The following is a 144,179-nucleotide window of genomic DNA, read 5'->3' as shown; positions in this document are numbered from 1 at the left end:
GAAATGTAGCCCCACTGAGGCCCTGCCTAGTGAAAAAAAAACCTCTGGCTTGCTCACTTGCCTTAATTTTTTCAGTGTATGGAGGTTCAATCAGATGAGCTGTTGAGTTAAAGGTCAAAATGGAACTCTTTTCTACCCTTTTTCATTTTTCCAAGCCAAATATTTTATTGGCTCTAGTAGAGTGAAAAGAGAAGGGGAAAAAAAAGGGAACAATGTATCCTGGCTAGACTAGGAGTTGTCCCTCCTATTTTTAAAAGACTGTGAACTTTTCCAGCATTTTTAGTTTTACTTTATATATGTGTGTGTGTATGTGTAAATCAGACACCTTAATGCACATATTTTAATTGTATCTGAATTTACACTGCTTATGTGGCAGAGGCAGCCAGGACAGACTGTGGAGAAGAGTAAGACAAATTTTGCACTGACTTGCACACCTTACAATTCCAATGAAACCATTATACGGTGCATCTGCAGAACACGCTCCAGTCAATCACTATGTGCTTTCTTTGAACAAGTGCATGCATACATGCACACATTTTTAGTCCTTTGAAGGTTTTTCTTTGAAGACCTTACTTAGTTCCAAGTTGCAGCAAATCTACCCTATTTCAGTATATTTATCATCATTCCTCCCTAGTCCACACAAACTGTGCAGGGTCAATAGCAGCAGCAGATTGATTCTGCCTAGGTGCAGGAGATGAAAGGTCATGAACAAAATGTTATTCCAGATAAATGAAATCTGCTGCCTCTCCTTCTATTTCTCTGTGAAAGGCTACGAGTCTTTCAGAGATGTGTCTGCAGGCTGGTAGAGTTAGAGGCCACCTGCTCTGTAAATGATAAGGAGAAATGAATGAATTTAATACTGACAGCTCGTTAATCCATTACCAGGCAGCCACTGCACTGAAGCCTGATCACAATTTACAAAACCTCATGTGTGGTTGCCTGAAGTCTTACTTGGTAATATCTGTGCAATCTGTGAATAAATCCAACCTAGAGTTATATATAATAATCATAATGGGATTTGCTGGCAGATATTAGCTCTCTCCCTCTGATAACCCAAGGAAAGGTTTTTCCCGTTATTCTTTCCTGTCGTAAATATCATTCAATTTAATTCATGGCAGAAAAGTAATACTTTTTCTTGTTCTAACAATTGAAACATACAATATGGTTGGAATGGACAATCCATTGGTATTTATGGATTACACTGAATTGCAAGCAGTAGAAGTAGTGGAGCGCTAAATATTTTCCTTGTTGCTTTTTGTTGATACTTTTTGGATTGTTAACTATAAGGTGGTTTAGAGACAGGTATCATTTTCCTACAGGTACTTGCAGTTATTTTACATCCACTTGCCATCACAGTTTTTTCAACTGAATCCTAAGGTATGGGACTTACTGCACACTGAAGTAATTATTGAAATTGAGGAGGGGTGCAAGATTCAGATCCCTGATTCTGACCAAATCAGATTCCTGAAGCTGATAGATGCAAGAGCAGGCATCCTGGGGACTGGGGCTGCTTTGTTGGTGCTCCCAGCTGGTGGTTTCAGCCTGGGTCTGACTGGGGAGACATGCAGCCATTAGGATGGTGCATGGCTAATAAGCCTCTTCCCAGGATGCTTCTGTTTGGCAAAGTGCTGTGCCAAGGTCAGCCATAAGATGGGTATGGTCTGCCCGTGGCACCAGCTGCCTGTGGTTCTTGAACTCTTTCAGTGCAGCTCCTGTGAGAGAGCTGCATCACTTAGGGGCTATGCTAGCACAAGGCTTCCTGGTTAATGCCCAGTCTCTAGGCATTAGAGGAAGGTGTGTGGAACACCTATCTCTTTGTTGCACCACTGGCGACCCAGTGTTGATGCTGATGGACCCATCCTGGCAGTGGATACGTGGCTTGTTTCTGTGGGTGCTTGGCTACAGTGGCCTCCAGTAGAGCCAGGAAGGATGTCCATTCCTGTTAACTGCATGCTTGGTTTTTAGATTCAGAAGTGTCCACCTCCCTCCTCCCTTTCCACAGGAGTGCCAGGTACAGAGCATAGTCTTCAAATGCTGCAAAAATAATCAATTGACAAGAGCTCTGAGAAGCTGAGTCAGAGATGTCTAGTTCATCCAGAGCCACCTGTTTCATTACAGAGGGTCTTGGTCATGATGCTGAAGTACCGCTCCATGGAACTGCCAGTATCTTTGAATTTAAAATATTTGGCATGTTGCATTGCTTGTCTAAATTGCATTCCACAACTCCATGATTTTCTGTGTCTTGAAAGGCAGAAAGATAGGTCATGCATAATGGGACAAAATAAATTTAGTTTGGGAACTGAATGTTGAAAACACAGCTTTTGGATGAATACTTTTAAAACCCACTAGCTTCAATACAAATCATGAAAATCAGAGTCCTTTGGGGTCATAAAATGGGTACAAATAAATGGTTTGTTGTTATGTTTTTTTTCCTCCATACCTGAATAACCTAAAATATGCTTCTCATTGAAAGTGTGAGTCACAAAGACTTCCTGCCAGTGTGAATACTGTCAAGAACAGGACAGATTGACCCCATGCAATTCAGTGTTGTGAGGGTTTGTAAAAGGAAAAAAAGGTGCAATTACCAGATGCCTGGAGCTCATTTTGCATTGCTAAGTTGTTACGTCTGTTTCTGCTGCTTACTGCCTGCTGCATGACAGTATTGTTTCATGAGTACTTACATGCCAAAGTGCCTTTAAAACTCCCTCTGATCTTCTCAGTGCTAAAACTGAGACAAACATGTACCTTTTTACAAATCATATAAAATAAAGAATCAACCCCCTGCCTCTATCCCCACCATGTGACTCTTGGTATGAGAGGGTAAAGAACTCCAGCAGCTAGAGATTGCTGAGGAGAATGGCTATATAATAATGCAGGAGTCTCGTAGCCTCCTTTTTCCTTTGGTTGTGTATCAGCAGCAGGCACCTGCCTACTGTGGCCAGCAGGGAGTTTTGGTACCATGTGGCCAGCAAGCAGGGAAATGAAAGTTTGTAGTGTGTAACCAGTAACTGTTCAGGGCACAGCAGTCTGGCAGCAGTAAAATGCTTCTTGAAAGTGACTTCTGCCTGTGCTTCTCATCCTTTCCTTGGACTGTGTGCTGACTAGCAAAGGTCAGAAACCAGGAACAAGGGGGAAAAGCAGCACAATCCACTTTTCCTTCCATCTTATGTCATGGGAAAATGACTCAGACACACACATAAGGAGAAGCCCAGGGCTGATTGGGTGAAGAACATGTTGGAGAGCCAAGGGACACCTTTCCCCTCTAAAGTATCTCTTTTTAAAACTTCCCAGTTACTAATTAACTGTTCCACTTTGCTGCAGCCTCTCTTTACCTAACTTGGTCCATCTTTTTTCAGCAGTATTAAGATGCTGGAACCAGAAATGCAATATTCAGTAACTGCATGGAATGTATCATTTTACCTCATTGGCCAAGGGCCAGGATAGGACAGCTTCCAACAGCAAAGGACACATGGCATGTCACTGATGGATTTTGTGATGAAGAAAACGAGTGAGAAGAAGCATTCTCAGAGCAGGGCCTCCCCATGGTCCCCACGTGAAGTGTGCACCAGGCACGGCTTCTTGGTGGACATTTTAAAACCTGCTATCTTAGTACTTAACACCAGCTAGAAGGCATGAACATGTGATTTTAATTTGAAATTATTCCTGGAGACAAGCAGAGAGGGAATAAAGTAAACAAATTATTAACTTGCAGGGAGGCCTCACTGGAGTTGTCATTTCTTTCTACGTAATATTCATGTCAATCAGTGTGTTTTCTTTTCAGCTTCATATAGTCCCATTAGGTACCCAGTTTTCAACAAAAGGAATGTTGTTTCAGCACCAAGAGCTTTTCCTGTGATTATTCAAATCCCATTAATGATGCCTGAGGAACAGGTTCACTATTGAGTTTTACTGCTATGATATATCTGCATGCTTGGGGCATGCATTTGAAATTCCCTGACCTCTATTAGCTCTTGTGTTACTCAGTGTACAGACAGATGAAATAAATAAGGCTTGGTAGCTGTTTAAGATTAAATGGTTTATCTGCAGCATCTTTTCAGGTAATTTGTCAATACTGTTTTGAACGACTGAGTATTAACAGACTTTACTCCCAATATTATTCTTTTCACACTGTCCAAACACGTGACATAAGATTTCAGGGAGCCAAAATATGGTTATCATCATACAGTCCACTTGAACAGCTACAGCTTAAAAACATAATGCCAGGCTAACTTGCATAATCTCTTAATTTCACTGATGTTATATTCTTCTAACAAAAAGGAGCTCAAAAAGGACAGAGGCTCTCTCTAACTTATCTGTTGTTTTGTTTTATTTTCAGTTCTGTCTGTTCCTGTTCATCCCATACACTGGTATCTTCTGTTGCAGCAATGCTTTCAGAGTCACTCTGTAAGGATACCTCTGAGGAGCTGGAACAGTCATCATCTTGTTAATTACTCTTCTCTTCATTTTTATCCCCTTTTGTTTCACTGCCATTCATAGAAGGGCTGAAGCAGGGAGGGTAAAAGGTCAAGAGAAAGGAAGCACTGCTGGGAGAGAAGATGTTACAATTGCCCAAGTGTATGGGGAAAAAAAATGGAGGGGAGCAGTTCATAACAGGGTCTCTGTTCCTGTGAAGCCCATGCAGAGAGATGTTTAGCAGTTCAGTTTGCTATATGCACCTGGGCTAATGTATACAGCATGTGTGTGTATATATATATGTGTATTTTATATTGATATTTTCTAGCCTCATTTATACTCTGGCTTTGGCCTTGCTTGATAGCAAAGCACGTGATGGAGACCAGAGGAAGAAGAGGAATTTATGTTGCTCTGCAATCTGACTACTTGTCTTGCAGCTGTTTCTTTGGAACCTCTGTCAGAATAGTGGAAGGAGTTGTAGATGCAGTAGAAGAGCTGATTTTAGTTTGGTTTCCCTAAAGTGCTGTATGCAGAAATGCTGGATACTCAAGCCGATGACTTAATCACATAAAAGGTTTTTTTTTGTTTGTTTTCCCAGTTAACTATTTGAGATTACTGTTGCACATCTTGGTACTGTCAATAGTATAGCTGTGCCAGGCACAAAGCTGAAGCTCCTTAATGCTTCCGCATCCTAGCAATAACTTAAGGATCCCACTATCAGAGCTCTGTGTCTAAAAATCAAAGTGTAATTTGTTATATACTGTGTTGTAAAAAAAACCTGCACCTGGGATCCATAAAGAAACAAGCAATACGCTTGAAGTAAAAATGGCATTTTTTAAATTTGACATTTGTGAGAATGTTTCCATCAATTAAGCTCATGAGCCATGCCTGACATTTCTAAAATGACTGTTAAAAACACAGTCAGGTTAAGATCAATGCCTGAGCCTGTACTGACTTCAGTGAGGCCAAGATTTCATTGCTTGACATAGCATGTTTGACTATCTACATCCCAAAGTCAAGCATGTGAGTTATCATGGCAGTCCCAGCACATTTTCAAGTGTTGGTTCTGAAGTTTGCTCTGTACTGAGGTAAATGGATATTTCTACCTTCTCTAGAAAAATAGTAAAAGCCTTTGAACATCACCGTGGAAATGTCCTGTGTTGTCACACTAAAGCTTCTCCTTCCTTTGAGAATAATAGCATAGAGGTGAAGCAACTCAATAAAGTGAAGTGAAAATGAACATACATACTCCTTGTATAACATTTGGAAGACTGAAAGCATCCATTGTGTATGACAGTTTTGTTATTTCATCTAACCCCTAACCAAACCATCTGTATCTGTACATCTTATGTTTGCCTTGCAGTTTAACCTAGGTGCTTTAGACCTTTTCTCACATTTTCTAATTAAAAATACATTTCCAAGGAGCCACTAGAGTCAGGCATAATTAGTGCACTATGATTCCTGTATTACCATTACCAGACAAAACCCAGTAGACTTGTATGCTGTTACTGGATGTGCTAAGCCTGACTTCTGTTCTGTGTAGCTAAATTGCTTGAGATGTACTAGATCATTTACAGCTTTAAACTGTCTGCTGTAAAATCAGTTCGTTCACACTGGGGTCTCCTGCAATATTTTCAAGGGATATTTCTGGCACATAAGATAAGAAGCATGTGCATATGACACAGTGCACTTGACATGAACGTGCAAGACAAATAGTTGAAAGTGAGAGCTCTGCCAGAACTCTGATAAATCGTGCCTGCCTGCTAGAGAGCAGGATATTTGGCTGAATGTCAGGGTACTTGCTCCCTGGGAACAGTATTACGGTATATTGACAGAATTCCTGTTGAATCAACTGGAATCAGCTGAAATCAGTGGAGTGTTTTGCCATTCTGGGAAATTGTCAGCTTAAATGAGGGAAAAAGGTGCAGACGAAATGCTAGATGAATTTTTATTCCACATATTGAAAAGTCTTGTATCTTTCTCTTTTTCCTTTTCCACATGCTCAGCTCTTCCCATTGTTTTCTTTACCAGATTGTTTTCCTCTCTGTGCCTCAAGGTATGGCTGGTTATACTGGAAGTTCTGTCTAGTCACAAGGTAAGTCCCTGACATGGTTTTGTTAATGCTTGCTTTACAGCCATGATTGTATGCTTTCCTTTTCTTCCTCATTTGGCACAAGAAGGCTTGGCGTCCTCTCTATCTGTCCATTTTATGAGCTGCAGGACAGTGTCAGACTTTCTTGCATGCATTGCATACTTCTGAGTATAGCCCAAGAACTCTGCCATGCCAATTTGAGGGGTTTGGAAACCACACAAGCTTGTACTCATGCACACACACGAAAGGTACACATTACAAAAGATGTGGCCCTCTGAATTTCTTTGGCTTGATGCACAGCCTGGTTCTCACATCACCCACAGTGCCATCAAAGCCACCGTCCTAGTGAGCAATTATTAAAGACATTCACATTTAACCAAGGTTTCTTTCTTTCTACCATTCTTGAACATCTGTTTCAACTCAATCAGATGCTCGCGTGATATTCTCTGTTGAAGTGTCTATGAAATGCAAGTCCTTCAGTGAAGTTTCAATGTTGTTGTTAAGTGGTATATCTTGAAAGATTTGATAGAAGTAAAGAAATAACTCCGTAACATTTCTTCAAAAAAGCAAGGGCCTGGATTTGTGAGATGGAAAGATTATATTGAAAATAAAATAATGTAAGTCAAACAGGATGTTATTGGAGAGTTAAAACAAATGCATTTTAACCTTCACGCAAATATATTCCTGATCTATAGATCTGTCCTTGAATAAAATCTCTCTAAGTCTGGTGCCTCTAGGGAAATTTTCTCTTGGAATAAAGTACGAGGTGCCTGGATATGTTTGTCAATCTGCAGAGAATCAGTATTTTATTAAACAAAAACCCATTATCATGGCAATTTCATGGCCTTTTTCTTGCTGGAGTTGTAGGACATTTTTGTATTGGTGATGGTGTGATACTGCAATGTACAACTGCAGAGTTGTGGAGGCAGAGTAGCCCAGCCAATATTTAAAACAGGACTTTTGTCTGAAGAAACTTCTTTGTGAGCAGCTGATGAAAGAGATTTTTAAAGGGATGCTGAGATATCTTGGTATTCAGTTTTGTGACCTGGAGGTCCCTCTTGGGCCTTTATCCCAGTGTTACACACATCAGTGATGAATGGGACAAAGAGGAATAAAACAATCTGGAGGAGCAAGTGGTGCTATCCAGTTCATCGGACAATTCTTATCTATAAAGTAGACATCAAAGTAAGAATAAAATGTATTATATTGTACAGTATTGCACAGTGAAGTACCAGATTTAAGTACAAAAGTACCAAATGTCTCTTAATATATTTCTTCCATTTTCATAATACACTCACCCCTAACTTCTCAGCATGTACTCTCAAAAATAGGATGCAAGGTAGGGTTAGGAATTTATTTTGCTCAGTATGGGTTACTATGCTTGTGCTTAAAATTACTTAAGCCTGTGAACAAATCATGACCTTTCAACAATGGAGACAATGGCATAAAGTGCTATTGCTTAATTCAGTATTGAGGGAGAGGAAAAGTGAAGAAAAAACCTGATTTCTCTCCATTCTATGTAATTAAAATATTTTCCTGTGCTCCCAAATATTTGATATCTTTCGAAGTTTGTTGGAAAGTGCATACATCATTGAGCAGTAATACAATCCTCTTCAGTAGAGCAAACACAACCTAAGGAAGATTGGACTCAAACTAAAAACAGTCCTTCTGGTTGAATGCAAGATGGATACTGACCACAACAGATATGATAGTTGCACTCATAAACTGGGCAATGACATATATAACTTCTATGTGGTGTAGCAATAAATACAATACTCAGCACTTCCCTAAAAACTGTAAAAAACAGTTGATGCCCACTTTGTTGTTTTGTTGGTTTTTTTCTTGTGTCTTGTAGATGCAGTTTCATACCTCTTTCTTTCATCCAATAAATCCATTTGCAATTATAGTAAAGTATTGTTGTGCAGTAATAATAGCCTTACTGACTCTCAGACCTGACTTGAGGGAGAAGCAACAAAGGCTCAGAACCTTGGGCTCAGTAAGATAAGGAGCTGTTGAGAAGAAAAGCAACTTCTCCTTAGAAAATCAAATGTTGCTGAATTGAATGTATTTCCCAGAGTGCTGTTAATGGCCTTGTAGACAGTGTGGGAAGGTTCCACATGAGATACTGTGTACAATTTTGATGCTTCATGATGAGGAAAGATGTACTGAAATAAAAGAGCAGATGCCAAAAAAGAGCTGACAGAATGCATAACACAGTGGTTAGAAACCCCTGGCTTGTTTTGGCCTAGCAAAATGAAACCTAAGAGAAGACATGTAGTGGTGGTACAAAAATAAGTAAACACAGACTGCTAGCAAATGAATTTGGGATTGAAACTGAAAACAGAAATATCGTCCAAGAAGCAAAGTTCTAGAGCAGAATCTTATTAACACAAATAGGAGCAAAAATGGCAACTCCTATTACATTAAATTGGATCAGTTTTGATGAGAATGCCTTGCTTTTCACAGTCTTACTAACAGTGCAATACAGTGAAAGGATTCATTTCAGAACGTGACCACTCTAGACAGAGGCTCCATTTTCCTTAGTGGTCAGCTGCGTTCAATGCCATGACAAATTGAACTGTCACTTCACCATCTCTAAAAAGGGGCTGTATTCCATGGCCTCATGTTTTGTTTTTCATGTGATCCCTTAGTTGAGAAGCAGACAGTGGCATCCTTATGGATCTCCATTCTGCAAGGAAAATCGGAGTATGAAGCAATCACTTTTGCAGTGAAATGGGAATATTCCATGTCATTTCCCAAGCTCAAACTAAATAGCTCTATAATTTTGTCACAAATCATTACTGTTGTAAACAGAAAAAAGACACTATAGATTAATCCTTCTCTGTGATGCCCTTGTAGTACTCAAAAATATACATACACTATAGAGATTAAAAAGGCTTCTAAATTGATAAAACTGGAAGCACTTGCAAAGTAAAAGCTACTTAGTTCTGCTCTTTTCCAAAGAAGATCCAGCTGTCAGTTCTACTACAATTGGAAGTCATGTGCATGTACTGAAATATGTACAGAGAGATATGCATCTTATTAAATATTGTGTGAGTTGGGCAAGTTTTAGCTGGCAGGGAGGGACTGAAAATGGAAGTTTAGCAAGCAACCAAAGTATATGGAGTAAATGTTGGAGTCAGCAAAGCTGCTTTTGCAGACACTTCCCACTGGGTGCCCATCTTCATCTGCATCTGAACTCTTGCTCCTTTTCTTCCTCTGGTTGCCAATCTTACCGGGTAAAGTTATCTCCTCTTGGGAAAACTGGTTTCCAAAGACAGCTTTACTCCCTATGTGTAAGGTTAAGGTACCAGTGCAGGAAGAGGAAGGCACAAGTTGTCACTGCAAGTCAGTCAATACAGGGGCTTGCGTGTGGTCCCTCATTAGCCTCCAAATCTGTTAGGTTCTCCAGAGTGGTGTTCAGTGCAATTGTTTTTAGTCTATATTAAAACAAAACTAAAAAATAACCTCATATTTGCATTTTATGCAGGCTTTTGGTGGGTCTTGCACACATATAACTTCAAAAGCAAATAAAATACGCAGCTGGGACATTAATATTTTCTTTATAAGTGGAGGAAACAAACTTGGTCAGGCTACATTTCTTTCAGCTGTCAAATACCAAATCATTCATGAACTCGGTCAAATTTAGGTCTCTGTTGCATTCAGGGCAAGTGATACGTTGAAACACATCATTTCCTTGACCTCACGTCCCTTAAAAAAATTAACTATAACAGTCTTTTTATTTGAAAATGGACAAATCTCACTTTTCTATTTTATTTTTTTTTTTTTCTAACATGCCTGTCCAACTTTGATAAGCTGTGATTTTTCAGTGCTCTTCTGACATAACCTGTGGAGCCGTCATCCATGGAGGTATTTAAAAGATGTGTAGATGTGGTGCTTAGGGACATGGTTTAGTAGTGGACTTGGCAGTGTTAGGTTAATGGTTGGACTTGATGAACTTAAACTAAACTAAAACTAAAACAATACTATGATTCTATGATTCTATGACTGTTTTGAAACACTCTTGCCAGTAGCCGCTCTGGTTGTGCCACACTGGGGAAAAGAACAGAGTTTCTTTCAGATTGCAAGAACACTTCAGCCAGCTCTTAGACATGTTTCAGCTGTGTGAATTATCAGGTTTAAGAAGTGCCCGTGTAGAACATGGCACCGGCACAGGCCTGACAGATATAGACTGCTATTTTATTTTTGGAAAATCAGCCTAGGGCTATTGTGGCTGGCTTGCTGACAGACATCATGTGTTGCTATTCCAACAGAGAAATGTTAACTATAAAATGAACTAACCCGGGGGTTTGGAATTATACTTACATTTTTAATAGGTTGTCAAAAGCCCGCTTTACAGCATTCATTTAAAATTGGACTGAGCAGCCCCACTGTCACTTAGTATGCACTTACCCACTGGAAATGCCGGCAAGGGAAAGGGTGGCAGGGCTGCAAACATCCTCCACGAAAAGGATTTCTGCTGTTGTATTCTATGCAATTTTGACTGGCTGGGTGTATCTGCCCCAGGCAGTCGCACCAGTTTGCAATATGGATTTCCCATCCATGCCCTCCCTCAGGTATTCAGCTCCCTTCAGCATTCTTGCATGATCCAATCCCTGGTTACCATACCCAAACCTCAGCAGTATGGCTGCATTTCCCTCCATCTCTGCCCTCTCATTTCTCCAAGGATCTTTCCTGCCCCCCCAACACCCATTACTTTGAGCAGCATCGTTTCATCCCTCCCCCCAGCAAGGCTTGCAGTGCACCTCGCACAAGCCTGGGGGCAGCATCATGGCCCCCATAGGTTTCACTCTCTGCAGACAAAGGGATTGTGGCTTGCACCTCTCCAGGAAGAAGAAAAGCAGTGCAATCTGCTTTTTTATATATCAGTGCTCTGTAAAGAGTTAAAGAACATGTGTGCTAGGAGAGACTAGTTATGGTTGTATCAGTATTGTAGGACTAGTGCAGTTGCTTATCCTTGTGTGCTATAAACGGCTTCCTTCACAAAGGACCCTCTCCTAAGTAGGTAATGTATGGCACTTTAACCATACAGCAAGGTACAGAACAAGTCTAGCAGGCTCTGGTGCCTTAAAACAGTTTATCCTCATTTCACAGGCTTCTGTCCTCTACACAAAGTCTGAAGTGCCCAGACAAGTAGCTTCTGTGAAGAAAAACCACACCAGCCCTCTTATTTTCTGATGCTGAGGGAACGGGGCAGGGGGGATAGGCAGGGAAACAGCCAGGAGCAGCTGAAGAAATAAAAGAGGTCACAGTGATGTGGTATGTTGCCTTTAAAATGTTTATGGGAGCTGAGCTGTTTTCCAAGCCATCCTTGTAAAAAAAAGTGACGAGGTGGAGAGTGAGCCAGATAACCAGTTGCTTTAACCACCATCTAATGTCTGTTTTGAGACCCCAAAAGGGAAGGTTATGGACTGCAAGGGGTTTCTGGCCATAGCTAGCTCACTGCCACAACATGCATCTTGGCTATGTCCTTGTGCTCTGGTTTCCCATAAAGGAGACAAAGCCACAGGAGCTGTTATACTTTTAACGGCACCTTGTTAAAAGCCACAGCAAAAATGTGGTAAGTTCTTGAAGAGGAAGATGGTGGAGAGGTAGTGAATGTAAATGACATACAGCTATTGATGCTTCTGTCCTCTCTGCAAATACACCTGCAAGAACCACATCCTGACATGTTTGCCAAGGTTTGTGTGGGTTTTTTCCTCCAGGAGTGATGCCTGCTATAAAAATTGACTTCTCCACCTAATCTAACAAGCAGTTCTAAATCAACATGCTCAGTCTAGAGGTTACTGTTCCACATGGGACCCAAATGACGCAACACTGAGTGATGCAACCTTCAGAATCTGGAGCTGAAAACTCTACCTGACTACACATGTTTCTTTCTAAAGGGCCTTGTTGCAAAAAAACCCCACAACAAAACCAAAACCAAACCAAAACAAAACCACAAAAAAACCAAACCCTTAAAAAAAATATAATGATATGTTGTGTAACTATTTTTTTCAGTAGTATCTGTAAACTTTTGTTGCTTTCATCAGCCATTGTCTTTATTTTGAGTCTTTTGTGTGGAAGATGTTTTCTCTCAGAAAACAGACTTTGTGGAACTGATTCCAGTACTCATCAGTTCTGAACTTCCACTTTAAAGCAGCCATTAATACTTAATAAACTAAAACGTCTTATATTGGCCTAATATTGAGATAAGGCTACACTTGATAGATATCCTGGAGCCAAAGCTGGGCAGTGATCCCTCCAGCTCTATAAATGTTTCTAGAGGTGTCACCAAGCCTGTGTGCTGTAAACAAGGGACTTCTAATGGTTAGAATTTACCTTAACCTAAAAGTTATCCTGAAGCATGAACAGACCAAGCCAGTCTTAGCAGGTTATGGTATTGTTCTTTGTTTTGAATAAGCAACATGCCCTGCCAAAGGAAGAGCTCAATCTTGCTGTTTGGTTATTATATGTGTCTGTCTGTCTGCCTACATATCATCTAGCTGTCTGTTAATCAAAATGAATTTTCTAGAAAGTGCACAGTACAACATTTTTTTGTAAACAGGGATATTGCAAACATTAAAATGTGTTTATGCAAGGGAAGGGGACATGGCTGGATGAAGTGAAGTTTTCTAATTACCTGACTTTTACATCCTCTGACTCATAACTTCATCAATTTCCTATTTTTTTCAAAAATGCAATTTCCTTCTACTGGAAATAACAACAGAAATGCCTCTATATGGCATTTCCCCTCTCTTTGTGAAGGCATCTCCAGAGTGCGATGTGCCCTGGACTCCCAATGAGTGATGTTCATGTCTATGACACATCAGTGTTTGAGGCAAGGCAATCCCAAAACATCCATTGTTTTTACTCCCTTGTTTTTGGTCCAAGAGGTGGGGATAACTAGGTGTATCCAAGAAGGGAAGAGAAGTGAAACCACCTTCGTTTGGGGAGGACTTGGAAGGAAGGGAATGGGTAGGCAGACAGTCAATGCCCAGCGAGCAAGGAGGCATCCAGAAGCATGGAAAGCAAGAGATGCTGCAGTTGTGGGTTGCAAAAAAGGAAGAGGACTGGCAAACTTATGGCAAGAGTGTGTGTGCACATGACAAGAAGAGACAGTGGCAGAATCTTCTAAACCAGCTGGCAGTCATTGCAGTGTGCCAACTGCCAAAAAAATAAGTCCCTGCCTTGCAAACTTTAAGCCTACAGAGGAGCTGGGGGAGCTTTAACTTTACCAATAATACAGTGAAACAATAAAGTTCACCCTTACAGCTCTTATCTTACCCATCCCATGTTAAATCTTAACTTTCACAACTACATTAGCTGCATAGCCATAATTGTTCATACACTTATCACTATTTTTGGTAAATGCTCTACTCATTGAGACTTTTCTGCAGAAGATTCAATAGCACCTTTCCCCCTGGGTTATTTTCACACTGGCTATTTCCATAATCCCTTAGGATTCTATAATTATCAAAATGTAACCTGGATGATTTTTTTACAGCTTTCTTAACTACACTCTTTAATTACTCTTTTTTTAACACCACAGTGAAGAAAAAATCAGCCTCAGGCAGGGACTGACACTGAAAAAAATGCCTCTTGAAAAGTGAATCCCTCAGAACATGATTAATTAGTGAAGAAAGAAAACGGAACATCTGGATACCAGGAAGGGTCACAGCAGCTTATAGGAGAGAAGAGATGAAAGTTTGTGTGTAGGATCCTAAAGGCAATAGTTAGCATCCAGCCCTCAGGATAAGTCATTACCAGATTTCTATGATGGCAGCTTTTGGTGTCTCCTTTTTTAAATTGCTCATTTCTCTCTTTCAGTCTTGACTTTTTAAACCATCAGAAAACACAAAGTTGGTCAGACTTGGGGGATCTGCAAACTGTTTGAGTATTTGCTAATACGCAGTCAAATCGTGTCTCGTGACATTGATGTCTAACTTTTCTTTGAGGTGCTGAACTATCTTGCTTTTTGTCAGCTCTACGGTCTTAGACAAGGCATAAGAGAGTGAAAAGAGGAAAAGGTGGGTAGATTAATCCTATCCCAAGTACTAATAGCTGAGAGTACAACATCCTGATTTTAGCATGTGTCTGTGAAGAAGAAAGAAAAAAGGTGATGAAACAAATTGCTGCCATTCTTTTGAAATTTGGAACGAAGAAGTGAAATTCTCTCAGGCAACTAATCAGACCAGGATTCCCACCTGACAGCTGTAAAACCAGTGATGTGCCAACAGGGAAACCTCAGAGCTCCTGGTAGTACTTTGACAGCAAACACAACTGAAAAGTTGGGGTGAATTCTTCTGTCTCTGGTGTTGATCACTTCTCCCATCAGATCTAATCTCAGAAGCTCATTAAAAACACTTTAGAGAGAGAACTCACCCCTTTTTTTAATGTGGCAAACGTAAATCATTGCAGGAAGAGAGACAGGATGCACTTAGATTCCTGGAGAGTAAAGGAAGAGGGGGAGGAGGCTTCCTCCTACTATGCACACCCCTTCATTCGTCACAGAAAGTAAGCACAAGTGTCATTGACACATGCAGCGAGCTACAGTCTCTTGATGTATATTGAAAACTATTTGCCTGCCCTCAGTAAGACCATTTCTCAGGCACAAGAGTGCCCTGGAATTACTGGTGAGTGGATGGGGACTGTTGATATTACCAAGGCCAAGGACAGCCAGGGACCATCCCAGGTATTGTATGGAGAAGCACCTTGTACTCCAGGCAGAGGTGAGGTCCTCAGGCTGTGCAGGCTGACAGAGTGCTGTCCCTCAGAGATGAGGCTGTACATGCAGATGATTGAAGGGAACATCCCCATGAAAAGGAAGCAGGACAGGATGTTAAGGCGAGTGGAGTTGTTTTGGCCTTTTTGAGCCTCATGTTTTGCTTAGAACCACTAGATTTTAGTTGAATAGCTCTGACTACTGCCTGTATGTTAGACCTCACAAGTTTATTTTGCTTTTGGTCAGAAATTGTGTTAGTGGGCAATGGCTGATGTGTTGGCTCTGTGCCACAGCCCAGGGCTCCCTTAGCACAGGGTGGTGTCAAATAGGCAGGATCACATTGACTGGGCCAGGTCCTCTGCAGATGGAAGCAAAGCCTCTGCTGTAAAAAGAGAAAAACGGGACACTTCTAGCATCTGGAATACTACTGTCTGTGCAGACCTCTTACATTCTGCACAGCATGCCCCCAGAGAACATTGGAAAACCATCAGCCATCAATCAGATGTACTACTGACCTACACACATACACTTCCTTAGGAGATTTCTCGTAAGTCAGACACATGAGGATCATAATTGTAAGGGCCTTCATGCATTGCCTAAAAGAAAAATAAATCATGTCCCCAAACTGATCCCTTCTATCTCACCAAATGGATTGGCTTATTGATCAGAAAATTACTTGCCTTTTTTTGTTTGCTGCGTTGTGTTACATTTGTTATGTTGCTCCTGCCATTATTCACTGCACAGCTTGATGAGCCAGCGTGATACAATAGGCATGCAAGCCAAAAAATGAATCAATGGGACAACATCAGACATGCAAAAAAAGCCATTGATCATACAAACCAAGTGTCTGCACATGAGAGCACAAGAGTGCTTTGAATTATGGCCAAATCCAAGGAATGAATCTTTATCTGTGACTTAATTGGGAGTAATGTCTTCATGGAGATGTGGATTGGGGGTAACACAAACTGTTGAGCCATAATACCCACAGCTGGCATCATATGTTTCTTCATATCAAATACTGAAACTCCTTTCCTATTATTATCCTTCTGGATTATTGCAGATAGAAGAAAGAATGGAACATATACTTCCAGATAGGTTTGTATTGCAGTTGTGGGTACTGTTTTTGCCTCTTTTGGTTTCTGACACTGTATTTTGGTCTTGTTTCTGTTCTTAACTATACCTATGAATGTGTTGCCTCTGAATTGTGTAGAGTGCAATGATAAAAAGCAAGGACTAGTTGTAAGGAGTGGAAATGGAACATGTCCTGGGAGTGTGATAATCTTCTGTTTGAGTCTTAAGCCTTTCACACAGATAGCAGCAGATAGCTACATCATCTCTTTGTTTTTTTCTGACTGGTAAGGACCACCTTTCTCCTACAGCACTCACACTTCCTTGAGCCAAAATGGAACTGCAGTAAAGCTGGAACTTGGAATATTAATCACAGAAGCTTGTTATTTTCATCCAGAGTTATCAGTTCTCTATTGTACTACATGAGTCAGGTGGGGCTGCACTTCTGAGTCGCAAAGACTGTAGAAAGCTGTGAAGCTCCTCTGTGTTGTTAACCACTGGCTGCTTGATTTGGAGTTAGAATAAAGCAGATGTCTTGCAATTTACTAAGGGATCCCCAGTCACAATGTATGTAATGAAATTATGTGAATGGTAGTTTGTGAAGCTAGTGGTTTATACTACAGATCACAGGAGATCAGAAAGGTGCAAAAATATGAGGAGGAAGTAGAGAAAGAGGTGAAAGATCACGTAACAGAGAAACATACTAGGATTCAATACAGCATGAAGGAAATAATTCAGTGCTTCGATACAATTAACAAGCCCAAAATTCAAACCATTATCTGAATTTTCAGGCATCTCCTCTTTCTTTAGCTCTCATCAATCATCTGCTTTATGCTGTATTTTTCTTGTCAAGCTGCTTAATCCTTTCTGTTCTCTCCTTCCTCCAAACGTCTGCTCAAAGCTGCAAGAACAGAGAGCAACCTAAGAAGAAACTCAGCCAGGATCAGGGAGTTTGGAACCTGATGATCTTTAAGGTCCCTTTCAACCTTAACCATTCTATGATTTTATGATTCTATGATTCTATGATCTGGATAAACAGGTTTCTTAAAGTGGCTCTTCCATTTTTACCTTCCTTCTCATTCTTTGGCCCTATAATACCTTTTTCTTATGCAATATCAGCAAGAACAATCTTCTCCTACACCACAGGAGGATCCTATCTGTTGGGATAGGGCAGGCCTCTTTTCTAACAAAACCTGCTTCAACTGACAGTGTCATTCTTGTTCCCACCATAAATGCCTACTTCACCCTTCAGAAGCTGTCCACCTCAAAACCGAGTGAAACCTCTGTGCTCTCAGACATCACCTGCATACTTGCTCCTTAAAAACCCGTCAGACTGCTGAAAGTTTTCACACCAGAATCCACAGGGTGATTGCTTAGCAGACTGCACAAGCTCACTGCTGTCCTGGTGAAGACCATACTGCAAGTGAGCTACAGAGGTATCACAGCAGCATTCAGGATGCACAGCATGATCACCTTTGCTGTCGACCCATCCAGCACTCACTGTAGAAATCACAAGGTTTCTCCTACTGTAAAAATTTCATTCCACCATGCACGCATTGGGAGAGTAAACGGGAGGGCTACACAACAATTGTGAGAAATATGTTAGCAGACTTGTGACGTGCCAAGTGGGAGGAATGTACAGTACAGGGTCACTCAGAAGTGCATCCTAGAGTTCACTGCAAATGTTAGATGCTCCTGAAATATCCGTATAGTTATTCCAAATGGCCCTCAGGACTTCCCAGATGCTACATCAAGAGTTATACTATGTAGATGGATTTTCTTTATTCATTTTATAACAAAATGGTATTTTGGTTTTGATGGGTTTCAGATGTCTTGACTCTTCCTTCTTCTCCCTTTCAGTATAAAGAAATAAATTTACTAATAGTTTGGTCTTTGAAGGCTGCTATAATTTTAAATTCAGATCCAGTATTTTTTCTCACGTCTTATTCTTCCCAATGCTTTTCCCTAGATAGTTTCTATACCAAAATTAAGTGATTCTGAGTGTTTCTAATCTGTCTGTGTTAAGGAAGAAAAAAATAGTAATATTAAACCTTGAGGATTCTGTCACAAAGCCCTGCACTGGTTTCTGAGATCCATAAGCCACCGAATTGCTTATTGATAGCTCTGTCATAGTCATAGAATTGTTCATGAATGGCTTTAGTGTTCTGTGAAGGATCTTGATACTAGTTTCGAAGCAGAATCCAATACCTTGAAGATCTGTGTCTTCAGAGTTCATGAGCCATGCTGCTGCTTAATGGAATAAACGTATTCTTTGTACTTTTGAAGGATTTTATTAAAAAGAGTAAGCTGGTCAATATATACATGGCATATGTAATGTTGATTGTATCATAATGTTACTAACCTGAGTTCATAACTGAAAATAAATCTTTGAACAAACAGGATCTATTGTCAAACTGTTACAACAGGTAGTTAGGTCCAATTGAGAGGTTGTTTCTAAGAGAAATAATTGTGCTTTCACTTTATACAGGATGACTTGTGAAGTCTAGTTAACAGAGGGGGAAGATTCTTCAACACTGCAGAGATACTTGATCTCTCTGATGAAGGACATTTGTATCTATAGGATCTTAATGCTCATAGGATCTAAATGTTCAGTCTCATCCTAGACCTAGTCAAATTAAATCACTCAAGCAAATAACATATGTTTTGATTCAGATGATAAAAATATAGCCATTTAAGGACTCAGAGAACCTTCCAGTTTAAATCCTTGTGTTTTCTGTTCTCTTGTCATGTGTTCTTAATTTATTCTTATTTTTATCAACAATTTCCTGATTATAAAATCTGTTCTCCCTTTATTTATCAGTGCTTTATCTAGACATTCTTAAAACCAAATTAAATTAATCCAATGTAAATGAATGATAGCTGTGTTTGGTCCCACTACTAAAGGTATGTTCCTCTTGTCTTTCCTAATAGACACACATACTTGTGTAAATTAAAGAAATGAGAAATAAAGGTTTTCATCCTTACAACAGAGAAGAAAATGTAATAGACAGTTTGAGCTTCTGCTTAGTTTCTTAGTATGTGTAAGATATGTAGTTAATTTTCTTAAACCACAGGATGGAGGAGGAGCTAGTTTGCAATCCACATGGTGTCTTGTGTCATGCTGCAGAACGGTCAGGCTGCTTTTGACATTCCTTTCTCTAAAAAAAAGCAGCTGCATGTGGTCCTGCATTGCATTGAACATTACTGGTGGCAACAGATATGGGAGTTGCTTTCCTTCACCATGCTCCTTGCTTTTGCTGAAAGGGCACTGCCTTGAGAGCACCCTTTTCTCACTTAGAGCACAGTGGAGATTTCTGCCACTGAACAGCTTTGATTTTGCCAGGTCAGTCAAGACAAGCTCCAGATCACAGGTCTTTCAAAAGAAAAACGAGGGACTCCCTCCATGGCAGGCTGTGATGTCCATTCCCTCTGATAAAATGGACACAGGACCCACAAATAATGCAAATAAACACAGAAGAAACTCCTAATAAAATGAACACATGCCTATTAATTCCTCTCATGGCAATTCCTTCAGAATCTTCATTTTACTGCTAGTGAAAAAATGCTCATAAATGCATGACCTGCCCTAGTGGAGTTTGACTGAAAGCATAAGCAGTTCTTATACTTTCTCAGGATCAACTTTCCTTATAAATTATTCATGTCCAAATCAAATGTGGGTCCTTATTCCTCAGAGGCTGTAGACAATTTCACTGTCTGAAAACTGTGCTTCTGTTCTTTCAGCCTAGCTCAAGGTATGGAGTCAATAAGCCAAAGAGCAATATCCACCCAAGTGCAGATGCTCAAACAGCCAGAGCTGTAATCGACTGACATTTGGAATTACACATGAGAAGCCGAGGCAAGGTTTTACTTTATTAGGTGTTAGAGAGCCAGATACACAGATGTGAGACAACACAGAGGCAGTGTCAAGAAAACCATTTTACCCCCAGGATCTGGCAGCTGAACACACCAAAAGCTTTTTATTTTTTTGTTTCTTTTTAAACAGCTAAAAGACAGTTTTAAACAATCCAATGGATCATGGGTTCAACACACAGTGCAGGTGTAGACTTAAACATTCTCCAGACAAGCTAATTGATTAAGTCAAGTCATTACTTATATCTCTTGAGCTTACTAATGGGAGACCCGAGGAGTTTAAAAGCATATCAGGTTTCTGAGAGACTGACTCTGGACTGCATTTCAAAGTACATCAAATGCTGCTGTACCTCAGCTGGATATTTGATACACACCGTGCCTCAGAGAGGCAGGATTGCCTCCCAGCAGCCAGTGGAGCTGGTGGGGGAAGCATTCTGTACACATCCCTTCCTTGGGGGTCTGGCTGGTCTTTTCCTCCACACTACTTATGCTTAGGGTAATCATGCAAAGCACCCAGACAAGAGCCATCTGTGTTTAGGGTCACACTGTTCCTCTTCCTTTCCTTAACCACAGCCTCTCCAGTTCCAAAGACCCATCCTGGGTGGGCTGGATCTGTCCCAAAAGGAGGAGGTGCAGCTTGCACCTGCTGAACTCAAAATGTCACTGCCCTCCCAGCATAACCTTAAGATCCTCCAACAGATTTAACTTTCTTTCTCTTTCTTTCTTTCTTTCTTTCTTTCTTTCTTTCTTTCTTTCTTTCTTTCTTTCTTTCTTTCTTTCTTTCTTTCTTTCTTTCTTTCTTTCTTTCTTTCTTTCTTTCTTTCTTTCTTTCTTTCTTTCTTTCTTTCTTTCTTTCTTTCTTTCTTTCTTTCTTTCTTTCTTTCTTTCTTTCTTTCTTTCTTTCTTTCTTTCTTTCTTTCTTTTCTTTTCTTTTCTTTTCTTTTCTTTTCTTTTCTTTTCTTTTCTTTTCTTTTCTTTTCTTTTCTTTTCTTTTCTTTTCTTTTCTTTTCTTATTTTCTTTTTTTTGGCAGGAGTTGTGCCAGTGAGAGAACCTGTGGAAGAGATGGCTTTGAATTAGAACTAGATGTGGGAATGTTTGAGGTGTAAGGGCATTAGAAAACGACCTAGGCTGGCCTTTCAGGAAACGGAAAAGATTACGTGCTAGGTATTTGCCAACTCTAATCTTTATTATAACCATCAACACCAGATTAAAGGGAAAGTTGGATGCTTCTCTTCAAATTACTTAGCCTGGAACAATTCATAGTGATATTGAAATTGTCATCATTAAGTGTCAGAGCCAACGCTCTTCTCAGACAAATGAAGTTGTTTACACTTCTTCAGAAGTACTTCTCTCAAACGCCTGCTGACTCTGTCAAACACCACTGCCTCTCTTCCCTCTCTGAGGGTTGTCTTGGCAATCTTACAGTCCAAAAATCTTCCATTTCAGAAAAAATGGAAGCATACATTTTGGATTGACTGAGTCTTAGTTCATCACAAGCCGACCAGGCATGAGTCACTACTGAAGTGAATGTTAAATTTATGAGTGCAAAAAATATACAGATTTTATAAACATACCTTATTTTCAAATACTATGTAAGAAGTTTGTGCAAAAGGAAGAGGCACTGTCCATCTTTGTATAATATGATAAATGGGCAAAGCTTCCAGAAGCAGAGGGCTGTATTTTCATCTCATTATATTAGGAGTTATATGTATAAAGCTTCACACATCAAGGTGAGATTATAGCTTTTAAGGGTAAACTAAATATGTCATATGGCAAAAAATAATACTTATGTTCAGCAACATTTGTGCCCTAGGCATGTTTTCAGCAAGGATTCATCTCTTATGTAGAGCTGTTAGTATGAAAGAAAGGGAAATCAAGAAAAATAATGCTCAAATAAAAAAAAAATAATTCCATGCTGCCGGTTCCTTGGGTTTTCCTACATGAAATGAAAGGCAGGTACTCACTGAGGTGGGACCTTGCTTGAAATTAGAGTGATAGCATGTAAGGTGGACACAAAGATTGGTAATGCTCTAAGGGACAGAAGATAAGATGCACGGGATCCAAACTGCTCTTTGCTTTGTCTAGTACCCTGTTTGCAGAAATGACTGACCTTAGTTGTTATGCGGAAGAATCAAGAAACTCCTGGCTCCGCCTTTTCCAGTGAGCAGTGGTGGCCCAATAAATGTCTTCTCCAAAGAAATGTCTTCCTGTAAATGTGTCTTCCAGCAATTAGAGAAGAACACTACACCCTGGCTTTTCATATACCTTTTGATGCACCTTTTAAAGCTTCAACTAATGTAGCTATGCTTAGTTTTCCTATCTATGAGACCATTACACCTCATTGAAAGAGACCATGATGTTGGCCTACTTTGGTTGTGGCTGTGCAGAGCACAGTGGTGTTGTGCAGAGCACCTTGGTAGCTCCAAATGTGTTATGATGAGGAGAGCAAATCGCTGTGTCTGACCACTCGGGGTACATATTTCTGCACAGTCCCTTTCAGGGTCAGGGTGCTTGCCCCGAGCTGCTCTGCTGTGGCACTGCAGTGCACCTTGTATGTGAGACTTCTGTGGCAATGAGTCCTTCAGCATCTTCCTGGGATTTCAGGTCTCATTTCTGGAAGGTCCTCTGGAATTTGCTGTTCTGTGAGATATAATGGGAGTCCTTCATCTCTATCATTCAATCACACATTTATTTTTAAACTTGTGTATCACAGTGGTCTCTTTCTCATGGTCAAGAGATTGTTCTTTGCAAACTTACCATATATATCTGTCACCCCTTTACAATTTTCTTGTGCTTTTCAGAATGCTTCTAAAGTTTTTGTTTGTCTTGAGGTGGCACAACTCCTTCTTCAGAGAATCTTGGAAATCTGCACTAATGGTGTCCACTGGCTGTAAATGGGACTGATGTGTCTCTCAGTGTGTGCATATGAGTAATTAACAAGGAACTGTAAAGGAAATTAAATAACATGATGTACCAGCCCTTGGTTTTCTAAAGAACCAGTGAAACTTAACATTGTTTTGTGTGTAATTCCCTAATCAACACTTACCTGTATATGTCACCAGACCCCTTCCCCACCTTGCAAAAACGTGATCCACTGAAGTATAGATTATTTTCCTTTAGGCATTCTGTACTGCAAGCTAAATAGGGCTTGAGATTGCTTTGATAACACTGTGTATCAGTTAAACAAAGATGGATTCCAAAACACTATATTAAACCTGTGGCAGAAGGGGTGGTCAATGAACTAAAGCATTAAAATGAAATTAAAAGAAGTAAAAAAAAGTTCCTTCTTGTTATTGGAGTAATATGAAATTATATAGGATGGTTGATTTTTTAAAATGTCATTCAGTTGTGTGTGAATGTAGCAAACCAATTAGATAAAATTAAATTTCAAGCCTGGCTGACTTTTAAATATTCAATTTGAGCACTGCATTTTGTGTTTATTGCATTGCTCAGGAAACATCTAGAAATGGCTGTTGAATCGAGGAATGAAGTGAAACTTACACTGTCAATAGCCTAGATGGGGTTTCTGGGAGAGTGTGCTGGCAGTTCTGTTTTATTCAGCATCATTAAATACTGAATATCCACAGAAATATAAGTCTGAAAAAGAACACACTGGCTACTGAAGAGCTTTGGCATTTATATCTGGATATCCCTGGAAGATAACAAGGACTCTGATACCATGGAAATCATGACTATGAAATATGTAACAATGCTAACCCACAGAGATGGAATATATGTCATGAAGTATTGGAGGATAATTCAAATCTGCACTGCAATCTGCTTTTCATTTCAAGTGTCGAGCCTATGTAAGCCATAACTTATCCAGGTATTACTCATGTGGGAAATAGCTACAAGTTCAGTGCAACGCAGGGAACAACAACGAAAAAATCCACACAGGAAGAACAGGAAGGATGTAGTGTCCCCTCGCTCCCCACCTCCTCTGTCTGTGAGAAAGAAAAGGACTTCTCTTGGGAAAAAGTTCTCACTCCTTGTAGAGTCAATGGAAAGCCTGCAGCTTTCAGGATGTGCCTGCTGGAGAGATGCTTCCCAACAGCAAGAAGATATCTACCTCTTTCCACCTGCCTAAGTAAGGATGAGTAGCATGTGGTTACCCACAGGTTCCCCATGTCTTTAGCACTCTTTGACCACCCCAAGACAAAGCAGAGAGTGATGTTACACAAAGTACTTCATTATGACCTGCATCAACTGGAGCTTCCTTCTTCTGGGGCAAAGGTGTCATTACTGCCTTTCAAGCTGCATTTGATGTGCTGGGAAATGGGCTTTGGACCTGCGACAGAAGGAAGGAGAGGAAACCTGTCTCAGGGCTGAAAGGCTGAGACAATATGTCATATGAATATTGGTTTTTCATGCTTCTTATGACAATCCTGTTCTCAGTCAAAGGTCAGAGTTTCCCATTATCGTGTTCCAGTGTTATCAAAGCCACAGTAAGAAAATATCTGAATGAAAAGCTACTGATACATTTTTTCCCCCTACTGATAAAACAGATCAGCTCCAGGCAACAAAGAAAGAGAAAAAAAAAATATTTCCCTTTCATTTTTTTTCCCCCCATTTTTTCTGCTGCAGTAACCTTTATACCAGCATCCCTTCTATTCTCCTGAGGCAATAACTTTTCTTATTAAAAGCAAAAGATGGTGAATGAATGATGAATGAAACCATTGCAATAGAACTTCCCCAAACTAATCTCTTTGTCTCCCTTTAGTTACCAAGCCCAGAAATATTAACAGCTGCAGGACACTATGGAAAGTGAACTTGTCCATGTTCCTGTGCCTACTCAGAGGAGCAGGAATATGTCACTTAGCATATCCACAACAGGTTGGTTTGGGATTATTTTTTTATATATATTTTTTAAAATAAAACTTAATTCCTAAAGTTTCAGGAAACTGATATTATATTTTCTTCATTTTACTGCAAGAAAAAGCTGACTTCTAGCTGACTGTTTCTTCTTGACAGAATCTACAGACTATTTTATTTTCTTTGATCCCACTGGTAAATCTATACAGTCTCATTAACAGATCCAAGTACAGAAGAAGTGCATAATTTTCAATAAAACTTTACAGAGAACCAGACCTCTCAAAAGTATGTTTCAAGGTAGTTCCTGCTAGACACACAGAAGAAAAAGATCACTTTGACACACAAGCCAAATCCAGCCAGGCCTTTGGATCATTCCCAGAGCTTAGAAATAAATGTGTCTGTGAAACCACTCATTCTAGATAATGATATACAAATGAGTATAGCGTGCATCCAGCTTTGTTTTGGCAAGTGTCCTGGGCAGTGATTTCTTGTGTCAAGGATCCCACCCTCAGACAGGAATAGCCAGCTCTACAAGTACAGGGTGAGGAACAGCTGGTGGGGTAGCTGTTCTGCAGAAGGCATCTGGAGTTGTCGTGTCTCTAACCAGATTGTGCCAAGATGTTGTTGTGAAAAAGGAAAACAAGTCATGATAAGTCAAGAAGCAAGTCTTACCTATGGAACATATGAAGCAATGCTTCTTAGTCTGCTCAGCTCTTCTACAGCCTCAGCTGAGATGTTTGCTCCTGAAAGAAAGACATGGGTCAGTTGAGCAGATCCCAAGTTATTCAGTGGCCTAGGGAACATGACCTGTGAATAACAGAGGAGAGGACAATAATTCAAAATCTTAAATGGCAGCAGAAAAAAAATCAGCAGAGGTTAAAAAGACAACAGCAAAGAGGACAGGGTGCCTCTGGACTAGGCTGCCTTCAGAGCGTTTGCCAGCATTGGAGAATGTTGAGGACACATGGCATTAATACTTCCTTAGGACAGGGATGTACTAGATGGCCTAGGATGCTACAAAATTCTTTGGCAAGTGATACTAATGCAGTGTCTGGTCAGCTGTAGCCCCTACACATCACACACTATCCAAATTACTTCTGTTGAGAGCAACTCCTGCATGGCCTGCATGGAAGAGGTATGTGCCAGCTGACTCTCCTAGGGGCAAGGCAATGCTGCCTCCACCTCTGGTACTTTTGGCCGGCACTTGAAAGCTGTCTCTGGGACTACTTTCACAAAGGTCCCACTGAGTGACTTCTCCACTGTTTCATTAAGAGCTAGTGATGGAGCAGGTGACTTTTCCCTGGAGCTGACTTTGTAACACAGTAAGGATTTGTACAGCCTGAAGAAGAGAAGGCTTTGGAGAGACCTCATAGCAGCCTTCCAGTACCTGAAGGGGCTGCAGGAAAGCTGGGGAGTGAACTTTTTTGAGGGCACGTAGCAATAGGACAAGGAGGAATGGCTTTAAACTGAAAGAGGGGAGATTTAGGTTAGACATTAGAAAGAAATTCTTTACTGTGGGGGTGGTGAGACACCGGAATAGGTTGCCCAGGGAAGTTGTGGATGCCCCATCCCTGGAAGCGTTCCAGGCCAGGCTGGATGGGGCTTTGAGCAACCTGGTGTAGTGGGACGTGTCCCTGCCCATGCAGGGGGGGTGGAACTAGCTGATCCTTAAGGTCCTTTCCAACACAAACCATTCTATAATTCTATGATTCTGTGATTTGAAGCTCTACAGTGCTTCCTGGCTGGATGTTAAGGCAGTGGTTGTCTTCTTGATTAGCAACCTCCTAGCTAACCGGAGTGTTTCAGGGAATGCAATGGGGAAGTCTAGTACTCTGTATGGGAAGTGACTGGTCTGTTCTGGGGGGAAACACAGGGCATTTCATGAATGATGCACGTCAAGGTGAGCCAGTTTGTGTATGCCATATGCCATTCAGCATCAGGGCTGCTTCTTCCCCTGCTGCCCATACACAGACCAAGCTGTACCTGAAGTCAGAGAAATGTCATGTCGCTGTCAGCTAATGCACAGGAGACTGCAATGTGGCTGACTAGCAGAAGAAAGGTGGCACAAGCTTGACTGACACTGACAGCTCGACATTTGACAAGTGAGTTTTAGTTGTTTGGCTTTTTCTATGCTATTAAACACTTCACAAACATCCACTAAGCTTCATGGTACTTCTCATACCACCTCCTTCTTACAAATGCAGAAGATAAAGCTCACCAATTTAGCTTCCCCCCAGCAGAAATAAGAGGTGACTTGCTGTTGGCTGGACACTGAAGAGTCAAGAGACTGAAACAAAGTAAAAGTAGCAGTCATTCTCAAATATCCAGCATTTTTACCACTTTGTCTTCTGCGTGGTGTCCTAAGCACCTTCAGATGACTCGTCAGGATGTTCAGGTGCCATCAGTGCTCCCTCCTGGCTGGCTGGCCTGCAGATGCTCCATAGTGCAGCAAGCAGTGCTTCTGCTACATTACCAGCTGCAGAGCTTGAAAGCAGTTATCACAGAAATGGGCAGGATGGAAACCCTGGCAGAAAGGACCGACTTGCAGACCCTCATCTTCAGACAGCAGGGATGTGTATGCATGCACTCCCACTGCATGCACGTCCATCACTCTCACACATGTTCTCGCAGGCCTGCAGAGCTCAAATAAAAATTACTTTATTTGTGTCTAGTAAATTAATGCACATCTCCACCTCAGGTATGATTAAACATGGAGGCATCATGAGCTAGGGCGAACACCAGACTTTGCATGAATAGTTTTTCTACAACAGCAGCAAAGGGCAGTGTGTCCAAAATTAGCAACTTTGCTGTAGTCCCAAACTGGCTGTTTGCCACTGAGGCATTATTTTTGCCTTTTCTCCTTGTTGTTGGGGGTTCTGTTTGTTTGGGTTTTGCTGTTTTGTTTTGTTTTGTTTTTTTCCCTGAGGAGCAGCTGAAGTTATGACAGATTTATTTGTTTTTCTTTTTTGTGAGAGCCACCAAATGCCCGGGCTTTCAAGACTCATGTCTCCTCTCGGTGAGCATTGTGCCTCAGACAATGTTTCCTTTGAGGGAATATTCCCTAAGCTATACAATTGGCACAGTTGAGCTGAATGCAAGAGTAGATCAAGTGGTGGCTACGTTGTCTCTGCCCCATGACTGAGAAGGTGGCACCAGCAAACTTCTGTACACTGGCTAAAAAGAGAAAGCCTCTGTGCTCCCACCCTTGCAGAAAGCCTCCAGTAGCGATGCTTTAAAAGCTCAATACCCTCGCCAGGCTGTGAGAGATTTATCAGAGGTGAGCAGTAAGAATAATGGGATTTGAAAAATGATTCAGCTATCCTGGAGGCGCTGGCAGCTGGAGGAGAAGCACTACAGGGGCCCTGCCAAACTTACCCCCACCACACGCAATTGCAAGGCTGTGAGCCCAGGGCTTCTCTTGGCAGGCAGTAATGGAGCAGCACACAGGAGCTGGCAGATCACAAGGAGTTTTAATTTACCTTTCCTCCTTCTGCTTCAGTGGCAGACACCCCTCCTCCCAACTCTCATTTTTAAGCCGGATGTTTGACGTGTGCTGCACTTCAGGTGAAATCCAACATGAGGAGACTCTCAGCTCAGGAAAGCTCATGAGCTCTGTGCCCATAGCAGAAGTCTGGTCTTCCCATGTGGCAATGGGATGGGCATGAAGCTGGTGAAAAGATGCAGAACTTTACTCAAATGATGCTGTGGGATCAGGAAAAAAAGAGTCAGGAGTAGCCGTATGCACATTGTACCAGGCTGTTAAGATCACTTCAACAGCAAATTGTAACTCCTGCACCACCTTTGTGTTCTAGGCCATAAAAACATTTACCAATCAAAAATTCTACATTCTCAGGGGAAGCACTGCCTCATGGAAGAAGAGCCTAGGTTTTATACGGCGTTTAGATCCTAACAAGTCCATGGGTCCAGATGGGATTCATCCTAGGGTGCTGCTGAGGGAGCTGGTGGAAGAACTGGCTAAGCCCCTCTCAATCCTTTAGCACCAGTCCTGGCTGACTGGGGAGGTCCCAGATGACTGGAGGTTGGCCAGTGTGACGCCCATCCATCTGAGGAATTATAGGCCTGTCAGCTTGACCCTGGTGCCTGACAAGACTATGGAACAGATCATCCTGAGTGTCATCAAGCGGCATATAGAAGACAACCAGGGGATCAGGTCCAGCAAAGGAAGGTCCTGCCTGGCCAATCTCATCTATTTCTATAACTGGGTGACCCATCTAGTGGATGAGGGGGAAGGCTGTGGATGTGGTCTACTTTGACTTCACCAAGGCCTTTGACACAGTCTCCCACAGCATCCTCCTGGAGAAGCTGGCAGCCCATGGCTTGGACAGGTGCCCCCTTCACTGGGTTAAAACTGGTGGGATGACCAGGCCCAGAGAGTGATGGTGAATGGAGCTGCATCTAGTGACCAGGATCCCCCAGGGATCAGTACTGGGCCCAGTCCTATTCAACATCTTTATTGACCACCTGGATATGGGGATGGAGTCCACCCTCAATAAGTTCGCAGATGACACCAAGCTGGGGAGAGTGTCGATCTGCTGGAGGGAGGAAGAAGCTGCAGGAGGACCTGGACAGGCTGGGTCGATGGGCCGAGGTCAATGGCATGAAATTCAACAAGACCAAGTGCTGGGTCCTGCACTTTGGCCACAATAACTCCAGGCAGCGCTACAGGCTGGGGGAAGAATGGCTGGAGAGCTGCCCAGCAGAGAGGGACCTGGGAGTGCTGGTTGGCAACTGGTTCAATACGAGCCAGCAGTGTGCCCAGGTGGCCCAGAAGGTCTGGCTTGTATCAGGAATAGTCTGGCCAAGAGGAGCAGGGATTTGATTCTCCCCCTGTACTCAGCACTGGGGAGGCCTCACCTCGAGTACTGTGTGCAGTTCTGGGCCCCTCACTTCAAGAAGGATATTGAGGTGCTGGAGCAGGTCCAGAGGAGAGCAACAAGGCTGGTGAAGGGACTAGAGGGAAGTCTTATAGGGATAGGCTGAAGGAGCTGGGGTTGTTTAGCCTGGAGGAGACTCAGGGGGGACCTTATCACTCTCTTCAGCTACCTGAAGGGAGGGTGTAGTCAGGTGGGGGCTGGGCTCTTTTTCCAGGCAACTAGCAACAAGAAAAGAGGGCATGGCCTGAAGCTGCTCCAGGGGAGGTTTAGGTTGGATATTAGGAAGTACTTCCTCAAGGAGAGCGTGATTAGGCATTGGTATGGGCTTCCCAGGGAAGTGGTGGAGGCACCGTCCCTGGATATGTTCAAGGAAAGGCTGCATGTGGCACTGAGTGCCATGGTCTGGCTGATGTGGTGGTGTTGGTCATAGGCTGGGCTTGATGATCTTAAAGGTCTTTTCCAGCCTTGGTGATTCTGTGATTTGAGTATTAAGACATCTCAGTAAGTAGGCTGTGAATGGCTTCAGCATGCCCTTCCTAAAGCTCTAATGTTACTTGCTCATGAGTAGCAGTTAGAGTACTGAGAAATTAATACCACCTCAGGAAGGAATTTGAGTTCCTCAGTGATTTCCACAAAAACTGTGAAACTGAAGACAAAAGAGAGAGAACCTACAACCTGATTATTACTGGTGGACAAGTAAAAAGGAACAGGATAGTAGTCATAGAGTGCATATGACAGAGTAAATGGAGAACAGGGTACAGTTGGTTACATATCCGTTGCTACTGAGGCAAAATTTGGAAGTATTTTCACAGGGGAGGTGCTGATGTCATCATGTTAAGAGGAGAGATGGTGATTTATCAGTAGCTAGGAGTCTCACCCTATTGGATATCTGTGGTGATGCTTTAATGTACCTTTCTGACATCACTTTTTAGTGCTATACATTTTACTGAATCACCAGATACTGATCCCATGGCCCCATAATTCTCTAGTCTCTTACCAGAAAGCCAAATGTGCCTGTGGCCCCTTGGGAGACTACAGAAACACTGTGTTTTCATATTTTTTTTGGAAACAAGACTGTTCTCATTTTTCTTAAATCCAGTCCTCATTGTACATTGCACTTTTTTGTTGTTTGTTTGTTGTTTGTTTTTGTTTGGTTTGTTGGGGTTTTTTTGCTTTGCCCACACTGCTTCTGGGCAGAATGAGAAGACTTGTGTGTCTGTGTATATGTTACTGACCTTGAAAATGCAAGTTATACAGTTCTATAGTGACACCATTTATGGTTACTTACATGAAACTGCAATGTGAGCAAGTCTTGAGAGGTAAAAAACACTGAACTCGTATGAAAATACAACTTAACTTTGTCACAAGTGCTTCTTCCTTTCCTTAATGGAAAGTACTAGGGTGATCCCCACATTTATTTCACAGAATTCTCGTGCATAAATTTAGCAATGAATTTGATCTGCCAGCCAACATTTATTTTCAGAACTGATTGTTTAAATTTAATTCTGGCACTACTTTGTGACTTGAGATGTACACTATTGTAAATGGATTCTTTTAAGTCAGTCTTAGCCTGCAAATTTAATTTTTAGAAGACAAGATTCTGCAGAATCTAAGAACAATCAAAGTATTTCTTTGCAGTTTATTATTCCAAGTGACAAAGATTGCAAAGTTCTGTGGTTTTGCTCAGAGCCTGCTACTGTGAAAGAAACTCAGGTGACACCAAGAACAATAATCCTGCTCCTGCTATTAGAGGATGCTAAGTAAATAATGAAACACTCAATTTTAATCACAGTTCATCTCTTTTCTATCAAAAGAAATCTTTTAAATGGGAAGGAACTTTTAAAAATTAAAAAGTGCTCTAAGGAAGTGTGATTTAATTTTATAGCATGAACATTAACAACTCTAAATCATCAAGCTCCATAGTTATCGATGAAGAGAAGAAAACGAAAAGAACCATCTAAGAGAAATTGTAATTTTATAAGGCATCAAAGCAGAGTGACAATAGAATTTGTAGAGCAGCTTGTGTCCAGCACCCATTCTCAGCTTCCCTCATTTCAAGCTTGCAATAATCCACAGTCTTTTAATGGGAGGTAGGGGGTGTTGCAACCTTGCAGTGTAAACCTGCCTCTCTGTTTCTACTCTGCATACTAATGGTGTCACATTAGTGTCACTGATATGTCATCCTGACAGTCCTTTTACAGTAGCAGTAAACTCAGTGGAGAGTGACTCCTGTCACATAGAAATTGCTAGAAAAATCTATTTTGCACTCTGGGAAGTACCCATTTACTCCTGAATGATTGTAAGCACTTATTTGGAAAAAGAATGTAAAAGGAAACTAAAGCCTTTGAGCTTTTTAAAGGATGCAAAAGCTCAGTAGTCACTACTCCAGTCTTAAGCTGTTTCCATAAAGCATTAAATGCCCAGTAACTTTTCTCACAACCACTATGCCTAAAACATTAAAAACATATATGAGAGTCTCTTTTTTTCCAGACTGCACAAAGTCTCACCCTCTCCTTAGATGTGTCAAAGCAGATGTTGTTTGTGGGCTCCATGCTATGTTGCCTGTAGGACTGGCTTCCTCCCCCCTTCATTTTTCCTCTTTCCCTGCATCTTCCACCCCTTGCTTCCTTCTAGCCTCTCTGCTTACTAGCAAGCAATGTGGAAGGAAAAACAGCTGATTTCCATTCTAGTTTCACTCCCTCTCCTGTTTCTCCTTCCCTTCCCCCTTCTTCTCTGTGAAACCTTTGCAATGTTTACTTTGTTGGCAATTTAAGTGTCTGCAGACAACTTGGAATAACAGTGACACATAGTCTGGCTTGCCAGGGAGTAGATAGAGTTACGTAGCTGATGGGGGAGTTAAAATTGCTTTGGAGACAAGCCCGTGGCAGGCATAGAGGAAAAGTAGGGGTGTCTGCCCAGAAACCTACCTCAGAAACAGGTGGGTTATAGGAGATGGGACTCCATTTTGGTTTTAAGAGCCTGTTAAGCATTTGGGTGTTGCTATTGCCCATGCGGCTGGGAAGTTGCCGGGCTTATTTTTCGCCACAGTGAATACATTTCAGCATCTCCCCTGGGTCTCTATGGCGCGAGGCCACTGCCAGGACAGTGGGCTCAGCCAGGCACGATGAAAGGACAAGAGGACCCATGGCAGCAGCAAAAGACTTTTAGACTGGGAAATACTCTGCCGGAGAAAAGGGAGAGGTTGGGAGAGGACAGAGATGGGAGGATGAGGCAGAGAAGGGGACCAGGATGAAGTGGGCTGGTGGGTATTCATGGCACCCTAAAGTCCTCAACAGGGCTTTGTCCCTGGGATGGGGTTCTGCTGGCAGTGGAGGGCAGGGGCTTCTTCCCCAGGAGGTGGAGAGCTGGAAGGTAGCTTGGGGTGCCAAGGTGGCCTGGAGGTACAGCTTCCTTGCAGCTAGACATGGACTGTTTTCCCCAAAATCCACAGGGCATTGGTTGTGTTTATTTAGGCCCCAGCAACCAGCTGCTGGGAGCCCTGAATGACTGCAGATATTTTAATGGTGGCACTTTCAACTATAATGATCAGTTTGCATCACTTGCCATTTTCAAAGCTGTTTTTTTACCAAGGAAAAGGGCTGAAACCTTTCTCTAATGAAACAGAAAGCCCAAGACCCTCCTTTACCTCCCTACAACCCTAACAGAGGAGCTCATTGTCATGGGTTTTTAGGCCCACAAAGGCAGGCTCTCCTAAGATTCCACAGCACCTTTCACATGTTCATTCATGCCTTTTTTAATTAACTTATTTTTTTGCCAGTCTAGTTTGAGTAAACAATCTGGAGGGACCATTTCTGATTTGGGCTTTAGGAAGGAGGGAAAGTGGAAAGGAGATTGCTTCAAATCAAAGGAAGCTGGTAAAGCTTTTCCTTAACTATAAACACATGAATATGCTCACTGAAATCACTGGAAATGCAATATTCCTGCCAGGAGCCTTGGTTCTTTTCCCATTTTACAGTGCAAGTAGTATGATTCCCCACCTGTAAAACAGGCCAAGCAGCACTTGCCTATTTTGGACAGTGTTATGCACCTAAAAAAAAAAAGCACATAGAAGCCAGGTAACATTACTATCCATGCCCATAAACTCAGCAGCAAGTTCAAGCAGTTCACTGCATCAATGTCTTTTATAACGAGACAAAGGCAGGAAAGGGAAAAAAGCAAATTGGGTATAAATGAACTTTTTAAAACATATTTGAAATGAAAAAAAGAAAAAAAAAAATTGAACCAGGTGTCCTGACTGCAAGCAATAATTTCATCCCATCACTTTTAGCATGTTTGTTAACATGGGACTTCCTCAGGAGACCATTAGGCCATTGAAACTGAGGAAAGGACTCCCATCAGTGCCAAACACCATTAGAGAAGACCAGCAGAGCCTGTTCTGCTAAGATAACCAATAGCTGGTATGTAATGGATAAATGTCTGCTATGATATGCATGAAGTTAGAGGCCATTTCCAACCCAGGAGTAATCTGGGGCAAATAGGTCTCATTCCCTTATTAGAGGTAGATCCCCAAAGTTCAGACTTGAGAGCTCTCTGATTGGTCTTGCAGCACCTCAACACCTTCTTCCTCCTCTGGCATCTAGACAGAGGTGCTAAGCACTTCAGTGTTACCGTAAAAGAAAGTGGGATGACTCAGAATAAGACCTGTATAGCTGAGCAGGAAGAAACCTAAAAGAGACAGCAAAAAGGGCATGAAGAACACCAGGCAGGACAAGAGCTTGGCTTGTATTTGAGGGGGTTCTTCATAGAAGATTTTGCAGTTGTGTAAAACCAGGGAGCTCAGGTGGACAGCATGGCTGCTGTGCATCTGCTAGCTGGCTTCATCTGATTTTCTGATTTTCTCAATCAGAAAAAAAAGCAGATTTCTCTGAGTAGCAGGCAGCCTTTCTCATTTACAAGAACGACTGATACTTCTCATAATTGCTGGATTATGTTGATCTGCTGGTCTCTGTTCTGTAAACGAAGACTAATTAAGCACTTGCTGAGGCTGAATGGTTTTGATAGTGAAGCTCACACACTTAAAATTTGCTATCCGTTACTACTTTGCTGAATCACCATTGCATAAAAAATTAACTGAGACAAAAGTTGCATCTGGCTGTCATCCCACTTCCCTGTCTGTGGCCTTAGTACAAATCCAGTGCAACTTAAGACTGCTTGAATTTATGCCTATGAATTTAAGACTGCTTGAATTTAACAACACATTATATACACAAACAGCATTAAGAGTCTATCTTCTCCTGTATCAAATCCCAAATCAGAGGCAGAACCTTCCTTATGATGCTGGTACATCATAGAAAACAGGTGTGTCATACTAGAGAATTCAAGTTACTGGTTTTACAGTACAAAAAACTTTTCTGTGGTTATAGCTTTATTGGTCTAAATGACAGGGTTTATCTTATTTTCTTTTTTCTTTTTTCTGTCTCTGTTGAGAAAAAAAGGAATGCAGAAACTTGAAACATGAGCTGAACCTTTCTCTACACCACCAAATGGTGAGAAAAGTCATGCCAAGAGACAGCATAAAGAAAATCAACTGCTGGGCTCAGATAAAGAGAAGGATCTTCCAAGGTAGGACTTAAGAGTCACATCTGCATTTGTTTATTACTTCTTCAGAGCAAGTGTCCAGATACAGAAGAATCTTCTGAATTTAAGAGTGCAGAGCAGAAATGTCTCTTGAGAAAAAGAAATAAATTAAAAAATAATTCCTGCCACCAAACACCCAGATGAGAGGCTGCAACATGCTGAAATAAATTATTCTGGGGCCCACTGCTGCTCTTCACCAAGCTATGGGGATGTGACAGGGGACATTAGAGGGGTTAGTGGCTACACAGGAGGATGCAAAAGCTGGGGCCAGGCTGGGGATCTCAGCCCTCTTCCCACCTCAGCACAGGCAAAGGGAAACTCAATACCCTGACTGGAAACTGCCTGAGCTTGTTTTTCCCTTGTGTGGAAAGCACACAGGGCATGGTCTGTCCCACAGAAATTAAAGACTGCAAAGACCAATTAAGTCTTTCACTTCAACTCCCTGAGGCCAATTTGAAGATTGTTCTCTCTACGAGATACTCTGTGGTGGGTTTTGTTCAGGGTAATTTTAAAAGTCCCAAGTGACAGTGCTTTCATTATTTCCCTGAGGACACTACTCCACAACCTAATATACTTCACACGCAAGAAGTTTTTCTTTAAATTCCTCTTAAAATTTCACTCCTAATTTCCTTCCATTTACCCAGAATTATATGTATTATGCTGTGCTAAATGTCCAGTATTTTTTATGCTAAAAAATTAATCTCCCAAAAATTGGTAGAATGTCACAATATCCTGTCTTTGTCATTGTTCATCCAGACTGAGTTTTATTGTGATTTTTAAAATTATTATTATTATTATTATTATTATTATTATTATTATTATTATTATTATTATTATTATTATTATTTTTTAGTTCTGGCCCTTCCTGAATTACATTGATCCCCTCTGGGTACCTCTTTCATACATACTGTGTCTGCTGTAGTGATGTAATATTCCAGATGATGGTTCTCATACAGCCTTGATGCATAAAATATTTTCCCTGCCTCTGTAACATGTTGACAGTTGAGAGTTGTTTTATTTCTCTCATGTCAGCTCATCCTTGAGGTGTATGCCTAATTTCACTGCCCATGCTCACCAGTGAGTCTCTGTCATTAGCACTAGTCCCCAGTCCTTTTACTGCTGTTTTTCCTAGAATTGTATTTCCTAGTGTCCAGCATATCATCTATTTCATAACTCAGCCTCACTTTGTTATGTATGTTCATGCTTCTAACAGATGACAATACATGATGTTTTTCTGTACTTAGTTCTTCAGTATTCTCTGTAATTCTCCAGTATTGTCCAATAATTCTCTACACTTAACTCTCCAGCTAAACTGAGGGAGTTCAAGAGTTTTGTAACTTCTCCCATCCCATGTCTTTCTTCAAAAGTAGTTGACTTTTACTTAGCAGCATTATTAGCTAATTTTATTATTATGCTAAGCCATACTGTCACCTGGAGTTACAAACTTGTTGAGAATTAAGTTTTCCTAGACTTTTTCTTTTTGTCCTTCACAGCAAGTATTATGTTGAAAAACTACTTTTTCCCTGCAAGTTTTATTCAGTCCATACCTGCATTCATGAAGGGAGTCAATGCTGATCCTGCGAGCATCTCAAGAAGAGGCATGTGAATAACACCAGTAGATGGCTGAATGATCCTGATTAGTTGCACAGAACACAGCATCCATATGTCACTGTTTAAGTCCAAATTAAGAAAAAAAAGTCACTCTGATTTGTCAGCCTGTCTTATTATAACAAAACCCTGCTTTGGCAAAATGTCTTTTTGGACAGTGGGTTCATAATCTCTTTTGACAGTTGCTGGAGACCAACTGTGTTAATATAAATGACTTTACCTTATATAAATGCCACCTGTATTATCAACATTGATTTGAAGGTGACATAATTTTCTTGCAAAATGCTTTAGCTTTTTATGCTCCTGGCAAGCAGCTCTGCTTTGATGATTAGACATAGTAACACTTCTTTTAAGCAAGGAACCTCAAATATTTACCTCTGCTGTTATGTGCAGTCTGCATAACCAGACATAAAGTAGATGATTTAATGTAAAGTTGTGTTAATGATCTGACACTTCTTTCTGCATTTAGCTATTTAAGCACAACACTTTAATAATGGCTATATAAGCATCAATCTCTATAATAACACATTGTGGGTGATTCTGTCAAGGAGGATAAGCTTGCTCCTACTCTTTCAAAGCCTTTGTGATCACACAGTCCTTGTTATAAAGCCTCTTTCATTCAGCACTAAATTACACTAAAGCCTCTCACTCGGACATCTCTTATCAGACAAACTGCTTGCTCCTCCACAAATAAGTTTGTAACTCAACTGTCTCTTTCCTGGAAGCTGGGTATTTCTGTCTCCTAAATGATAACTGTTATGATGGTCACTACAATAAATCCCCCAATTACCTCAAAGAGATGAAGGCTAAATCTGCAAGGGAATTCAGGTGCCCCAAAGGTTCTAGTGCCTAGGTGAGAGCACAGAGGTACATGCCAGTTCCTCATGTATATGTATCTAGATTTCAGATGTCTCCAGCTCTAAGTAGCAGCTGCAAGAACATGCTGAGGACCCATATTTTAATTCATTCACTTAAATTTCACTTTAGGTAGCTAAATTCTTTTATGGCTTTGGCCCTGCTTGACTAATTAGACAAGACAGAGGAAGGAAGTATTACCCTTATTTTACAAATGAGGAATTCCAACACAGAGAGATTAAGTGCTTTGCCTAAGGAAACAGAAGAAACTTGAGGCAGAGTCAGGAAGGTCTATTTAAACTGTGCTTCATATCCAGCTCTCCTTAGTCTCCAATTCCAGTGTCATAACAAAAAGGCCTTTCTTCCTCAATTATCTCAGCTATGCATGTTGAGACCTTAACTCTCTTTACTTGCCTTCCCCACCCCCCCCTCCCCCATGCATTTTCCAGTGAAACAATTAAATTATTCTCTTTTATGTAGGTTTTTGTACCATGACAGTCCTCTGGGTTTGCAAGTGCCATTCAGCCAAGCCTTCAGCAACACAGCTAACATCTGTCACAGGCTGTTTGTATCTTTGTTGTCTCCCCAGGGAAAGAGTGTTGATTTAATCTGATTTTTGCAAACACATGTGCTGCCAGGTATTTGCTCTCGAGGAGGCAGGTGAAGGTGAAAGTGCACCTTGCTCTGCCAGCCATGGCAGCGAGGTTATGAGGGTCTCTGCTCTCCCAGGGAGTTTGTTGTGGGCAGGGCTGACTCAGGCCTTTGCAGCAGCACATGCTAAATTGCATGTTGCCCTCCTGGGGCAGCGGTGTTGGAGCTGGGATGCTCCAGCTATGGGAAGGGAAGGTGATGACAGCAAAGCTATGAAGAGGAGCCAAGGGAGGCCACAGAGGGCTTGCACATCTCCTTCTGCTGCTGCCAGGCGGGAAGGGAGCAACTGCTGCCGGTTTTGACCTCCTCCTCTGGCAGAATCTTTGGCTTCCCGTGGGTCTGGTACAGGCAGAGGAGGTATTGTGGCCTCTGCTGCCCGTAGAAACCTGCCACCCCAGGCAGTGGCTGCATTTGCTTTTCTCCATTTCACCCTGGCTCCAGCCTTTGCCTGCAAGGCACCCCTTCCAGCATGTCGGGAGCGGTGGCACTGCCATTGCCCCTGTGGGATGCAGGGCTGCAAGTTCATGAACCCCAGTAGCAGCCACAGCCTTTTTGGACTTACAGACGCACTCATGAAAACAGAGGGATCCACATCCTGAAGCTGCTGGGCTCCAGGTAATTTCTCTGGCTTTTAAGTGGCAGAGTTAAGGAAACATATTTAGGTAGGGCTGGAAATACAGACTCCTTAGGATCCACTGCAACCCGTCCAACTGTAATTCCTTGCAAGCCCACTGACTGTTGGCCAAAGTTTGGCCAAACTTGCTCTGTTCTCATGGAATATCTCAGCTTTAGTTATAAGGTGCTTTCCAATGAAATATAGCTTTCTATTTAAAATGTCCACTCATCTCTGACGTGACTTGACTGGACCATTTCTATGATGCTACCAACAGTTCTATGATGCAAACCACTACCTCCGGCAGTTCTGAAGGTGGCTAGCTTCTGGATAAACTCAGAGCTACAAGACTGGGTGCCAAGTGGCCAAGAATAAGGTCTACTAGGTAGATTTCCTCAGCACTGGACTGGCAGATGGTCAGAGAAAGAGGGTCCTCTGTTTGAGTGTTGCGTTGGCAGCTGCCGTTGGGAGTGGCACCAGCTGTTGAGCATTTTGTTTCCCAGGCTGGGGAAGGGCATAGGCCACTTCTCTAGGCTCAGGTTGCAGCTCCTTGAGGGTGTCTGTTACTTCCTGATGGATGAGATGAGTACAAGTGCTGAATTCAGGGGATATAGGTGGACTCTTTGTTGGTGGGTGGGAAGGAGCAAGTCTGTGTCACTTGGAAAGCTCCCTGAATATGCATGATCTTGTTGGCAAAGTCATAGTGTCCCCTTGGTGATTCGTCTAGCATTCAGCTTGGTTATATGCCACAATTCACCAAGTCTGATGGTGTGTTATGTCAGAGTGCAGTCACCTGGGGCAGGATTTGGTAGTTTCTTTAGAGGCTGACAGGAAGCCTCTCTTGGCCTAGTCTTTCACATTTACAGAATCACAGAATCGTCATGGTTGGATAAGAACTCTCAGATGACGTAGTTCAACAGTTCATCCAGGGCAGGGGGAAAGGAAAAACACAAACCACCTGAACAAACAACAACAAAAAAGCCCCACATCCACATATCCCACAAACCCAACAACAACACACAAACCACAAAAAACCCACCAGGCCCACTAGAGCATGCCCTGAAATGCAACATCTACATGTTTCTTGAATACCTCCAGGGATGGTGACTCCACCACCTCCCTGGGCAGCCTGTTCCAGTGCCTGACTACTATTTCGATAGAGAAATTCATCCTAATATCTAGTCTGAATCTCCTCTGGCACAACTTCAGGCCATTTACCCTGGTCCTATCATTCACGTGGGAGAAGAGACCAACACCCACCTCACTGCAACCTCCTTTCAGGTAGCTGTAGAGAGCAATAAGCTCTCCCCTCAGCCTCTTCTTCTCCAAACTAAACAATCCATTTCCTCAGCCTCACCTCATAGGACTTGTTCTCTAAACCCTTCACCAGCTTGGTAGCTCTTCTCTGGACATGCTCCAACAACTCAATGTCTTTCTTGTAGTGAGAGACCCGGAACTGAACACGGTACTCGAGGCACAGCCTCACCAGTGCTGAGTACAGGTGGACAATAACTTTTCTACTCCTGCTGGCCACACTATTCCTCATGCAGGCCACGATGCTGTTGGCCTTCTTGGCCACCTGGGCACACTGCTGGCTGTCAACTAGCCTTCCTGCCCTCCTGGTTCTTTTCTCCAAATGTGACTTCAGTCAGACCAATAAGGTAAGCAAGGCAGATCTGGCCAATGATGAGACACAAGGGATGCAAAGCTGATCCCAAATTTTGCTTATCTTTTTTCCTTTTATATAGGCATTCACATCTTCCAAATGACTGAAAGCACGTTGAAAATACTAATCTGCACAGGTTGAGCTTCTCCATAATTCAAGTAGATCATAGAATCATGATTAGGTTAAGGTTGGAAGGGACCTTAAAGATCATCAGGTTCCAATCTCCCTGCTATGAGCAGGGACACCTCACACTAGACCAGGCTGCACAAGCCTCATCCATCCTGGCCCTGAACACCCCCCGGGAGGGGGCACCAATAACCTCCCTAGTCAACCTATTCCAGCACCTTACTACTCTCATGGTGAAGAATTTCTTCCTGATGTCTAACCTAAATCTCCCCTCTTTCAGTTTAAAACTGCTACCCCTTGTCCTATCACTGCCTTCTCTGATGAAAAGCCCCTCCCCAGCTTTCCTGTAGGCCTTGGCAGGTACTGGAAGGCTGCTATAAGGTCTCCCTGGAGCCTTCTCTTCCCCAGGCTGAACAGCCCCAACTCTCTCAGCCTGTCTTCATAGCAGAGGTGCTCCAGCCCTCTGATCATCTTGGTGGCCCTTCTCTGGACCCTCTCCAACAGGTCTATATCTTTCCTGTGCTGAGGGCACCAGAACTGAACACAATATTCCAGGTGGGGTCTCACCAGAGCAGAGCAGAGGGGCAGAATCACCTCCCTGCCCCTGCTGGCCACACTTTTGACTCAGCCCAGGATGCAGTTGCTCTCTGGGCTCCAGCTCACACTGGCGGCTCATGTCAAGATTCTCATCTACTACCACCCCAAGTGCTTCTCCTCAGGACTGCTCTCCAGCCATTCTTCCCCCAGCCTGTATTTGTGCCTGGGGTTGCACTAAAGGCCTTGCACTTGTCCTTGTAGAACTTTATGAGGTTGGCACTGGCCCACCTCTCCAGCCTGTCAAGGTCCCTCTGGATGGCAAAATAAATCCAGGTAGACTGTTTTTGAACTGAAGCAGATGTCTACAGTATTGATGCTGTGATGCCATACATTTTTCCTTCTGTTTGTTAGGAAAATGGTACACCAATGTTTCTGCCACAGATAAACCCGCACAGATGTTCTTTCTAATACAAATGTCATCAAAGCTTTGTACAGAAAATATACTGTCTGCATGACATCATTTTGAAAGTTTTCAGAGGCAGAGCAGCATTGTCCCTTGTTCCTTCCTCTGTGACACTTTAAGGATACTGTAGGTGATACGAAGGCTGAACATAGTCCATGATGCTGCCTTAGGCTGTATGTCAGGAATATTTCTGCAGACCATGATAGCAGAATAGTAGGCTCCTTAGAAAGATGCCACTCTGGGAAGACACTGTGGCAAGTTCACTTTTATGTCAAGAAATCAGTTTTCATTCTTAGAGAAAGATGATACTTTATTTTTCAAATTAGCTCAAAAAACCCACACAGTTAATTTTTTGCTTCTTCCACCTTCATAATTTTGAAAAGATAAGTAAATTATAAGGTTCCAGTGATTAAGAAACTGGCAGCTCTGCTAGTGTGGCAGAAATCAATACTATAGGCACTTGCTTCTCCTTTCCTCTTTATTGCTGTCACCTCTGCCATTGGAATCAGATACTCTCTGAACTGAAAACAGGTATCTGATCCAGAAGAGTGCATTTCCCATTAAATGCAATGAATCCTGATGCAACCTGATCGGATACAAATGAACTGCAGAAAATGAAAGAAAAAGCCAGTTTGCAAGGTAGGTGCAGTCTCTTAATACATCTAACTGAAGATGCAGGTGGCTGGGGAACAAAGGCCAGTCCACTGCTATTACTGCAAGCGCTCAGCAAGCCTAAATACCTTCTGGTCTCACCATCATTAAGTGTTAGAAATCTGGATCAGAATCAGTTACCAGTTCTGTTGTTTTAATAGGGACTGATACCTGTTTAGAAGAGATTTATTTTTTTTTCCTTTTGAAGAACATTTATGCCCTGTATTGTGGGCTTGACCCAGTTACCACTGATTGTGGTAAAAGTCAGCTGCAGCTGCAATTGAAGACAAGAGGTATGCTTGTGCCCAGGAGAGGTAGGCAGGAGTTAAACAGGCCCAATGCGTGTGAAAACAGGCCATGGAAAATGTATTGCCTTAATTGCCTCCTAAAAGATTGACGTGGTCTAATTTGCTCATGGTTAAACACCATCATTTATGATGAACAGGATGATAAACTTAAGCATTCAACACCAATTACTAAGCCCTTCCCTCCTTCCCCCAGCAATATTACTTTACTTAATTATGTTCATAACACCAACAATCACCATCCCTCAGAACACCTCTTTGCTTGAAAAAAAATAATTATTAGCTAAAATAATTCTTGGACAAACCTTTGTATTTATTCCCACATATATACTCTATATTGAGGTGCAGCTCTAATCCTATGGCCACCATAGCACTCTACTGTTTTTTAATGGTTGGAATATTTCACCTCCCTATTAAATATCCCTTTTCCCTTTGTTAAATTTGTTGCCTATTAAATTGCATGTCTAGCTTTGGAGCTTATGCTGCTGCACCCCTGCTGCTTTAGCTCCTTATCTCCATAGGATTTGCTGCAGCACACACAGCCAGTGGATGAATTTGCACACATTTCCAGTGTGGAGCCTTGACTTTTACTGCTTGCATGTAAATGAAAAAAGGGAGAAAAAAAAAAACAGGGGAAAAAAAAAAAAAAAAAGAAGCCATTTCCTTTTCATGATCAGCAATTCATCATCACTAAAGCACTGGGAGGAAAACAGTTATCAACTTCCCATTTTAGGTTATAACTTCAAAGCAAACCTTTGATTTGAATGCCAGACTCTGAATGCCAGGGAAAGGAGGGGGAGAATGGGAGGGGAGAGAGGAGGGAAGGAAGTAGGAGGGACTGGACCATCACCTTTTGGTGGTGGCAGCACCCACCACCACAGAGAAAAACAGCTTGTAAGGATACCAGAACAGGCATCAGTTTATGCTCATTTGAGGATTCAGGGAGCCACTGCAGGACCCCACTTTCAAATCTATCAAAAGAGTCAAAACTTACTCTGCTTCTTATGGAAATGATCTGCCTTGAGGGTATGAAATACTCACCTAATAAGTAAATTTAAAAACCTACATTTTCATTGACATCTGGAAGACTGACTGCATTGTATCCCCTTGTTTGCTTTGTTTCACTTGGAGCACTTAAATTCAGCATCCATTCTTGGAGATACATGTTTCTCACAATTCCAATTAGAACAGGAGAAAGTCTGTGTCATAAACAGCCTGTTTTATCCCTTGCTGTTCTCAGAGTAAGGTAGAGATGCAAATGCCCTACAGACCTTGTTTAAAGGCTTTAAGTGCCTGCCTGAGCTCAGATCCCTCTTTCAGGAACCTGCTTTTCTGATAGAGCAGCCTCTCTTGAGCTCCTTCTCTTCCTCCTTCTCTGCTTCTCTCACTCTCTCTCCTCCTTTTAAAAATGTTATTATTTCATAGCCAGAATACTCAAGGCTGTTTACAGAACTGATATCTTGGTACATTAGTGCAGCATTGATTATGGTTGGAAATAATCGCAGGAAGCCACTTGTATCTCCCATCCCTTGTCCTTTCTGCCGTGTAAGCACATTCTTTTTGGCCAAATGAAAGGAGGATGTTCTGTACACAAGCCATTTCCAGTCCTTGAAAATGTTCCCTATGGGTGCCTTTGAGGACTTTCTTCAGCCTATTTTTGTGTCGGTCTCTTGAAACTATCATATATCAAAAGCCATGTTATTCTTTCATTCAAGTCCATTGTACTACCTAAACCCCTGCTTAATCCATTTCCTCTGGTGGGGGGAAGTGGGCTGATGATTTTTGAAATGTGCACACAATTCTCACGCATTACTTTATTCCTATTAAAAGACCATTAATATACATGCACTGGAAACACCTTTGCAGAAGTGTCCTAGGCTTTGAAAGGGAGCATGGAGATCATGACTCCAATGAGCATTTTGTCATTTGTTTCCACTAGAGCACAACTTGGTGCCAAATTCTACTTCACCTCAGTATTTACTTTTACTGTAAGAAGATACGACTAGTAAGACATTGGCAAGATTTAGACTTTAAAACAGAGCCCATTCCAAACCCTAGGCTGCCTGCTTAGGACCTTCAGTCTTTCCATACGATCCCATCTTTAGTGGAGCAGCACTTAATCGTCTCCTTTCACAGCAGAAGATTCTATTTTGGCAGGAGGGCATGAAGGGTAATGAGTGGCCTAGCCCCTGGCTTTATTTGCAGCCTCCTGCTGCTGTGCTCAGGGCAGGAGGGATGGATGCTCTGCCCCAGGGATGCTCTGGGCTCCACCCCTTCCACCTGCCACAGAAAGGCAAGAGCTCCCCCTGTGCTCTGAGTGCAGACTGTATCTCCCAGAGAGGGTCTCTCCTGCTCCTCCTCAAACCCATGCTGTAATTTTAATCAGGTAGCTCTGTCCATTTAAGGGTGACAACAAGTCGCATCTGGCATAAACAGGGCCTAGAAGTATGTATCTGCCATTTGCAAACAGGAAAAAAGAGAAGAAGAATTGCTGTTTTGCTAGAGCCATTTGAAATTAGTGAGGTCATTAAAAGCTTTTATTCAAATAAATAAATTCATAAAATTGCCTAGAACTAAATAGCTCAGGATGTCTAATCAATAGTAATTCATTTTCAGAATTGCTATCTGTTACACAAGCCAGGAATTGCAAGAGGTAAATCATGACAAACACTGCACGCACAGACAGGATCCATTATATCACAGCAGGGGTCACGCTGGAATCACTTCATCTGTTTTTAAGGTCTGAAAGCCCAGGATGCAGAGGATTTTCAAACAGGCCCATCTGTGTGATATTTCTGGCCACAGATCTCCGGTTTCCCCACCGACGGTAGTAACTAAATCTCTGTGATGTACTCCATGCCACGGGGTGGATTATTTGCATTAGGAGTAATCTTCTGGTGACTCCGCAGGTGTCTGTAGCTGGCAGAATGAATTGCAGGGCTACACTTAAGCAACTTTGCTTCTGAATATGCTTTCAACTTGAAAATTATTAAAATGGGTAGCTGAACTTTTGGAGCTGTAGCCTCTGCCCTGTGCTAGAATTATTGCCTAACGTCAGACACAAAAGGAGCAAAGCTGGAGTGGGGCCACTGTTTCTGCAGTTTTTAGCTGAGCTTTCTGAATAACAAAAACAAAAAGCTAAAAATAAAAAGGCAAACCCACCCCCCTGCAGGCTTGCTACTGCCTGCTACTCACCTAACTGGAATTTTCTGACTTTAAATTCCAGTTCGTTTAAAGTTCTGGTTTTAATTCTGCCCATAGATGATTGTGAGGAATCTACTTTTATAGTTTGGAGGCATTCCACCTGGAAAAAATTAGCTCTGGAAAATGATATTTCCATCTGTTAAAAAACAGGAGGGAGTGGAGGGGGCAGGGCAGGGAATAAATGATGGTCCATGTAGATTAGGGCCAACACTTTAAAAAACAGGAACTAAAGTTAGCCTTGTGTATTCATACTCAGACACAAATAAATATATCATGCTTTGGGAAATTGTGCTAAGCCTCTGCTGGCTTTGTCTTGTGTTTTTTTTTTAACCTGACCTCATCATTTCAGGCCAGAGTCAGCTGCCCAAATGTGGATGAGAAAGAAGCTTGTGCTCATCCTCCTTTGTGAAAGTGTTGACCCATCTTCCAGGGAGCAGGGTCCCTGCATCTCTCTTCCTGCAGAAGGCTGAAGTACCAATCCAGACTAGAGCCTGTGGGTCTGTTCATGGATAAAGGTTAAATACTCCAGCCTGCCATGATGTTGAACTTCTGTCTGGCTACATTTTCTTTTACAGCAGTTTCCACAGGAAAATTATAAAGCCACAAAATTTCTGCTTAGTGTATTAATTGTCTACAACACATTGCTTGGAGCTACAGTGAGTTTTGTAATCGACGTGTGTAGCTGGCACTGAAAGACCAAAGTAACAGCAAGTCTAATTCAAGCAAGATCACTAAGCACAAAAATAAGTTGTGCTTTCAGTAGTATTCTACTGAGACAACCATGTCTAAAATGTCAAGGGACATGACTGTGCTTTCAAATCCTAGTTAACAGAGCACAATTTATTTAAAAAGTTATTTGGCTGCAGCTTCCCCTTATTTCTTTGCTTCTTGTCTAAAAAATGCATGTTATAATCAATGCTATATGTTTGCTCCCTTTAAATGTGGGACTTCCAGGGGCTGATGTAAAGACTTGCCTTCCTTTTATCCCCACACACAGTGGCAGCTGAGACAAGTGCTTGTGCCTCCTTGAAATATTTTTCTATCCCTTTAAGGCAGGACTGCCATTACTGCACAGATGTTTAATTATTCTTTGCACAGTTTCTTTTGTTATTGTTTTCCTGTGTTTTATGTCATGTTGTATTTCCTGGAAAAATTTCTACTAAACTAACTTCCCTGAGCAAGGATTGACCTTAATGTCTCTGAAACATACTGCAAATAATTTAGCTTTGCACTTAGGTAGAGGAAGTGCAACCACACTCCATAAACACTCATCAGATGAGACTCACAACGTGTAGGTATGCAGGCACCTTAATTTCCTTGCCTGTGCTTGCCTATTCAGGAAAGCTGTGCTCATTCAGGAAGCATGCTTAAAACTCCTCTCAAATTTAAACACGCTTTCTCATCTCTGTCCTTTACAGATGTGGAAACTAGCACAGAAAAGGAAATCCTGACCCAGAGAAGCTCTTTCCAGACACCACTTCTAGCTTAAAGGACAATTAATACAGCCTAATTTATGAGCCTGGGTTTGTAATAACCTTGTGCTATTGAGCCAAGAGAATTAGTCCTATCCAGGCATCCTCTGGACTTGCATGAAGCATATGTTCTGCAATTTGGTGGTTTTGCCACTGTTTGCTTTTAGCTGCACCCATTTGGCATGATATAACAGTTGGACATTTTCTCCTAACACCAGTTTTCACAAAGTGCTTCGTGATGGACCAAGACCTGAAACTCCAGTACAGCAATGTTCTACTGCAGGATAGGACCATCCCATGGGATCTGATTCAGCAAGTCCTGGGCTGAAGCATCTGTTGGCCTGCAAAGTGGGAGATGTGCTCCTGCACTCTAGTAAGTTTATTCTCTGAAGGGTTAGAGCTCCTCTATTCCCTTGAAAAGCAGGGTGTTAGGGCTTAAAGTGTCCTTCCTCACTCTGGAGCTGTGAGGGGCTGGAAAGAAACAGGTTGAACAAGATGGCGGTGACAGATGTACACAGCAAGCAGTGGAGGATATGTATGATCAAGGAGAAAGGAAGAAAGGATGAAGAAAAAGGGGATAAAAGAAGGAGAAAGGGAACCAGACAGATAAGCATAGATACTACAAATACCAAAGCCTGGTTTGCTTGGAAGTGATATAAGGCAGAACAATATCCCTTCAGCCCAAGTTTCTGAAAAAAAGATCACTCCAGTCAGTCCCCCTGGTCTGTATACCATGGTGAGGATCTAATGGTAGGCTATCTGTTTTTTTACTCGATTGATTGTGTCTAACATCATTTTGGCTCACCTGTATTGGCCTAGTTTTTCTCTGCAATATGATCTCTAAAGACATGGCACAAAATAGTCATGGCTTTACGTTTTTGCCTCATCGGAGCATCATTAGCTGTTCTGCAGATATTTAGGTAGAGAACTTTAGTCTGTCATTTCCCTTGCACTAGTATTGTTCTGAGCCTTGCAACAGGCACTTCCACAGACAAAATGTGGGAAATAGTTTCACTGGTCTAACCTCGCACTCTAAGCACAGAAGAAGGAGGGGGTAGAGTCAAGTAACACGGCACTGCTGAAAGCACTGTAAACAGATAGGATAAATAAACCAAACAAAAACGAAACCATTTCTACTCTAGTTTGACTAATGCTTTGGATGTAAATCCTGCTACACCTTAACAAAATGTCAGTTGTCATATGAACTTTGCAGTCCGAAAGACTTTTTATTTATAAAAGCTACTTTGGCTGGACTACCATAAATATAAAGCTAGCTGTGTTTTGAGCAGGAATGAGCATTAGACTATTAATACCCAGTGGTGTCAAGATATTTAGTGACTTATATATGTTACTGCTATGGGAAGACAAGGTATTTTCAATTTAAAGAGAGGGAAGGACTGAAGCTGAGATCTAGCAATGCAGAGAAAAGCTGGTTCAGTAGTTCGAAGTGGAGGGGTACCTCAATGTAGTAAGTAAATCTCAACCTGGAACGCTGCCAGAGAACCACTGTCTGTTACTTTGGAAGAAGCAGGGCATTTTTTTATGATAACAAAGGCTGGGCATAAACTGCCACAGGGCCATTGCCACATTGCTAAAACATCCAGCACTAATATAGCCACATCTTACTGAATCCTGAAAATACTGTCAATTTTTTTCTGTGCATTTGTAATTGGGTCGAGATGATGAAAACAGTTCTTCATACAAAGGTTCATTATGGCTGGCATAAAATCAAATATTTAGTTATCTGTCTTCCATTATACACTGAAACATAGGATATTTATGATGTAATGAAATATTCAGGCTCAATGCTGAGACACTTATAGCTTAGCCTCAGAATTCAGCAAGCTCCTGAAAATGTACTTTGCATACACAAGATGTATATTTCATATAAAAATATGCACACTGAAATATTGATAACTCTCTACATTGTATTCTGCAGAATATGACATATTTAAATGTACTCATTACATTGTGAGCTTTACCAGCTTCCACCAAAATGTGCTGTATCACTCAGCTTGCTCACACCATCCATGGTCCATCATTCTAATTTCAGCCCATCCCAGATATTCTGCACCTTCCCCAGTTGCCGAAACATGTGCTGATCTCCAAGAAAAAGCTCTGAGAATCAAGGTTCATCCTGTGCCTGTCTCTGAAACCTGCTTTCTCCACCACGAACAAGACTTGCCAAAAGTGCTTTTTCTTGTGACAGTAATGCTTGCTGTTTGAGTTTCCTGACAAGAAACGGAGATTTTCCTTTTCTCTTCCATTCAGTTCACAAAAAAACCCCCCTTGCATTAGTTAACAATGAAAGCATATAAAACCAAGATAAAATATTTAAATAGCCCTTAGCCACTACATTATAGCTAAACAACAATAATTCTCCTTCTAATTTATACAAAAAATGCTTCGTTATCTCTCTGAATGAAACCAGAAGTGGATCTTTTCTATGCAGAAACACCATAATATGAAGTCCTGGCTTAAGTGAGAAAAAAGAGAGGTCCTGCATATCTTAAAATCATTAGAAAATTAAGTCATTTTGATGGGAGAAAGATATAAAAATGCTGCAGGAGCCATAGAATTCTATCATATAGTGTCTGAACGTATATATTCCATTTGAATTATTTATTTGGCAACAAAATGTGTATCCATTAGTTATTGCCATGATAGAATTTCAATGAGTGTTTATTTTTCAGGGAAGTTGTGGGTTGTTTTTTGTTTGTTTGTTTGTTGTGATTTTTTGTGTTTTGCTGTTGTTGTTTTCTTCTCATTGGTTTTGGCTTTTTGTTTGTTTGTTTCTGCAATTGCTGTCATTGGATTGCTAATGCAGAAGTTGTTATTAAATCACTTTGAAAAATGGGTTTACTCTTTCCAAAATGATTTGGGACACTGTTTCAACACCAGCAAAATGTACTCACTTCAGTCATTTTTCATTATGTTAGTTGAGTCACGGACAATTACAGCTTTGCCCTGGTGTTTTCTGATCTGCCCACAAGATGTTCGACCAAGATGTTCAGAAGTGGTCATTGACCCTAGTTTCATCAGAAGACAATTTAGTAGGATCTAATTTGGACACAATCTAACTACCAGTCCTCCTTGTAACTCAGTTGCATTATCTAATTATTATTATTATTATTTTAAAAACTGCTGACCTTCCATTATTATTATTTCCTCAGTTTCATCTGCTTGGCTGTGTTTATAGAATGCAGCAAAAAGACCCGTCTTGTGCATCCTAAAATCTATTAAACTCTTTCAGAGATGAAGGAAGCATCTTGGTAAATTGCTTGTGCAACAATAACAAATAATTGCCTCCAATTTGCTCTTATTTATGGTAATTATTAAATATTAAAGTATGATGAATAGTCTGAGATGAAAAACAGCAACACTCTGCAAAGCTGACAAGTAACCTGCAATGCCTCTCAGCAAAAGAGGCAAACAGTAAGATAGATCTGACTGCTGGATGTTACTAATCCACCACATGCAAGCTTCATTACACAGTAAAGAAAGCCAGCTATATTGCATCTCATTACTTGTATATTGAACTATTTTGACAAAGACATTTCATAATCGGGTACACAGTGGCTTGCAGAATACAATACACCAAATATGTGGCAGCTACGTAAATATTTCAGTATGTCCTGCTGCTCTTTTAGCAAAGTGCACATTTTCATTAGGTAACATACTTTTTGGTTTGTTTTGGTTTTTTTCAGTGTATAGTGTATCACTTTTGCCTCACTATTCTTCCGTAATTGCAGTGTCCAGATTTTATTCTATGGTACATATGCTTCAGTACACAGTATAAGAGCTTACTAAATGTTATTATTGAAACCAGATGTATTTTCTGATGGCTTCATATAGCTGTGCATAAGATCTTGATCCACAGGCCTGCAATTGCTGAGGCAAAGTGTCAAGGTCAGGCATGATAATAATTACATGTCCTGAAGGTATGTCTTGCTGAAACAGAGTGAGCCTTGATCAACTGAATGTTGGGTTTTTTTTACCAGTTCCCCAAGACTCCTAACATTTTAATGCATCTATCATCTTGAAAAAGATCAAGTGTGTTGATGACATCCATCAGAACTCAGACTTGGTCACCTGAAATCCCCCCAGCCACGGCTGTTAAACAGAAGCTGTTAAACTTTTTGTTTTATTATTTTTAATAGGCCAATATACAATTAATATATTCTTCCCATCAGGAATTTTCAGACCTGCTATATATCTACTTGTTTGTGCTACTTACAGGGCCACCAACATGGCAGCAGGTTTGCAGCTCTGTTTGAAATGGGACTATTCCCATACCACTGCACCTGTACAGACTGTATCACAGAGAGAGCTGATGACATGCCCGTGGCACTGATAGATTGGAGCAGGAGTTAATCTTTGGAGTTTTTCAGCTCACCACTGGATGTTTACCTTCCTAAGGCACATGTTTTTGAGTACATGCAAGAAGAGGACTGAATCTACAGCAAGGAAAACTGCTCTTCAGTGATTCTTCCCCCAGCGACTAACTAGCATGTATCATCCTTTTAAAGTAACTGATACTAATCCCTGTTCTCCTAAATTCTACTGTTACATGAATTAGCTATGATAACTACAACACTCATGTGCAGCTATGTACCTCCCTGAACCAATGTATGCAAAAGAGTTAGGGAGTTCTCAGTCTGCAGTATCAGAAATTATCTAAGGTGCTTAGAGCAGAATGATTCTGGGTCCTAGAGCTGTATCTTCGAGTCCATCCACAAGCTTCAATAAAGTCAGTCTGAAAACTTGTGCAGTAACCATTAAACTCTGCTACTTTCTTCTTTCAATGACATTATTAAAAATGCACTCCTGTCTGAATGGAAGTAGATATATGTATGTCATTGGGGTCTCAGTTATCAAACATGAGCAGTCATTAGAACTGCTGAATGCCATAACTTCACCCTCTGATTCAAATACAAGAACATGTTTTCCCATTTCACATGGTTTTAGGCCAGTGTATATACACTCTCTTAAAGCACTCATTTAGATGCTCTGCCAACAAGATTAGAATTCTGACCCTGCAGAGTTTTGGAAGAGAGGACTAAGTCAGTTTGCACTGCCTTCCCTTCTGGCTCTCTTTGGAGTATTTTCCCTGTTTCCCTACCTTAGAGAGATTAATCTCTTTCTCTCATTGCTCAGTAATGTCTTTCCCTCTGGTGTGGGGAGGCTAGTACCCCTGCAGCCACGCATTTTTTCAGCCTTACCTTGCATGCCATATCTTGTATGTAAGAAGTTCTTTGCAGTTATTTTAGGGCAGGTTCTCCACTCACTTTGTAGCTAGTGCTAAGGGTCAAAACCCAGCCAGTTATCCTCAAGCCTATGATGACTTTCCTACTCCTAGTTCGGTGGCTCAGAGATACTAGCAAAGATGAAGATCCAGATTTGAATTTTCTGCAGGAATCACTGAATTAGCAATGATTCTGTTTAATTTTGTCTGCATCTCAATGGGCTGGATCAGTGTAAACACTCTTGTCTGGACCATTCCCAATGCATGTATATCTCATTACAACACAGATATCTTATTACTGTGACATTTTTCAGTATTATGTTCAGTTGTAAACAGCCTACAAATCTGAAAGGACAGTTACTTTTATTTTAATACGAGTTACATAGAAACTCTTGAATAGTATTCTTATACTTAGTAAAGGATAAAACAGTGAGCTGCAGACCTAAGTCACCCTCTGGGGATTTGACAACTTCCCTTTTTTCTTGGGTAAAAATCTGTGCACTTTTCAAACTGAGGGTTACATTAGCATTACACAGAGAAAGTCAATTAATTTAACAAATTATCAATTTGTGGAGTTTCTTGAATATGCAGCAACATGCACACAAAGCAGCTCTTTGTGATCCCACAGATGTGCTGTCCTCAGTGCACAGCTTCATTAATCATGTGCTATGCATGTTATTGTCTAAATTGCAGTGCCATTTGAGACAGGGAAAACATTGGGAAAGAAATGCTGCTTACTCTTTGCAAACCAGTAAAGATTGCAAATAAGCAGAGGATTTTAAAAGACTATCAGGTCAGTTCTGTGAAGGTTTTGTTTTAGTCCTAAAACTGCTGTGATTCATCCAACCAACCATTTTTTTACATTGGTTTATATACTTCTAGGCCCAAGCTGAGCATACCCAGCACTACATATCCAGTTCACAAAAGAAAAGCTGAAATCTGATATAGTTACATCCCAAGAGCAGGAAGGCAAAGGTTTTCTCCTAGGGTTGGTGGGATATGCCTCCGGGAAATTTAGGAAATGCTGTTATAGTTAGTGTGATTCTGTTACAGTGATGCTGCACAACTCCATCTCTACCCCTACTGCAATACTGACACAGGCATTGGACTAAATTTGCCCCATTCCTAAATGCTGAATGAAACTCAGCCAGGCCAAAAAAAGTACTTTATACAGATTTTTACCATAGCTGCCTTGTAATGGCCACTGCTGGCTGCTGGCTTGGCTGTCCAATTTTCTTACATTAGATAAACATATAAAGAGCTGGCTATACTTAAAAATCATGTGTGAGCTATACTTCAAGAGAACCTTCATGATTTGTTATGAAGTGTGAGGACTCCCCTGGCCTAATCCAGGGGTATCTGTAGGTTGAGGCTAGGACCTTCTCTGCAGCACCAAGCTAGATGTCAGCACTTAAACAGCAGGGAGGCTGTGCCTTAAAATGCCTCTCTTCCAACTACATCCCTGGCACTCAGCAGTCACTTGACCTGAATACTTGGAAATGGACTGTTGCCTAATAAATCCTGTCAGAAATTCTTCATATAGCCCTTCTTAAATGTAATTCACAAACAGAGTGTTCCTCAAATTCCATTATTTCTTTGCCTACTTACTGATAACCACTTCATTTGATGATGGACACTATTTAATCACTATAGGAAGGGTCACATTTTTTATCTCTAAGAAGGTGATGAGCAGTTTGCAGGACAGGTACAACTCAGAGAGCTCCAGTGCAGACTCTAGCATGTATTTTGTCAATTTACTGACATTTATGTAAATACTCCAAAAAACCATCTGCCATTAAAAATGTTTGGATTCCTTACACAATAGAGCCAAAAAATGCACAAATAAAGTAATGAAGTAGGAATACTAGTAAACAAAAATGCTAAGCAAAACTAAGAAAGGGTAAAAGTGAGAAAAATTACAAATGTGGGCAGAAAGACCTCTCATTCAATGCAACCATAAAACCAGTCTTCTAGGTATCCTCAGGGAACGAATGTTACAATTAGGATCCTTGATCTGGGAAAACCTACTTGTTACTTCAACCAAGATTAAGAGTGAGCTCAGAAAGGAAAAAAAACCACAAGTTTTTTGAAATCAACTGTTTTGTTGGGATAGCTAGAAGCTGAAGGAGCTGTTTAGATACTTCAGGCTAAACTATGCAAGTGTTCATCAGTTCAGTCTGATGCTTTAACAGAAGCTAACAGAAATTCACCAATATTTCATGCTGCTGATTTTTTCTTCTGTACCAACAGAGAGTGAACAACCAAAGAGTGCAGCCATAGATCGTGCACCTGTAATCTTGTTAGTGATTCATGTAATACCTGAAAATGGAGAGTGGGAGAGTTAAAATAATGGAGATCCACTCCCTGCAGACAGCTCTGAGCACTGCAAACTGGAGTTACGGTTCCTGTTGTTGAGGAAGTGATCATGAACCTTTTAGTCCTCCAAGGCATTCAGAAGAATGCAAACAAAGCCCCTGTGAGAAGACAGACAGATATGTAAGAGTACATTTGCAGGAGGCTTCTAGTAAAGCTGTGTGTCTAATACATAATAACATCAGTCAATTTTAACACTGCTACTCCACCTTTGCAAGAAGAGTTTGTGCACAGCACAAGTGCCACGAATCCATGGACTTCTCTTTGGATGCTAACTGTTAGAGATAGATAGCTCTGTAGAGGATAAGGAGCATGAGCTAAAAAGATGTTGCCTGTAGGACATGTGTAGATCATAGTGATCCAGAAAGCTAATATTTCTTCTTTTTCAAGGACTGATAATGGAATTGGAGCTGAATCCTTTGTTTTCACAAATACGATATTTGGCAAAGAAATCCAGTTTGTTAGCCTTATTTTACTACTTACTACACTAGAACATATATTGTATCATGAAACAAAATTTAGTAAATGTTAACTGTTTTGTTATAATTTTTAAATGCTTAACATTTTGAATAAGAGATCTTTTTTTAAAACACTAGAATATTTAAGTAAAACAACCCAGAAAGAAAATGTTTCATGTCAGGTCCAATTATATTTGGGGGGTTGAATTTCTGACCACTGGAAAAATAATGTGTCTTTCACCCAATTTTGAAAGACTTTTAATTTTCTTTTTTAATAACTTTTTGTATCCATACTGTATGTATGGATTTTTTAAAAGTTTCCAGAAAGGAGACAAAGTGGAAACTTTAACAACAAAAGAAAGCTCTATTGCAGTTATTTTTCTTAATACATTGCTCCCGTTTTCTCTGTCCTGTTTCCACATAATGACACCATCACACCAATTACTTGAGCAATCATATGTAAGAAAACAGTGAATATGAAATACAGATTTTTTGTAGAGTACATTTTCTCCACAGATTATGTAAAAAAATATCCAAATAAAAAAATACACAAATAAACGAGATGCAATGCTTTTCCCTCGTATTTAAAAAAACAACAACTATGAAGTAAGAATGACTTTCCACACACAAAATTTCACAAAAAATATTTTCATTTCTTCGCCAATGAACTGAATGGAATCCTCTTAAAATTATATTAAAGTTTCTTTAACTTCATAAAAGTAATTCATTTGACAACTTCTCTTTGTTTCTGTCCCTACATTACAGTTCAGCTGTCATTTTAGCCACATGGAAAGCAGGAAATAAATTTCCACATATTTTAAGCCTCAAAAATGTGAATACAAAACACAAGCCAGCCTGGAACAGTAAACACCTTTTCAACACAGCACTGTGCCTGCCTTGTACTCACACATCTTTTCTTATGGATTCAGGAGTATAAGATAAAATATTGCAGAGCTACAATGGGGGAGAGGATGGGACAGGGGGAACCAACCCCAAAATCAAAAAAACTGCCTCCAAACTCTTAGTGCTTTAAGTGCTTAGTGCTTTAAGCACCCATTAAATACAATGTTTCTGAACTAAATCTTATAGGGAAGAACACGTTAGGCATTGCTTTGCAATTTGCTAATTGTTTCCAAATTTGTGTTTCCATCATAGTAAAGCTAGTAATTTTCAATAGGCAACCCTGCATCAAAAAGTAGAAGTAATTTCCTTAGACAGCTGCTTTGCACAAAGTGTTTGCTTTCAAGGAATATTGTGAAGCAGGAGATACTGACAAATAATAACAGAAACAAGGGAGGGAGAATTTGCTCAACCTGCCCCACTTAGCAATTCCCCATCCCCCAAAAAACCCAAAACGTAAAAAGCTTTGTTGAAGTGTTAGGGAAGGCTAAACCAAAATCCATCAATTACATCAAACAGCTGACTTAAGATAGTGTGAAATTTTGTCACCTCATTTTCCTTTACAGCTGTTAATAACTCTCTGAGTAAGGATACTGTCTAAACCAGGCTTTAACGTGTAAATAATGGCTAAGTGATAGAACAGTTCAAAAACAGGACATGTAGTGAAGGAAGGAAAAACACAGTGAGAGTGGCTTAGCTGAGAGTACAGAAACAGACCCAGGTCCGCTTGCTGACTGTCTTCTTTTATAGTTTATAATTATATTAATTATCCTACAACTGCTTGAAAAAATATTCCATGGTCCCAGATTACACAGGGAGAGATTTGAGAGAACTCAGCTGGCAAACACATTTCTTTCTGGGAAAACCCTCACATACATCAATATTAAAAATGCAGACATAATTCTAGTGTTGAAAACCTCCTCAGTTTTTATTGCATAATTATTGTTTTTAAAGAATCAGATTTTAAAAGACCCCTTGCCAAAAAAATGATTTTATGGTAAAATAACGGGTTTTAAATTAGGCATAGGGAGTCCTCTATATAACTGAGAATCTTAATGTTCACGTTCATCTACTTTTCTAGTGTCTCAGACATCTGCTATATCTTTGGAAAGCTGTCTTTATTACAAGAGTTTCATGACTTTACTGAATCCAGCCTTTAAGATCATAGACGTCATATACTACTCTGACTTATAAATACCAAAGAAAGTTTACTACATATGCAGAAATTGCCATACACAAGCAAACACATGCTCACACATATCTCTAGAGAGACATATGAGACACATAGACATAAATGTACTTACATGTATATATACTTGTAGGGAGTGGCATTAACTAGTGAAAATAAAACACATTGGATTTGATTACATCTCTGAAGTTAGTTGTAGTCTCCTCTGTAGACAGGTTTTGAATATGATCCCATGACCCTGACAGAAAAGAAGAAATCATTTTGTTAATAGAGAATGCTGTAGAAAATACATTTATACATACCATAAAACTAAGAAGTATTGAATTAGTAAGACATGGAACATAGAATTTCTAAAGGCTCCAGTGGCTATTGCTGGATGGTAATTTTGAATTCATTTTATATTAAGTATTAATGATGTGTTAAATATTATATCGAATGCATTGTATTGAGGCAGATATGAGCATTTTTTCTTGAAATCAAGATACATGCGCAGTCCCACGCAACTTTTGAGTTTTAGGAAGGTTGGGAATATGAGCTTCATGGCTCCAATATTTTCGATACACATCAGTGACTAGTAGCCTTGTTTTCTTACAGACCATTTGGATGGGCATTTTTGCTTGCCAGTTCAGCTCCTGTGCTTCTCTTTCAAAGCTTCAGCTCTCCCAATACCCATTGTGTTATTAGAGACACTGCAAAACTGAGAAGTGAGCACCAGCTGGGGCCTCCTGTCCTTTCTGTCCCTCCCTGCACTGACACACTCACCTCTATGTAAGCAAGTGGTGACAAATTCCCTTTTTACCCAGAGGTCAGCCCAGCTGCCTGAATACCATTGTGAAGGTTCACTTGAGAGCATCTTCCCCATCTTCAGTAGCCTCTGCAAGAAGCTCTTCTGTTTTGCTGGCCAGCCCTCTGCCAACACCTGAGACACCTCACCGTGTCCCAGACCAGATTGGATGTCTATATTGAGGCAACTGAATTGAACAAACTGAATCAGACAGGCTGGGGGGGTGGTTGGAACAGAGGGGTGGGGGGCACACAGGAGCAGCCTCAAGGGTCCTGGTCTGCTTCTGCTGCAGCTTGCAGGGCTGCTGCCTTACTGAACCTGGAAGCAGCAAACCCCCACTGAGGGATGTAGTGCAGCACCCAGGGAAAGCACTGGGGACAAGTCTTCCAAAAAGTAATCAAGTTTCAGCCCTTTTTGAGCCTTTTGGTCTTTCTTGGGGCACTGACTATCAGAGGAGGTCTGGGCACATCCCAATATGTCAGCCAGAGCTGAATGGGTTTTCAATCTTTTTACACTTGGGAACCTTGGAACATTGTCCACTAGAAGTATAGGCCAGTAGGAAAGAATATAAACCTCCTCATTACTTTCTGCAGATTTCCTAGAAGGATTACACATATGAGCATTTGAAAATGACTGTGCTTTATCCTTTTTAGCACATGACCACCACGATTTACTTACTGCCTGGCAGAGACTCCAAGCTGTCTGCCTCTGTAAATCAGCAGCAGTTGCCTCAGCCTTCTTCCAGAGATTTCAGGTTGGGATGTGCATGCAGGTTGGGATGATTCATGGAAACTCTGACAAGACTCCTTAATGATTCTTTTCGGACTTGATAAATGCACCAATGTGCCAACTTTTTTCTAGGTGAATGATACTTGGATGCTTGCTGATGAGAGACTATACTTTGTTATAAATGTCCAGTCTGTAAAAAATGTGCATTTTTCAGGATATATTAACAAATGTAGCTCTTGCTCAAGACCACTGTTGTATGTTTTTGCCTCTTTAATCTTGAAAGTAACATATGGACTAAAGCCTAGCATTCGTCAAACTGACGTGGGAACAGACCAGACATTTATAAATCTAGACCATAAGCGCATTTTCTCATGTTTGGCTTAATCTGATTGCAATTATATTGTGTTGGGAGAAGAACAGTAGGAGCAATACCCCAGGACCTAGGTGGGGCTAAGATCTGAGTGGCTCTTAAAATGCAAGATGGAAAGAAACTCTTGTGTTTGGCAGAGCTATCTGGATGGATTTTATACCAAATGAGCAACCTGACCAGCACGTGTTCCTCGCCGTCACCCCGCATTTCATGAAGTACACACATGCACCCAACAGGTTTCCAACATACCCCGTATGCCAGGAGGTACCAAAAAGTGAAAATCAGAACACATCTATGGGCTGTGAGAGGGAGGCTGTGGCACAAACGTACTGCTGGGCAAGCCAGGCAGCATGAGGCTTGGCAATAATGTGTGGACTCATCAGGGTGTCTGGATGCTTACTCTGAGAACAATAAAATCCCTAAGCCACAGTGGCTAATTTTAACCTGAAGGTTGTCAGAGACCAGCTTTGTAGCAGGATGGGCCACTGCCCCACACCTTACCTCTCCCCTTGGCACCCTGGCTTCCCTGGAAAGATGTGGAGGTTTGCGGGCCAGGGGGGAGCCTCACTGTGCTCCTGCCACAGCTTGGTTTGGTGCAGCCTAATGCACACCCACAAGTCAGTGGAGACACAGGCTCTGTTTCTTTTCAGGAACAATGAAGCAAGTGAGGGAAGAAAAGAGACTCAAAAAGGAGAGGCTAAGGTATTGATTTGCTAAAGATTGGTGTTACTCAGAGCTTGAGCTGGGATAATAGAACCACAGGACACGTCCTTATGCAGGGAGCAGCTATTCATGTCCCTCCTTGAGATGTATAGATTTAATAGCAGCTGTATCCCCTTTTAAAACTGCCTTGTGCTACAGTATGTGCTGTAAAAATAGCCCTCTCCACACAGCAGGTTTCTATTATAGGATTAACCAATTGTGCCCACATTGTAAAAACCTGCTAACAACTAGCAAAGTCAAATCTCCCCAAAGCAGCAAGGCAATGAAAGAAAGTCACAAACGAAAGACTAATGACCTAAAAATAAAATTCAAACCTGATACACCAGAAGATATTGCTTAAAAAAGCTAATGGCACAAAACTATGTCAATTATTCACCTAAACCAGACTAACTGAACTTCCATTGCTTGTTCCCATATGTCCTATGCCTCTGCATCTGTTAATGCCTCTAAGATTGTAAAATGGCAGGGGGAAAGGTTGCATGTAAAGTGTGTTTATTTATGAATTCCATATTTAATGTTTCTTCAGCTAAACCAGAAGAGGCACGGATGATTCTGACTGAATTGGAAAGGTTATGTTAACAGCACTGTACAACCCCCTGCCAGTCCCTGCAGTGACCAGAGTTTTACACAGCCTAGTTAAAACAGATAACTCTGAAATAAATTAATTTCATTCACTTCCAGAGTTGACCAGGTCATTCACTTAATTAAACTCCAGTAAGTATAAAAAAATACGAGTGTTGCTTTCAGTTCAAATGGTCTCGTGGTGTGTCCTATTTTAGAATATGATACCAGGCGGATTGCCAGCTCTATATGGAAGGAGAAATTCAACAACATGTTGCAATAAAGCACTCTCTGGGATCCCCAGTAAAAACTTAGTTTCACCTAAAGTATTCTTTCTTGCCCTTCCTTATTTCTAGGATCTTGACATAAAGCCATCAGCATTCATGCTGTAAGATTAGATTTAATGGGTTTCTAAAGCCTCCCATCAACCTTTCAGAAAGTCTGACATTTCCTGATTCACCAGACAACTAAGTCTTTTTCTATCAGAGTAGACAGTCTCTTCTCAAATCACTTGCATGTGTCAATAATGACTCTTTTCTTCCCCCACAAGCCAGGGGAGAGTGGGGCCCCTGCTTCCTTGACTTCGGAGAGTTGCTTTTGCAATGGCTTGTGCACAAGTGAAAGGCAGAGATGGAGAAATGATGAGAAGCAGCCTCACAGTCAAAAGCTTCTGCAAATAGTCTCAAACCCAGACATAGGTGGATTGAGTTGTAGATAACTCTTTATTAAGGCACTGACAGAAATTCAGACTTTCAGGATGCGTATGAGCCTAAGAAAAAGACGCTATTATTCTTGAGTTTCCATTCCTGCTGAGCCAGCACCTGTTTGCACTTTTCCCTCATTCTAGACAAGCAAAGATTCTCACTTAGCATGTAATAAAATGTTGCTTTATTTCCCCTGTAAGCTAAACACATTCACATCATTGGGTGTGTGCCTGGTTTATGGCCTAAGGATTTGGCCTTTTATATGTACACAATTACCTAGATTGCTTTTTCCATGTGTGTCCCCTCCACCAGACTCAGGTCAAAACAGCAAGTCCCCCAAGTCTATTTTTTAACTTCATACTTGTGATTGTCATGTGCTCACAGACCTATTTGATTTCCTCGGATTATCAGGGTATGACTCATTCTGTAGCCTTTAAAGCTTAATTTCTTTTGTAAAATTAGAAATCACCCAGTTTTGAATATTTGGCAAACTTACTCTGTTCTGCAACTACAAAAATAAAATATTTTCCATAACCTTGGTACCATGAAAGGTCTTGACTGAGTTCACATATGTCCATATAGGGTGATTTATCACTTGACAGTGACATCTCCATTGTATTACACTTTTGAGGAAGGAGAAAGGAAAGTTTGGTCTTTTGTCTTTGATTTTGTGTTTCCTTCCCACAATCCAAAATGGCTTTCAGAAACATAAATACTTATGATTTTTCCCACAGACGTGGAGCCCAAGATATGCCATCAAGAATCCAATGCCAAAAAAAGCTGACACAAAGTAATATCTTTTATAATTGCTTGGAGGCCACACACAGCATTTTTATGCAACTCATATGTTGGTTATTGCAGAGAAGAATTATCTCCTTTTCCCAAGGTCAACTCTAAAAAGTACTGTGTACTCTGTCTTGTATATACTTACATATCCATATACATCTATATATATCAATATAAATACACAATAATTTAGATCTATGTCTGTCATGATCTATACATAGATTATGTAAATGTATCCATATTTTATAGATATTAACATATACGTACATATCGATATAAATACATACATTAATATATATTAAGAACTCATCTAGGTATTAGCATTAATCAGTATGCTGACACTGATATCTATCAATATAGACATTATAGATATTGATAGGCATTGATCCTTTTTGATCTGCATATTGATATCAATAGGCATCAATAGCTATTGACTTGATACCTGGTACTACCTAAGAATACGAATATCTGTTGATAGGTATCGATGCCTATTGACAGGAGTTGACATCAATACCTGTTGATAATATTAAGCATCAATCAGCTTAGTAGACCTATTGATAGGTATCTATATTGATTGATGCCCTACAATTGAGAAGCACCTATCAAAGCCTATTTTGATATCTATCAATAGGTAGCAGTAGGTATGGATGCCTATCAATACCTAGCAATATCAATATCTGCTGATTATACCTATCTGTTTTCATTGATCCTACCTACATATTGATAAGCATCTGTGTCTAATGCCTATCCGTTTTGATATTGATTTTGATATCAATAAGCATCAATGTCTACCAATATTGATTCCTTTTGGTATCAACAGCCACAAACAGACAATCAATGACTATCAGTTTTGACAGCTATGAATTGGTAATGATATGGAAAGTTATCAATAGGCATTGGCACCTATCTATGTCAATAGGTACTGCTAGGCACTCATACTTACTGGTTTTAATACTGATTTTAATATCCATAGGCATCGGTACCTATCGATATTGATACCTATTGATTTATGCCTATTAATAACAAAAGGCACATATACTTGTGAACACCAGTGGAGTCACTCTCCATAGCACTGTAAAAGCATCCTGAGTTACAGCAGGCATACTGCTGGTGGTTCCAACCACCTTAGGTCTGTCTTAGTATCATGTATGTTGTGCAACTCCACTCCTCAGAAAACTACAGAGAACCTAACTCCTGATGTTAAGAAATTGATTGCAGTGTTTCTACCTAAGGACCACAAACAGAAGTGTGGAAGAGACCATGTCTACTTTTTGAAACACTGCTACCTAACATTGGAAACCTCATCAAACATACCAAGTGAGAATGTATCAAGAACTCCCTGAGAAGCAGACCTAGTAGCATTGCAAAACATGAGCACAGTGCTATTAATTTGACCATCTTGAGCCATTACTCTGAACTCTGCTTTGTAATGCTAAAGGCTTACACAACATGAAAGAACACACGAGTTATGGCACATTATATGATTTCCACCCCCATAGGCCTTCACTATTTCAGATGAAAAACACTGAAACACACTGAAACAAGTAACTTACGTCAAGATGCTGAGGTGCTACCTTGTATTCAAACAGAATCATACAAAAAATCTGGATAAAATTTACTAGTGGATGTTCTGAATACACAGGAAGAACTCTCTACAAAAATAAACAGTGGAATAAACTACTGATCCCTCAAGGCTCAATAAGCAGATTGGGAATCTCCTTAAATTACTAAACTTCAAAATGTGCCTTTATTTAGCCCATACTAACTTCTACGTTCAATTTGTTTGACATAGAGAAACTTCACGTATTCCTTTTGAGTATTTCTGTTTGAAATGAAAACCTGATTTGTACTACAATCAAACTATAGTTCTTGGCAACGTTATGATGATAAGTTGTGATACAACATGGAGGCCAGGGAACAGTCTCACTTGTCAACAAGGACAAATTCTGCAGAGTATGTTGATAATGCAATAGTGTGTTGGAATAAGATGGTCTGATGATCTGGCTTATATGGTGAAGAATAAATTATTGATGTGGTCTACTTTTCTAAGACATCTTAATATAAAGACTTTTGTGGCAAATGCCTCTACGGTGATAACTCATGCATGAGTAGCATATATTTCCATTATTGATTCACTAAAAGGATAATATTGCTACTGCAAATGCAGGAAAATTGCCTCCATGGGTCCAATTCAATTTTAATCTTACTCCAAAGAAGGTAACAAAAATACACCGGGGATTATTTTTAGCCCACTCATCCAGTCCATCAGATGTACTCTAGTCTAGCTGGTGGTTTAACTTTCCCAAAACCATAGGCTAATATGTTGGGAGCTGCAGTAAATATCTCAAGAAAAGAATAATAAACAGAAAAGAGCCTACTCCAAACAAGGTAAGCTTTAACAACCTGGCGATTCATGAAAAACGCTTAAGCCTTCCTGGGCTGATGATCACTTTGATAAAAACAAGTGGTAAGTACAGAAGACAAACATCAGGAGATGCAGGGCATGTTGATGCTGACCCTGTACCAAGAGCAAAAAGTTAAATGCTAGTTTCTAATTTGAATGTTGTCCCAGCCTGATTACAAGGGTCCAGCCCCACAGAACCCCAGCAAGGGAGTAGGACAGGCCTAGAGACTGCAGCCAGGTTCAGCCAAGAGTCCAGACCACCAGTCACCCCCCTGGGAATGGGAACAGGCTGAGATGCTGGTCCACAGAGAAGTCTGGATTGTTTGGACCTGTGGCTTGGCAGGGCAGGGTTGTAGGGAATGCTATGGCATTATCTGAGCAGGGACTGATGGCCCCAGAGGGCTGAAATGGGATTTTGGGCCATAGGCAGGGTGGGGAGACCCCCAGGAGGCTGGGTAGGGATGGCCAGCACTGATGGTTATCTTGGAGCCTTGACAGCAAAGCAGCACTGCAAAAATTGTCTAGATGAGCATACATCGGGTCAAAGTTCCCTTACTAGTCTGCTTTAGAGAATGCTTCCACACTTTTCCACCCATTCCTATGGAATCTGAAGAATGTTAAAATGGTGTCAAAAGAAGACCTCCCCAGCATGTTGGATGGGGGGCTCCAGCAGGAGCAGAGCAAGGTCAGCACTGAGAGTATACAAAAGCCCCACAATAGAGACAACAGATCACTGCTTTAAAGGAATCTAACTACACAGTTTGTTTCAGAACATAAAATTTGCCATTCTTTGAGAGCTTTAGTATCTGAAATTCTAACGCTGGACACAGTATGGCTAAAACATTATGATAATCCAAGCTGCAGCAAGATATATACAGTGCATTTAGCTTGCAAAGTGACACAGACATAAATGAAAATAAATGTCATCATATTTTAACTATATTTAGGCTCCCAATTGCCAAGTATAAAGCTAAGTACATGATTTTGAAATCTAAGCTATATAATCACACTTGAAAATTCTATGTTCAGTAAAAGCAACTATTAACCGTTAATTATCAAATAAAGCACAATATTTTTAAAAAGTGCTTTGATATCTAATGTAATCTCTCTACATTGCTACTCTGTTCTCTTCCCACTAATCATAGAATCAATCACAGAATGTCTTGGGTTGGAAGGGACCTCCAAAGGTCGTCTAGTCCAACCCCCTAAAATAAGCAGGGACATCTCCCATTAGAACAGATTGCTCAGAGCCCCATCAAGCCTGACCTTGAACATCTCCAGGGATGGGGCTCCCACCACCTCTCTAGGCAATCTGTTCCACTGATCCACCACCCTCATATTAAAGAACTTTTTCCCAATGCCCAATTCCCTTTTCAAGCTTAAAACCACTACCCCTTATCCTATCATTACATGCCCTTGTGAACAGGTCTTCCCCAGTCTTCTTATAGGCTCCTTTCAGGTATTGGAGGTTCGAAATAAGTTCCCCCCGGACCCTTCTCTTCTTCAGGCTGAACAACCCCAACTCCCTCAGCCTGTCTTCATAAGAGAGGTGCTCCAGCCCTCTGATCATTTTCATTGTCCTTTTCTGGACATGCTGCAACAGGCCCAAATCCTTCTTGGCTGGGGGCTCCAGAGCTGGACACAGTATTCCAGGTGAGTTCTCACCAGGGCAGAGTAGAGGGGAAGAATCACCTCTCTCAATCTGCTGGCTATGCTTCTCTTGATGCAGCTCAGGATGCATGTGCTCTCTGGGCTGCAACTGCACATTGGTGGCTCATGTCCAGCTTTTGATTCACTGGTACCCCCAGGTCTTCTCTCACAGTGCTGCTCTGTAGCATGTCTTCCCCCTGCCTGTATTCATATCTCTGGTTGACCCATCCCAGTTATGTAATAATATATTAGAATATCTTGAAAGGTCTAAATAAACTTTTAAGGAAGTTATTTTTCCATGTACCCCGGCCAATAGTTTTCTGCCTCTGAAGGAGCCACTTCTAAGAGTTCAGAAAAAGTAGCCAAGAGAAGGAGACCTATTTCCAGAAGTTTTATATTTGTTACACAGAAGATGTGCATCTCACAGCTAAGAAGTTCAAAACCAGTAACATGTACTAGGAGAATTCTTGCCATTGAAGTATTGCGTTGTTCTCCAAGCATTTCTATATAGAAACAACTATATTTTTCTCCTACAAAAAATTTCAGGCTGCTTAGTTCATGGAGCCATTCTTGTTGCTGTTTGTGACGAGTTATGCTGCCCATGCTAACGTACTAGCTAACACCACCACCATTCATCATTTCTCTGATTACATCTAGTAGGCCCAGTTGTTTCAGTGTTCAGATACTTGGCACAACCCCAGCCTGCAGTTCTATCAGTGAATCCAGGGTTTGCTCAGCACTGCATAAACTGGGTGCTGTAGGAGGTAACCCAGGTAGAGAGTGCATGGGTTGCCCCAGCCAGGCAGCCCGTGCGGACAAGCAAGGAGCAGGACTCCAGGCAGCCACAGCACACTAGCCTCTTGGTCTAGATGAAGCCTTCCTCTTCAAAGGTGAAAGGCATTGCTTCTCCCACTTTCTCATGGCAAGAGCAAAAGTATTCTCCCAAAGCAAGGGCCACAGGGGATGTGATTTACCTAGGACCGGGATGCCTTAATAGCAACATCTCTTAAGCAACTGTGCCAGCATCACGAAGAGCGCAGAGGGACTTGACTAGGTAATCCATACTTTCTCTACATGGAAATGAACACAGGCTAGTCAATAAATTGACTTTTTCTAGGTAGGTGATTTAAGACTACCATGTGAAGGATGGCAGGTGAACTCTTGAAGGAGTTTAAGCTACTACTACTACTACAAAAATGTTTCTTTAGCCTAGTATTTTAATGGGATTTTTGGTAATTTTATTATTAGAGAAGTGAAAGAAAAATGAGAACTAATGGTTTTTCATTAGTTAGTGTAGCTGGCAAGTGCTTTATTCTTCGCAAAGAAAATACAAGTGACTGAAGGTGAGAAGATGCTATAGGGCAAAAAGATGTTATTGGAGGAAAAAGACAGCAGGCTACCCTGTCAAGGGGGGATCTCAGCAGACCCTCTAGTCATTCTGCTATGCTGAAGCAGCCTCAGGGGGACACTTGCCCTTTCAATTCTATTTCTGCATACAAATCTCCTTCAGTAATATTTTATATATATATATATGCACACCAACGCACATTTCATAGAGTCTCTTTAAAAAAAAAAAAAAAAAAAAGGAAAATGCTTCTTTGCCAACAAGCAATACACTGTGGAATAGCAAATTAAACGATAAAGCCTCTTAGGTCTAGATTAATTCTATCTAATTTTAGGTGCTTAAATGAAACACACAGCCTAGGCACAATGTCACCCTAGGTACCCTTTGTTGTCAAGACAGAGAGACGGGCCATCTCCAGAGGGCAGTTAGGTATTAAGTGGCTGAAGATCACCCTCAGAAAGTCCCTGTCTGTGTCAGTGCACAGCAGAAGGCAAGCAGACCAACTATACTTTGAGCTTAGCTACCTTAATTAAATGCCTGGAGTTAGGTGAGTTGGCACCAGTTTTATTTATGCAGAAAGATGAACAAGGGACTTGTGAATCAGTAATATTGTCAGTTTCACTTTCTAGGATCTAAAGGTCAGCTCAAAGACACAGAGAGGAATAAATAAAATTAATATTTTAAGTGGCTGAAAAAAAAATAATCATTGATTGCATTCTTTCAAGCTAAAGCATTTAAAATACGGGTCAGAGAAAATGAGTTCTTTTTTACTTGCTTCCTTGCTTTGTTTGACATCCTCAAAAGGACACTTGGATGCTAAAAAATATTTTATTTTTTTATATATTGGCTGGATGATTAAATATACTAGCACTGGAACCAGAATTTTCTTCTCTCTCTAAAATATTGCAGATGTTTGTTTTACAAGAATCATCTTTGGCATGATGGAAATCTCACTATGGTAATTGTTCGAGTTAGACCCCAATATTCTGTGTATTTCCACAGATTTTTATTTAGTTATGTTTCTTTTTAAGCTTTGTTATTTAAGAAAATAAGTATTACTTTTGAAACACAGCTGGAGGAGTGGCAAGGGACAGGCAGTCTCTGTAGCATTCATTCTTTTTTAATAAGTCTCTTCACTCTTAAGCTTTGTCCTTACATTTATAAGATAAAACTACATTTGAGACAGAGGGTGTCCCTGAGTTATTAATAGCTTACTTAATTGTTCTTCTTTCCTTGGTGCTAATACTTTAGAAGACATTCAGAGATGATCCACGAATACATTGTGTGGTACTCAGAGTGCACACACCTGCTTTGCATTTGTCTGTTTCCCTCAATTTAAATGCAATTTCCAAACTCTACTGATGTCATTTACTTTGTGGTATAGAGGTGCAAAGGTTACGCATTATCCTCTGAAGCTAACAGCGATGGAAATTACTCAGGGTCATTTTTCCAAAGCAAAATTTAAGCATAGCAGATCTTCTCCCTCAATCTCTATTTCAGATGCATTTTGGAGGTGCCCAGAACTCACAGCAGTGGCTGCGTGGCGCCGAAGCAGAAGCATTTCTGCTGCCAAAGCAGGAGCCCTGTGCCTGTGAGCACAGTCCAGATCTCAAGAGCCAGCTCTTCCTCCTGAGGATGGTGAGCAAGTCAGGGAGGAGGTGGTGGTGCTACCTGCAGAGCCCCAAAGCTGCCAGTAGTTCTGGGCTGCAGGAGGAAGGCACCTTGTCGGAGATCTCATGTAACAGCATATTCACATGCTGCCTGGGATCTTAAAAGCCAGTTCTACTGAATGGGACCAAATCACTTCCACCACAGCCTTAGGTGTAGGTTAGGTTGATAAAAAGAGAGGGGTGGCAGTGAAAAAATCTGTTCTGGCTACTACTGTGGCAAGCAAATTAATTTGCATTTACCATGAGAATTTGATGTGGAGAGGTGGGGTGAAAAAACAAACCAGATTTTAATTATCAGTCCTTTAAAAAGGCATATGCCTAGGAATTAATGCTGGAATCATTTGGAAGAATGTCAGAAGTAATAGCTCTGCCTTCAAAAGATCCCCTAATACTTGTTCCAACAGCTCAGTCTATTTTCCTCGTAACCTCCTTTAGCTACAGCCCAATACAGTGCCATTACACTCAGGCTCCTAAATCCATGGAAACATTTTAGAGGCATAGAGTTGAACATGCAGCAGTCATCATCTGTGGGGCACTCAGGAAAATCAGCTTTAATATTTAAATTGTTTCTAAAAGTGCACAAAGGCTTTCCTTGTATCTAGAAAGGCAGGCATATTATCATTGTGGAAGGTGACGTCCAGAGCAGCAAGGAAGTTTCACTAGAATACAACTTCACATAACAGCACATTACTGCTTTCTCTAAATTAACTATTTCAATCAATTGAAAGAGTAACCAAATTGGTTCAAGTTAAAGTCGGTCTGAAAATTCTTCCAGTTTCTGTGCAAATGTCAAGTTTTCTTGACTGTTGTTTTGGACAGATCTCACACTGAGATACCTAATGAAGCTCAGATGCAAATTCTTGCAATAATATAAAGCAATCAGGTGGGAATTGGAATTTCAGATTCATTCTGTGTTTGCTAGGAAGTAATTATTTTTAAAAAAATATCTGTAACTTCCAATGAGTTACTTGGAGGCATTAAGCACCACATGGCAGAGATTATTCCCATTTCACTAGCATCTAGGAGTGCCAGCCTCTCTAGTAAGAAATAGCCTTCCCACGGATGCAGCTAAATCAAGGTGAATTTGAGACATATTGAGATGAGATGCACTAACAGAGGACAAAAAAACCCAGAAAGTGGAGAAACAAAAGCTGATCAACCCAAGCCTTCCCAAACTTCAACCTAGTGCCCCAAATCATAAGGTCGACTCTCCTCCCTGCTACGGCTGCGCTCTCAGGCTGAATCACACGGATCATACAGTCTCTCCTTCTACAACTTTTCTTGTGTTAGTTTTCTGTCCATTGTGCTCTAATGGGTGTGTGCACCCATCTGTTAGTCTCTCTTGTCTGAAACTGATTCCCCTTCCAGCTGTTCACCTCCCTATTGTTGGGTTTTTTTTTTTTAAATCATATGTTTAAACATTTACAGGGTGATGTTTGCCTGGAGGCCTCGGTTGTGATCACTGGGAAAGCCAAACTGTAAAGGCTGCCCAAGGGAAGCTAACATGGCCTCTTCTTCCAAGAAGCTAAGTAACTTCTACTTTCACTGCTTTCAGTGAAAGAGACCTTGTATATTCCCAAGCTGCTCCACCCCTGGCAGGAAGAAGCTGATACACAACATGCTGTCCCTGCTGCACAAGGTCAAGGCTGACAATCTATTATTTTGTTGAAACTTGAGCCTAAGAGGTGCAAGAAGCTAATAGTGGAGAGGCTTGTAATTTATATCCCACTCTCAATTCACTGCAAAATAAACAGGCCAACTGTGATGAGGAGTTTGAGACTTGAAAATGAAACCTGGGCAGTAGGATTTATTTTTCTGTGGTGGTTTTAAGAGACCAAAAGAGTCTGCAATAGGTGTAGGCCAAATACTAAGGCTGTGTCTGCTCAAGTTTTGACTGCAGTGAGAACGGGCTTGGATAAAAACCACAGGAGGACTTCAGGATCTGGCCCCATGTGGGGTGTTTAGGGGAGACTGGTTGTCAGCAACTGGGTCAAGCCAACAACTTCTGTCTACTTAAAATAAAGTCATTATTCTCAAACCCACAGCAGTGCCTGCTCCTGATGACTGCTGCAGTCACTGATTGAAACCAGAATTAGACAAAGCCTTTCTTGGTCCCTGCTTCTAATTTAACTTTCCAGAGTTGTTATTTCTGGCCGTAAACATTTTTATTTTTTTGCTCTGAGAGACAGTTCAAAGTTTGCAACTGATCGTGCCCGAGTAAGTTTTCTAGCCAGGAGCCTGTACTGCCTCTTGAACTTGCAAATAATTGGTCCAGCCAGGGATTTCTTCATTATTGAGGAACACTGGAGGAAATGCTCTGTAGGCATTTCAGGGGTAATCATAGGCTAACCTGTCCCAGGATATTTAATCTGTTAGATTGTATTTAATATTTATATCATGATAGTATCCAGAGGCCCCAGCAGGACGCCCAGTGAGACACAAACTGTAGAAATGCAGATGTTTACATGGTCTCTTTCCCAAAAGCTAACAATCTAAAAGCAGCCTATAAAATGCATATTTAGAGAAAAACAATAAACCTGGTAAAGCCGTCACTGTAGTGAATGATCTTATTTGCTTGTATTAAAGTTTATCCATTTTTCTAACCAGCAGTATCCAGTATGTGTCCAATCAGCTAGCGCAGAAAAGGGTATTTCTGTGCAAAACTCACAGGAAATCTTGCAAGATCACTTTTTGTGCTATACTTTTTGGATAGCTTCAGTTATTCCCTGTTAAAATGATTAGTACTTTAAATGCATGAGATCACCTACTGAATAAAAGCACAGCCAAGCCATACTCATAACATGATCTCATGCAGGCTTGTCTCGAAGAATGCCCCCCTGAGAGTTTTCTACAATTGTTCATCCAATTGTTGTATGTAACCTCTGCTCAGAAAGGAAATGTGGCTGACAAAATCAACTGAAAAAGAGCGCACTGGTGCCAAAAAAAATATTAAGAAGTGTTTGTGCCTGGGTATTTTAATATATATTCTTTTCTCACCACCAAAAAAAGAATCCACTTATTTTAAACAGTAAATTATATTAAAAAATAGGCTAATTTTCGCATACAAAGGCCATTCATTTATTTCACAGGGAGCTCATGAGACTGGGCCTTAAAAAAGTTATGCATGAGTGTCTCCATGCCCTAGAGCCAAATATAGCAAAACATTATCTCTCCTTATAGTGCAGCACTGTCTGCACAGTTCCACTGTCAATAGTTTTGGTCTCAATGACAAGGCAAGAAATAACTATTTTATAAAAGGAAAGGAGGCACTGGAAGAAGAAAGTATCCACCAGTTGAAAAGTATTTTTGTGTTGAAGAAGGCAGATGATTCCTTGTCAGATTTTCAGAACTTGTCATATGCTTGTGAAAAGTCCCACATCTTCACAGTTGTCAAAAACATCCATCAGGCTGTAAGGGACTTGTTGAGACTGATTGAGGAAGTGTGCAGCAGAGAAGTGACTTGAACTAGGTCACCAGATTCTCAGACTAGTCTCAAAATCACAAGCTCATCCTTCTTCCCATTTCACCATGGAGGAGGTCACCAGGAACTCAGACATTACACAGCACTGACTTTCTGTCTCTTTGAAGAAGAACTTTGATCCTTGCAGTTCCACATTTTCTACCCGAGACAGCTCGCTGCATTAGGCTATCCCCTTGCCAGCTCTGTGCAGAGGCTAAAGAGAAACTTTGCTGCCCAAGACAGAGTGAAACATGAAGATGTGGTTAGAGTGGGAAAGCTAAAGAAGTCAGAAAAAAGAAAATAAAATATGGGGAAAGGGCAAAGAAAAAAACAGGAGATGGATGAGAGCCCAAAAGAAATAGCCACTAGTTTCATGACATGGGCTTCAAAAGACTTTCTGTGAGGTCAAGCAAGTGTCCCCACAGTTTTTTAATGTTTCTGTTATGCAGAAGTTACCTGATAACCACGCAGAGCATCTGACCCCACAAAGCTGAAGAACCAGGTAAAGATAAATGTACAAAACTGTGACACAGGAGGACCACCACCCTGCAAGTGTCCATAGCATATTTGCTTGTCAGGCACAGCCCCGGCAAGGGTGGCAGAAGAGTAAATGTTCTCTCTCCGTGTGCTTACCCAAGCAAAGAGATCTCCTAACAGAGATGAATGAGTCTGGGTGATTTTTCTTCTCTACTAGATGATATGAAAGCAACTTCTTGTATGCAATTTCAGCATCTTTGTGTGTGAGAGGGAGAAAAAGTCCGAAACTTTTATTTAACTTCACTTTAGCAGGTCTGACTACCATTTTCACTTCTCCTTTTGTCATTTGGAAAGCCTGGGTCTGATTGTCAGCTGAAGTCATCTAGCACAGCTTCACCCACAGCAATGAAGTGCATGAGCACAGGGGAAAGACAGTTTGGCCACAGACCCTTAAGAAATGTCTTCTTTTAAGTGCTACCACAGACTGACATTCACGCAAAGCAACCAGGATGTCCAGTTTTAAATCACTAACAAGCCACATCCTGTAAACTGTGTTCTACTCAGCTGACCCAGGAGATAAAACATGTCAGGGCTGATCTTCAGCCATAATAATGCTGGTTGGCTTAAAGCTACAGGTGTAAACCCCTCCTGAATGGAACTATCTATTCTGCTTCTCCCCCACCGCACCAGTGGCAGGCAAGGGATGACAAGGGGAGGGCAGAAGTGAGGCTTTGGCAGCCCAGCAGAGCTTAGAGCAACTCAAATATTCCTGGTCTTTGTGTTGGGACTGTGCCAGCCCCAGGGCAATTAGCAGACTCTTAGACTGACTCTTAACGATCACTGGACTGGATCTTCAGATGGACGAAAATTAAGGGGTTGTCCTCTAGGGAAATAAATAAATAAATGAAAATATCACTTAAATATGAATGGATTTAAGAAGATTGCAGAGACCTGCCAGCTCAAAGCTGTTTAAAGAGGCAGTTTGTTGGTCTTTCACTAGTGTTCTGCTCTTCATTGGTGGCACATGTGCTATCAAGAGTCTTTTAAAACCCATCCAGGTTGTCTGAACCAATCCTGGCTAATGAATACACAAAAACTGGGAACATTCTACACTGGTGATGCCACAGTACTCTCAGGACTGGTTTTTTTCTTAATTTCTGTTCACCTCAATATCTGCAAGTATGGAAATCTGAAAAGTTGTTAATCAGTGTCCACAAAGGCCAAATAATTATCTGAGTGTATACATGTGTGTGGCTGTGCATTGTAGGCTAACACTTCTAGCTATATAGAGTCTATGTGAATGTGCACTTTGCATATTCTTTCTATTGGGGTGGAGGAAAGCTGACATTAATTGAAACATCACTAAAACCAAGCAAGATGCACACTTTGGGCTTTTCCCTAGACATACTTTTATCACAGCACTGCAAGCACATGCTTTATTGTTCACTCGCTTGCAGTGAACTTGCTGGCAGTACAGGTTAAAAGCTAATGCAGTACTCTAGCTTAGGCTGAAATCCATCCACCCAGCAATGAGGATGCTGTCAGAAATACCTGGTTGCTGACTGCCCTCCAATTCCCTGTCAATGAAGGGATTGTCCTGCTGGGAGCAATGGCAGAACAACCTGGAACATACTCCTGACATCTCCTCCCTGAGATAGACAGGCAAAGCAGAATAGGTGGAATGCAGGAACAGGCTGAATTTTGCTGAGGAAGGATTCATACTTGGCAACAGCCATCCCAAGTCCTCAGACCAGATGCCAGTCTTCAAGACTGGCTCCACAGCTTTACCTGTAAGTATACTTTAACTGTAAAGTGACTTGGGACTTACCTGGGCCAGGTGGAGCAGGGTTAGAATAAAGTCCTGCTGCTAGATTAGTCTTACACCAGGCTGAGTTTCAGCAGGTTGGCTGATGGTTCGTCATGCTGCTTGATTTGGTGTACTGCTCTGTGAACTGATTTGTGCCAGACTGTGGGAGAATATTCTTCCTAAGCCCTTGTGTGCAAGTGTTCTCAGCTTGCCAGCACAGTAAATCAAATTGCTGGTGGAAAGGCACAGATCCTCCTCTAGAAAATGAACTCTTCCAGCTCTTAATGCAAGTCAGATTTTGGGACAAGGGAGCAAAAGGGGAAAAAAAAGAGGCAGATGCAGGGTATGAGACTTGGTGGAAGGAATTTTGGCAGTGTGTTTTGCCCTGACAAGCAGCAGGATGCCTCGCTAAGGAGATCACGCAGGCTGCATGCAGGCCTGGAGTCATGGAGACAGCTGATGAGAGTTTAGGCTTTGCCAGGCAATAGCATTGTAGTACAAACACTGAGGAAAACCCACCAGGGATGAGTGGAAAAGTAACTTTCTGGAGAATTCCCTTATGGAGAAGTTTCTTACCCTTCCCAGAGTGTGCTTGCACATGTGCAGACACATGGACAGAGATTCCTCTTGCTGTGAATGATGCCACTAGGTACTGTCTGCTGTAAGTATTCCAGAGCTTCCACCACAAAGTATCTCATGGACACCTTAGCTCCCTAGATGCTCTAACATTCCATAAAATTAAGTTTCTTGTCCAGTTATTCCTCCGGAACAAACACTTAATCCTTTGTGATGGTAACTACCACAGTAGCAAGAACATCCATGGAACTGCACTCAGCAACATAGATGTGTCCTACGCAGGAGTAACTAAGCACAGTCCAGAGGTGGGTCTGCAAATACTATCAAATAGCATTAATGTGAGGGGTTTATACATTGTTCTTCACAGCTTTTAAGTATACACCATCAAAAGCCTTCTAATTTGCTTCAGGAAACACATCACCAACAGGTTGAGGGAGTAGATCCTTCCCTTCAGCTCAGTCCTGGTGAGACATATGTAGAGTGCCAGGTCTAGTTCTGGGCTCAAAGAGAGAAATGGCCATGCTGGACTGCGTCCAGAAAAAAACCCAGTTACTTAAGGGACTGGAGTATCTGACATACAAGGAGAGGCTCAGAGAGTGAGTACTGTTCAGCCTGGAGAAGAGAAAGCTCAAGAGGGGATTTGATCAGAGTGTATAAATACCTCAAGGGGAGGATGGGCAGCTAAGTGCCAGGCTCTTCTTAGCAGTGCCCACAGACAGGACAAGAGGCAACAGGCACAAACTGAAAAACAATAAATACATATAAATATAAGAAATCTGTTGTTGTTGTTGGTTGGTTGGCTTTTACTGTGCTGTAGGTCAAACACTGGAAGAGGAGAGGTTGTGCAGTCTCCACCCTTGGACATATTCCAAGTCCAACTGGATGTGATCCCAAGCAACCAGCTCTGTTTTATCCTACTGTGTGCAGCAGGGCTGAACTAGATGATTTCCAGAGGTCTCTTCCTTCTTCAGCCATTCTACGATATGCTGTCCTTTGAAATAAGGACAACAGCACTAAGTCAACTTGTCTTTGCACAAGGCTATTGGAGTACACGTAGAAGTCCATTAGTGTACAAGTTATTTTTTTACATCAGCTCTGAAGTTCCCGTCTAAGGATGTTGGTGTTTCATATTTGGATGTTAGTGAGATACATCACACCTCAGCTATCTTTACCAACTGTCCTTCAACGCTAAACCCAGTATGCTTTATATCCACAGATGTTACCAAACCTGTACTAAGGAAAAAGATACAATTGCAGAGTATTTCCAGTCACAGGCCAGAGGCAGGATGTCCAAACTGAATCTGTCTGAAAAGTAATTTCCTTCTGATGTAAAAGACATTCTCTTTTTAGTTCTCCCTCCTGCAAATATCATTGCTTTCTAGTTCAAAAACTGGGTCCAAATATAAGCCGGCAGAAACAGTATCTAATGTGTCCCAAGGTAAGTATCAACTTCTACCCATTATGGAACGCTTTATGTAACTCTGCAGACTTAAGTGGCCCTTAAGTGAATGTTTTCTAGAAACAAAATAAATGCTAAGTCTCAGAAATTTCTCAACATTTTCTGTGGAGGGAGAAAAATACAATAAAAAAACCCCCTCATGTCTGTAATATCTCAGCTGTGCATAAGGCTCTGCTACAGCAAAAGTTGATCTCTCCTTCCTTTCCTATGCTTTGATGTTTACCCTTAGCATAATGCTGGAGGTTGTTTATTTCTCAAGAAAAAAAAATAAATAAAAAATTGCTGCCACATGCTTGTTGTGAATTGGCAAAGTAGATTAGTGGAGAATAGAGAAATTAACACTCTCAGTAAAATGCCTGCTTCCCCGAGGTGGTGTCTTAGCTCGTATTTTAGCTCTGGGTACCTGAACCCTTACATACCACAATAGAGAGGATGCAGGATCATTCCTTACATAAAGGAAAGAGGAAAACCCATCCCTTTATTTCCTCTCTGCTTCCATAAAGAGATGATCAAGCCCAAAGCACCCAGCTGTGGGTCTGCCAGCCAGATTGCCTCAACAAAGGGCTTGGTAGGTATCTGGCTCCATAATGCTTTCAGGTTGGCCTAAGCTCAGCCCAGCATTTCCTGGAAAGATGCTCCTTCTTCAGCTATTTTGCTCTGCAAGCTGCTGGCATCGTGCTCCTGCAATGCCCAAGGATAGCACCACAGCCTAGAAAGAAGGCAAAGCTGAAGAGCCCTTCCCTAACCAGCAAGTAACTGCTCCTGGTGAGCTCAGGGTGCCCTCCTTGCTTCAAAACCCACTTGTCACAAGAGGCTCTGAGAAGTAGGACTGCAAGTTGTAGTAATCATAGCATCTGCACTTCTCTGTGCAGGCAGCAAAGAAGGAAGAAACAAATGCAAATGAGGATGTCTGGTTACAAAGGAGACTAACAGTACCCAATGTCTGTCTGGTTTTCACAAGTGATTATTAGCATTTTTAGTGCACTTCCAACTGCAGAATAGTTGCTATTCACACAAAAGCATGACAATAAGGCTTATTGCTTATTATTATATCATTCATTTCTAGTACAAAGTGCGGAATATAGGATACAGGGAAATATTATGGGAAGAGTTGCAAGATTACTAGAAAACCAGATGAGCATATTCTCATATAGGAACAGAGAATAATGGCAACTCTAATGAGTTTAGAAAGCCCCAGGTAGTGTGCAAACAACAATAAAATGCTCTGAAAGAAATAAATCCACAAGGTTATTAGTACAAGAACAATGATGCCAATGGTTTCAAGTCCCATTTGGCTTGGAGTCTCTCTTTATAGGTCAGTTGTTCGAGTAAGAGGTAGGCAAATACTGTAGATTTTTGTGTAAATGTTTGCTTAATGTTTTTAATTAATTCACTTAGCTTGTGTTTATTTTCCACAAATATTGTAGCACAGGGGTTCCCAGTCTGCTTCAAATTATGGAAAGCCTGATGCCATAAAGAGGGAAGATGGATCAATCCCAGGCCATACACCCCTGTTGCAGTGAATGTGCTTTGTGGCAAGAAAGTTCATGAATATCATTCATTTTAAACAAATATTGGCAACTGGTCAAAGAAATCCAATTCTGTATTTGTTCACATGAGAATTTGTACCATATGCTTTGAATCTAGGAATGGCACTTATTCTGTCCAGGAACAAGCTTGACACTAAATCATCACTAAGGCAGGGAATTAGAATTTCAATTTCAAATATTCAGAATAAGAACATGATTCATAGATACCTATTTTGATTGTCAATTATTTCAATAAGAACCCTGTTATTTTCATAAACTATTAGTAATAACAAAGAGATGCAAAACATTTCACAGCTAAAGCGCTACTGCTACTCACACATTGTATTATATTTTAAGTTATTACTTTTAATATGCTTTGCTCTAAGATGGTTCCTACTATGCAATGCCTGATGGCCATTCACAGGCATCCATGGAAACTCTTGCAAAAACAACACTATAACACAATCTGCACTTCCTGGCAATACAGTAAGGAAGCCATGGAGAGGCAGCACATCTTCCTTAAATGTTTACTCCCCCCTTTCACATGGCTGTTAGATAACACACTGCTAAAATATCTTCAGTGTTAAGTATGGCCTGGGAAGGAAGGGAACGTTGGTAGAAATGTTCTCATACAGTGGCAATACACCTCCTTTAAATATGTATGTTGCTCATAAAATTTATTGCCAGCCTGCAATGTAATAAATTCTTCTCTTTTCCTGTGGAAGGACCATCCAACTCGGTTTCAGGTTTAGCAATGTCCAAATTCGTTACCCAGCTTCATTGCACCACCTGTCCCGTGGAGTCTTGCCCAACTAATTTCCTCTTGGAATTTCAGCTTTTCACCGCTCAGTGTAGCTAAGTTGTTGCTGGGAAAGGGATGTTTCCATGGCTGGAAAGAAAACGGCAGTGAAGCTCCCGCTAAAATAAATCTTGCTGAAGCCAAGGGTACTGGAAAATGAACAACTAATGTCTAACCTACTATGTTGGCACAGATCCTGGGTAAAAGAGCTACAGACATATCCAGAAAGCAATAACCTAGATGATACAAATTCCAATCAGGATTCTGGATTTAGAAACAGTAATAAAACTCACCCTTCTCATAATCACATGCAATCTGTTTACCACAGTGGCTAAAGAAAGCCTTTTGTTTCTGGTGTTGTTACAAGAACTGCTTGTTGTATAAGCATTTATATATTAAAAGGCCATTAATTCCTGCTAAAACATTGATTTATCAAAAGAATCTATCTGCCAGTTTATGAAATAGCAACTACAGGAATTTCCCAACTTTAAATAATATTTTCACAGACTACTAACAGATCTGATCATTGCCAAGACAAGATAGATCAGTCTTTTTGGAGACCAATGACTCAGAAGCAGATGACAATATAAGGAACTAAGTACCATGTCAGTATAATAGCTAACACACTTACCATGCATTACACAAAAATCCTGTGCCTTGTAAAGTATCTCCACCAGAAAAACTCCTGGACCTTACTTCATCCTACTGTAAATCCATGTACAAATCAGACATGGATAGAAAGTATGGTTTTGCTGATGCACAGCACTATGGAACTGATATATGCTCTGACATATTTTGGCTTATATAACACAAGTGCATACCTGTAGAAACAAAATATTTAAGGACACCAGGCTGCACAATTTTGGAAACACCAGGTTTAAGCTTTCCTGCCAGGTAAGCAGGTGAAGCATGAGAAATGCTGCATTTGCTTTCTAACCTGAAAGGCTGTGAAGGGAAGCATGTTCCAGCATCACAGACCCTTCTAGCCCTTCCCTCGTCTGGCTCCCACTGATTCCTACCCAACTGGTAGAGTTCCTCCCTCTCACACAGTTTCTCTTGCTCTATCTCCACCTCTGTGATGATCTTCCCCCTCTTTGCCTTCTCATTCCAGTTCCACTCCTCTGGGACCTGGCCAGGACCACTGTCTGCTCTTCAGGCATCCCAGTCCCACAGTCTCTCACCAGGTTGCTTTCACTTCCTTTTTATTATTCATTTTCAGTGCTATTTCTCCAGCCCTTTTGGGCCCTGTCCTTTTCAGTCCTAGCTCTACTCTTCTTCCTCTCAAAAATTATGGTATCTTCTGCTTTCTCCTCTCCCCAGTTTGTCTCTTTGCATACTTTTCATACCTGATAGTCCAACTCCCTCTCAGATCTTCTGAATCAGATACTTGTCCTTTAGCCTCTGACATCATTACCCGTCTCTTCCCAGACCCAAATTCTAGATGCTCTTCCTTGCTGGACTTTTCCTTTGCCCCACCTCCCATCTTCTGCCCACTCCAGTGTCTCCAGCATACTGCAGCACCATGGTCACAACATAAATGCCAGTCACTCAAAAGTACCATAATTTATGTGGGTGGAAACTTCGAAAGATCTAATTTGCAGTAAGTATTCAGGAAGCCTGTTTTGATGTTACACATTAGATTTCCAAAGACACTGTGAGATTCAGGATGGCTTTACTTGGAGGTGTGAAAAGGCAGATTAGCTCAAAATGTGGCTCTGTACCATAACAATTGTTAAAAGGAACACATGCCAAAATTCTCATGGGTGAAGCAGGCAACAAAATGGATTTTTCCCTAGCTTTGTTCTGGGAAAAGCCTGAACATATTGTTTTTAGAACAATAATAATAACAAGTGACAATAATAGCCTTTTGGATGCACTGAACATAGAATATTTCAGCCCATGAAGTGAAAATCTGAACAAGTTAGTTAAAAAAATAATTATTGTTTTGCCATGGGGAATGTTTGGCTTACCAGCTTGGACAATGATCATGATGTGCTTGTGTATGGGTTTTTTTTCATTCCTTTTTCACACTTTGCTTTATTTGTTTTAACCCATGTTTCTGATTATTCTATATCACAATACTACGTGTATGACAGCAGCGTGTTTAAAAGCTCTGCAGATTTCAATGTTCTCGACAAGCCCACTGTTCTTCAGCCTCTGGGACACTGTCTAGGTCCCCTCAGAAACACAAGGAATGATGCCACTACCTTCTCACGACATCTCAGTTTCTGCACTGGGGCTCAAATACAGCAGAAACCAGGAAGTTTCACTGGCCTTGAAGACCATCCTCTCTGCCACTGAGACTGAAGGGTCTTTCTTCTGCATTAATTAAGGTTGCACTGGTGCTCTTCATGAGTCACTCTTGGTATCCAGAGTTTTCTTCAGGGAGTAGGAACTACTACACATCATATACACACAGGCTGTGAAGCCACAGATGATGTTTCCTTTGCTCTGCCAAGGACAGCTAGTTACCCATTGCTCCACAAAGATGATAAATCTGTAATTATAATGACTGATACAGAGAACTGTTCAGCTTTGAGGAGAATCATGCAGATTTTTGATGGGATGAGTCAACAAGAATTTTGTCTAGACATGCTGTTTGATTAAGGAACTGACTATGGGATCAATTATCAGTTATGACTGAGGCTCAATTCTACCATTTCAGATATAATCACCAGCAGCCAGACCTGGCAGCTGTGGTGCATTCCTTTGCAACAATATAGCTGTGTATAAAATAATGATATTTTGGCTTACCCGAGTAGCTGGACTACAACTCATAGCTGGAACTGAAGAAAGTAATACACTTAATTTACAGCAAATCTGACATTTAAAATTATTTTTTAAAAATCACCTTTAGCAGAGGTAGCAAATATCTTGTTCCAGTGTCACTTCTTTTTCTCCTACAGAAATTGTTTCTTGGGTGCTGAAGAGTAGGTCATTACAACTTTATCAAATGTGCCCAAGAGACTTTGCAGCCAAAATCTTATTGGAAAAGCAATGAGGCTGATATTTATTCATCACAAGTGAGGCCTTTCTACAGGAAATTCTGTAAGTTTCCCCATCTCTATTTCTTCATAAACCATGACCAAAAAATATCCTGAAGCTAAGAACTTTGTAGATAGAATTGATTAGTTCAGTGCTTGGCAGCTGTAGTTACATGGATCAGTTTGCCTTTGTCTTTTTTTTTTTTCCTTTTTTTTCTTGTATTTTTTGACATCTGGAAACTCTAGGTGTTAGAAATATTTTGGACTAGCCTCAACTGAAATATTAATTATGTTGAGGAATTCATTAGGTCATTTTTAAAGTTATTTTTTATGGAGCATCTGGAATGCTACAGAATATAATAAACTTAATAAAGCATGGTTGAGCGTGGCTAATTTTAGTAGGTCATAGTCAAGAAGTCAACTTGTTTAAATGATAAAGCCAGCACCTCCTGCAAGATGTCTGCTTATGCCAGTTATATGTAACAGGCACAGTAACAGGGTCATTGTGGAAAAATGGAAAGGCCTGAAAGCCATTTGCAGCTGCTTGGATTCAGCATTCCTATTGCAAAGCCAGTGGAGCCAGCTTCTCCTCCAGCCACTTCAGTGCAGTGCCCTTGATAGGTGAGGAATGAAGCTATGTCATAGGCACAGCTGCCTTCTTACCAAAGACCAAAGCAGCTGCAGCTTCAAAATGGGGGAACCACTGAGAAGCAGATCTGATCCATCATTATTTAAGTCCCAGGAAGAATGGCAAAAGTTCTGAGAGTAAAACATTCAGAAGAAGGAGAGCAACATGCTTCAGAACCTTGGCTGAGCATTGGCAAGAAGCCATGCTGCCATACTGCATGGAGAACTCTTGCAGATGAGATGGGATGACAGTTCTAGGTCCACAGCCCATTCATCCTGGCAGTGCATGAGCATCTGCTACATGCACAGGAATTTTTATCGCGGCAGTTGTAAGGAGGATTAAATAGGTGTCTAATTCAGAGGTACATATTAAAGGACATCTCATGGTATAATGTTATAAAGTTAGCAGGACAGCAATGTGAAAGGGGTGAGGAAGGAATAGGGTAAACACCACACAGCTCTGTAGCTCCTCCTTGCCTCTGAGTTTAAAAGAAATTATTCTGAGCTGGAATCAGCGTCTGACAATGAAAATAAAAGATAAAAAATTGCTTACTCTATGCAACTTTCATGGATACCCAGCTAAAGACTCAGTATTTCCGCTTTCTTGTAAGGCTTCAGATATTTTCACAGTGGTGCAGATCTGCCATGTTTTCATCTGTGCTTTTCCTATTGTATTTCAACTTCATTAGAAACAGAATTAAGCTCAAATAGATTTTAAAGCAATGAGAATGCATCCAGACAGCATTTAGCTAAATGTATTAACTCAATGGGACTTTCAGATAGTGAAATAGCATTTTGTGATCTCCCACAAAGAAGCAGGAATGACATTTTTATTGGGGTTCACCACTTTTCTGTTTTAATAAACACTGAACAGACAGAACACCTTTGTAAGTGAATGCTAAGATTACTCAAAAAACACAAAGGTTTTTTCCTCCCTCCTCATGAAGGAAATATTTCTATGGAATTAAAAAAAGTAGTGATATTTACGTATTTCTATTTGGTACCACCTTCCTCTCCTCCCCTTTTTATTTTCAGGCATTTGGAAGAACTTTCAAAATGGTTCAGAATTGTTTGATCACGTTCTTTGATATTCTGTAACTTTTCAAAACAACAGGAACAGGCTTGTAATGAACCTGTGAGAATCTTGCTCTGGGCCACAGGAATATTCTCCCCTTCTTCACAAATTTAAAAGGTCTTCAACAATTATAGTTATAGATGGATATTTACGATATAGGACGCATATGACTGAAACAGTTGCATAAGCACAAATGTTTTAACAAAGTAACCTGGAAAAATGTGATTTATATAAGTGGAAAAATCTAAGAAACTTCATCTTTAAAGAAAAGACAGACATAGAAAATGAGATAAATTGAACAACAAGCTCTGAAGGGAACAGTCACAGGAAGACAAGTGACCTATTTGATGATTGTAGCAGGATGCTCCATCTCTCAATATGCCTCCCTCAATTTCCCTCTAAGATTCAACTGCTTTTTGTCTCTCAGTTTTGCAGGCCCAGGCCTGAAGCAAAAGATTCCCATGAGAAAGGAAACAGCCTGGCAAACTCTGAGCTGGTAACAACCTTGAAAGGTACAAACAGAGGCCAAGTTGATGTTCATAACACCAGCTGGTCTCCGGTGTTGAAGAACACGGAGCCCAGGCCAGACACAACTAGGTCTGAAATGGAGATAAAGTGAGAACAAACGCATAAACAAGAGAGTTTTCTTGGTGGGAACTGGGCCTTCATGAATTTTTCTACTGTTTTCCTTTTATTCTCCAATGAGAGATGCTGGAGGTATGGCTAATAGTTGAATGACAGCAGTCAATCCACTTTATTCCATAAAAGCCTGGTCCCATCTTTGATTGGGGGGATTTCTGTACACTTTCCCTGGTTCTTGAGAGTGACGGTTCACCCAAGGACACCCAGCTGTGGCTTGGCAAGGGTGAGAAATATTGCTCTTTCACTGTTTTATTAGCAAACTTAATGGTAAGTCATCTTCATTATCAAGCTTAAGATTGTAGAATCCTTTAAAGGTGATAATTACTATTCTAGGCCTAGTACAGAATTCGATAGGTAAGTTGCCAGCATTTTAGTGGTTAACCTTTGTTGTTTGACTTAATTATAAGTAGCAAAATTCACTAAAATACCCTTTGCATCCAGACTGCACTTCTGTTCTTATCTCCCAATTCCCCTACACTTTTGCAGTACTTGTGCTTCTCGTCCAAATAGTTAAGACCCCAACGTTATATGCAATAAATCTTGATTACTGCATATATGTTTTGTCTGTCATCCATTCTGTCCAGGACAATGATGCAGAGCTGCTCTTTATTCTCCCTTACATCTTTAAATCAAAGTTCAAATGATAGGTTTTCCTTTGGATTTACCTGAAGCTGGACCTGGCTATACCCTAATGGGATGAGTACACTCTCTATATCAACGATGAAAAGCGTAGTGCAGAGCACAGGCTAGACTATAACATAGCAGATGACATTTCCAACATATCTCCACACGCATGTTGTGGATAAGGAAAGACAAAGAAGCCACTGCAGAAATGTCCCTGGAAGTGAAAGCGCTTTGGAGCTTTCTGCTGCCACTGCTAGAGAGGTGATTCTGTGTATCTCTTCTACAAATGGGAATTACCAGGCTGGTTTCTCCACTCCCTGTAACTTCTGGGGCCTCCTGAGGCTGTAGCACATTTTGTGTGTGTAGCTCCGTGATGGTGCCCGTTCTTAAAACAGTGCTTCAAGCTGAATCTGCACATCCCTGACAAGTAACTCCACAGATCCTTTTAGTACATGCCCTTGACTTTCCTTGCCTCTGCTACTCCAGGATGCCCAAGTTTTGCAAAATCCTGTTCAATCCTTGCTCTTTTTGTTAGCCTTAATTATATAGTTGTCAATCTTAAAACACACAAAAGAGGGAAATTTGAAAACATTCTAGGATTTGTATTATACTGTTGAATGAACTGTTATTTTTCCTCTTGCACGGGAGAGAAAGATTTAAATTAACTTTTCACAGACAAAAAAGTGGATGAGTCTTTAAAAAGGAAAGAAGGAATTGGCAGGTGTATAATTATTTTACTGCTTCTGCTTTTGTTACTTTTCCTCCTTACTGTCAGCCTTCATTCTCCCCGCAACCTGGTTAAAAATAATAAAAATTCAAAGCTTTTTTTTATGCTAACTTTATGGAAAGAAATGGGATGTGGTGGCTTCCCTCTATGCCTGGACTGAGTAAATTAGAAGTGTTGCCTCAAGGTGTCCATTAGAGTCTCAGATACTGTCGTGGTTTGGGCCTAACACGACAACAAAGAACCAGCCCCATGGCCGCTCACTCAACTCCCCCCCCTCTACACACACACCCTCTGGGATGGGTCGGATAAAGGTCGACTGGAAGCTCATGACAAAGGACAAGGAGGGTTCTTCACTGGTTAAGGTCCTGGGCAAAACAGACTCAACTTGGGGAAAAAATAATAATTTAGTTTCACACTAATCAAACACACACAGGACACAGGACAACACACAGAGCAGGGCTTGCATGTTGCCGCTGCGCCCCTCCCCCCGTCCCCTCCCTTCTTCCTGGGCCCAAATCCCTTTGTTCCCGGTTTCTCTCCCTCCTTCCCCCCAGCGGCACAGGGGGACAGGGGATGGGGTTTAGAGTCAGTTCACAGGCTGGTGGTTCCTGCTGCTCCTTCCTCCTCAGGAAGAAGGATTCCTCACAGTCCTTCCCTGCTTCCCCATGGGGTGCCTCCCATCGGAGAGAGTTCTCCACCAACCTCTCCTTTAGGAGTCCTTCCTACAAGGTCCGGAGCTGCTCCAGCCTGGGCTTCCCACAGAGTCACGGGCTGCTTCGGGAACAGCCACCTCCCCTGGCACCGGGGTCTTCCACAGCTGCATAATCCAAGTCCACTGGCAGCAAACCCAGTCCTGGCACCTTCAGGAAATGTTCCACCACCTTCCTCCATGAGTGCAGGGGGACAGCTGCCATCTCACCATGGGTTGCAGGAAAACTTCTGCTTGAGAAACTTCTTCCTCACCAACCACGGCCTCTTCACCCACCCTGACTCTCCAGCTCAGCTCTTTCCAACTGCTCGCTCTGCTCAGGTCTTCTTTCAGTCCTTTTGTATCTTAATCACAGAGGTGCATCTACTGTCTCTCTAATGGTTCCTTGGCTGGGTTTGGAGCAGGGGGAGCTTCTCAGCTTATCACCGGAGCCACCCCTGGGGCCTCTCCCCCACTACCAAAAAACCCGCCAAACCAAACCAGCACAGAGGCCTCTGCCAAAACTATGGCATCAACACACATGTACAAAGAGATCCTTTCTTTGAATAGTTACCCTGCTGTTGACCACATGTCTCTGGACACTTGCACTGGATTTGAGGACTCTGCCACATGACTGAGTTATAACTCAGTTACAGCAGCTTAACAAGGTTTGGTCTGTCAACAGGTCTGACAAAATTGTCCAGCCCATACAGTTCATCTGCCCCTCTTGCAAGGTAGAAAATATTAGCTGAAGCCATCATGAAATGCGTATAGGCCCCATTACTACAGCTCAGCTGACAAATGGTAACTGTTTATTCCACAGTAACTTGAGATTTTTGCTCCAATAAATGAAGAGGAAAGAAGCTGTCTGGTATGCAACAACACAGAGAAGAATAGGTGTCTTGTTGCTGATGATGAAGGAAGGGATGACAGAAGGAAAAAGAAAAATCTTATTTAGCCTGCTCTACTGAAATCAGAGCTGTGCAGTCAGTATCTGCTGCCTTGGAGGCTTGGATGCTACCATGAAGAATACAGTCTGACAGAAAAAGAGCACATAAATAGGAACGTACACAGCAGGACCTCAAAGAAACTAAAGCCAGTCATGCCATCAGATCAACACTGTTGCTCAGTGTGCAAAGCTGCAACAAGTAGTGGCACGTGGCTTTAAAAAGAAAGAAAGTACATGACTGAGGGCATTATGGAGCCCTACGGCATCAGTGATTTGTGGAGAAACTGGAAAAATTAGCAGAAACACTATTTCTAACATTTATGTTAGCATTTCCAATGTCTAAGTTGTGATCCGTTCAGAGACAAATCTCTTATTAAAAACATATTTCCTGAGTCCAGTCAGAAAACCATCGATGTCTTCCCTGTTGACACAAGTCTTCATTGTCTGAATGCTGTTGATACGAGGCACCTTAACATCTAATCAGGTATTCATGTGTACTGTGCTTTAGACATCCCAGAGACACACCACTTCATGTTGCATTAACGAAACGTGCAGAAGGGAAGGTGCAAGTGAAAACCTCAACCTGTAAGACCAAAGTTACTCTCTTGTGGTTTCAAGCTGGAGGACATAATGAAACACGTCAGCCAGTTTTCCCTGATGCTGATTGCCCCAGACTCATCTGCATGTATGAAGGGAACCGAACATAAAACACAAATGCTCAAACCTAGTGACCTTTACAATGATGTTGTGAAGTCTCAGAGTCCACAAAAACCAGTCCTTCATTTAGGAAAATATTTCATGTGATGATTTGGTGTTTCCTCTCATCAAATGCTTTTTCTATGCCTGGGATAGACTTAGCTTTCAAAAGGTTAAACTGCTTTCTGACAGCTGCTAATGTCTTCCTCAAGGACTCCTTGAATACCCATTCTTAAGACGTTGATTTGTTGCTACTGAAAAATACCCAGGGTGTGTTTGTTGTGGGATAGGTAGTCTATTTAAAACCGTTCCCACCCTCAGAAGTGGTTGTAAATAAAGCATAATTCTTGTGAGGGGCCTGTCATCCAGAAATCTTGTGCTGAGTCTTTCCAGATTATGAAATTTTGAGACATGAAAGACAAAGATGACGTGCAAGAAATATATAGAGCCCTGTGAGTGACTCAGAGAAGGCAGAACCAGGGCTCGGAAGTGCACAACACTGTCGGTGGGTTGTACTTTGTATCTCAGTGATGAAGAAACAACAATTTCCCAGGCTTTATACCCCATTTCTCCAGCTATTCTGGCCTCTTTTGAGCAGACAAGAGCTGACGTGTCACCCATCCCGGCCCAAGTGACTAACCCAAATATTGGTTCTGGAAGTTATTCCAGTCACTAATTGATAACAGCAACAACATTATTATGGTTACCCACTGCTTTCTGCTTACAAGGCTGTCTTCAGTCATTACTTTCTTGAACTAAAGATTCCTAGTTTACATCTGTAAGGCTTTCTTTTATTTTTTTTCACCTCGGCCTGAAGCCTGTACTCCAGATGTCCTCAGGCACCCCAAAACCACTGCTGCTAAAGCTATAATAGAGCTCACCTTTCTTTCCAGGATGCTGCATTCCCCTCACCCGTGGTTTCATTCATCCACTCAACACCCCTTTTCAAATCACATCGAGGCAAATTTGGAGCATGGTTCTAAGCCACTTTGCATGTTCATTTGCTTTGGCAGAATTGTATGCCTCACAGTCTCCAGCAGTTCACTTAAATGGCAGCTGTAATGGGACAACCAAACCAGTCCTCCAAGTTTGTCACCAGGTATTTTTGTACTGCTGGAGAGAGATTCACAGGATCACTCACAAAGAATAGCTTAGTTGAGGTTTGCCTGACCCAGCCTGGGACTTTTTTGAGGCACTGGGCTGTATGCACATTTACATTTGTTTTAGCTAACAGCTTACAAGCCAGAAACCACTCTAGGGTCCTGACTTCGTTCAGTTGCCTCCATTAATATAGATATAGACATATATATATATTTATACACAAACACATACAGTAGTATAGGGCATATATATAGTATATATACATAGCAGATGTATATGTCATGTTCCCTTACAATTTAATGTAACAGACACTTAGTTCTTCTGTATCTCTGAGAAAGAACAAGCTTCCAGGTTTTTGTGTAAAAGAAGAGGAATATCTATGTATCTAATTGAGTTTCTGCTGCCCAGTTCACCAAGTTACTGCTTGTAGCCTCTCAGCATATATGGATGCATTACTTAGAAAAAGCACAGCAAACACAGATTTTGGAAAATAAAATCTGTCTACAAAATCATAATGGTTGTATGGATGCACGTCAAAAGAGAGAAACAAGTAAGAGTTACACCATTTTGTATTCTGCCAGTGGAAATACTGAGCTGATGGAGCATGAACTTCTGAAAAAAAAAGTAAAATTAGCGAATCTCACCAGTATTTTTAGAAATTGACTCCAACTTCTGTAAAGAAACTGCTGGCTTTTCAGTCCCCCACATTTCATAATCTTTCTGCCACTGGGTGAGGAACCCTGTGCTCACACTGACACCTTCCATAATATAGCAAAGCTGTCAGCTGTCTCTATGTGTGCAAATGAAATGATGTACTGAAGCTTACAGTGCTCTTCATGGAGGGTGGCTCTTTGGCTGGAAATGGCCATATCCCCTGATTTCTATTGACACCACGGGCAGAAAGCCTTGTGAATTTGCTAGCAGCCCTAACCAGTCTCCTTCAATTACAGAATACCCAGAGCTACCAAAACCTTGCTCCTACCAGAAACCTGTCTGATGTGTCATTTCACCTTTGCAATGCAGATGGGGCTACAGTGTAGAAAACTAATCTTTCATAAGCAAGCTTATCATTAGCAGCACTTTGCCATGGAAATAAGGAGGCTTACTCTCATATTACTTACAGAGGTAGAACTGAGACACAACTATTTGACACAACTAGCCAAAGACTAACCTAAATATGGCAAAGCTGGATGTAGAATGAAGCTATAATATGTCTCTCCTGTACTTCATATACTAAGGCATGCAGCCCAGGAAAGCTAAACTTACACCTTTCTCCCCAAACTTTTTCTCACTGTTTATCCATTACATACAGGAACACGGCATAAGTAGGTGTTGAGCACATTTTACTTGACCTCACTAGTTCCAGTCACAGCTCTGCCAAAAATGGTTTTATCTGAGTGAAAACCAGATGCAGTAGCAAAGAAACTCTTTAAGTTTTAAGAAGTCTTACCGCCCAGATTAGAAAGTCATCTTCAGTTTATAGATCTACCACTCTCGTGCCCTTCTGGAAAATGGATCTGTTTGCTTATAAACAACACATTAGGCAGAATATTAATAGACTTAGAAGATGCAGAAAATAGCTTCAAAATTAGATTTGTCAATAAATACTTGAAGAACAAGAATAGGGTTTTGGCAATAACTTGTCCTGGTGGACATTAGTCACATTTCTACCCACAGATGAAGGATAATGAAGGTCACCATAAAATACATCGATTCAAAACTAAGAGCTTTGTTCAAGTTACAACCTATAACAATATTGGAAATGAGCCTTCAAACTGACTCTCCTGCAGCCCAGTGGCACAGCTGGCAAGGGACGTACTCTCAGCACCATGGTCCTTCTCAAGGGCAGGCCAAACTCTTGAGGAGAAACGCACTCTGCAGACATTTCTAGCTTGCTTTCAGAGTGTGCAGAAGCCCTCTTTCCAAACCCCAAACAGGATGAAAGATAAAGTTTTCACCTACAGTGGTCATGACAGAAGCTGAGGCAGGCTGTACAGCTTCCTCAAAGCTGCCCACTTGGGACACCTTGGAGGAGGCCCAGACTTGCTTTCACTTAAGCACACCACAAAGTAACTCAGATATGGAAACAGTTCAGCGTTCACATTCACGCCTCTTTTCCATATTGTCCAGAATGTTCTACCACTGCCTTTGAGGAAGCAGAGTCTCACCTTTATGACCATAAACAAGATATTCTGTGCCTTAATGGTGCTCATTAAGTAGGACAGTGTGCTGAGACTTTTGCACTGGCCCTCTAACAACCACTGTGGGCTTAAATCTAAGAGCAAGAATACTGTGATATATAGTGTTCATAAGCACAAATGCATACAGTAAGAAAGGAACAACCAAAAACCATGGAGGCTTAAGAAGCACTCCCTAGCAATTTTTTCTTCTCTGTACATCGAGATAAACAACTTCTTTTCCCCCAGCACTGACTAGCAATAAACTTGGCAACATCTGGCAGGCCTCAGAATAAAATTTTCAAAAATATGTACCAAAATTCTCAAAAATATTTGCCCCTGCTGCAGCATTATTTAAACACTGATGCTGAGTTTGATTAACAAATGGGATGGCTCCTCTCACACTAACATGCATTGGCAGTGCTTTTACCACCTTCAGGTTGTAGAATCATGGTCTTCGCACCCCAGCTTTCTGTGCAAGTTTTAGAAGTTCCACCTTTCAAAATAGACCTGTAACTTTTAAATATTTGCTTTTGAATTAAAGCTAAATAAATTGAATCATAAAGCAAGTAGAATGAAACAATTTGACTCTCTTGTGTCAACAGAGTGTCTGGGAGCTAAAAGGCCTATGCTTAAAGAGGAGGATTAATTTTAGTGCTTTTGCCTCTCTGTATGTAGTCTGTGAGTAATGTCTACCCAAGCCTCACCCCATTTAAAATGATCTGAAACATGTAACTCAAATTGCCTACCCAAGATAGTGATAAAGTGAAGTCCTCAGAGCTCCTGAGAAAAGGTTCAAGTATTTGGAAAATAAAAAACAAAACATAAAGACTCACTGTAGACCTCCGAGTAGGAATTATCTGAGGGATTTTCCTTGGCATCAACCATAGATACCCTGCAAGAACTGTGCAAGCTCTTCCAAGAATACACAGAGGACTCTGATGTCCATGGGATGAATTTATTTGTTTGAAACCAGGTTTGTCACATCTAATGACAGTCCTCCTATGCCATGTTTGAACACATACACAGCTAGAGCAATTGCTGCCCACAAGCAACCAAAATGCAAATTGACCCAAATATAGGCCAGGTCCTTGATACCCAAATTTGGAAAGAAATGTTTATCACTCATTAAGGTAATTATTTTTCACGTACGACAAAATCCTGAAGAGTTCACAAAGTCCTTTCTCAGACGAATCTCTACCCTGAGATCATTAGAATTTTTAACCAAGAGGTGATCTGAATTGCCAAATTCAGGAGGCATAAAATGGACCACCTCTTCATGGCCTGATTAAATACATTTGCTTCCATTGCATCACAGTTTTGTTCCCATCTAATTCACAGATCTTAATGATACTTTTCATATGTCGCTTTTTAGCAGACTGACAGATAATGCCATTAGTGGAAAGGGAGTTAATTTAAAGCAATATAAACAGCGCTGCAGAGCTGAGCTAAAAGAACTGGCAATTAAAATGCTCCTTATGCATGGTGTAAGAGCAAAAATAATAAAAAAACACTTGACAAAAACATGAAGTGTGGCATTTTTAAGCCTGACAGAACTATGGCATTGCAGACATTTTATCAGGGTGACAAGAAAGAAAGAAAGATATCCCTCCTTGATTGTCTGCGTGTCATTTGAATCAATTAAGCCTAATTTTGCTTTTTCTGCTGTTAAAGGTCATTCTTTTGTAAAGTGATTTTTATAATTGTTGTCATTCTAGATCATTTATGCCAAATTTTGGCTAGATTAATTTTGAGACAATCACTCTAATAGATGATTAGCTAATAGATTTATGTAACAATTCAGGCACAACACTCAGTCAGGGGGCTGTCTACAGGAGAACATATAAACTAAACAGAACTTCCTGTCTTCAGGTGTGCAGATATCCGTATTGATCTCTACTCCAAGTTCTTTAATTTGAGTGAGTGCTGTCACACTACCAAATCATTCTGTCCACACATTATTTTCCACAGATTGTTTTACTTTGGTTGTGTGTACCAGAAAGGAGGCATTCTTTGAATTCTTCTGGGAAGAAGGCAAGGACAAACATTTCCACAAGGTTGAAATGGTCAGCCGGTCCTCTGAGCTGATTTCCTGTTTAAGTATTTAACCACAACACAGCAAATAGGAACTCCAGGAAGGTGCGTCGAAAAGCCAAACAAAATTAAATCAGTATACTCTGCCTGCCAGCTCTATTCCTGACCTCTGTCTATTTGGCTGAGTCTACTGAGTACAGTAACTGAGTGCTCAGTATGAAATGTAAAAATTGTGCTCTGACAAAATTCTCACTGGATCTGAGAATGAAAGGTGCTGAGATCCTATTCTCAGCTCTGCTGTCAGCTCACCAGGACTCCCAGAAAGGCGTTCATTCCAGGGTCAATCACTAAATGCCATTTTTGACTGTGTGACTGTCTGTGCCCAGAGTTATCTGTGCTAAACCCTCAAAATCTCAGTTCTTGCAAGGTTCCATATCTCTTCTAGATTAACCCTCCCACAGCTGGTCACCATCTGGTAATCAGCCTGCTGCTTTGATTTTGCTGCAATTAAGCTTCCGAGGTGAATACAGTCGGGAGTAACTTCAAAATTACCATCTCTTTTCCATATGCAAAATCTGGAAATTAAATCTACTCCATTTTGAAACTGCACGGAGAGATTTGCCAGATTTTACCTGATTTCAGAGACAAACCCATTGGAATAGAAAGAATGAAAATAATGTGTCTTGGTTCTTTGGGTATTAGGGTGTTAATTACTGGCAACACATGGAGTCCTTGTGGTGGCCATTGGTACTGTGTTCCTTAGTATCATCAATATCTACCTTAAAAGGTGAATCATGTGCTAGCTGAAGCAATTTCATGTTTAAAAAATAAAAATAAAATAGTTGTTTAAGAACACTGATGACCTGATTTTCAGAATTTCACCATCAAACTGCACTGGGCACTGGATTAGTTCTTAAGTGAGTTAAGAGCTCAGTTCAGTGAATGACTTGAGCCGTAAATCAGCAAATAATCTCGCCAAAGTGAACAACACCATTTTGTACCCATGACTACACACTAAGCCGGGCACTTAATTCCACCCCTATCAGAGTACACAGTGACATGCCTGGCTCCCTGTGCTGGGTCCAGGCTTCCCATCAGCAATATGCCATTGTCAATCAGACCACTTCAATATATGATTTAAACTAACCTTATGAGATGTGGTGGGGGTTTTTTTCAACTTTTAAGTTGTGTTATTCTTCCCACTCTGCCTTTTGGTTTTTGAGTGCATTTTACACCATGTTGTGTTTTGGGTTGTTTGGGTTTTTTTTACTTTTCCCAGTAACCACAAGAGTTCAAAGCTTGCTATTTTTTGGTGCTGGTGGTGGTTGAGTGAAAGCTGGGGTTCCCATGCAACTGACCAGTTTCAAAGGATGGGGCTTTTAAGAAAAACAATAAATGCCAAAAAGCTTGTGCTGAGATCATGAGAGCTGAGAGTACAGGGTGTGATAGCTTTGAAACAAGAGTGTTATGCCCTGTGAAACTGGTATGAGATAAAATTCCCATAATTCATAAGGGACTGCATAATTTTTCTTAATATTTCTAATGTGGCTACCACAAAACTTCCCTGTTTGAGGGTGGGCTGTTTCTGATCCTTTGGGCAGCCGTGTATTCTGATTTATTTTTCACTTTCCTTCCCCCCAGTACCTACTTTGCCTGTTTCTCACATTTACATTAAGACTGAAAAGTTATCAAAACTTCACTTTCCTGCCTGTCTGTAACCACATAAATTCATCAAACCCATAAATTCAAGGCAGCAATGTGTACATCCTGCCTCAATGTAAAGAGCAGGTTTCTGGGCATGTAGATTTGAGTTAATTTCCTCACTCTTTTTTGCTGGACTGAACGATGCTAAAATGCTGCCACCTTCTGTTAGATACTTGTGCTGCTAATAGGCTGTAGAAGCACATTTCCCCATTTCCTCCAGACTTGTACATTGATTTATACTGATCCTCGACTGCATTGCTGCAGTATATAACATGACAAGTTAAACGCAGTGTCTGCCAAAAAATCTTGATAGGCTCAGCTTTTGTGCAGCAGTACTTGAAAAGACCATTACTACTGCCATCCAACTAAAGTATGCTCAATATATTTGACAGTGAATTATCTTAACAGCAGTTTATCTCTATGTTCACTTGGTTTTATAACAATTTAAGAATTAAAAATTTGGGAGATTAAAAAAAAAAAAAAAGAAAATTAAAACCTGCTTTTGTTCAAACTACAGAAAGTTGTAATTACTTCCTCCCTGAATTTTAAATCCATTCTGTACTTACTCCCAAACGCATTTCAGAGCACACTGCCTGGCTGATAATTAACATAGGAATAAATCATATTCAGTTTTTGTCATTTATTGTGGAGATCTTAGGTCTTCAGAAATCCAGCTATGGGTTGTATACTCCTCTGAAATTGTTTGTGTCCTGTCTTAAGACAGGGGCTTCAAAACTGAGCCAGTGAGGAAGACCTCTACTGAATTTCCCATCTGTGTGTCTGGAAGGCCTGGCTCCTGATCACTGAGTCACTTTAGAAGATATGAAATCAATAGTTGTGTGACTGCTGACAGGACGCACAGAGCCTCATCTCAAGAAAGCATTATTCTCACTAATTCTTTGTTTGCAGCTTTATGCTCAGGGGAGCAGAATACATCTTCCATCACTCTATTTCTGTAGAACAGAGATCACCTCTAGGTGCAATGCCAAGTCCGCCCTAAGATCATTTTCAAATCTGAGTCTGGCTTCATGGCAAGAAGATCCTTCTGCTCACTTCTGTGACAAGTAGTTGCAGCCAAGTAAACTTATCTGGGTGAAATGTATTCATTAAGAGATAAAGATTTGAGTCAGCTATTTTGCAAACTCCCGTAAATGTCAGCAAATAACTTTGGCTGCATAAAAAGGAATTAAAATAATCACTGAAATTAACAGGATAGTTTGGACATTTTCTATACCTAGGGTTTTGATTTGCAGATCCACAATTATTTGCTAAAATTTTAGTTATAAAAAAAATAATGTAAAACCTCAAAAAGGAAACGTTTCCTTTTCGGTTAAACTGAACTCTGCATTTAGCCCCCTGCTATTTCTGTTTTCTGAAACGCCAGCTGGACCAAAAAACCCTGTTGTTTCCTCCTGAGCCCTGAAAAGTACCTTAGCCAGGGCCTAACAGTGATTACTGGCCTTGAGGTAAAAAATAAAAAAAGCAATCCAAAAAACTCCCAAGCACGTAATGCGATACTGGCAATACTGTACTATGCTTTCTCTGGTTGGTATGCCAGGGCCAAGAATAATGTTAGGAGGTGCCACAAACAGCATGCTGCCTGAAAGCCATGTGCTGGGGCAATGGTCTAAACCAGAAACTGGTCTGTGGACTTGTAGTGTTCTGTAAGCTGCTTCTAAAAGGTTTGTAAAACCCAGACAGGAAAGCAAGCCCCATGTAAGTTAAGTTACTTAGGCAGTATCTGCACGTCTATATTAAGAGGGCTGTAAATCAAAAGAAGCTGGAGATTGCTGGCCTGAGCTATCTATTATATTTAGATAGATGCCAATCACTTTGATATTTAAGCCATGAAACTCCAGCCTCATTTCATGTTGGAAAGTGTTTCTTGTGGAAGGAAAATATTTCATGGGAGTGAAACTAAGACCACTACACTGAACTCTGCCAAAGCTTCTTTACACATTCGTACATGCACATTTCATTCCTCCAGCAGCTGAATACTCTCTTTACCATAAATATTCCGCAGTGATGTTATGACTCATTTCACTATTGTACTAGATGAAATTGATCCTTTCTTCAAGTCATTTTGGTTTCATTTTCCTATTTAGGAAGATATCAACATCACTAGTGAAACAAGATAACAAGATTTCATGTATTGGTCAGATTTCTCTGAACCACTTTGAAGTACACTATGGTGACTGAAACACTATGCTTTGCAGAGGTGTAACACAGAATGATTTTCCTGTATGTGAGGTATCAGAATTAAGACTCCATATTGTGGCCTGGAGAAAAGCTTTCAGCAGGAACAGAACAGAAGTGACAGCAGATGCAGAGAATACAAGACGAATCAAAATCCTCTGATGGATTTTTAAGACATTGTGTCACCGGTGATGAAGGGGCCTATTTGAGTCAAGGAAAAAAAAATAACAAAGAAGAATAAAAAAAGAATGAGGCATATTTACCTAACCTTCAAAAAGGTTGATCTTACCCTGATATAAGGACTGGGGAAGGTAGGGGCATCTGTGATTCTGATCCAATTCACCAGGCTGTAGATGCATGTGTTCAAAATAAAAAGTCAGTGATTCCTGTTTTATGGATGTAAAAACCATCTTGACAGCAATGAGTAGCCAGGATAAAGTAGGTCAAACTTTATCCTGTTGTCTGGAGGCAGTGACAATCCCTTGGGGGTCAGTGGAGAAGAGGATACCCTTTCTGTGTCAATACTCACGAAAGAAGGCTGGAGATCCAACTCAGCCCTTTCTGAACTATACTTCCATTACACACACAGTGCATTTTAGAGGAAAGAGTGGATACTCCACTGCAAGCTAGATGACATTTAAAAAATATAATTTGACATGAGTCTTTCCTTTAAGAGCAAATTTCTACTTCAGCTAAGGACCGGGAGAAATTCCCACACATGTCACTAAGTATTATCGTGTCAGCTCCAGTTTCCAGACTCTTAGCCATCCTGGCACTTACAGCAATGACGCATGCTACTGAGACCTACAGAACTGCTCCAAAATCAGTATAAAAACCATGTAAGAACCACCTGGTTTTCAGAGAATCACTTTAACTAGCTGCAGTCAAAGGATCCCATTCTTTCTCTTTTCTAATCTAATGATATAAATTATCCTTCACCTTACCAGTGATCAGATTAAGGAAGTCAAAGACAGGTGTCACCAGGGCTTTGTGCTCATTTTGAGCACAGATGCCAGCCTCTGGCTGCCACCAGGATGCTTTCACCCATCACCCCTCTGCTCAGAGGGGCTCACATCCTGCAGGCAGCTCCTTTCCACACAGACTCGAGATGCAAACATCTTCTTCTGCTCCCCAGGTAGTTCAGATCAATATCTTGTCAAATCATTCTTCTTGTGGTACTTTAGCTTGCAGTGAACTGAGTTTTCCCTGTTTGTTGTACTTTTTTTCCCTTTTTTTTCCCTTTTTTTTTTTTTCAAGTAGGATTTTTGGTTCATTCCTTTACCTTTCTTGCACAAGGTTTTTCTTGCTGACACAGCAGCCATTAGCTACAGTTTAGCTCTCCTAACTCGATATATCACTTCATTACAAGAGACTTCTTAGAACTCGACCTTAGCACTCTGAATAAAAACACAACTTGGCCTTTGATTTCTGGAAAGTGTTGGGCTATGGGATGTCAGAGGATCACAACAATGAGCTGCTGCATGATCTGCAGCTGGTCTTTGCTGGGTGCTTTGAGCAATATTAGCTCTAGTTTCTGATTTCCCTCTTGGACCCACTCTGAGAACTGCATTTCTCAAATGCTGGAACATGTTGCTAGAGTGTAAACGTCGTAATATCGAAATCAGCTGCTCCTCCATCTGTAACTAGCATTTAAACATCCCATTCTTGATAGGCAGGAAGAAGAAACATGAACAGATTTGAGGGGCATCATTAGCAGTGCCCTGCTAATAAGAACCTCTTGCCTGTTTCAGCTAGAGAGGCAGGAGAGTGCTGTTCCAACAAAAGCTTCCTTTCCACAGCAACGGCTTTTGCAGGTGTTGGCTCACAAAGTTATCATTTCAGGTCTGGTCTTTGTTTCATTAGAACACACTGTGCTGAGAATTGATCATCAGGACAAATGCAAATCGAAGCCACCGTGGCTTCTAGAAAGTAACTACGTAGTCACCACCACTTGGCATTGACCTCAGCTGTTAGTGGACACTTGAACCTTCACTGGAACTACCATTGCACATTTATGTGCAGAGGGAGAGTGGTTTCATGGGTGAAGTCAAACTGTGACCCAGGTAGTTCCCAGCCCTACAGAGGCTGCTTTCAGAAATCAAAGCAGTTGTTAACCCTTTGCTCCTCAGTGCCTTCTCTGCACACAGAATGAAAAATTCCTTACTACCCTTACTTAAGAGGAAAGTTACAATTACTCAGATTAGTGAAGCATCAGGCATTATGCTGAGGAAAGCCACAGAAGTAGGTAGAGAGGTATTATCTAGATGTCAGCTTTCTGTCAGAAAATAGATTGTGAGGAACTACAAATGTCACTAAGGACAAAATGCTGTCCATTTTGACAGAAAAGAACTTTGAAAAAAATGAGTCATAAAGAATATTTTAAACTTAATTTTTGTTTTATATGTACAAAAGAAGAAGAGAGATTTTTCTGTGATTGAAAAAAGTTCACATTAAAACATTATGAGAAACTCTTGCAGTATTTCCCAAATAAAATGTTTCAACCCTTTCATTTGTGCAAATTTTACCAAACAGTAGAATACTCTGAAAGATGTGTTCTCTGTTGTAAACCTCACTACTATGTTTAAAGTTTGTTTATCAGTGTTTTTCTTCTTAATAAAACAGAGAGTTCTACAAAATTTTAATTGAAACTAATACGATCTCTACTTTAAACTTGAGAGGAAAAAAATGCTTGAAAGCAGCATTCATCCATGCCTATGTAAACCTTTACACCATCCATATTAACAAGCAAGAGGATGCAAATACAGAAACACATGCACTTGGCTCTAAGCTGGCTGAAACCAAGAGGACAAATGGTTTCTGTGAGGAGAAGACTGCTCATGAGGGATTTCTGTAGTATAAAGGCCTACACCTGCTATGGTGAGCAGCAAGCATCTGAGCTGATTATTTGAACAGCAGAAAGGTAAATACAAAAGCAGTAAGATAAAACACTGTTAGTTTTACCCTTCTTACCCCCTCTCTTATTGAACTGCACTTTTCATTTTCTATTAAGGTCAGCTGGGCAGACTTTTTGAAACTCCTATATGTTGAAATGTAAATAAAATAGAACAAGCAGGAGGGAGATGAAAAGGAAATGACTGGTCCTAATGAGAGTAGGTTTATACTCTGTACCACAGAGCTGATAGGGACATCCCGCAGTCAGGGTCAAATATTGAGGGGATGTTTGCAGCTCCACAGACATCAGTTGAGGACTCAGTCCTGGATGTGTAACTTGCTTTCCAGCACGGCAGAAGGGTCGGCATGCTGCCTTTTGGTGCCTGTTTGGCAGCTGCTGAGCAGCGAGACCTGCTTCTGCACAGAGGTGTCTCCAACGCTTTCCCTCCTCCATCCCTCCCGAGATGCAACACCTAAAAGGCTCAAGTGGAAAAGGCGTGTGTGGCTGCCTGCCCCCTTCCTCCAACAGGCAGCAAGGAAAGAAGGAAGAGAAGGAGAGGAAAAACCATTCAGCCCGTGCATCTCCCTTTCTCCCAGCAGCTGATGGGGAGCTGCCGCCAGCCTTCCCATTAGAAGTTTACAGAAAAGGTGAGCTCATCTCATTTGATTAGGACTGTCACCATCAGACAGTGTTTGCAATTAGTCCACGCCAGCCTTATTCAGGCTTTGGATGCCTTTCAGCAGCGAAAAAGGGAACACTTGAGCTCCATTGAATTGGAGCGTGGCATCTGCTGTGCGCTGGGGGGAGAGGTTGGGGGTCAGTGCTTGATTTTGATAAAGCGTGCCAGATTAATTGTCTTCGGTAATCCTGTTTGTCATGGTAGATGTGCAGAGAAGTCTTTGTGGCACAGCCTGACATATGGGCTGGCCGGCTGCTTGCCTATTCAGTCCCTCCCAGCACATGCTCTTCACAGTTGGCCTAGTTCCCAGTGCCTTGTTTTCCCGGGGAGCCGGCCTCCTGTGCCTATTCAGCTGGCCCCCCGCTCCACAAACAGGCTCCCTAATCTTCAGGCCTGTCTGGGCTATTCAAAGCGATTGCATTATTCAAAGAGATCAAGAAAGAGAGCAGGGCGGGAGGGGGAAGCACGACAGGGGGAAAGAGAGCGGTGCAATTTGGAAAAGAAATAAGCAGCCATGTACTTCAGGCAGAGCTCTTCAGGAGGCTGATTATAGTCCCTCTCCAAATCTGAATCTATCACAAAATTATACCCTGCCTCTTTTGTAAAATAAATGCTAATAAGAGGTAATTTGGACCCTGCTGATTATTAACTTCAACGGAGACGCTTTTTTTCCCCTCTGTTTTTGTTATGAATTCTTGGATTCCCCCCCACACACACTAGAATTCACACTCAACAGCAAAAGAAGAAGCAAGAGTGTTAAGAAGCCTCAAGTGCCACAGGAGCAGGACAAATGTGGCACAACAGAGGACCAGTGAGCATCTAGCTGGGTGTCACAGTCTGGGGTTACTGGGAGACCACGAGTGGCGTCAGTGTGCTGAGCTGGAGGGTGACCCAGCACACCCACACTCCCAGAGCTGAAATGCAGACCCTGTCCTACCGCTGCACAGCCACCTCACGGCAGCCTGCTTCCCTAGGGAGGGGGAGAGGTGGAAGGAGATGGTTCGAAACTGATGGGAAAAGGAAACAGAAAGAAGCAGTGAGAATGATCCTTTCCTGGGTTTCTTAAGAGCCATTTGATTATGCATTTAACTACATGTCCATAAACATTACAAGAGCTCTTAGGATACAGAGTCTCTAAGCATGAAATGGGAACATCTTTGAAGAAATGTAGACACTTCACTATGTCAGCCAAGACCTTGACTTCTATGGGCCATAGCCTGATGTATTTCAAACCCTGTGTTGACTTGGCTAGGCCTACATTTTCAGCCACAGAAGAACCCTCTAGGTTTATGTGTACTAAGTCAACAGCAACAACAATAATAAAATACTATTTTTTTCCCTCACTACATGCTGCCTTTTTACTGTCCAGAGAAGCACCAGAAACAAATGGATGCTGCTAAAAGATATGTCCTGTAAAAATGTGCAGAGAACATATTGTGCCCCATTCATAAACTCCCCTAATCCAGAGTCTTTGCACACCAACTGCTCTCTGTACTAAACCCATGGTGGCATGAGGCCTGATTTGCATGTGCTGTATGGTCATCCGGCACATCTTTACTTACATCTGATTGCATGTCACATCTCAATCCATTTTTGAAGGACTATCCAAACCTCCTACTGCAGGCAGAAACTAGAGGATTAAAATTTGGAATAGTGCCCTGTAAAGAAATCATGCCACATTAACAGCCTGAAAGTGTGTCAAAGAGCAGCTCAAATGGTGACATCACACTTACAAGTTTAGCACTGAAGAATGACAAGGAGAATCTCAGATTTAAAGATCTCCCTTTGCTATGCTCTGTTTTGTTTGTTGTTGGTTTTGGTGGGTTTTTTTGCCATTTTACTCCAGCTTTGCCTCTTAATGCCACTGCCGTAATGTCTTCAGGATCATCTTTGGTCCTTGTCCAGAAGTTTCTGGGTAACAATCTGCCACATCAGCCTCTGGCTTCTCCTGAGCCCCAGCACATCCTCTCAACAAGCACATCACAGCCAACTGCTGTTACCTGCAAAGGCTCAGCCCCACCCAGTTTAAGTACAGGTTAACGCTAGGGAGGTCAAAGTTTGTTTCATCAAACATCATCATGCTTAACCCTCAGAAGATACTTATGCCAGCTGTCAAAGTACTGCTTTACAAATGGTTTCACATCTGCCCTGGAGATCAAATTTCAGATTGTGTTTTAAATATAGCATCCATATGCTTTTTAAGAGGTAAAATTGCCTCATTTAGAAATTAATGAGGAAGGCTAGTCTCAAGTCAAATCCTGATAAAAAGCCTTCTCTCTATCAAAAGCATTGTGCCTATTTGTTTGACTATTGCCTCTGCTATTTCTGCTGCTCTCACTGAGCTTAATTTCTTTCCTCCCCCATATAATGAAATAGATACTGTAAGTACAATGAAAGAAACTAGGAGAAACAAGCTTTCTTAAGGGTCTTCTTTCAGGTGGGTGTGTAGCCTGAAAGTAAGCTGTACAACAGAATTACTATCCTCTGTTCAGGCAGAGTTTTCCTGCTGCTTCTGCTAGATGACTGAATTTTTAGACTAATCAAAAAGTTAATTCCTGAGGCTACTGTTCTTCCAGAAGGGACCAGAATAGAGAAGTGCTTCAACACAGCAAACTAGAATTTCCATGGGGCTGGTAAGCCAAGAAGCACTTATTTGTGACAATTTGTTACAATGTAAAGGGTGAGTGTCAGGAAGATGGAGCCAGGCTTTGTTCAGTGGTGTCCAGAGATCGGACAAGGAGCAATGGGTGCAAACTGGAGCATACGAGGTTCCATGTGAATATCAGGAAGAACTTCTTTACTGTGAGGGTGACAGAGCCCTGGAACAGGCTGCCCAGAGAGGCTGTGGAGTCTCCTTCCCTGGAGACATTCAAAACCCACCTGGACACGTTCCTGTGTGATGTGCTCTGAGTGATCCTGCTCTGGCAGGGGGGTTGGACTAGATGATCTTTCGAGATCCCTTCCAACCCCTAGGATCCTGTCATTTTGTGATTATGTAATTACTGAAGTGTTGGAGGCTGTTTTTGGGTGTGGGCTGAGGGAGAACTGTGGCATGCTTAAGTCAGTAACCTCATTTTTAAACAGCTTTGTCGCGGAAGGAGGACCAAGTTCACTCGGGCAATAATGTTGGTATGTCTCTTACAGACATAAAATTCTTCACCTGTGAGGAGTGCAATTTTTATGGTTAAATGAAAATTGTTAGTTTTATAAATACGCATTTGATCAAGATATCTACACTGATACAATTTTAGTATTTTTTTTTTCCAAAAAGCAAAGCCAAAGAGTTTCTATTTGTTGAGCCCAGGTCTAATGGCAGAAGGATAAACACTGTCATTTTAATATTCACCTCAAGTATTTTCTAATTCCCTGGGAAGCTGAAAGTTTGAGGTATCCTTGGAAAAACATCCTGAACAGACAAAGTGGGAACATGAAACATTTTTTTCAGAATTCTGAAACACCTGAGAAATTAGTCGAATCTCAACTTTTAGTTTCAGTACTTCACACTAACAAGTTCATTCAGGAGATAAAGTTTTACATTACTGTCCTGTCACTTCTCCATAAAGTTTGAGAAGAACTAGAAAAATATATTTCGCTGTAAATGATTCAAACTGAACGACAGTCATTCAGTGAACTTATTCAAGTAATTTTAGCTATTCAAATTATCTGAGTTGAGATTTAAATAAAAGTAAATAATTTAAACAATTTCTTGAGACTTTTATAAGAAAGAAGATGGAAGCCTCTTTCCTCCAGTGTCTCTGTAAGTTGGCCACAGGAAGGCACCAGCAATGAACAGGAGTTCCAATATCAGCTATACCTGCTACACTTACATATCCCCTTTCCCCTCATTTTAATTCTCTGCTGACTATGATTTCTGAGGAAGGAAACACCTTCTTGCTTTAGGGATAGTTTGAAGGAAGTCAGTATTTGTTAAGAACTTCATGTACAGTGAGGGACCCTTCAAAGACTAAAATAAAGTAAAAATCAGGACATTCAGATGAGTTACTAATATACTTTAACATATTTTGAATAATGCTAATCATGTATTTTGGTGAAAACTAAGGGCAAAATTCTGAGTTAGTGTGTGACCTAGTCTAGCCTGTATAGAAAACTGCAGAGAAGAAAGAAGATGAATGCATTGGTGCTGTCTAACTTGCAAATTAAAGTCAAACCTGCAACGTTAACAGACATGAAGGGGCTATGTCAACTTATCTTTCACTGGCATTAAGCAGCTCTTTGAAGAAGGTTGCTGGTTTGGAGGAAATCACCTCTCAAAACAAAGTTGTTCTCAGTGGATAAGTTAAGTCATAAGCACTGTATTTATGTCCCTAACATATTCATGATACTGTGCTCCTTCTTTTATGGTTAATTTCTTATTTCTAAGGGAAATAAACTACATAATAAACTAAACAATAAACTAAACTCCTGAACACTTCTGGGTTCTCAGGAATACTAGTTACTAAAACCGCAACAAAAATTATAGTTCAACAAAAGTAAGTAACAACATGCATGTATTTATGTTGTATCACACAGTCACACCTGTCATAAATTAAAAACTGTAAGATATGCAGTAACAGCTCACTGACAAACCCAGATAAAGCCAAAGGTAAAAACAGGAACTGAAAGAAATTAAGTCATTACCTATTACATTGCATCTTTTACTTTTTGAAGTTAATACTTAAGTACTGAAGAAAACAGAAAATAATATTCCAGCCTTATGACAACTACAACAGTTGCCTCTCACCAGTAAAGGCAAGAACTAGTAAACTGCATCCTCAAGTCCCCAAAGAAGACGCCTCCCCTATTAAAACTAGCTTATACCTTTTATATATTCATGGAAGTGTCATAAGTAAATACATTCATTTTATGTATTGTAGATATTTACACAAGAAGGAATAAATGTGGCCCAATTACTATTAATGTATATCCCTTTAAGTAGCCAAGAGACATGGTACTATCCCGATTTAGGAGCACTCACCCCCATATTCCTACTTTGAAGACTGAGCGTATTTCTGTCTCTTCTTGTTACACACTCTTAAGGTCTTGTACTGAGTTGGAGAATTAAATGGAAAAAGGTAAAGGAGGACCACCAGGAGAGCTAGAGAATTTTTGCTAAGCAGGGAATGTCCTTTCATTTGTACCCCTCCCAAGATTATTGAGTTACAGAGGAGCAAATTAATCTCATTACACTGTTTTACTTTCTTGTTAATGTCTCCATTTTGAAGCCAAAAGGTCCCGGTTTTCTCACTGAATTTACCAGGACTGTAAGGACATGCCTTTGACAAGGAGCACAGTTGCTCTGGCTGAGCCTAATACCTTCTGCCCTACTCCCTGTTACTTGCCCCTAATAAGTGACTTCAGAGAAAGCCTCAGAGTTACAGCACTTGAAAGAAATTAATCAGCAAGCTTTACACAATACACAGGATAAAGACCCCAAAAATGATGACACAGTAAATTTCAGCCTAATATTCTGGCATGCCTTTCTTTTACTAACACTGGGACAGAAGAGAGTGTTTTGGGTTGGGATTCACCTCATCTAACTTCAATAAACTAAAAGTCAAGCAACTAACTACATCTCAGTTTTAGAGCATACAGCATAATGAAGAGGAGCAACCATCTTCTCCATCTTTTGTCCTGATCTCAGGATTAACCTCTGGAATAACATCTTCTCCATTAGATATGGGGAGAGGCAAAAAAGGGGTAATGTAGTTCATATGGCTAAATTTCAGATCAATAAATACTTCCTTTAACAGTATCAGTGGACATTTTTTCAGGCAAAAATCTTTAGGATTTTGTCCAAGTGTTGTTATTATGCATTTTTGTAATGCTGTAAGAGCATGATGCTATTTGTACTTTATAGAAGGTTACTCTGCCCAATAAGGACTTTATATTTTCATGGATGATACAGCTTTTACCATCAATATTTCAAAATAAAGTATCGAAGTTAATTTCCATGCACTTCTGTTATCTGCTAGAAAAATTATTACCTTTATCTGCTAGTATGCTCTGGTTGATTCAGACAGCTTGCACCATTTAAAGTAGTATTTGAGATAAATAGACCAGACACTGTAAATGCTGTCCAAGGGAAAGAAGTGAGAACAAAGGGGTCCCACAAGTCAGCAAGTAACCCTAAGTCCTCTGTATGAGAGAACTACTGAATCTGCATCACCGTAACATCTGAAATGCAGCTGATGTGACTGAATCAAGAGACGTATGGAATTGAATATCTTTTTTCCTGATGCCCATCCTAGTATTGGAGTAGGCAGCACAATCCTCACTGATTCAGAAGAGATAGTTCTTATTTAATTGCTTAATTATGCTAATGCAAGAAATATGCGGAGTGCATGTAGATTATGCACGAGCGAAGAGGGGATCATATATGGAACAAATCCTACCAGTGATAAAGGAATCTGAAAAGATTAATTTATCAGACTTTTCTGTGCAGGGTCTCTTTTAGCCCCTAATCCTTTTCTTTGTGGTTTCTCTATTTCCCCTTTCCCCAGTCCCTTCAAAGCTTCCAACCACTGTTATCATTTCCCCTGTTTGCAAATGGATAAGGAGAGAGTCCTGCTTCTCAGAAATCCCCTGCAATCAGCTGGCTCTCTCCAACTCCCCATGCCCCCCACAGCCCACTCCTCTCCCCCTCCACTGTGAACAATGTCCTGGTGACAGGTGGTTGCTGGTTTCTGTAATTCTGGATACAGCTCCAGTCAGACTCAGTGGCTTGTAAAAAAAACCTAGAGCTTATGAAGAGAAAAAGCCCTGGCTCTGAAAGTGCTGAGACAGGCTGGTACAGGGAATCAGTACAAAAAGCATTCAGCACAAAAAGCCAAACCCAAATGAAAAGAGCTGCTGCCAGGATCATCACGAGGTCCTCTGCTGCACAGATGTCTACTGAACTAAGCTGAAACTGATGAGTCTTTTATCGGGGGCCCCCTCCCCTGTAGATACCCACAGCAAGACTCAGCTGCCTGGCTCAATTATTACTATTAAAAGGGCCACAGTATATGTGATAGACATCTGACACTCAGAGAAAGAAGTTCAGATGGGACTGACTGGCAGAATTCTTTGTTGGTTTTTTGTTTGTTTTTTTTTTCCTTTGGCTACTCACAGCAAAAAAAGCTGATTATTAAGTTTACATGAATGGCAATGATTTGGATGCACTGTGATAGCAGTAAGAGCAGCATGTTAACAAGCTAACTGCTTTCAGTATACTCATGTCAACCAACAAAGGTGTACCTTACACAGGTTCTCTGTTTAACTTCCCCACTTGCAGCATTTTGCCATTGCAGCTAAACAGAAATGGGGCTGTTAACTGTGTGTTAACATGCTCAGTCTGTGATCTATGCACAACATTTTACCCATTTACCTAGTTCTATGCCTGTAAGTGTTTTCCAGTTTCTTCCCATGGACTACAAAATGAGTTTTTACATTACAAACCAATTATGAGTTTGTGACAGGCCATATCTCAAAACCTGTTCAGCACCTGAGAGCCTTTTGCACTTCATGGCTCAGTTGATGTTTATTTTTCAGTAAGACTAAAGCACAAGCTTATTTTCATTATCTTGATATCAAACATAGGACATACATTTTGTTGTGTCAGGGTGCCTGTCAAACACCTGTTAACTTCTCTGAAAGCAGCAGGCATAGAAAGCAAGTGAGGGTGATGGAAACTGGGCACTCAGCACCTTATGAACCTCAGCTATAGATGAGAGAAGTGAGTGAAAGAGAGCTGCCTTTGGTTACTGCAGGTGCTGCAGTTTGCTGAAGAACAATTTTAAGAATTGTTGAACAGGCAAAACATAAAGATTCCATTGTTTATATATTAGAATGGAAAGCCTGCGGGGTTTTTACTTTAACCATCTGCCTTCCAACTTTGATATAAAAGTTCTGCTCCCTAATAAACATTTAGTGCATTAGGACATGTACATCGCTGGAAGGAAACCAAACTAAACTCCTTATACTTCACGAGGATAAATTAGCAAGTGAAAAGCAAGCCTTTCCAAAACCCCTTTTGTATGACTACAATCGTGTAACTTAGAACTTGGAAAGTTGCAGGTCTAGTCACTCATCTACTGACTCCATCACAGAAGGGTGAATTTAATTTAAGAACTGCAGGCTCCAGCACTGTATTCAGTAATATCAACTTGAAGAAATTTGTGTGATAATCCCTTTTATTAGCATATCTGTCCTCTTTTTTGAGCCAAACAGCACATCAACCAAACAAAAGATGTGCTTTACTAGCTAATAGGTTAGCTGGCTATCTTTTTTGGCTGGACTATTCTCTGCTTTATCTTCAGTGGATGATGAGACATATAAATCAGTGTCTACATGTGGAGGTGGCATGCTGTTTACACAGCAGGCTTATATCATCATAGTAATCATAGATGGTTAATAAATAAAGCTGTACTGAGAAACCAAAGATTTGCTCCATTTGAGGAAGTTCTTTTTTCTCAGTGTTACCAAGAGCCAGACAGAATATACAAACCTGTCTTGTAAACGGACCAAAGCACGAAGGCTTGACAAAGTTAAACCTGCAAATGTAAAGCATTTCTCTGTTGTATTTTAACTGGCCAAGCTGGAAAGTTTAAAGCTTGTGTATACCCCTGAGCCAACTACCTGGATCTACCTTGCCTCTAATAAAGCTGCATAACCTTGCAACAACCTGGTGCCTTTGTGGACAGGAACAAGGAAAGACTCTATGAAACTCTTGTCCACCCAACAAATGCTTCAGGACTTTACTGGTCAGGCAGAGGGGAAGCATGGAAGCAGCTGGACAACCAGACTAATGCACCTGGGCCTGCTCTGAAGTGGAGGGTAGGACCAGTTCTCCACCATGGGCTTACCCTGAAGATTGCCTTTAAATCTGGGTGATGGGTGATGTCGGTTCCATGTGGCCTGAGCTCACGTTATCAAGATACATGATGCCAGTGTAGCCAGTTCTGCATCAGCAACTTTTTGAAACTCCCTAGTTACTCTTTTTTAGTATTAAACTTCTCAGTTAGTTGTCAAAGACCTTAATTCAGTCAGAGCCTGGTCTCAGGGGTGGCTGTTTGTCTCCTCCTTCCAAATCTGTCACCGGTTTTGTTGGGTAAAACTCACAGATCTCCCTCAAGAGAACAAAACTGTCCTTTTGCAGAGTATCTTAAGACCTCTGCATTAAAATAAATAAATAAATACAATGGAATTTAAGAGCTCAGCAAACAAAAGAATGTTAACTCCGTACTTCCACCTCAAATACAAATATTGTGAGGTTTTGGCCCATTTTTTAAATTTTTGGCCATCACAATAGAAGGAGCTCCAACAAACATGGTGGCTTTTCTGATTCAGCACAGGGGGTTGTTGCTATTTAGAATTCTCCTGTGCAAGCAATGCTTGAAAGACATCGGGCCAAATTTATTCCTGGATTAACTCCACTGACGTCAACGTAATTACACCAGAATTAATTTGCCTCGCTGATATCATTTGCTGGATCCTATATCTACTTCCAAAATGCAATTAGAATCCAATTTCCTCAATGTTTTGTTTTGGAGATAGGCAGCTTGAGTTTCTTTATTAAGATACTGGGCTAACAAAAAAGTAACTATTTCCTGGCATTGGCATTTTTACCAACAAAAGAGAGACCAGGCTCAGAGGTTCTGCACTGTTTAAATGGCATTTGCCTGCTTCTCAGCATTACAGTGTAAACCCGGACTTGGAGATCTGCAATCTTGGTTTATCATTCTATATTTTCTTTTTGTAGGCTTTGCTTAATTCCACCAGACAAATACAACAAACCCATTGATTTTGCTGTGAATTTACTGTGTGGATCTCTACACTATGACTGTTGTACAGTAATGCCATTACTTGAGAATATTGACATTCCATATGCCATCACAAAGGATTACTGAATTGGGCAATATTGAGCAAATGTTTATTATATTAGGTTTTAAGAGTGACTCAGTTAATCAATGAACCAGCTGTCTCAGCACTTGCACCAGACCCATGTATAGATTAGCTAAATATAAGCTTTTTTGAAAGGTTGTCATGTTTCTGTCTACAAGCTTCTTCATCTGACTCAATAGTTTACTTGTACACAAAAATGTACAGATCTCATTAAAAAACTTTTTAAATGGTATTAAAAAGAGGATAAGAGTCTTTTATTATAATTATTGAGGAGGTCCATAAAGGCAAGCAACAATTTTCCACCTGCTCCAGCTATTGCCAGGTCTGAATGTACTTTCTTGGTGGAACCTACGCCACAACAAAATGCACCAGTCCTTAAAGCTAGAAGCTGGAATCTGAGATTATGCTCACCACTTCAAGGCAGCATTTGTATTTCTTTGCCAGAAGTGAAAATATTAAACACAATAAACCCACTATTCTTCATAAAGCTGTTCTGTATCTGCTTGCCTCTGGGTCTCACGCATAGAAGTGTAGCAATAAAAAGTGTAAATATTGCAAATAATAAGAAAAATATGTATGACTCACGGAGGGAAAAGGCAGGAAAAGACAGCCCAGAACAGGGGTAAAAGCTAGGAAAAAAAAAAAAAAAAAACAAGAAAAGAAATATTAACAATTATTCCAGAGTTGGAATAATCCATTACATATAACTCATGCTAGACTTAAGACTCTGGGAACTCACAGGAACAGATCAGAGTCACTTCTCTTCTAAGAGACCTCATTTACTATATCCAAGCCATTGACATGCTGCCTATGGCAGGAAATTTCCTGTGAGCAGAGGACAGCTGTGCATGAGGCCATCCTGGTCTGTAGTGCCCTAGCTGCACCAGCTGGAGAAGGGGTAAAGCCCCAGTAAGAGACGGGCTGCACTGGGCCAGCCACAGGGGCTCACACCAAGACTGCAGCAGCTCTGCAAGGCACAGCTGTGCTGGTTGATTGAAATTCCCTCATGGTATAGATCAAAGAAATCTTGATGTGTATGTGAAGGAGAAATGTTTACCCCCACTCCGAAAGCCCTTGCTATATCTAGGCTTTGTCATTTTTAGCTGTCCTGTGGATTTGCCTTGCGTTTTATTCTCTAGTCGTTTTTTATATGGAGCAAGTCTTTTTTATTCATGGAGCAAGGCTTCCTGCTCCAAGAAGCCAAAGAGAAGGCATATTCTCCAAATCTTTCTCAGATGTGTCTATATCCTGGCTCAGTGTTTCTATAGATAAGGGGAAAAGAAAATAAAGCACATTGGAGCAATCTAAGTGGATGCAATGTTCTTTATACAGAATATGCCTATTTTCCGGGCATCAAACCAGATTTGAGATAAATCATCCTCCTTCCCTCCTCCTCCAGGTTCTACTCCAGCTGAAGACACACTTCACATGTGGAAGCATGGCTGGCTCCAGGCCTAACCAGATCGCAAAACAATTTATATAAAAGTTTGGACCTGAGCAGTCTGGTGGAGGGAGCTCTACTTAATCATCACAGAGACCAGAACTGAAACAAAATTTCCTGGCCCACAGTTTTTGGAGGTTACTCTAGGTCTCTGGCTAAAAGTTAGTCATTAATTTGTTGAATGCGTGGCCAGCGTACCAAGAAGAGCTCTCTAGAGACCAAGTTTCAGCATGGAGATTTTTCAGTGCCTTCTCTTGTGGCATAAGCTAAAAATTACATTGCAAAACTAACGAAGGATCAGATCCTCTTTGTCTGGCAAAGACACTCTTAACTCATGAGCAGCTCTCTGGCAGGCAACAACTCCACCTCACTATGGTGAGAAAAACAACCTCTATGAGCAGAAAATTATGACCTTCTCCAGGTCTCCTCCTCCCCTTCCTGTCCTCTTTTTGAGCAGCTTATAAAACAAAGACTGAATTTTCTGGAGTCTTCTCCACCTCCTGCAGAGTTTCCATGGACACTGGCTGTCTAAATATCTTTTGGTGTCTTAGGGGAGTAAAAGTATCTCCTGGACTAATTCAGGGTCAGGCATTTCTTTGAATACAAGCCTTTTAAAGACTTGCAGAAAAGACTGCTGGAACATACCAGGAAGGTAATAAAATGGAGAACTGGTTTACTTGTCCCAAGTAGCAGGAGCAAACTGCTTGACTGGAAGACAGAAAGCTCTGTGAGGTGACCAGGTGTGAGATTTTTTTAATCTCAAAAGCCATAATACATAGATGTCTTATGGTTTTGCTTTGTTCATTGATGTTGGTTTGTATAAAAATACACTGCAATTATGCTATACCAGGCACATATGTATTTCTTAACACCACCTCATCCTAATTTGTAGGGGTAGCAACCATATTAAGAGCTGTACAGACAAAAAATCAAGTCTTCCTCAACTGAGATAGTTCACAATCTATGCTTCTATACATTTTAGTGCTAAATTTGGCCACTGATGTTTCACTGTTCAAAACTTATAAATTGTTACTCAGTACTAATAATTTTTAAAACTCTAATGCTCAGAAATGTGTAAGTCAAGGTATCTTTTGAATAACCACGTTAGAACTTAATTTTTTTTTCCCAGCAATTACTCTGTCTCCAAATTTGATGCATGGATATGTTCCACTTTATCTATATCTGACATCTGTTGAGGGCTTTGGAGATACTGGTGATAGGAATAGAGGCATTAGGTTAGGGTCATTTCTTTAAGGCAGGTTAGTGCGTGTTATTTCTTTGATCACATATTTATGCTTTGAAAGAACATAAAGGAGTCTGTTCTTCATTTGATATACATATCTAAGCATCATTTATGGTAGAGGAATCACATTACTAGTTATGGGGTTTGCACCACAGTCCTTTTTGTATATTAATTAACTTGAGCAGTGCATAAGACTACTTTGGTAGGGACACTTTAAAAATACAGCCTATATTACAACCAGACTCGCGTCTCCTTCCATGGGAGCTCTGCCTTCTGTCAACATTTTGCCTGAGGATGGTCTGAGGGCTTTCTCCCCCCACACCTCACAGAGCATCCACCCCCTACAGACCATCCATTTTTAAACTCTTGTGTGTAAAAATCAACCCAGAACCTTGCAACTGGGAGATGAAAACCAGGTGAGGCAGATTAATACAGAATTTGTATTAACATTCTGACTCAATCTAGGTTTTTACAACAATAGATGCTCCAAGACAGGTTCCTAAAGTGTTACACCAGGAGAAAACACCACTGAGTTGTAAACAGAAAAACTGCACACAAGTCTCAGAATTTCCTTTACAGACTTGACCTTATCTGTTAAGTAAGCAGGAAATTATGTTATTAATGCAAATAGAAAGGCAAGATTTCTCCCCAGAACGACGGGCTGTGGAAGGCTATTTATGTAGAGTCATTGCCCGTGGGACTCCCAGATCGAAGCACATTTTCACCCTCCACCACACATGGGCAGAAATTTTCCTGCTGACTTCTTTACTGCATGTATATATATTTTGGCAGAGAGTAGTTTACTTCTGAGGGCTTTTAAGATTGGTGATAAATGCATAAATGTCATACACAGAACTGTAATATACGTGACAAATACCCTAAGAGCGCAAAATTTACCTATGTGGCCTCTGGGTTCATTTCAACCCTTTTCACTCCCATTTGCCCTCTCGATACTATTTCCTGGCCCAGCTCAATTAAAGGACAAATTCATCTCTGCAAGTGTCCTGGGGGCCTTAATGAAGTCAGCTGTCAAAGTCCCATCATGCAGCTGCCTGGCTGCAGTATCTGATGGCCACTTGTCAGCTGCTTCACCCAGTCAAACCCACACAAAGGCCCCTTTGATGGGCTGCCTTTCTCCAATCAATCTACACCTTCTCCTCTTGGACTTCAACATCTGCTTCAGTGTAATTTGATTTGATATTCAGTGCAGCCTGACCCTATTGATAAATTAAATCTATCTGAACCTGATATTCTCATGCCACCACGGGGTAAATGACTTGCTGTTTAATTTTGGCTTTTGCCAGACGTGACATTGTATCAATACCGACTCTTTTTTTGTGTGTGTGTTTGGGTCATTACTTGAATAATTCAGACTCCAGATCACAGTTAGACTTGGAGGGAAAGGAGGAGAGAGCCTTTTCAGTAGTATATACAAAAATGTAAATCAGAACAATTCCTTCTAGGATTTTAGCATTTTTTTCATAATCATAATTTTTCCTTATAATTATGTTTTATTCCTCTGCCTTCCAGATGTATTTGCCACATGCAAAAAAAATCAAGCCATTAAAACAAGAAGAGCAAATAACATTAATTTATAAAATCGCTAATAAGAGTAACTACCCACTGAAGACTGTTTTCAGTGGAGATTGAAACAGAGCATTCTTCTCATATGCACACGATTTCATTTTGTAAACAAGTAACCTCCAGACACACACTCCCCAAACGAGAAAATTCCTGGAACTGTATACCTTTTATTTGATAAAAATCTTTGCAATGCTTCAAAACAAAATATAACACTTCAGCACCAAAACATCCTATTCTATGGGTGAAAAATCTTAGGAGTCTACCTTTCTAGTCACTCCAGCAGTTTTCCCTCAAACTATTGATGTTTTACAGTTGTTTGTTTTTTCTTTCAAAGCAGCCTGAAAACACTGAGATGTGCTGCCTCCACTCAATACTTGCCTACTTCACCAAAGACTTATTGATCCTACCTTCTCTTAATCTGCACCCTCCTCTTTTCCCAGGCCAGTAGGGCCACCCACAATCATGACGCTACCCATGGCCAGGGAAAACCACAAGCCACTGAGAAACAGAACTTGGAAATAAATGTATGCACAGAGAGCAGCCTGAGGTTCTTCTGATGAAGATGAAAAGTGTTTTCTTCTCTTTCCACTCTTTTCAGCTATGTGGGTTTTCAGAAAATGACCTTATTATTCAGGAGCCTTCCACTATTTTTGGTAGGAGTGGGCAGAGGAGAAACCCTTTGCAGGGTGCCTTAGTGGTGATGCTGCTGAGGAGGAAAGCATCCAGAGCTACAAGTGCTGGGTCTCACTGGTGTTATGGGACTGGCTTGGGCCATGGCATGACCATTACCCAACACAGTGAGAAGTTTCCCCAGGGGCACTAGGGCTTCAGACTGTCAGTCCTTCTCTCAGCTACCTTTGCTGGCCATGTGTGGCCCTCAGGCTGCTGTTTAAGACACCTGGTGCACAATGAGCTCTCCTGGGGGTGGGAGCTGTGGGAGGAATGATCTGAAATTCTCAACAAGTTGTCTGGCAACAACACAAAACTTAACAACACACACTAAAAAAAAAAAATAAAAAAAATTAAAAAACACTAAAATAGCTAGGAAGGGAAAAAAAGTCATTGTGCTACATGTGGACTGAGAATAGGAATCAATTTATTACTACAAAGCCAACTGGGATCCCCAGTCATTAATAACATTGCTCAGGATCTCCTGTTTAAAAACATTTCCCTCAGCACAATCAACAAACACCATAGGACTTTCCTCAAGTGGGGTAAAATTTTTCATGTAGTGTTACCTGGTCTGGGCTTTCTCTTCTTTTTAAAGTAGTTTAACTTAAATGATGATTTTTCCCTGATACTCACCTTAAGTTCCTGACCCAAGGTGGAAATATCTTCTCTGCATAACTATCTTCTGCTTATACCCTGAGCAACCAGGGCATCCTGGCTATCCTATGAAGACATCTTGCTGATTCTCCTAGTTTTCTTGAAATCAGAGCACCTCTTTCTGAGGGTGTATTTTGCAAGGGTGGCTTACAAGAGGTTTCTCACTCCTCTGCTCTCTACATGTGCCTGCCAATGTGTTTACAGACACAGCCCCTAGGGCAGCTCTAGCCACCGTCAACTTTCTGGTCTGCTGGCTGACTCAGACACCACAGCATCTGTAGAGACTTTTCTGAAGTGATGGCAGGGCTGCGGTTTTAAACTTCAGACTAAACCTTACTGTTTAGTTTGTATTGATTTTTATTTTTCACTTGAGTAGCTGAAATGTAAACTCCGATCCACTTAAACTGAAGAGAGACTGTCAAAGTAATGGTGTATCCATGAAGAAAAACACCTTTATTTGTGTTTGAGATCTAATTACTCAAAGACTTTTCTCAGCTGTTATGTACTAGCTCTATCGTGCCTTGACAGTGGTTTGAAATTGTAGCTGCTTTTGAAGAAAGAAAATACTCTACACTGCGATATTTTCCAGTCACTGATGTTGCTCAGTCTTTTGCAGGGACTAAGTCCTTTTCAAGGAACAGAAAGCAACCAATCCCCACAATCAGGATTGCTCTATTCCAAAGAAATGCCAGTAGACATATTTAAAACAGGGTAGCAAAGTGCCAAAATTTGCACTTACTACCATTTGAATTACATTTAGTCCTTCCTTACCATGCTGCAAAGCAGAATGGAAGCTACAGATGGACTAGTCTAGAAGAAAAATGCTATGATCTATCCTCCATTATGCTGCACTTTGTCTACATTCCCCCCACTCTAAGAACCCCTACAAGTCTCTGGTACAAAAGTGCAGAGGGCAAACCAGATTCTTACTTGTCAAGTAGAGTAGCTGGAGACGACCATTCCTGTGGGGAATCAGCTAAAGTCATTGAGAGAACATGAGTACATCCCCACACATCAATACATCTGCACACAATTTGTGAACTTTCTTAAACTGAATAAGCTACTCAGCTTTGACTGAATGCTGAGAGTATGACCTTAGGGGCTGGTATTAAATGCTTATGGTTCCATGTTGGTCTCAGTTGTGCTTCCTGACCAATATTCTGGAAACACATAAGTTTTGGTCGAACATTCAAGTAATTTCCTAGCACTGTGGCCATGGAAGAGCTTTCTCTCAGTGGTAGCCTCAGTGCAGGCAGCATGGGGACTGTGTCCTCAGCACAGCAGAAGATGTTTCTGCTTTTACTGTAAGAGTTGTTTTCAGAAAGGGTTATAATCACTATGCTTTGGTTTGTGAGGGTTTGTTTTGAGAATGGAAGAAGAAAGCCAGCAAGCCAGGTCTGGTGTTTGCAAATGACTGGCTATGTCTTTCCATTCAAACCTCATCTTTGCTGTGACCCAATGCACTACCTTAGCAAGACTGGAGAGCAACAAGCTGCTCCCCAGGAACTCTGCGCCTCCCAGACTCATCCAGAATGAGGACAAAAATAAACAGCCAACAGCTACTAGCACAGATACCCACTCAGAGTGCTTCAAAGACATAGTGCAGGTTGAAGGGGCAGTGCAGCAGAACTGCTTCCAGCTCCAGAGAAACTGTCAGAAACATCACAAACCCATCCCAGCCTTCCTAAACCTCTCCGATGCTCCCTAGTTGGTTTGAGGTCTTGGGATGGACAGTAGCTCTTACTTACAATATTTGGTTTAAATATATTGTCCTGGTTTAAACATTAAAGGTGAATCCCAAAAAAACAGAGGACAGAATTGCTCTCTATTACCCCCCTGCCCCTCCACCCTCCCAAGGGAAGGTAGAAGGGGAATACAGAAGAGAGACTTAAACTTTGGAAACTGAAACTCGAAACAAATTTACTGTAACACGAGGAAAAGGGTAAAACGTGGGGGAAGAAGTGATGAGTATTTACATACAAAGCGGATCTCGATGATGCAGGGATATGGGAAGGCAGGGCTGCTCCAGGGAGAGGTCCAGGGCTCCTCCCAGCACCCGGTGCAGTTGGATTCTGGAGTGAGCCCGTGGGAAGCCGCAGGAACCAGCAGCAGCCCCGGCAGGGAGAGAGGAGCAGGAAGGGAGAAGGGAGCAGCTTCCGCCTCTCCTGGCTTTCATAGGTTGTGACAGGGAGTGGGCAGGAATACTGACCCTTCCAGGCTTCCCAGGGCCTAAAGACCCTCTCTGGAGCTGCTCAACACCCTGACGGGGCCTCCCAAACCATATTATATGTGTATACATATATATAAAATTGAATAAAAATTGAGTAGAAACACTTTTATAAAAAACATAGTGAAATCCCTAAAAGTGAGTGCTTTATTTTGGGTACAAATAGAATTTCTGTAAAGCTGCTGCTATTAAATAAATTTTGACAGCCATCAGAACCAACAGCCAGTGGTACTTTCACTATAGCCTTTATAAATCTGTAAAAGCTTTTAAAAATGGAAGTAACCTCTTCCAGCTGATGTACTTAGGAGGATGAAGTTACAGTTTGTATGATTCTTCACCTCTTAGTTCTGCCATTTAATCTGCATATTCCTGGAGGGATTGCAGTATGACAAAATTGTTTAGAAAACAAATGAGGTAAAAAATTTGTCCATTGTTATTTACCCTCAAAGTCCACTGACTTTATGAGAGGTAATTTCATGTTGACCCCAGTTCATCCATTTACACGAAGAAAAATCTTTATAAAAACTCATTTTCTTGCTCAGAATCCTTTTATTAAGATGAATTATAGATTCATAGAATGGTTTGGGTTGGAAGGGACCTTAAAGATCATCTAGATCCAACCATCCTGCATGGCTAGGGACATCTCCTGCTAGACCTGGTTGCTCAAAGCCCCATTCAACCTGGCCTTGAACACTTCCAGGGCAGGAACATCCACAGCTTCTCTGGGCAACCTGTTCTAGTGTCTCACCACCCTCACAGTAAACATTTTTTTCCTAATGTCCAATCTAAATCTGCCCTCTTTCATCTTAAAACCATTCCTCCTCATCCTATAACTACACTCCCTGATAAAGAAAGTCTCTCTTCATCTTCTCTGTAAGCTCTCTTTAAGTACTGGAGGGCTGCTATAAGGTCTCCCTGGAGTCATCTCTCCTGCAGGCTGAACAACCCTAACTCTTTGTCACTGTTTGACTCGGGTCTGACAACAATGCTCTCGATCCTCTCCCCCCCCCCCCCCCCAGGTAGGGAAGGAGAGAGAGAAAATGAGAGAGACTTGGCTGGATTGAAAACTAAACTACACAGCTTTAATTAAACACTAATGATATAAGAAAATATATACAATTATATACAGATTTGTTCAGGTATGTGCCTTAGCAGAGACTCCAGTAGGATCTGCTCCATAACCTTTCTGGGTGCAGAGGTGGGACTAACTGGCCTGTAGTTCCAAGGTTCTTTCTTTTTCCCTTTTTAAAAATTTAGAGAATCTTTCCCCTTTCCCAGTCAGTGGAAAGTTCATTGGACTGCCGTGGCTTTTCAAATATGATGGGAAGTGGCTTAGAAACTTCCTCCACCTGTTTCATGAGGACCTGTGGATGTGTCTTATCAGGTCCCCTGGACTTGTGCACTTTCAGATTCACCAGGTGGTCTTGAATTTGATCTTTTCCTATGGTGGGCAGTACTTCATTTTGAACACAGCACAAAGATCTCAAGACTATGTGTTATCCCTGGACAGGAGGAGCCACTTCGCTTTTGCTCAGTATTAAATTGCAAGATGGCTTTGTCTTCTGCAGCAGGGTGTCCAGAAGGCACTGTTTCCATAAAGCAGGGAAAAGTAGAGAGGTTTTCTGGGAAAACTTTTACTTCTTTTCTAAGAGGGGAAAAATATCCATATCAAAAACCCCAGCCAACCAGAACTACTTTTAAAAGTCAGTGGTTGAGTGTACACAACTTAAAAGGAAATCAGTTCTAGTATCCCTTCTGAAAATCTGTCCTTACTCAGAGGACCATACTTAGTTTGCATCAACCTCACCTAACTCAGTTATCCTTATATATATGACTATAACAGTGGAATTAAGCAAATAGTTAAAGACATACTTATCAGTCTTTTCAATAAAGGTGGTTATCTGCCCTCAGTGCAAAGTGGAGTTTATTTTCTGTCTGCTGATAACCATCCATGCACTCATATCCTATACTTAGAACATGCCTGAACTAGACTAAAAATTGCCTGCTTGATGTAATAGTTCATAATACTTTTTTATATTAATAACAGGGAAAAACATCTGCTGATTATTTTCAAGACATTGCAGAGGAAAATCAACACCTTCATTGTGCACGTATACTGGGAAAAGTAATTAGTACCTTTTTTGTTTCACTGGGGTTTTGCTTTTTTTACTGTCGTCTCTCTTGGTATTTCTGTTTTAAGATGGCAAGTATTTCCAAGTATGTCATTTGGCAGCATAAATGTGAGTGACAAGGAGAAGGAATCTCCAAAGCTGAGCTGTTTCTCTATTATGACATGAGGCATGGATTTTATGACTGCTTCAGCTTTGCTGTAATAGCCCTCCTCAGTCCACTTAAACTTCTCTAACTTATGTCTTCTCTTTTTCTAATGAGAAATAATTTAAACAGTCTCAGTTTAGTATTTAGCAAATGAACGGTACTGAGATTAAAACTAAAAAAAATTAAGATACAGAAGTATTGTGTCTCAATAGGCTAGAACAGAAATTACCTAGAATTATTATATGAAAATCACTAAATAGCAACTAACTAATTTACTTTATGCATCACATAAATGTTGCTGTTTTCCTTACAGATACTTTCATTTTTTAAATTTATTTAGCCCAAGAGGTTCCCCTCTTAAATACCATCTACTGGGATACTGTAAGTGGCCACCAGGTTTTTTCATAGCTTTTTGATCTGATATAGGCTCCCAAACCAATGTGATCTAGAATTATGAGTCAAACTACTCTTTACCTGGAGAGGAATCCAACCAGCACTGATGTGGCACTGCAGGGTGCTCATGTGATGCAAGTGTACATCCTTTAAAGAGAGCACTTTGTGGAAGGAACAGAATACCCAGCAGGATCAGAACCCTGGACTTCCACAAGGCAAACTTTGGCCTCCTTAATCAACTGTTAAGGGAAATCCCATGGGACAGGGTGCTAGAAGGTAAAGGGGCTCAAGATAGCTGGTCAACATTCAAGGACCACTTCTTGCGAGCACAGGATCAGAGCATCCCAATGGTTAGGAAATCTAGTAAGGGAGCTAGGAGACCTGCATGGTTAAAAAAGGAACTACTGGGCAAACTCAAGTGGAAGAGGAAAATCTACAGATCATGGAAGGAGGGGCTGGTCACTTGGGAGGAATATAGGTCTGTTGTCAGAGGATGTAGGGAGGCAATTAGGAAAGCTAAGGCCTCCTTGGAACTTAACCTTGCAAGTCAGGTTAAGGATAATAGAAAGGGGTTTTTCAAATACATAGCTAACAAATCTAACACTAGAGGCAATATTGGCCCTCTGATGAACGAGGTGGGAGCCCTGGTGACAGAGGATATAAAGAAGGCAGAGGTGCTGAACACCTTCTTTGCCTCTGTCTTTACTCCTGCAGGATTTCCCCATGAGCCCCAGATTCATATAGCCCCAGAAGAAGTCAAGATAGAGGAGGAGTTTGCCACGGTAAATGAGAATTGGGTTAGGGATCAGTTGAGTAATCTGGACATCCATAAATCGATGGGTCCGGATGGAATGCACCCAAGGGTGCTGAGGGAGCTGGCGGAGGTCATTGCTAGGCCACTCTCCATCATCTTCTGTAAGTCATGGGTAACAGGAGAGGTGCCTGAGGACTGGAGGATAGCAAATGTCACACCAGTCTACAAGAAGGGCAAGAAGGAGGACCCGGGTAACTATAGACCGGTCAGCCTCACCTCCATCCCTGGAAAGGTGATGGAACAACTTGTTCTTGTCACTATCTCCAGGCATATCAAGGATATGGGGGTCATCAGGAGCAGTCAGCATGGTTTTATCAAGGGTAAATCATGTTTGACTAACCTCATAGCCTTCTATGAGGAAATTACTAGGTGGATAGATGATGGTAGAGCGGTAGATGTGGTATACCTTGATTTCAGTAAAGCATTTGACACCGTCTCCCACAGCATCCTTGTAGATAAGTTGATCAGGTATGGGTTTGGTGATCAGGTAGTGAGATGGATCAAGAACTGGTTGAAAGGAAGGAGTCAGAGAGTTGTAGTCAATGGGGCGGAATCTGGTTGGAGGTGTGTGACCAGAGGAGTCCCTCAGGGGTCGGTACTGGGACCGGTGTTGTTCAACATCTTCATCAACGACCTGGATGAGGGTATAGAATGTACCCTCAGCAAGTTTGCTGATGACACTAAGCTGGGAGGAGTGGCTGACACACCAGAAGGCTGTGCTGCCATTCAGAGGGACTTAGACAGGCTGGAGAGTTGGGCGGGGAGAAACATGATGAAGTTCAACAAGGGCAAGTGTAGAGTTCTGCATTTGGGGAAGAAAAACACCATGCACCAGTACAGGTTGGGGGCTGACCTGCTGGAGAGCAGTGTAGGAGAAAGGGACCTGGGAATCCTGGTGGACAGGAGGATGACCATGAGCCAGCAATGTGCCCTTGTGGCCAAGAAGGCCAACGGCATCCTGGGGTGCATTAGAAAGGGTGTGGTTAGTAGGTCAAGAGAGGTTCTCCTACCTCTTTATTCTGCATTGGTGAGGCCGCATCTGGAGTATTGTGTCCAGTTCTGGGCCCCTCAGTTCAAGAAGGACAGGGATCTGCTTGAGAGAGTCCAGCGCAGAGCTACAAAGATGATTAAGGGAGTGGAACATCTCCCTTATGAGGAAAGGTTGAGGGAGCTGGGTCTCTTTAGCTTGGAGAAAAGGAGACTGAGGGGTGACCTCATTAATGTTTACAAATATGTAAAGGGTGAGTGTCAGGGAGATGGAGTTAGGCTTTTCTCAGTGATGACCAGTGATAGGACAAGGGGTAATGGGTGGAAATTGGAGCATAGGAGGTTCAAGGTGAATATGCGAAAAAATTTTTTTACTGTGAGAGTGACAGAGCCCTGGAACAGGCTGCCCAGGGAGGTTGTGGAGTCTCCTTCACTGGAGACATTCAAAACCCACCTGGATGCGTTCTTGTGTGATGTGCTCTAGGTGACCCTGCTCTGGCAGGGGGGGTTGGACTAGATGATCTTTGAGGTCCCTTCCAACCCCTAAGATTCTATGATTCTATGATTCTATGAATCTAGCTTTGAAAGAGAGGCATTCAATCACTGGACCTCTTCCTGGCTCTAAACTTTTGACTCAGCACAATTTAGGACTCTGTGAGAGGCAAAAAAGTTTCAATACAGGCCAAGTATATAAGGAACATAACAGACACATGCTTAGTGAGTCAGTTTGCTGATGGAGTCAAGCAAGTTTGTCACGATCTCTTAAGGAGAAAATCAAGTGAGATAGGAAATCTTCCTTCTCAATAGCTAGCTGGTTCCTGTGGCTAACACGACTGATTTTTCAGCAAAAGAAAGACTTTTGCTTCTTACTTTTAATGGCATGAGAAGGTTTAAGTGCAATGAACAGACAAGACAATTACTGCTCACAGAGGTCACCGGCCGTGACTGACCCATATGATTAAAGGTTCTTGCTAAGTAGCTCTCATGCTGCGAGTATTTTGAAACACTGTTTCACAGTTGGTGGTTTTATCAAACATTCCTGCTGGAAAAGTACATATTTTCATAAATTTCAGGGGAAAGAACATCATAAAAGTTTACAGATACCACCAAATGGATGTTTACTTTTTAACATTGTGTAGTTAGTTTTAAAAGAGCCTTGCAACATTAATCCAAATCTATATGGGACACACACTTCTCCAGCCTACAAACAACCACATTTCCATTCTTACCTGCTTCTGGCAAACTCAAATTTTTTTAAAAATAGATATCTCCAATGAATTTATGGCCTATTGTAACCAGACCTACAGTAGTCATAGCATGCTATCATCAAACTGGCTTTGCTAATATTTGTCCAACAGCAGAATATAATACAACAGCAATGTAGTGATCTCTTTGCAAATCAGTGTAATAGAATATATAAGAGTAGCTGGTGTTGGCAAAGAGAATCACCAACAAAAATAAAATTTTCAAAAATAAACATGCTCCTTCACATTCCTTCATATTCCTTTATCTCATAAATCAGGACCTTTGATTACATGTGAATAGCCAGGTAAAGTAATTTTGTTTCTTTCTTTTATATTTCTTGGATTAGGCAAATTTCTTACCTGTAAACCTGCATACTAAAGGCATTCTTCTGGACACAACTTGGTCAGTGACACTCTACTGCAATGTTATATATGAAGGGAGAACAGGAGAGCAAGAGGGAGGTGGTGAAAACATGTTCCTGGGAGATGGCTTACCTCAAAACAGCCTGGAAAGGAGCACATGTCAGGGCCTGGGACCAGGTCAGAGGGATGAAGTCAGCCCTCACAGCCCTAGGCTTACCTGATGTGTATTCATGAAGAGATTTAGCAGTTATTGCTGCCCACATTCATGGAAAGTACAGTATACCAAGTTCATACCTGACTCTAATGCTTCCAACTTCACAGTTCTGACATTCAATAGCATTTTAAACAAACCTAAGACTTGCTTCTGAATGAAAAGGAGTCATCTGGAAGCATATTATTTTTGGCTGGCCCCAGGAAATCTACCTCAAGAGATGAGGTAACCCTGGGAGTACTTGCTATGGTTTACATTTAAAACAAGAAATGTTTCAGCAAGTAAACAAAACTTGTTTGATTAAAGAAGTTCAAGGTTCCCTCTGCCTTTACTTAAATCCCTGTTAGTTTTTGCAGCAGAATATTAATCAATGCAGTTGATTCTAAAGATAATTTCATAGTATTTGGCTTTTGCCTTAATTTTCTTAGCTCCGTGGCTTTTTATCAGACTCTTCAGTCCATTTGTCTTTTTTTTTTTTCTTCTTCATCCTGGAATTTATGCCATCAAGATTTTAAGATGGCAAATCTCAGGAGAATAAACCACAGGCTTTGTTAAATTTGTTATTGATAAATATTTTTCTTACAGGTATTTTCATCACAGCTTGCAAAAGTCAGAAGATAACAGTGGTGTGTCATAAGGTCAACAAAAACAGGAGTAAATATATAGACAGAAGTATAATGCAAACAGATAGAAATCCAAAGCCATATGTCAGCACCACTGTATTTTATGAGCAGTTATCACTCTGGACTCCTACACTGTCTGAACTAAAAAAAAAAAACTGGCTTTAAGAGGAGGAGAGTTGAATATCAACTTTGCTAAATACAGTTTTGATAGAGCAAATCTTAATTGCAAATGTTTGAGCATGACTCCTAACAATAAAGATAAGGGTAAAATCCATTAAGGGAGCTGAAACATTTCTCTTTGACATTTTAAGCAAAATTTTTCATGCCAGAAATGTGACTTATTTGTAAAAGCCGTGATTTTAAATATTTAACCAATAATTCATTTTTAAAAGACCCATAGAAATATGATCAAGCAAAAGGGTACTAAAACCTGAAAGAAACATTTTGTTTCAACCCAGGAAGAATTTGAATTGAGAGTTATATTTTTCATTTCATGCGAAACCCTCAAAAAACACTGGTTTTGATTGACCTTAATCACAACATGTCCTTGATTTTTTTACACTAAGTATTATTTATCCAACTCTACATGTAAGGATTTTTATTTATTTTTTAATTTTGCACTGTACATTATAAAGTTTGTAAGATAAGTCTGAAGAGACAGTGGCTCTTGTTAGACTGATGGACAAGCTGACATATACCCAGGATCTTCCTCAGACCATATATCAGACAGGAAGTGGGTCAGAAAGCTCATGTTCCATCACCCTACCCCATCCCCCCATGTATGTAATCTAGTTTAATAAAATATATTTTGTTACTTAATAAAATACTTTGTTTCATGTAACTTTTGAATATCTTTTGATAATTCCAACTTCAACAAGATCACCACCAGAAATTGTCATACATAATAAGACTTCAGAAAATTAGAATATATCGAGATTGAAGTTCCAAGATGTCTTCTTTCCAATGATCCACATTTTTATATTTATTCCATATACTTATCCCCATTGCATTGATATCCTTGGAAGCTGCATTGATAGAAGAAAAACATTACATTCCTTATTTTTCAAATATGGAGACCTTAAGATCCCAGGGATTTATCATTTCCTGCCCACCTGTTACAGGATGGTGTCAACCTTGTTATTACTGGTGTGATTATTCTCATAGTTTACAGGTTAAGGAAGTAATACTAATTCCACTCTGCAGATAGGAAACTGAGGTCCAGAGACATCCCATTATTTGGGTTACAAGACACATCCATGGCGGTGTAATCAACCAAACAGGGCTACCATAATTTTCTGCTTTCATATCACAATATTAGGTCCACCAAAAATATTTTCAAGCTGAAGCTTAATTATGTTAAAAGTTTCTGCCCCCTACATCCAACTTCCCTTTCATTCGTATCTGACAGTTGTTGGTGTCAAGCATTATGATACCTTTTTCAAAAATACTGTGAAACTCTAGTCTATTTCCACCTTCAGAAAGGATGTTTTGTGGTTTTTTCTTAAAGCCATAATGTTACTAATTAAAAAAACAATACTATTTTGTTTCAAGGTCAACTGTTTGCATCTACTTGACCTTTAAAAGAAGTGGTCTATCATTTGCACAGCCATTGACATGAGCTTACAATCTGGAGGATTTGTATTAATGTTCTCAGCCACCAAATCTTCTTGGCTTCCATTAAATGGAGCAGCTCTTCCAAGATAGGCAGGTGGAGCCTTTGGGGAGAAATCTTACTTCCAGCTTTCATGGGAAAACATGAAAAGTTGTGCTATCATGTTAAATAGCTCACATTATTAAAAGACATGGCGTTTCCAAGCTTTGTCTATTAGCAAGAAAGTGGTGGGGGAGAACGTTCACATCTGGCTCCCCTGGGGGCGGGGGGAAATAATAAAGAAATTAAAAGGTAGGATGAAGACTACTCTGTGTTACTATGGTAGAACTTATGGGACATATGCAGGGGGTTATTTTAAAAGAAGATATGTCCCATTCCATAAACCATGAGCGCATGTGTTTGCCATTTCATTCGCAAATTTGACATTCTTGAGGAGAACCAGTGTATTATTGAAATATGTTTGTTTTTCAAGAGGACTTTTTATATGCCTTTGCTGTATGCATCTCCTTTCTGTTCTTCCACTGGGACAAATATCCCATGGCCAAAAGCAGTCAGCAGAGGATACCACATTCTTCTGTGTGGCTGAGCCGATGGAGTGCCTGAAATCAGAAAACGAATCAGACATAGACAGAGAAGGAAGTCAGCTGTGATTGTTCTGTGGCAGTGACAGGCTGTGAGGCCATGGGGTCCTGCACAACACTGCCAGGCAGAAAGACAAAGCCTGCTGTCACATCTTCACTCCTTCTGAGTAGTCTGGGACACTGGATAACAAACTAGGGGCTTCCGGACTTTCTTCTCTATCCTCTCTTGCCACCTTCTCTGCTTCTGGCTACATCTTTGCTCATACACATATGAACAAAGATATACATATGTTTTTTCCAAAAACAAGGGAGGGGGGGGGAAGGAAAAAAAAAACCCAACACCAAAGCCAAATCCACATAGCCAATCTATGCTTGCATTCAACCTTTTATGAAACTCCGCTATCCACATCGTTCAGCATCTGATTAAGCTTCTGCTTCAGATGTTGCCTCCTATTGTTTCAGATAACTTACTCCAAAAGGGTCTTAATTGCTGCTTTTGTTTATTTGAACACAAAGTAGCATCCCATCTGCATGCCAGATGCAAAAGGACTGATCCCAACTTTTCAGTAATATTTTAAATTAAGTGCTCCTCTGCTGGTAGCTGACAGCCTGTAGCAGCAAACTAACTCTGGGAAGATAAATGAAATAACTCAAATTCCTCTTCCCCCATTACACTCAGCAAAGGTGCACACAGGGGGGAGAAAAGTTAGCTCAATCCGTCCTCAAACAGAATGCAAATTCATAATCTAATTAAGTGCATCACTTTTCTGGTGTGTTGCCTTTATGCTCTTAGTTTGATTCTAAGCAAAACATTTTTTAAAAGTCATTGCAACCTAAGAGGTTTCCTTTCCCAGTACAGGATTTGAGAATAACTATTCCTAAGAAAGGACTCTGTCTTTCCTTCTATATTTGTGTGCACAGACTGCATCATTTTACAGACTGACCAGTAAATATTGTCTTCTGAGCAGGAGAAAGCATCTCCCTCCTGCAATTTGATCATAAAGAAATATGATTTTTCTCCGTCAATGTAAAATCAAAATCTTTCAACATTTTTATCAGGTACACTAGAGAAATGTACCTACTCACCTCGGCTGACAAGGCTTTTCCCTGTGAAAAATCTAAATCTAACAGGCACAGTTTAGGAAGAGTACATCTATTTTAGTCTTATCTGCCTGAGCCGAAAGATACAACAGGGCTTTATTTTAGCAACTGACTTTGATCCATCAACCGAAACCCAGAAGTTTCCAAACAAAAATTTACATAAAACCCAGCCCATTATTATGACACTTTCAATTTTGGTGGATAGGTATTTTCTAAGGAAAATGACATCTTAACCCATTCTCTTTGGGGTTTCTTGTCTCTTACAGGTGAAACTACAAAAAATAACTTGGTATGCAACAAAGATTATGGTAGCTACTCACAAATGGGGTGGTTTTTCCATGAAAGTAGTCACAATGATGGCTATAAATTAGAGCATTAAGAGCTGGCCTCTTTCTCACAAACAAGAAAAAACCCCACCAAACTGTCCCAGCAGATGGACTTGAGTCTCATTTAGAATCCTATTTCAGGACATAATTACAACAAATAACATTAGTCAATGCTTTGTTAAGCAATTTGTTTTAATAAGCTAACCAGACCAGTGTCTTCTATGAGGCATGGGAAGTCCAAGCCACTAAATGTAAACAAACTGAGAAATATTTTGTTTTGTCAACAAGCAAGAGAATTCAAAAGAAAAGGAAACATAAACAAGACATCTTAAACATTCATGGCAAGTACAATAAGCCAAAATCACCTTTGTCCCAGTACATGGATAAATTTACCCTAGTTCTGTGTTGGTGCTACTAGGTAGATTTTGCTGGGTTTGTACATACTTCCTAAACACAAATACTGCTACTTGGGTGAAAGGAATACCAGTAACCAAATTTAACTCTCTAACTAGAAAATGGAGAGCACATAATATTTTTGCAGAAGAATTCTGCTCCAATCAGGAACAATTTACAGACACCTCTGCTTTCCGTAAGATGCCACCTTATTTATATTTCAAACATTTCTGCTTACGATCCTCTTGCCAATAGAAATTCCTCAAAACAAGCAAGTCCAGAGTGCTTTCAACAGAAGTTGTACAGAGAAGAGTCAGTTTTAATCTGTGACTTTTGATTTAAGTCTATTTCCTAAAAATGGTGTTTAACTCCTCTAATGCTGGATTAACGAGCCTTATGGCTGAACACAACCTGCTGCTGGAGACAGTGTGTACTTTCTGACAGAGCTCCTTCACCTGGAAATGTCAGGTTATTGAAAGCTGAAATTTGAGTGGGGTGGAAAAGAAAGAAAAGAAGGTGCCATTTACATTAAGTTTTCATTTTCTTATAGAAAGAGCAGGAATGAGATGAAGATGCACACAACTCCAATTGGGGGCCTAAGCTGTTCACGAGTCCCCATCTCCTGACTCCCTTATAATCACAGGAAAGGAATTTCTCATCCTAGTGAGAAGTCAGCTCCCTGCCTAGATTTTACTTAAACCTTTGCAAAATTTGAGAAGCTTTCCAGCTTCTCTCACACAGACATACAGGATATTTCTGTTGCCTGACATACTAAGGAGTCTCTGAAACTTCATTCTGGGCCAGGATCTTTGTGATCTTTGTGAAGTATGATATCTAATGGTAAAAATACAGATTTACTTATTACCACAGCACATTTCAGAGCTTTTTTTTTTAATGTTATTGAAAAAAATTCCCTCCACTCCCATCCTGAAGGATACTAAAAGCAGCAGGAAGGTAGGATATTCAGGTTAGCACTGACTTTGCTTGACTGAAGCCAGATGTGTACTCTTTATGCAGTGCTCATAATAATAGAAAAAGGCCATGTGAGGAAGACCTAATCATTGCTTCTGAATGTAATGTTCTTTTGCCTCTTTCCATTCAAATTAAGACTCCTTCCCCAAACAGTAGGGGCCCAAGCTCCTTCCCAGTTTTAAAATGTGAACATTTCCAAGTCTACAAGGGTGCAATACACTTGGAAAAGAAGACAAATAGAGATTAGATCTTTCACCTGTATGTAAATTATGGAACAGCTTTGCAACATGGAGTAACATCTGCTGGGTGAACTATTTGTTTTTGCCATCTAACATTAGATCTGTCTTTACAGGCTCAGAACCCTCTCATCATCATGATCAGATTGCACCATGGTTGGTCCAAGCTAAAAAACAGTTGTTAATTAGATTAAAAAGAATACATGGAGTCAGAGTATGCGGTGCTCTCATTCATCACTTGGACCCATGGAAAAAGGAAAAGGTTCTCTGTTGTTATACAACATACTGCAAACTAGTGATTAACTCCCGTGTCAGAACCTTGACAGATGCTTTCTGAGCACCTGATTCCAAGGCAGAAGTAATCATCTGTTGAAGCTTCAGATCCTGTCCTTAGCCTTCCTCAGAGGACCTGCTAAAAAGTAGTTTCTAAAATACAGTATACCTCATTATTATTCCCTTTTTCTTTTAAACATACCATTCATCTCCAGGCTCAACTGCAGATTACTGCTTTTTTTGCCTGCAGTGTTCAGCAGGGTTCTGCAAGCTTCATTAACTGTTTTGAATAGTTATATTTCCATGTCTGATTGAATGTTCTGAATACCTAATGGCTGCAAAGTTATTTTTCACTGTAATGCTACATTCATCAATAACTCAAGTCACCAGCTAGATGGGATGTCTTATGCACGTAGAGAAGAGAAGGTAGATTTGCAATTTTATTCAAGAAGTGTTAACACAGAGGCTACCAAAAACAATAGCTACTCCTAAACTAGAAGTAGTTAGCAAACAAATACCAAGGCCATTGAAAACATTGCATTTCCACATGACTTTATCACCTTGTAAATCTCATTTTGCAGTGCCAGGACAGAGGAAGCTTGTGGCTTTCTTTTGTACAACAGTTCCAATACTTCCTTGTTAAGGCTCCATCATTTTGAACCCAATTATAGGAGAAGAGAAACAGACCCAGCAGCTCCACTAATTCTTCTCCCCCCTCTGGCAGTTCAGAAGTCATCTGCCTTTTATTTGCCTTTTCCCCCTTGATGCTGGCCTCAAGGATGACCCTTCTGACCCTTTGCTAAGTTCCCTGTGTGCCATGTTGAACTAGACTGGGGGCAAAGCAAGGAGCAGAAATGCTCCATCCCATTTTACTCAGAACCATTCCACTAGACAGAGGGCTACTGAATAATTTATCAGGTTTTTTCTCTCTCCACCTCTTTCCATTTGCTCTTAATGCCTTTAGCAGAGAGCTTGCAATACTACACATCAAGCGATTTTTTTTCTTTAACTGTTTCTTATACAAGTTCCCTAGACATTGCATCCTAATCAGAATACAATTACACTGTGGTGAATGACAGCTAGATGTTGCCTGTTATTATTAACAATAAACATCAGCAGCTTTTCTGAAGGAAAATCACAGAATCACAGAATCCTTCTGGTTAGAAAAGACCCTTAAGATCATTAAGTCCAACCATTAACCTAACTCTACCAGGTCCACTACTAAACCATATTCCTAAGCACCACATCTACTACTAAATGGTTATGGAATCAGGAAGAGTGGAGGATAATTCACCCAACAGCTTGAAAACTTAAAAAAATTGAATGGGATTCATCTAAATAATCCCAGAATATGTTGTGCTAACACAATCACAATAAAAAGGCAACACTCAAATATTATTTTAAATGTAAAAAATAGTACACAATTATAAAATATTAGTATTTGAATTGTGAGCAACTGAGGCACATGATTTTAAAAAAAAAAAGCTCATGGCTTAACCAGCAAGTCAGTTCTGAGGATGGCACCAGTCCACAGTCCCATATTTGGTTTACTAACAGGACTTTCTTAAATGTATGTAGATGCCAAGAGTTAAACAAACTTCCCACTGTATAGATATTTTAAAATTTCAGTTTAAGTTATTACACTTCTTTTTTGCAGCTCAGAATAATTATACCAATCTACAGAAGAACTTCAAAATCAAACTGAATAAACATATGTGCAATGCACCATCAGAGTATAAGCCATCACATAATAGAATAATGCAGATTTTGAAATGGATCTGTAGAAAGGATTCATTAAGATAAAATCCCAGCATCCCACCTGAGGCCAATAAAAATTCTGTGCAAACCTCTTCAAATTAAATTTTCTCCTTGAACATATCCTGTCTAATTATGTTTAGCATTATCCTCCTTAAGGAATTCTGATTCATCAGTGCTATTAAGGGAGGGAAAAAGAAAACCAGATGCTGTGGACCGGATACCCAGCTGGTAAGAAATCAGTATAGTTTCACAGAAGCCAAAAGAGCTACAGTGATTTATATCAGCTATGGGTTTGGTATATGCATAGGAACACACATGTGGACAGATGTACAGAGAGTTGTATAAATATCTGAAGTTACACCAGCAGAAATATAAGGCCATGGAATTACACCACCAGAGAATTTGACCCAAAAGCTCTAATAAGCTGAAGTTTATAAAAGAGTCACAGCTGTGTTGAGATTTCTTGTCTTTCACTCTCTAGAACTGAAAATAAATGTAAGAAACAGAAGTGCTCCAATTAGACATTTGGCTTTAAAAATCAGGAAGGTAGCCAGCTAATATCTAAGCACTTTTTTGTTCTTGGGAGTTAGACTAACAAAGATATCATAATTACAATCATACTGCATACAGATGAAGTGCACAGCATATACTGGTAAACCAAGTTGAGGAATTGAATTTAATTCCAGCTAAGTTGTTTCAATTTTAGTCCTTAATGAATACCCTTTTTTTTCTCTATTGTAATCCATACAGTAAGTACAAGTTTAGACTGAAATTTCCAAATGCATCTAACAAAGCTGCTAGCTGAACACAGAATTTCTGGGCAAGGCCCATATTCTTCTATTCCACTGAAATTCATACATTATCACCCATCCACAGCCACAGAGCTGCCTTCAGTATGGAGTGAAAAGTTCAGAACACTGTCTCAGTTTTCGTGAGCCACATAAGTCATCCTGCAAGCTCCTTTTGCATCTTTAGGCTTTCCTCAACCTGCCAGCTGCAACACAAACACTTTTGCACATCACCTCCCCATTTTTGAGATCCTGCTGATGTCAAGCTGGAAGAGGGAAGAGAAGATATGGCTATAGGGTGCCCACCTTTCTGCCTTTACCAAACAGCAGTGTAAGTGAAGGGGTAGTGTAAAACCTACTCTGCATCACCTCTTTGCATCACCCAGCACCTACTCTGTGTTCTGAAGAGGACTTTGTTCTTCCCCAGACTTGTAATCTAGGACTGCAGTCAGCCTTCTGAAGCTGAATGGATCCTCTTCAGGAATGACACTTGGGTATTACAGCCTGAGCCCTGCTCTGTTAGATGGAGGGCACCTTAAAAGAAAACCAAAGTGGAGCAGGGTTGCTATCCTTTTTTAGATTAAAAATATTTTATCCAGCAGCTCAGTGAGCACAGCAGGCACACAGGAGGCAGCAAACCCAGACTGCATTTCCTTTTCATAGAGGGAAAGCAATCTCCTGTCCCATTGTTGGCAGACGCATGCTGCCTCTTTGCTGTGGAACATGCCTCGTGTGGGGCAGAACGCATTGAGGCTCTCTAGTGTGGAGAGATACCACCTGGGGCAATCACAACCACCTTGCCAGGTGGCAGAGGGACATGCTGACACTTCAATTCTTTTGCTAGGGATTGGTTTCCTTGCAGGAATCCCTCTTTGAACAAAAGAGCTAATTAAGCCTCAGGGCAAAGACCCCAGGCTGCTCAAATCTTTCACAGGTAGAAGCACATAATAGGAGGGACAGAGTCCCTCCATTTCAGTGCAGTGTTTATCCCAATAATTAGGCCATTTCTTATGAGAGATACAGAGCCCCTGCTGCATAAGTGACAAATCTCTAGCTCCCATGTTCTGGACATGTGCTGTAAACATTGATTCATGAGATAAGCAGAGAAGGCAGCAGTACCAACTCCTCCACATAAGGCTTTGAAAACAAGACAGATACTGTCCTGGCATCTGCCTGAGAGCTCACTGCAGTAGAAGCATCCAGAAAATTATCACTATAGTGAGCAATTCTCACAAAACAGCTGATTTTGTGGATTCCTGCAGGGCACAATCCTGAATGATGTTTATGTCTACCAAGAGCAAGAAACTTCTGTGGTTACTCAGAAGCAGAATGTAATATGGCTCAAATCTTTGTTGACAAAATCTGCCTCGTGATCTAGGTCATTCTGGAGTTAGCTGGCAGCTGAGAAAGTTTTGAGGCTTCAACTTCAGATGCCTAACCCCTCCTCGACTCCAGCTGCTTTCTGATTTTTTATGTCTTGTACTATGCCTTCTTATACAGTTATTTTTTAAGTGTAATCTCACATGTGCAATATGAGATTCAAAAGTGAAATTATAGCCCATAAATTATTTCACATTGAGACCCAAACTCTCTTCAAGACCTTTCAAGATCTTCTAATTGCTCTGCAGATAGCTTTTAACCTCCAATGTGCTTACCATTATTATTCACAGCTATGTCCTGGGCTTGGGCTGATAACACAGCACATCTCTGGAAAATAATGTAGCCTTAGTGGATATTAAAGTGGAGGTGTTTCTAGGGTATTTCGGAGAAAGGTAATATGGTTGTGCCTTCAAAGGGAAAACATACAGCAGCAGATTCATGGAGTCAGATGCAAGTATTTGGGATCAAAAGCAATTATTTCATCTGGTAGCTTTCCTTCACCCTTACATGTTTTCTAACCAGACTGGTAATCTGTCTCCAAAAGGACCTGCCCTCTTCTTCTCTAGTCCCCTGCAGTGACTGATTTTGAGCAATTAAATGCTTTTGGACCATATGGTCTTTTCTCACCGCTGCCCCCATAGCCATGGGGCTCCTAAATTGGGACACCCATGGCAGCACCCGTGCAATCGATGCCTCGTATCCCCTGGCAGAGATTTCATTTAAGATGATTTTTTTTTCTAGAACAGCTTGTACAACAAATAGCTTTCAGCATATACAATTTGCAAAGTTGCCAGTTTATCATGAATAGAGCGATTTGTAGTCTAGTCATATCATAAAATCTTGTTAAAAGAAACAACACAAAGAGACTGCTCACTTTTCAGTTGCGGCGCTTTTGAATTAATTTGGATCCAGATTGCCTCATGAGTATTGTTTGTTCCAATATGAAACAGTTTATGGTGATAAATTGCAGCAGCCTCGCTTAAGAGCCGCCTGGTACAGTGTACTGCAGCAGAAGTTGAGTCAGCTTTCATACAGAGTATTTACTGTAGCTAGAGCGCACCCAGATTTGGTGACTTGGAGGACAGGTAACTGCAAAAGGCAAGGAAACCCGCGTATTTGATGGCACGTGTAGGTGTTGGGTAAGGTCAGGGCTTGTGGGGGCAAAATGAACCAAAGCAAATAATGAAAATCTAGTAACCTGCCTCCCATCAGAGCTCTCCTGTCACCCTCAGCCAGGTATTAACTTCTGAGTGTTGAATAATGATCTACAGAGACTGACACTGGCTTGCTCTAGCTATACTTTCAGTGCTGAGCCATTAAACGCCCATGAGTTCTTCCATCTAGCTCTAAATTTATTGTTACAGCAGATGTTACAGTCAAATCTCATTAGTAAGATTTCATTAATCTGCAGAATAATGACAAAACATTTTGGCACCCTCTCAGTCATAACCTTAATTAAGAATATGCAGGGTATATTGCATGACATATCACCCTGCAAATGCATGCTCTTGTGTGAATAGTCAAGGGTTCAATTCAGAGAGGGAGAGCAAGCATTTGCCACTGATTTAAATCATCAGGGCTTCAGGAAGTTTGGTCCTTACTTCTCTGTTAGATCTGGTCCTTACCAGTGTGTGACTCAGTAGCTTACCAGATTTTCTGTAGTCACTGAGAGGAAGAGGCAGCAGTTCTCTCAGCCAACATACTGGTATCTATGGCCTTATGACAACTACTTAAGGTCTTGTCCAGTGCTGCTAGATGCAGTCATAGGGCAGAATAGTCACAGCTGTCACTTCACACTTAAAAATATTTTTCACATTTAATTAAATTAATGAATTTGATGAGAAACTAGACCAAATTAATTTCTGGTTCCCTTGCACCAAATGCAACTGAGTTAAACAGAGATTAATTGAGGACCACGCAATTAATCTCTTAATTAACCCCGATGGGTTGGGATTAACCCTGCTGTTCAGGGTTAGAAATAAGTGTGATTGCCATGGGAACTCTGATACTATTGGAATCACAAAGTTAACGTTGACCAAAGCATCTGTGCCAAAACACATCTGAGCAAATGAAGTAGATTTATCTTGCTCCCACTGTCCCTGCCCTCATCATTTTGCAGTTTTTGGGGCTGCTTCTATTATAAGGAGAAATCAGGAGTAGAACCAGAAAGGCCTTTCCTGCAATGTCATCTGTTAATCTAAAGCCCTGAACACATGCACAGCAGGAAGGCAGACAGCAGGAAATACTCCCTTTCCTTCCACTTCCAAGCACCTTTTCAAATCCTGTCCTACCCAAAAATCTTAATGGGCTTTTCTTAGAGATTATGACAATATTTTACTCCTGGGCTTGGTTTCCTTACTGCATTCTCTCTGTTTTTCCAAATGTCTAAATTGCAATGTGGGGTGATGAGCAAAGATGCTTGAATTAACAAGGATAACAACATCAGAAAGACCATTCAGCAGAGCCTTGCCTACATTTCTATGTGCTAGTGGTAGCTGTTATATGAGAAGATCAAAATTTCTATAACTGCTGCAATGCAGCTTAATCGTTGAATCACAGAATGCCAGATTGGAAGGGACCTCAAGGATCACCTGGTCCAACCTTTCTAGGTACTACTATACCTTATAGGAGATGGCTCAGCACCCTGTCAAGCTGAGATTTAAAACTGTCCAATATGGGGGAATCCACCACTTCCCTTGGGAGACTATTCCAATGTTTGACTGTCCTTGTGGGGAAAAATTTACCTCTTGTGACCAATCAGAATCTCCCCAGGAGAAAATTGTGTCCATTATCCCTTGTCTTTTCCATGTGACTCTTTGTAAATAGGGAGTCTCCAGCTTCCTGGTAGCCTCCCTTTAAGTACAGGAACATTGTAATAAGGTCTATGTGAAGCCTTCTCTTCTCAGAGCTGAACAAACCCAGTTTTCTCTGACTCTCCTCATCTGGCAAGTCCTCCAGTCCTCTGATCATCCTTGTGGCCCTTCTCTGGACCCTCTCCAGCCTGTCCACATCCTTTTTGTAGAGCAGGGACCAAAACTGAACACAATACTCCAGGTGTGGTCTGACAAGTACTGAGTAGAGCGGGATGATGACTTCTTGATCTCAGCTGGTGATGGCCTCATTGATGCAGCCCAGCAACCTGCTGGCTTTCTTGCTGCTGCGATGCACTCTTCACTTATGTTGAGCCTGTTATCCACCAAGACCCCCAGGTCCCTTTCCACAGGGCTGCTGTCTAGCCTGGTGGATCCCAGTCTGAACTGCACTTTTGGGTTATGTGTTTCCAGGTGCAAGATGTTACAGTTCTCTCTGCTGAACTTCATAAGGTTTCTGCTAGCCCATTTCTCCAGTCTGTATAGGTCATCCTGGAGGTTGGTTCTCCCTAAGGCACCTAAGGTGTCTTAGGCACCTAGGCACCTGCAGGGACTCTAACATGCATGCACGTTTCTACTTCTCTTCTCACACACACAGATAACTAAACAGTTTCTTCACATATTTGGTTTGTATTCAGGGACTCAAGAAGCATCCTTCAACCTTACAAGGCCATTCACTAGTCTGTGTTACACTCAATCTGATCCTCAAGTACTGTCTGGCTTTCTCTTGGGCTGCTGATCATGAAGCTGAAAGGCATTTAAATCTCCATCATTTGATCTGAATGAATGTAGCTGTTGTAGTAAAAAGTTTCAATAAAGCAACACTATTAGCCAGTTTTCCACATAACCCCATTCATAGATTGCCACAGGATCTGTGTATATCATTCTTACATGCATCTAATGAAACACAAGTTTAAAGGGAGACTGTTGTGCTAAACAAACATGCATCCTGGGTATCCTGCAGTTTGGTACTGTGAGGCTTTGAAAAGAGAACCAAAACACAATAACCTATAGTCCATGCAAAGAAAAAAACAGAAGAAGTGCAGCTTTCACTCTGCTCTTCCGTGGAGATCTCATCATTTGATGTGCATCTTGAAAGAAACAGTAAAGCAGAGTCTGGGGCTCAAGTGCACCTTCTCTTAGACACAGGATGTGAAAACAAATGAGTGTTCCTGCAAGAGCTTATCTCACCATCAGCTCTGACACCAAACACCATTCTCTTTCAGACTAGCAACACAGACTAAAATAATCTGGTTCATTTATGTGAGAACACCCAATGCAACCACTGGTGTTTCTTTATCATGCAGCCAGAGGAACACCTCTCCCTGCAATTTTATGACTGTCTTTAAAATGTGGAGATACGCAGGAAAATGGAATTTGTGCTAAACCACATGAAACCAGGCCAAGAAAAATCTTGGTAAGGACCTGACTCAACAGACAAGGGAAAGGAAGTGGGAGACAAACTGGTCCTTTTAGGCTGCCCTCTCTCAGCTTCAACTTTTAAAGTTCTAACAGTATCAAGCTAACATATTTCCATCTTTTCTTAGGAGGAAGACAAATAGCTACAGCCTGTCTGCCTCTTACTAAATTACAACTCTGAACACACAGGAGCACAGTTTAGCTCAAAGGTTTGCTACAGCAACCTGCAACAGCTGGTGAAATTGCTCAGTTTAGAGTTCTCGTTGACTCAGATTCAACACTACTTTAAACGTAACAATTTGAACTCTAATTGCCAGATATATTAACACCTATAGAAAATGAACATAACTTATCAAAATGCTTTAGTGTAGCAGAACTTTTAACAGGATGTAAAGGATCCCAAGAATATATTATCATCTTGACTTGGGGTCATGCCAGACTCTGCAGACTTCAATGGAAATAGTTTTGCATTATAGAAAGCCACTACAACATTATTAAAATGCACTACACAACTCATCATCTTAGAGATCTCGATGTACACGAAGGCTGGAACACACTAAGGAGGTTTTTCCTCAACATTTTAAATCATTTATACTAATTTCTGGTAGGTGATAATTCCCAACCACACTGATGAACATTTGAAAAACTTCACTTATCATGAATGCAAAACATTACACAGAAAAATATAAAGTACATTTTGCATTTGCTTGTAGAAGCAACTGATAAACCATATCCATACAAGCAGTAAATACATATCCTTTTTTGCCAGCATCAATTTTTTACTTTCCACCCACAAGCCAGTGGCAGAATATTTGCTGACAAAACCAGTAAAAACCATATCCCCATCAGCAGGGAGCTGAAAATTTGCAGTGTCTTCTTAGTACAATGTCTTGCTAGCTGCAGTCTTATATTGCAAAAATGTTGATAATAAAGCTGTTATATATTCTATTTTAGGCTAAGAAACAAAGTGGCAAAAGAACTGGATTGCTTTTTTCCCCAAAAGGCAGCTTTTGGAGGACAATATACATATATATATATATATATATTTATACACACACATATACATACACAACCCAGTCAAGCTTCCCATCCTTGATTCAGTGGATTATTCACTGTAGAAAATGATAGTTTATTCTCTGAAAGCATCTTTAGGAGGGATGCAATTGATTCACCTCACTAACAGATTTTAAAATGTAGTTGAAGGCAAATAGTTCTTGTGCTCTTGAAATATTTTCTTAGGCTAATACATGCACCTTTAGGTGCTTATATTTAAAATACACAAACAAACAACAACAACAAAAAACACCCAAGAAACCCAACACAAAAAACCAAACAAACCCAAACAAAACAGCGTGTCCTGGCCCACCATGAATTATACAGACCCCTTGCACTGTTACTAGTCTTCCTTTGGCAATGAAGTCTCAGACCTTTCTAAGCCCTCTACTTAGATCTACAGGTATCTGCCAATGCATTCACTGCCTTCCACAAGAGATATTAAGATATTAGAGAGCCAGAATCACATCTTTAAAAAAAAAAAAAAAAGCAAATAAATAATGACTGAATGCAATTTCCTGTAGCCACATCCACTCATTTTCCCCTGTGAAACCGATTTCTAGGACAGTTCCACAAAGGAGCATGCATGTATGCATGAGCTGGTGATTTGTCCTATGCCTAATTCAGACCAGGGAAAAGAATTAAACCATCTCTTAGGAAAGTAGCAGTCTAGAACTTTGCTTTTTGCCTCCTTGGGAGAAGCAAATGGAGGAAGGGTCAAGGGAATATGACATTGGCTTAGTTTATAAATAAAAAGCAGGGCTAATGGGATGCTCATGAGGAAGGGATTCCTAAAGAGATGCAGGTTTCAGAGATGATGAACCGAATTGGGTTTCACATGTTTTCACATAGAGCCCTGAGCTGGGCCAGGGCAAGGGGAGAGCAGGACAGCACCTTCCAAAACACAATGGAATCTACTCCAGATGGATGGCTATGTCACTTTGAAGCCACCATCATGATTTGTTTGCAAATTATGTTTTCCAGAATACATTAAGAAGTGCAAACTACCTAAGTGCTGCCATACTGCTTTCAGCACACGTTTTTTCTTCCACTTAAGCCAGACCTTTCTATTCCGTTGTCACACTATGAACCATTCAACAAATGTTGCCCATTGGGTAGTAGTGCCTAGTGCAGTAATAGAAACAGATAATTTAACAATGAGTAGTGGACCATGCTACATAAGTAGACGTCATGGTCATAACAATAGTCATATCAGGGACTTATAAACTGTTCTTTGCTCAATACTTTCCTTTAGTATTTAGTTACCCTGCCATCCTGTTTGCCTACAATATCTGTGCAATTACCAGCAGCTGAATTTACACCATGCTGTAGCATGGACACTCAATAAGACATGCATGCAATACTAAAGATTTTAAAACAAAATTGAGGAAGAAATTCAGACTAAATGTCGGGGTGGGGTGGGGGGCAGGGCTAGCAGCACTGAGGTAAGAAACCAGTTTAATCATGTAAAACCCATATTCATTTATTACGCTTCTCATTTGAGTCCTGTGGCAAAAACATCCTGCCAACATCACTCAAACTGAAATGTACAAATTATACAGCTCTAAAATAATAAAAATAATAGAGGCATAAAATGCCATAAGCAGAGGCTTTGGATTACACTTTATTGTAATTGTTACTAAGCACAATCTATTTGCAAAATGACTGTAGAGTTCTCTTACCCAAAGGGTTAGTAAACAAACAGACCATAAGAGAACAGAGTAGCTTTTAAAAACCATGGCCTACAATTTCAGCCAAAAAATTGTCTAATAAAAGTTCAAATATTTTTCATAGTCCTTGCAATACAGCTGCCCAGCTTGAGAGGCAGATGTGCTGGATAGGTCATGAGGGCTTCCATCCAGCTTCATCATCCTGAAACTTTACCACAAGTTTGGTGACTGCAGAAGTAAAACAAGGGGCCAAAAGCTGCACTGCTACCAACTACAGTTTGAAAGCAAGTGGTGGCCCCAGGTACACTTCCAAGCAGCTCAGTCCTGTTGCTGCATGTTGGGCAATCTCAGGGAACACCTACTTGATTGACATACACACATCCAAAAAGACATGGGCAGAGAAATCCCTTCTCCTTCACATCCATAATGGTTCTTAGTGTGAGGACAGTGAGCTGCTTAGTCTTGGCATGAACAGAGACAATTCATTGCATTCAGAGAGGCACAACTCCATGCTTCAGAGATGCTTCCATAAATCAAAATTAAATAAGGTGAAAGTACCTACACAACTGAGCAACAGCTGAATAGGCGCTGTTAGAAATACTGTTCCTGGATTCAGACACCTCACTTACACCTAAGAATGTTTTTCCAGAGACCAACATCACACAGGAAAGTGCAGATAGCATCAAACTACTAAAAAAGTACACTACTTCTGCACTTGGTCAGGACAACAGCAAGCTTTCCTGTGCCAGGCCAGGCAGACCCATTCTGGCCCGTGTATGGAAAGCAAGACTGACCCCAGCTCTGCCAATTAATTAATTACTGCATTTTCACCCATCTCTTTTGTTGGCTGCTGAGAGTTGTGTCTCCTAACTCCAGTTGTGTGCTGTGGAACCATGCAAAATTGTAGCAAAATCTGATCCTCAAATAAAAGTGGACCATGCTAATTGAATCAAAGAGATACAACAACTAAGGGAGACAAAGTCCTATGTGAGAAATACTGTCCCTTTCATCCTCTGGTTTCTGTAATGGTTGGAAATTAGGATGGGCTCTCTGGATTTGAGTTAAACATATTAAAGGATCTGTTAAGTGTTTCCATTACTGCCTAAGAATATCCTTACAAGTCTACTGGGTCTGTTAAGTGTAAGTGGAAAAGATTTGCTGTACATGCATTTAAATGCCTGCCTTGAGCTGCTGTGTGCTGGTGGTAACTGTGTGGGTAACCATGGAAGAAAAAGCATAGAGACAGAAGGGAGGTTCAGATATTTAGGACTACAGAGAGACACAGGGAGAGGCTGAGTACAGGAGCCAGACAACAGCAACAGAGAAAGAAAGCTCAGCAGACGGAGCTTTCTAAAAGACACGACATCAAGCTGACGTTGATGGAGGTACCAAAAGCAGCAGTGCTGCATTAGCCAGAACCAATTAAGAGGAACAGCTGAAAATGGGAATTGTGAAGAGTGATAACTAGACACTCTTAACAGGGAGAAACTACATAAGAGAAATTACATGCCCTAGAATGAAGAAAATATTTTTTTAATGTTTTATGTACATATTTTCATATGTTCCAAAATGTTACACATTCATGCATTTCTAGGTGCAATACCCAAACCCAACAAATGCCATCAGGTTTGTGAAGGAAGCAGAAAGGCAAGCAAACATGGCACTCCTTTGCCAAGCAGTTAGCAGGGAACACAGTTAAAGCCAGCACAGACA

This window comes from Apus apus, chromosome 2, assembly GCF_020740795.1.
Source record: "Apus apus isolate bApuApu2 chromosome 2, bApuApu2.pri.cur, whole genome shotgun sequence".
Taxonomy (NCBI): domain Eukaryota; kingdom Metazoa; phylum Chordata; class Aves; order Apodiformes; family Apodidae; genus Apus; species Apus apus.
This window is presented reverse-complemented; position numbering follows the sequence as displayed.